The 144,179-nt window shown below is 30.9% G+C and overlaps 1 protein-coding gene and 4 non-coding genes across 5 annotated transcripts; 3 read left to right on the forward strand and 2 right to left on the reverse strand.

The window, feature by feature from the left end:
• Window positions 1-285: 285 nt before the first annotated feature.
• LOC142330902 (sperm-tail PG-rich repeat-containing protein 2-like) lies at window positions 286-70,969 on the forward strand. The gene is made up of 7 exons (XM_075376369.1): window positions 286-460; window positions 15,727-15,836; window positions 22,023-22,148; window positions 44,057-44,212; window positions 50,278-50,514; window positions 59,631-59,726; window positions 70,658-70,969. Exons 1-7 carry the CDS (start codon window positions 286-288, stop codon window positions 70,967-70,969), a joined length of 1,212 nt encoding a protein of 403 aa, XP_075232484.1.
• On the reverse strand, window positions 27,751-27,823 carry TRNAF-GAA (transfer RNA phenylalanine (anticodon GAA)). The gene has a single exon. It is a non-coding gene; the product is annotated as a tRNA-Phe (tRNA).
• On the forward strand, window positions 30,096-30,168 carry TRNAF-GAA (transfer RNA phenylalanine (anticodon GAA)). The gene has a single exon. It is a non-coding gene; the product is annotated as a tRNA-Phe (tRNA).
• Window positions 31,422-31,494, forward strand: TRNAF-GAA (transfer RNA phenylalanine (anticodon GAA)). Its single transcript has one exon. It is a non-coding gene; the product is annotated as a tRNA-Phe (tRNA).
• TRNAF-GAA (transfer RNA phenylalanine (anticodon GAA)) lies at window positions 38,732-38,804 on the reverse strand. The gene has a single exon. It is a non-coding gene; the product is annotated as a tRNA-Phe (tRNA).
• Window positions 70,970-144,179: the final 73,210 nt, after the last annotated feature.

Below are 144,179 nucleotides of genomic sequence, written 5' to 3' on the forward strand. Positions count from 1 at the left end.
GTATTAAAAAAAATTCTGTATCCACCAACCACTTTCATTTATATCTCGTTCGCATTCATTTGCCCTATAAAGCAAATCGGTAGATTTACGAAATAAATATTCCAAATAAAAATTTTTTGTTTTTCTTAATTCAAAAGTATACAACAAACAATTCATAATTAAATAATAATTAACTTTATATTACGCATAGCAACAAAAAAATTTAAAAAAAATCCATTTATCCATAAATCAGTTTAAAACGGCATACGTGTTCTGAAAATTAATTAATATTTTTGTACTTTCGAAATGTCTAGGCCATCCCCACGTCTAAAAAAAAAAAAGCCTTCTGCCAAGAAAAAAAGCTTGCCGGTCCAGAAAAGGAAGGACAATGTGACACCAAGGAGGCACGACTCCTTGGTGTTCCTTGGACCAACGACCTATAATGTTCTTGAACCTGAGGCACCGTTGTTACATATTCAAGGTAATTAATGACAACGATTATGTAATTTAATTAACAAAACAAAAAAATTAGTAGGTTAGTGTAAATTAATATTTACTAAACTAAAGATAACACTTTGCTAAAATTACACGGTTAGTATTTCAGACAACTAATTTACGGAAATATTTTTTGAGGAATTTTTCTAGTTTAGATAATTTCAACTACTTGAATTAGAAAATAAAATTTGTTACAATATATTACAGACAAAATTTTTTTGTTCTTTATCTAGATAATTCTTCTGTTTTTGAACTACCGAAAAAAATCAAATATCTGTCATTGGTTGACGAAAGTTTTACGTCTTTAAGCACAGATTCTTTCATCAAGTAACATAACTCCACCATTTCAGGAATTTCACAGCATTCCGGATAAAATATATTGAAAACACCAAGAATTGATAAAGGTCCATGGAGCAATAAGGTTCTATGTAAATCGTGGTATAAGCGATTCGAGCCAATAAGCTCTCCAGCTATACCCGATAATCTTAAATTCTTTATTCCTCACAGTATTCCTTAAAATACTATAAATTTACAGCAAAATCACTATTAATAATTTTTCTCTTCTGATAGGAAGTAAAAAGTCATTCGAATATACATCCTTAATTTTTTTGAACGTTTTTCGTATTAATTTTTTTGAACGTGTTTCGTAACATACGAAAAAATATAATAGAAAAGAATAATTCAGGAACTCCAATAAAACAAAGTTTATTTTATGAGCATGATGTGTAATTTTGAATTGGAAATTTTGTGTTGATGTAGTCTACAATAAAACTTTTTCATATTGACCTAGATATAAACAGAAATCAATTTCTATCTCGTATTAGTATTATAATCTACTTGCTACGGGAAACCAACGGTAAAATTCTGAACATTTCATTTCCTGTATTCTAACCTATATAATCTGATAACTATTTTACACCGATCAATTTATTTTTCATTCTATATTGAATTATTTTCTTTTCATGTATACGTAAACCCAGATTTTATTTAACTTTACGATTAATATTAGAGCAATCTTTCACGTATAACGGAATGAAAATGTAATTTAAAAACATGTTTTAATTTTTATATTTACGGACTGATATTTTAAGTACGTAAATAGCTTCATACTGCGTATCTGAGACGTATTTGGTGGCAGAAAGAAACGGTCTTCTACATAGTTAAAAATAATCTGCATATGGTAGGTTTTTAATTTTTGTCCACCGTCTTTGATCCGCCATATTGAATCAAAAATAATTTTTTAAATAGGAAGGTGGACATATTTTGCAAGAAAAACAATGGAGTAACCCCGTTTTTCTTTTAATGCCTTCGATATCGGGTTATAATCGTTCAAAGTTACAACGACGGAAAATTCGTATTAATAATAAATCGAGGTAAAACGCACTACATGATAAATTTTATTGCATTTTACATTCATAACCCGTATAATAACTTTAAAATATACTATAATATTGAAAATAATAAACTTCTTTTTTTTTTGTCTTCAGTCATTTGACTGGTTTGATGCAGCTCTCCAAGATTCCCTATCTAGTGCTAGTCGTTTCATTTCAGTATACACTCTACATCCTACATCTCTAACAATTTGTTTTACATATTCCAAACGTGGCCTGCCTACACAATTTTTCCCTTCTACCTGTCCTTCCAATATTAAAGCGCCTATTCCAGGATGCCTTAGTATGTGGCCTATAAGTGTCTTTCTCTTCTTTTAACTATATTTTTCCAAACGCTTCTTTCTTCATATATTTGCCGCAATACCTTTTCATTTGTCACTTTATCCACCCGTCTGATTTTTAACATTCTCCTACAGCACCGCATTTCAAAAGCTTCTAATCTTTTCTTCTCAGATACTGCGATCGTCCAAGTTTCACTTCCATATAAAGCGACACTCCAAACATACACTTTCAAAAATCTTTTCTTGACATTTAAATAAATTTTTGATGTAAACAAATTATATTTCTTACTGAAGGCTCGTTTAGCTTGTGCTATTCGGCATTTTATTTCGCTCCTGTTTCGTCCATCTTTAGTAATTCTACTTCCCAAATAACAAAATTCTTCTACCTCCATAATCTTTTCTCCTCCTATTTTCGCATTCAGCGGTCCATCTTTATTATTTCTACTACATTTCATTACTTTTGTTTTGTTCTTGTTTATTTTCATGCGGTAGTTCTTGCGTAGGACTTCATTATGCCGTTCATTGTTTCTTCTAAATCCTTTTTACTCTCGGCTAGAATTACTATATCATCAGCAAATCGTAGCATCTTTATCTTTTCACCTTGTACTGTTACTCCGAATCTAAATTGTTCTTTAACATCATTAACTGCTAGTTCCAAATAATAAACAATAACTAATAATTAACAACACAACAAATTAAACGGCTATATAAACTGATATTATTTTCTACATAATAATTAACTTCCGGCGATAATATCAGCTGATATTTGTTACTTACAGTAAATGAAACAAATCAGCTGGAAATACTCAAAAACGTATTACATTTACAGTATAAATACATAAAAAAGTACATATAAACGTGGAGATTTTAATGAATAAAACAGTTCTGATTTATTTTTTAAAACTAGATTCTATTAAAAAACACTTATTATAAAAAAATTGCTTAAAATAACATAACTGGCAAATGTTTATAAAACAGTTTAATTTTTTTTTCATGTATTTAATTTGTCAGATTTTAAAGTATATTATGTAGAAATAATACTAGTAAAATTAAGGTCAGTAATTATCCGGAAAGTATTTTAACGGTAGAAATTTATTTTCGTAATATTTCAAATGTCATTTGACATTTCTGTCAAATTGAACTGATTACAGATTTCTTTCATTTTTTGTCATATTTATGAAAAGTTTTCGAAACACAAGATAACGCAGATCATATTAAAACGAATTTTCACTGGCAGGTTTGGTTATTCATTACTCCAGATTCACCTTTTTATTCTTTTTCTGTTTAGCCTCCGGTAATTACCACTCAGATAATACTTCAGAGGATGATATGTATGAGTGTAGTCTTGTACAGTCTCATGTCGACCATTTCTGAGATGTGTTGTTAATTGAAGCCCAACCACCAAAGAACACTGGTATCCACGATCTAGTATTCAAATCCGTATAAAATTAAATGCCTTTAGTAGGATTTGAACCTTAGAAATCTCGACCTCAAAATTAGCTGATTTGAGAAGACGCATTCACCACTAGACCAACCCAGTGGGTTACATCAGCATCACCTGCACGCTACACCAAGCAACACCTGCTTTTTTTTTAGTTAGTCACGTATTTATAATATTGTTAAAAATATTTGAACTATGATTTTTACTTAGTTAACAAATCATCTGAGAGTCATGTTTTGTGCTGAAGGGTAAACTAGAGAAATACGCGGCTTGGCTTTACGGTAGACTACTATTACGCATGCAAATATTTAGCACAATTTCTGCTACTGCGGTAAGATATTTGTTCCTAGAAACGTCGAGGTAACCTCAATAAGTTGTGTCACTAAATTAAAGTTTGATTTATGTTGTTTCTGTTCTCTCAAAGTTTACGTTGTTCCTATTCGCTTAAGGCAGGCAGGATGATTTTAAACCTAGGGCAGACTCTGCACTATACTTATCGTCTTGTATTTTTTATGATTTTGTGGATCGTGGCGTTTCTTTTGTAATCTACAAACCGTATTTGAGCACGACACGCGTAGTGGTAACCTGGGCTAGACAGACTTCCGTTATTAGTGTCTCAACAGCGGAAAAACTACGTATTGCGGCATATCTGCAATCGGTTGGAAAACTATATCAGGGTAAAGTTTGGTCGTGCTCATATTACTACCTACTGTAATCAAGTAGGTCCACTTAAATCTCAGCTCTAGGTGTCGAGCCCCGCTAAACTACGCAGAGTTAGTTCGTAGTTCCAGCGAGCTTTCATACTGAATTCTGGCTGGACTTAAACTGGCAACTAGGAGTGCAAGAGGGTGGATATAATTTTTTTCTGTTTAACAGAACAAATGCGAGTGTTTGTATATATATATATATATATATATATATATATATATATATATATATACACGCATCATAGTTTTTAAATACATTAAATGGACTTTTTCGTGCAAACATAGAATATTAGATAATATTGGTTAATTTGTGGTTTGCATTTACAAGTGTAGATGCAAATTACCAGAGTAAACTCTATGTAGCTATACCATTAGTCTTATTCATTTTACCTTAGTTTGAAAATAAGTCCGTAACGCTCACTGAAGAATATTGTACAATAAAAGCAGTTCATTATATCTAAGGGGTATTTGTTTTGTTTAATGATTATATTCTGTGTAGAATGATTTGGTTTTTGATTCGAAGAACACATTGTATCTAGCTTTTTTAAATTTTGGAACTGTATTCTCAGATTATTTTTTTCCAAGTTCTATTTGTATTTATTTTGGATAGAAGCCAATGAAGCATACTTTGACGTTCATTTAAGAATATTGTTTATTTTATAATGTAATTCTTAATGACTTAGTGCGATGTACATGCTATGGATTACGATTCTAAATGTAAGAAAGTAGTTTGTTGTAGATAGCTTCAGGTATATATGTCTTTTGATTTTCTGAATAATTAAATTTAAAATCCACTTTATTTAACGTTAAGGTAAGGAAATTTATTTGTATATTATGATTGTAGCTCATATTATTTATTGATATTGTGTAGTAAATTAAAACAGTATCGTCAACTTGCCCTAACAACCCAAAATCCGCAATCGATATCCTTCCTTCCTTGTAGAGACTATTTTTCGTTATCTAGCCAATTTTCCCACAGCTACAGTCGAACTTCAGTGTGCCGTATAATAGAGGCCTTAAATTTGCTTTCAACATTCACCTTGTAAGGTAGGGTTGCTCCCAATACTTGACTTTCGACTCATTTTGGCAAAAAGGATAAAGATGAGCAAAATCAAAGTACATCTCTTCCGTGGAATCGTGTTCCCAAAAAAACCAAAATCCATTGTAAGAGGAGAGGAATTCAGTTCTACAATTCGCATAATGAAACAAATTGAATGGCTGGCGTGGTTTTTTAGTATAAGATATTTAAAGAAAATCTGACTTTCTAAGAATTATCTACCTATAGTATGATATCTTATTTAATATTTGTTCTTAAGTTTTCTCCTTAATTCAGTTTCTGGAATGTCCCTTTCTAGTCTTTGGCAAAAATCGGCAAGCATATTAGAGCTGCGTTTTCCCTGGTAGCGTGTTTCCATCATTGATATATCTTAGTGGAAGCATTCACCGTGCTCATAACATTCATTACCAAAGTTAGGTAGGCAAAAGCTCAAATGTGAATTCAATAATAGATGAAATCTCGAGATACTGAGGGTGACCTTACAGTACAACCTCACTCCTTTGACCTTTTAAGTTGAAACATTAATGGCGTCAATTCCCCATATGTAGAAGTAATCTGAACAAGTCTGATCAAAATGCTTCATTGAGAGTATTCGCTGGAAATCCCTCTTTACATGCTTTTTTTAATGCAGTTTACTTGTGGTTCCGTAATAGGAACCGGTTGTAAGTAAATGATATGTGAGACAAGAAAAAATTTACAGTATTAAAAAATTCTTAACCACTGATATTCACCAAAATTAGGTTTATAAACGTCGAGATCAAATCCTAAATAAGATTTTTCCCAAGTTTCACGATATTCTTTTATTGTTTTTAATGATTATCCCAAAAAAATTTAAGCATCAAAATACCAAATTTTTAATAAAAGATTATTAATTTTTCGCCCTGCCTTACCCTCCATGGAAAATTTAGGAAAAAATTATTGAAAAAGATAGATCCGGAATAAATAAAAAATTGATTTAATAAACAATTCTTTAAAAATATTGAAAAAAATAGAATAACTTTCATGAAATAATAAAAATAATTTCTTCTCATTTTGGATCCGGACAAAGAAAAAGTTTTTGATAATAAAAATTAAAAAGTTTTAATTTAATTTAAATTAATTTATATTTTTTTTCGAGACGGCGGATAAATTAAAAAAAAAAAAATGCCTAAAACTATTCATAAAAATAGCTTAACAGATTTTCATAATAACGTTTCCTCTAAAGCTTACACGCTTCAGTAGTGGCGAACATAAGAAAAAAAGGAAATTTTCAAAAAACCTTTCTGCATTTTAGGTCCGGTTATAATTTAAAAAAATTCTTCACTTCTTGATAGCACTTTATATCAAATATAAACTTTACAAACGTTTTTTGAAAAACATTTAAACGAAAATGAGATAATGAAAAAGAACAAAAAAATATATTTAAATTTTAAAAGGCGGAGGGGGGTTGATATCTTAAAAAAGTTTTCTTTTTTGGATTATTTATACTGTATAGGCAATGTAGGTAACAAATTGTCCACAGTAAAGTTTTTTCTGAAGTGCCTCTGAAGAACATCGAAATTGGACTTTTCGCCATATCTCACCCACTTAATGAATTTTGAAAAATCAATCTGAGACAATTTTGAAGTACGTACAGTTCAGTGAATTAAAAAAAAAAAAATCTCGGGCGTATCCAAAGGTTTTTCAAAAATGAATTCCATAACTTGACCTGTGAAATCAGGAAAGTTGTGTTTCATTTCCGATTATTTTTGACAGCATTGAATTTTTTAATTAAATACGGTGCTAAGGTGGTGAAAACTTCCGTGTAAAAAAGAAAGATTTTAGAAAGGATACAAAAAACATAAGTTTATAGGAATTATAGGTTAATTATAGGTTTATAAGAATTATATTTGGGAACTTGTTAATTTAGTCTTATTTACGGTAATTACTTTTTCATATTGGGACGTTCATTAAATCTAGAATTAAATATTTTTTATCTTTTAACTATTACTTATATGTTTGTAGGTTAATTTAAAATAGACGTGTGTCGGTTTGAGTTACGATAATAGTTATTTTTTCTTCTATAACTGACATAAATGTCATCGTTTTTATTCGAAAGGAAAACAAATAAAACTGAACAAACGAGCGCCAGTGATCGGCTAAAAAAGTAACGACTATGAAAAAAAAAAGAAAAAGTACATGGAAAATGATTGATATGTAGATTGGTGGTAGGTAGGTCGAATGTGGATAAAAGTGAACCGATACGTTTGTTTTATTATTTGATCAGAAACAGGATGTTGAACTCGTTTTTTTGCTCATTTATAATTCTGCTCGTCATTTTCTATTGTTTCTTCAGAAACATAAAATATATCGGTCATTTCTTAACGAGTTACATATAGAAAGCTGTTACTGAATTTAAAAAAAATAAATATTGGTGGTTGCATATGTGTTAAGTAAATTAAAAATTATAAAAATAAATTTCTTTTTTATGTACTTTTAAAATTAAATAAAATAAGTAGAGCCGTAAAAAATAACCTTTTTATGTTTTAATCGTTACCTTGTAAATAATAATCGTTATAATGTAAATAATCGTTACTTCTGTAAATAGTAGATCTAGCCAATTTTTAACTGGATTTACAAAGAGATTTAATATACAGAGTGTATCACGAAGTTCTCCCTGTTTTTCATAACCTACTTTACTCGTGAAAATAATTGAAAAAGTTCATATAAACGTATATCCTAAAATGCTTTGTTTGCTAGTAAACTGCTAGCGAAAGATTTTGCTCGGATTTCAGCTACCCCGGTGAAATGAGGTCGTACTGAAATTTTTAGAACGTTAATTAAGGATTTCCTATGGTTTTTGACCATATCGAGTTTTTGACCAAATGGTTTTTGAACATTTCTGAAATATCGAATAAAATAGATTACAGAACCGTACCTGTAGTAGTTTTTGAAAAATATGGGCTGAAAATTAATAAATTTGAGTAAAAAACCCTGATTTTTATGTTTGACGTACAGTAACTTTGTAAAACGGGTAATAAACGCATAAAACTTTTAAAAAACAGTGTAGACAATTTAATTCTGATCAAATGGTGCAACATAAGTTGTATAAAACAAAGAAAAGTTAGAAAAATTCGAATTATATTTAGAAACAGTACATTACTGCATTTTTTAGACAGTAAATTCAATGTAAACAAAAACGAAATTTATTTTTGGTGATGTGAAAAACGGGTATGTTTTACGAGTATTACCACCTTCATCCAGTTTTTTAGATCAAAAACCATAAAGAAGTTCCAAATTTACCCCTCGATTTATACCCCAAGAATTTTAGTACGGTTTAATTTCAAAGAAGGAACAGAAGGGCTAAATGTTTCGAGTACCGAAACTCGCAAACGTGTACCGTTTTCTGATCTATATTTATATGAACTTTTTTTCTTATTTTTGGAAAAGAATCATCTCCCAAGAGGTTACCAAGAAATCTGGAATTATTCTGTACAAAAAAAAAAATTATTCAGATAAAACATATTACAAACTGTTATACAAGAAATTTTTTTCAGTTCCAATCTTACTTCTTTGAAAGTTCTATCTTCTTTGAAAGAAACTACCCCAATATGATCGGTATGCAGTAGAAAACTTTTGAAAAACTTCTGCGTTTCTATATAACGGCGACTGAATTTATTTTACAGTAATTTATTTTTGTGGGTTTTAGACTGGTAGAATTTTGATAGCTGGAACCTCTTCTTAACGCTAACGTACTAGAGTGCATTTTATACAGGTATTGCAGAAATTGAATTTTATACAGGAATAACAGGAATGTGAAAATTGTAATCAGTGACATTTCGTCACCTTTAATTAACAAAAGAGAATGGTAGACACTCTCCATGGAGACTAGAGATGGACATTTCAATGCTATTGATAAATTAAAAATTAAATTAATTTTCACTGGAGGAGTCATCTTAGGGGAAAAAGGACGCAGCTTAATAATAAATTCAGGAAGATGTTTTGATTGCTAGACAGGGGATCGCAAGTATCATTATCTTTTTCGTATTTAGCCTCCTCAGTGAATTACCGTTCAGAGCATGAATGAGGATGATATATATGTGTGTAAGTTAAGTGTAGTCTTGTACAGTCTCAGTTCGAACAATCCTGAGATGTGTGGTTAATTGAAACCTAATCCCCAAAGAACACCGGTATCCACGATCTAGTATTTAAATCCGTGTAAAAGTACTGCCTTTACTAGGAATTGAACGCTGGAACTCTCGACTTCCAAATCAGCTGATTTGGGAAAACGCGTTCACTCGGCGGTCCTGAAATCAATTTGAACCTTCGGACTCCAAGTATAGGGTTACGACAAGTGAGAGTAACGTCGAAGCCGTACAAAATTCCAGAACAACTATATAGAATATAAGCGCCGTGGTTTGCGAAAAACACGGAAATACGCGATCATCTGAGATTGCCTATAGTTCGGGAGAAAATACAGTGATTTGGTAGAAGATACAAAATGACACTGAACAAACATGTTAAATTGCTCGCGTTTAACCTCCTGGATAACAGTGAGAATGTTAGTCGCCTAAAGCGACTGCATATATTAGATCTGTAACTTCTCCAAGATTTGAGATGAATCAGCGACCCTAGAAGTTATATATGTCAAAATTCATTTTGTTTCACCATTTTTGTTGGTTCTTTGATTCGTTTCACTATTTTTTTCTTTTTGATTAGTTATTCTTTATGCAATTGATAACTCTTTTTTGGTGTTTTCCTTGTTTTTTATGTTCTGAATTTTGGAGTTTGATCAATATTTTACAGTTGATTGAGGGATTTCAATGGAAATCTCTCTTCATGTCATTATTTTATTCAAATTTACTTACGGTTCCGTTAAATTTGAACCGATTGTAAATTAAACACTAACGCATAAAAACATTATTTTTAACCTCCATTTATTTTTTGTACAAACGTATAAATATTTATTATAAATTTATGTCCATTAACAAGTATATTAAAATACAGAATTATTTAGGAAGGGAATATATTAAAACACAAAAACTGTTTAAAACAAAAAACAAAAAACATTAAAACAAAAAAAATGTTTAAAGATTATTTTTAACACTGAAAACCCGAAATTATGTTTCCTTGAGAACTCTTATAACATAAAAACATATTTTTAACTTTTTAGATTGTTATTTATAAGTTTCATGAAATCTTACACAAACGAATGCTATTTAAAATATTGTAATTAATTTTGCAAAAACTTTGTCTTTTATATATTATTTCTTGTTTCACCTTAAAAAAAATAAAATAATAATGGGACCATATTAAATCAAATTAGTGAGATATAATTTTGATTTTAGTAGTATGAATGCATATTTAAATTATTATTGTTATTATAATTAACTGATAAAACGATCAATATTTATTATTTACGTTTTGACAAGAATAAATGAGTTGTTAATTTGATAGGCGAAAGGGTGAAAATTTATCGGGAAAAGAGGTTGATAGAGTTTTTGTTGAAGAAGGAAATTGCATCAGAACAGTTGTCGTAGATAATACTGAACAAACAAAAGGGAAATGTATTATTGTTATCCAAAATGGCATGAATGAGAAGGGTGGGGAGTGAGGTATTTACAGGAGTAGGTTATTGAACTTTATTATATCCGTATTTAAACGTAGATTACTAATTTACTGCCTCACCATCTATGATCATTTATGCCAAATGTCTGTTTATAATCTCCCATTATAAACCAGTGGTGGTATTCTAATAATAAATTGTATTATGTGCATAATTTATTATTAATTGTTAATTTATGCTTTTAAAGGTAAAGGAACTGACCATGACGAAACCAAACAAATAAGGTTTTTTCCAGTAATTTCTAGGTTTTGTATAGTAATAAGTTACCTTAAGTAATAAGCAAATTACCTTTGGAACTGACGACTACATAGCATTACTTGTATGAAAATATAAAATAATTTTACTTAAAAGATAAAAATTATTGTATAGTGAAAGCAGAATATTAACTCTTTTCATGAATTAAAATCCTTAATAATAATAATACTGTTTTTGAAGGGTATCATAAGTAGGAAAAGCAGAAAGCCTAGCTAGATAGCTTTATCTTAACTTACTTTGCATTACCAAATTTAATATTTACTTCTTTCTTCCCTTTTTTACACCCTCCTCAAAAAGGTGTGTAATGTATTTAGGGTGTAAGTATTTATGTATGTATGTTCGTTCTACCGTAGCAGCTCAACGGCCGAAACAATTTAGATGTAGTGGTATAATGAAAATTGAAATAAGATTTATTATATATCGTCAGTTGATTTATTTATTATTTAATAATATAATTATATATAATATTTTGTTTATTTCTATTTAATTTTATTTTAGTGAAATATGCTACTGCAGCGATAACGGAAAAGAGTAATGATCAATAAAAAAAAAGCTTAAAAAATCGGTCTTTTTTTAGTTTTGTTCCTTAAGGAGACGTAAAAAGAGTTTTAACCAAAAAAAAATATTTAGATAGATTGTAAGTAATCTATGAAAAACTTATTTTATTCCAGTGCTTCCAAGTCTAAAAAATTTATTTTTGTCAGACGGACGTTTGTGCGTATCTTCGTATGTACTTATGATTTACAAAAGTACGTATGCTAACCTGAATTTGGTTTAATAAATCTGCACCTCGTAGACCGAATTTCTTCAAACTTTGTAGATAGGTACTATCTTCGGAGAAGAAATGTATTAAATTTGCAAAAATTGGTGGGAGTAGTTTTGGCTGAAATAAAATTTCAAATCTTTACCGGAGCACTAAGCAAAACGTTTTTCTTAAAAAAATTTAATTTTTTTTTTATTAAGATCACAAATTACCAGAAAGTTTTAGGGTCCAACTAGTTCACCTAAACCAAAAGAAATTTGATAAAGTATATGCGAACGTTTATACGTATGTCGCACTGCTTTTGTTTCAGGATTGGCCGAACCGATTTCTAGACTTAGGGCACTGATCAATTAAATTTTTTTTCCAAATTCGGTAAGGGGTTGGGGGATATAACGTAACAACCAATTTTTATTTTTTCAAAAGCACTTTAGGAAAAAACTTTGGCAAATTAATTACCTATTAGTTATCATTGGATATAGAAATAAAAACCCAATTTTTTTTCAAAAATCAACTCCTCGTTTTAAAATTGAAATGTATGTTTTCCTTTTGCTCTACCTACCTTCTGTTTTAATATTTATAACAAAGGTTTTGGTATTTCATACATCATAGGGCTATCAAACGACGATTTTCGAAAATCTTCTTTTTTGGATACTTCTTTATTGGAGGGGGGTATTAGATTTAGACAAAACTTTATTTAAGCAAATTTACTAAGCATAGCCTAAAAATAGGTATTTTTAGAAAAATCTTTTTAAAATTTATTTTAAAGTTCTTTTTTATTTTCTGTCGCTTTAAAGGTAATTAAAATTTAAGTAGTTTTGGACTCTCTAATATACCCCGGATCCAAGATAAGCAATTTTTTTCATCACTATCATACAAGCTACATATTATTTTTTCAATATTTTTAAATTTATTTATTCTTTTTTAATTTTTGTTTTGCTTGTTAAGGATCACTTTTTTATAAAAAGAAGTTTTACTAAATTGTTCCTATAAAGTAAGGAAACGTCCAAAATCAAAAATCTTCTTTTTTGGATACTTAAATCTTATTTTGTAATCATTACAATCAATAAAAAAACCATTGATACTTCACTGGTACTTCTTTAAATCAGTAATGAGTTTCATGATCAGCCAAGTGATGTAATTCCATTGTCTTTGGGGATTTTTGCACTAAAAATTGCTCTCGATCAACTGTTTGAGTAAAATTATTTTGATTATAACTTCAAAGTCTCTACGATGACGTAAAATGAGAATAAATTTGAGACTAAAATTTAGTGTAAGATTTCAGACTAAAATTTAAAATTGAAATATTCGGAATTTTTTATTGTTACTTATATTTAAGCCTTTATTATAAAAATAGAAATAAGATTTTTAATTATTGAATTACAAGACTTTCTGGAGAAACGAGATTGGCAACGAAAAAATCTGGGCAAGGAATCATATATATAAACTTGATCGGTGTAGCCGGTAAAGTCATACATTGTCAGATTTTAATTTATTGATTAAACCTATTCTTCTGTTTATTTACTATAAGATACTACTTGTATTTATACTTTTATTTATTATACTAAATTAACTGGTTATGTACTCTCCAAATAATAAAAATATATATAAAATAAACTCGAACCTGATATTTGTAGGATAAAAATTCCCAATCTAGAATTTCAATAACTCAAATAACTTTATGATGAAGTATATTAGAGCATCTATATTTCATTCGCTAATTTCCAAGTTCGATTCCAAATCAAGCATGATATATTGTCAAAGTTAATAATTTCCATACCTCATTCTCTTTAGCAGTATTCCCTTAGGAAGAACATCCCGCTGTATAAGTCCCAAAGAAAACTGGGAAAAATGAGTTTTATGAATTTATATACAAATTAGTGATAGCAATATTCAGTAATTTTATTAATTCTAATTGAAAAAAGTTTATTTATGTTTTAATTAATACTTGTTATCTCTTGACGTATAAACCCTCTGATAATTTCTGTTAAAATGGAGGTGATTTAGGAACATTATAATTCTATGAAAATAGGTAACAGTATATAACGGTTAATTCCACTTGAAATGTACTTTAGATACACTTCCTTTGATAATTTTCTATGAAGAACAATCCTCTGGGTCATCTGATTAATTGATTAACATCAAACATATGCTTCTTGTGTAATATTAAACTGTATTCTAATTTCAAGATTTAATCATTTTTGTTCTTAAATACAGTTAAATTGAACTAAGGGAAAAAATTAATATTTAATTGTCTGAGTAAAATTAAATATAACGTTTATTTTAATAGAGCGGCCTATGGCATCTAAGAAATTATAAGTCGTACGAAAGACTTCATAATTATAATTTTTTTTTGAGGTTATTAAAATATGATAACCAGATTTCATAAATCCCGTCAATTTTTTTCATTATAGTGGAAAACAATTTTTAAAAATAGCAACCCCTATTTTTTATTACATTTTTTGGAATAAAATATAATTTTAAGACTGTTTATTCTTTAAAGTTATTTCTAAGCTACCCTTAAATCACAACTAATTTTTTTAAAAACGTTTTCCATACTTTAGGAAAAAATTTGACCAAAAATTTCCATTCATTTTTTATTGAATTTTCAAATAGAATACATAAGTTTTTTTTGTTCTTGCGTATTTCTTTCTAAATTAAACCACACGTTTAAAAAATAAATTTTGCCAAACTCACGATTCTTCAGTAGAAGAAAGAGTGTTATTATTCTCAGTAGAAGAATAATAGAAACCTTGAATAAAATACACCGTCAGTGTGTTCGAAAAATAACCATACATGTGCTATGGCAAGTACAACACGTAATATCGAACAGTAGTTGGAAATTGTACCCGTGAACATCCAGACATATCTGTAACTATTTCTTCTTATTTTCGAAGACTTTCACAAGTTGATGTGAAATCGTCTTTGTGAACAGCCGTTTAATTTCAACCTCAGATATTTTGCTGCAGCTATAAGGATCCCTTCGACAAACAGTAATGTTACAGAACTGTAGAAATAAAAATCCGGTGAATTTAAGTCCTAAAAAAGAGGTGGTGACTACAAGCTCATAAAAGTGATTTGATCTTCAGAAATACCATGCAGTAATTTCGTGGACGTAGCTGAATGTGCGGTTTGCCGTCTTGTTGAATACAAACGCTACTAATTTTGTACCCGGTAAGCTCTCCCATCCCATGAACTGATGAATAATTTCACAATAATGAGCTGAATTTATTGTTTCTGAAAAGAATAACGGGCCGATTATTCTTCTTCTGCATATTACGATCCAGGCCCCAATTTACTGGTCACAGGAGGAACTTCATGTACCGAATGTATGCTGACGGCAGATTATAACATAAACGTAACTTCTGTGCGTGCAGTTTATGGGTAATATTGGGGATGAGAACGCCGATAAAGTTTAAAACGATTGAATTTTTAAAAAATTTTTCATGGTTTTTTGGGGTTTATTTAAACTTTTTAATATTATTAAAAGTTTTAATAATAAATTTTAGTAATATTACGATCAGATTTCACCATAATTCACCCCAAGCACAAAAAAAAGTTAGGTGACTTTTTTTTATTTTATTAATTTTATAATTAATAAATTTATTAAATTAAATAAATAATTAATAAATTTATTAATTTTTATAATTTTTCAACTAACTAAGTAACTAACTATGGAGGTAGATCACCTACTACATTAATACCGTTATAAGAAGGTACGTTCTTCTAATCGAAATTACTTTTTTATTAATTAAATATTTATATTATTTTTTCAGGTCCCAACGAAGGCTTTCTCTCAACATCAGAAAGAATGAAACCAGATGCTTTTGTAACTCCACCGCCAAATTCTTATAATGTATCCGAATATAGAGCTCATAGAGTACAGGTAAAAAATTAATTGTTATAGAAAAAAATGTTTGGTCTATTGTAGAGACGTTTTTTTCTTTATACATTTTTTCTTATTTTCTACTTTTGTCTTCTTCTTATTTTTTCTAATTTTATCTTTATTATTTCCTTTCTATAACACACGCCGTTTTATGAAATAAAGATCACACCTATTTGAGTCTTGATTTTTAAAAAAATGTAATTTTTGGATAATTTTATATAAATTTATTATATAATTTTTAGAAAATAGTAGGTTCAGAATTTATTGTTAACTCGTATACTGTAATAAAGTTGATGTTTATATTTTTGTAACTAAAAATGTAATTAAACAAAAATACAACGTAACAAATAGGTAAACAGGACATTTAAAAAATTATTTTGCTCTTTGTTTTTTTTTTAATGAATGAAGCACGTACATTGAAGTGTGTTTTTAATAACTTTATAACATTTCAATTCGAAAAAATAACAGTTAAAATATTACCTCACGTAATATTATTACCTCATAATATTACCTCATATAATATTACCTCACAAATGTTTAAAATAAATTTTGCAATACTTTTTACCGCATAAGTAAGCATGAATAATATATCTTATATAAATTTAAATTTTGATTCTAACTTGGAAGTTGAAGGCATTTTTATTCAACAGTCCTTACAACGATACAGTACTCTTCCGTACATTTAATCTGTGATGTCTAAGATTTTTTTCCTGTTTAGCCTTCGGGAATCACCGGCAGGTATTACTTCAGAGGATGAATGAGGATGATATGTATGAGTGTAAATGAAGTATAGTGTTGTACAGTCTCAGGTCGACCGTTTCTGAAATGTGTGCTTCCGAACTACCAAAGAACACCGGTACCCACGATCTAGTATTCAAATCCGTCTAAAAGTAAGGATTTGAACGTTGGAACTTTCGACTTTGAGATCAGTTGATTTGCGAAGACGCGTTCACCATTACATTAACCCGGTGGATCATAGTACAAGATTATACAGTTCAAACCGTACGCAATTTTTTCTGCAGTAAATTATTACTGTTTTATTATTATAATACCATAGATATATATTAGATGGCGTAAACTATTTGAATATTATCAACCGAATGTACAGCCACCAATAACTAGACGTATAAATAGCGTTAATTTATTAATGAAAGTTGAATAAAAGTGTTTAATGAAAACATTTATTATATCAAAAAAAAAAGTTAGGAAATTTTATATATAATCCGTTTATTTAGTTATGTTTCTAATACATGATCACGTTATCGATTATTATTTATGAACATTGTAATTTTTATGTGTGTTACAAGTTGTACTTGAAATTAAATTTAAAATATAATATAGAGTGTAGCTATTTTATATTATTTGAATCTGTAAATAAATATATACTGTTAAAGGTTTACTGCATACATTTCAGTATATGTTTTTGTTTTTATATTTAAAATATAGGAGAATCTATAAGTATATTTCTAGAACCCCTTGTATTATGTATTCTGAGAAGTTGGTTCAGCATATTGTTCTGTTGCACTTCTCTTCTGTTAGCCGGTGAATCCCACACACCGTGGGACGAGCCGGTCCCCTGATGACGCGTAAACCATTTCTACATACAAAAAAAAATTATTAATCTTATTCCACACTTAATGTTGACTATTAAAAAAACTACGTATGTAGTAAAATACCAAAAAACAATCTTATATTAAATATATCAAAACGAAAAAAAAACGACAAAAACATTTCTTAAATTTTGAGAGCTATGAAGAGATAAACTTTAGACAAATCGCATCTGACAAAGACTTAAGTACGTACAATAATATTTTTACTACGCTATAAATAATAATAATCAAAATAAGGGGATGATGGCTCTCATGACAGTTCCTCGCAATTTAAATGTCTTGCAGGTCAAGGCTGGAAAATTTAGTAAGCTTATAGAGAGAGTCCCTACATGATTTTTCTTTATTTTTTTGTATAGAGATTTTCTTTTTTTGTATTATTTTAAATTGCTTATTTTTATATAATAATACTGAATTTATTATATTTACATAAAATTTCAGTAAAGAGCTAGGCCAAACCTTTTTTTTATATTCTTGTTCATTAATTCTAAGCCGAAATCGTCATAAATATTAATAAATGCGAAATTGTCCACATTTGTCGTGAGATCGGGGTTAACGATAATATTTATTTATCGACTTTCACAAGACAAAAGTAAAATGTTTCTTATGACGCATTATAATTCATTCTACGTTACGATTTTCGGTACACACAGTATAAACGTAACATAAATTTTTCATAAAGTGGAAATCTGTTAACTTAATGTTAATATATAATATGTAATTTTACAAAACATCTTCACCGTTATCATAAGTAGTAGAATATAAATCCATGTGTATATTTTACCTTAATTTTGAGTAGACATTACGCAACGTATTTAAACTTTAACGAACGATAATATTAAATTTATATTGTCGGGAAAATTAAGTCTCGAAAAATAATTCTCAATAACTACTTACCCAGATTAGTTAATCGAAGAATTTTTGGCAGATGAAGCCAGATTGTTGAAAAAAGTTCTTCTATAAAATATCAACGAATTATATCACTCGACTGAGAACGGGTAATGTCCAAAATTGGTAATGTCCAAAACGGGTAATGGTAAAAGATAATTTGTGCCGTACAATTGTGTACTTCATTTCGCTTTGGATAATTAACCAAATTATTTTTACGAAATGTTAGGACATTTTCTTTAGACTCAAATTTTATTTACAATCCGTTACATTTATAAAAACCTTGATTAAATTCGATTACATGATAGGGCGTTACCAGCTCATATTCCTTACAAATTACACACTAGTACTACAAAGAACTTTAGTGGCAAGTAACACATACATTAAGTAATTATTGAACAATAACACCTAACAATAGAACAAATGAAAGAAAAACAAAAGAAGTCATAAGTAGCAAGAAAAACTATGAAACAATGAGGAGAAAAGAAAAGAAGATGCAATAAATTAAAAAATAATAATCGAAGAAATAACGCACAGCACTCGCTTCTGAAGTTACACTTAAGATACTAGAGTAACTAACGTCCAAAATGTGTAGCGTTTTAATCGTCTAGGAGGTTCACGGTTGAGTGATTCATGTGATTAAGTCGTAGTTTGTACTTTGAACTGAAAAGAGGTATTTCTTTCGGACGTATCGTATACCTAAATAATCCAGGATTTTATTGTTCCTTATAAACCGAGGTGCCTCTGTTATGCATCTCGCTGGTTTATTCTGAAACCGCTGTAAGATGGTGACATTGGACAACTCACACCATTCTAAAGTTGGATCCAAATAATCAAAAATTCCAAAACCGATTTTAGGATATAAGAAAAAATTTATACGATGATAATTTTTATTTTTTTAAAAATTGGGTTACAGTATTCTTTTCTAGATTTACTCCAATTTATTCTAAATAACTTATTTTCAATTAACAATACACACTTAGTTGAGAAAACAATACCGTTAAACATAAATTCCATAAATTATATTGATTTTAAAAGACAAAGCAAAATACAGCGAAATAAAAAAAAAGCAAAATACAATACCTAAAAGCCAAGCGGCCTTTTTTTGCCACATACTGTGGATGTTCCTTGAACCGAAAATTTTCATCAAGTATAACACCTAAGTATTTTTGAGCCGTAACATACGGATTGGGAGGACCACCCATCCAAACCCGGATTCGTCCGGAAGCAGCCGTTTGGCCCTTAAGCAATATCATTGTGGTTTCCTCTGGGCTGAAAATCATCTTATGTTCGAGTCTCCACAGTCGGAGTGTCTCACAAGCATGAGTAGCTCGGAACTCTTCGTTACGCGAATCCCCTTCGATCAGTAGCAGCGCGTCGACAGCATAAGCGACAACACGGCATCCATACGGCAACCTTAAACGCAACATGGAATCTCTTCTATGATCCAAAGAAGGGACTCAGAACACTGTCCTGAAGACATCCTTTAGTTAAGGTCTTACGAACCTCCGAGCCGCCGTCACGCAGGGAAACGGTCCGATAGCTGAAATAACTTGAGAGCACTATTTCGTGTACACTTACGATTCTGCATCGAAACAGGGCAGAGTACCGCCATAAGTTAGTTATTAAATGCCCCGGATATGTCCAGAGAAATCCCTAACACATATTTACATGGACTAAAAGAAGCTGTATCCAACACCTTTAGTATGTTGCCTGCGATTTGAAAGGTTTTTGAGAAGGTCCTATATTTGAGTATTAATATTAGATTGGTCACTGATAATTTTCTAATGGACAACCAGTGTGGTTTCCGACCGTGCAAGATCACCGAGGATGTCATACTAAAGGTGTTGGTCTAGTGGTGAACGCGTCTTCCCAAATCAGCTGATTTGGAAGTCGAGAGTTCCAGCGTTCAAGTCCTGGTAAAGTCAGTTATTTTTAAACGGATTTGAATACTAGATCTTGGATACCGGTGTTCTTTGGTGGTTGTGTTTCATTTAACCACACATCTCAGGAACGGTAGAACTGAGACTGTACACTTCATTTACACTCATACATATCATCCTCATTCATCCTCTGAAGTATTATTTGAAAGGTAATTGCCGGAGGCTAAACATGAAAAAGATTAAAGGATCTTTTTTCGCCAATAATAATGGTACAGAAAATGAGTTAAAATAAACAGAAACTTAGTGCTTTGCTATTTTTCTTAACTAGAAACGGGTCTTCTTCCTTCAGGAAATATTACAGCATTAACGAAAAAACAGAATAGAAAAGTATTTTGAGTGTTTCAGAAGTTACAAAATATTTCATTAAATATTTATCTATAATTTCCCTATTCTAATTTTATTTATATGGAATGAAATATTAAGCTACGGTTCCAAAAATTTCAAGCTACATATTTATATTATATTTCTATTTAAAAAAGTAAAAATCTAATAAGCAGGGTTTTTGAGTTCTTGCTGAATATTCGTTTACCCTACCCATAATAGCTAAATACTGGACATTTTTTTTTTAATTTATCATTATTAAAACTAATAATCAACATACATATCGTATCAGCCACATGTAATCAAAATTGAATAAATTTTATTCTGTTTTAATCTACATCTCTTGAACTAAATTTTATTTTCTACCATTTCTCTTTTTATTGCAATCTGAAGATCAAACATCATTTGGCACTTTCTTAAAACGAAATTGTCGGCTTATATTCGTTGTCAGGTTATAGTCTAAATTTTATTTTATTTTATTACTTCGTGTTTGTTTTATTACAAATGGACAATTTGATCAGGATATATTGAAGATTGAAACTGTTCAGGGATATATCTTTGAGTTTACACCTTAGCCTTTTTTTTTAACCTTCCCGCTCAGTGCCCTGGGAAGCTTTTCTTTTACCAAATTTGAAGTTTCTAATTTTCTCTATAGAAGTCGTAATAGAAAAAATGCATGTCACTTTTTTTTATGGACCTCCATAATAACATTTTTACATTAAAATACGTAGTTATAATTTTATCGGTAATAATTATTATTTAGAAATAACGATAATAATAATAACTTAAACAAAACAACCAGTAATATTGATCAGAAATTACTTAAAAAATGTTAATATATTTATATTCTGAAAACATCTGTTGACAATAACTATCAATTCTATTGATCAGAGATGTTCACCTATCATCCTATTGATATTTAGATGGAATTAAATATTGTTACGGTTTCAAAAATGTCAAGTTACGTTTTTATTATGTTTCTCTTTAAAAAAAAAATTTGTTTAGGATAAGAGAATTTTATTTAAAAATCGGAAATCGAATAAACTCGTTAACCTCAGTTAACGAAGTTCAAATTAATGATGTATATATTGTAGAAGTATCAGTAATATTTCAAGTTTATACTCTCACCATACACTATTTTAATCATTGAACTATATGAAATAATTACATCTATTTGCTCTAACGTGTGTACAGTTCAGTTTAATTCTGTAACTGTTTTATATTTTACACGTATGAAACGACTGAAAACTAGAGGAAAGTGTTATACTCATCACGTTTGAGAAGAAGCTGCTAAAAACGATCGATTGTTTGATATAAGAATCTCGCAACGTAAATGAATCGATTTTAATTAATTACTTAAATAATTATTACTATAAGCGTAACGCAACATTTTTCTATTAATTTTTATTTTATTTTTATTTTGATAGGGGGGTAATTCATTACAATATCGTTCAAAAAGACTAACCGCTGACGATCATGAGGCTAAAAAATCACCTGGACCGGCAACTTATCAGCGTGAAACTCGTGCTACACCTCGTGAAGGAGTAGGAAAGGTAAAATTTGTATCATTTTTTATTTATATAAATATGTATGTTTGCATGCGTTGTGCGCTCGCGCTCGCGTGTGTGTCAGTAATATGGTAACTGGAATTTTCTACTGTATCTAGTAGTGCTTAATTAATAATAAGAATTGTATAATTAGCTACATCTCTAGGAATAAAATGATTGCAGCTTTTACAAAGTAATAAACTTGTTTAACCAGATTATATAATACTACCAAACGATTAATAATAAATGGAGGCTAGAAGACAGAAACGAGGAACCAATAGATTAAAATTAATTGGTGCATCTGTTATCTAAAATTGTCATTCGTATAGTAGGACATCAGCAACACACCTGTTTGATTGAATACTTAGAGAAAAACTGTAGCTGAAGTAAAAGATTTGTTGTAATGATTTTATATACATAATCCCTCAGATATAATCCTACTCACAGTTACCAGACAAAATTAGGGATGCTATGTTCATATTTCTAAAGTATATTATAACCAGTAAGTAAACTTGTAATCTATCTACAAAAATAGTTGAAGATCGCTATTTAAAAAGGTTAAAAGGTTTTACGATAGCAGTTCAAAAAACTACAAATAACATCAATGCAACTGTGTAACTTAAATTTTAACAAAACCGTCTCAATTTGTTTCTCAGATGGATATAAAATTGGTATTGCGCGATTGGTATTCTAAATAATGATAATTTTCAAGTTAAATAATGACAAAATCAAAACATATTGTTTCATTTTCATTATTAGTATAACTTATTAACATGCTAAGCATACCATCGTCATGTAGTACTGATTATACCTAAATATATTCCCATCTAAAACACAATATTTCTTGGATTCCATCAAAAAGTCAAATTATGCTAGAGAATAATGAAACGAAATTATCTTATATTTTACGATTTTTAGGGTCATCAGTTTATACTCAAATATTTGAGTTTTCTGTGGTATGTTTCAGCTATTTATGACATTTGATGTAAAGCAGATGATCATTTTATTCTCAATTGAGAAAATTAATGCGATATAAATTTGTATTTTTATTTTGCTTTTAGAATAGGCCACAGGTGTTTTCCTTTTAAGATGTATTTTTACTTTGCTGGGTTTTAGTTTTTATTTACAACATATATATCGTGTCCGGGCGATGATAACGCGAAACTGTTTTTTTTCCCTGGAAAAAAGTCAAAACAAAATAAACAAATGGACAATAAGATCTGCAGACGCCTAGGCGTTTCGGCAGCCATAAATATGAATCTGTTGATCAGTAAATATAGTAAATCAAAAATTTTAATTTAGCCGTAAGTTTATATTTAAGAATGTGCTCTACCTTTGCTAAATAGTAATAGTAATAATTACTTACTCTTAGGAAAAATAACTAACAATAACCAACATTATCAAACCACACCGTAGAATCCTTTGCGTGATATTTAACAGTAATGGTTCAGCGTAGGAGAAAGGGCCTTGTTTTGATTTTGTTTTAATTTTTCTTGATTTTACTTAATCTAGAATGTTTAATTTTGATCACGGGTACGGGTGTTCATTTGTTATGGTATTATGTTTAATTTCTTTTTTATTCTTTCGTCGTTTTTCTACGATAATAAGTTTAAATTTTAATTAATCTCGATCTTTAACAATTTTTTTTTTATAAGAACTTTCATTTATTTAAGTAAGAACATTTAGTTACTATTATTTATATTAACAATAATTGTAATTTTTATATTCCCTTTTTAGAAAGATTATATAAAGTGCCTTATACCTACCCGCAGTTTTCCTTTGCAGGTATTATATTTCCTAACTATATATTGGAATCTTATTTTTACGTTATATTTTCTACAAGGGAAACAAAGGTTTATCCAGTATTCATTTTTTTTTTTTTTTAAATGACAGACCTTTTTAATATGTATTTGAAACAATTTATTTAAAATAGGTTTTCTGAAACAGATACAAATTTATTACAGTTTATTTACTCAGTCGAAGGATTTTTAAATGTTAATTAAACAAAATGTTAATTTTTCAACATTTTCTTTTAACGTGTATAAATAATATAATTATGCGTATATTATTGCTTGTATAAATAATTAATTTTTGTAACAGTCTTCTAAATTGTAATTTTTTTTTTTGTTTGTTTGGCTAATCTGATTAAAGTTTTACTATAGTTTCTCTTGATCCATCCAGGCAAATGTAGTTAGTTTTTTTTTAACCTAGGGCAATCCCTATTTTTTATTAAAAAAACTCGCCTACCAGACATATTCTATACAATTAAGCACTGATCTGAGTAAAATTCATTGATTTGTACTTATATAATCTGTCTTAAAACCAACTTTCAATTCCTCCCGCCTCTTCAACCGTCAATATGCTGGTGACCTGTGCCCGTATTATTGTAGATCTCCGTAACGTAGACTGTGTAAAATTAGACCAATATAACAATTTACAGTCCACCATTTACAAAAATATGAGATAAAATATTAATATATTAATAAACTCGCCATACGACTTGAAATCATAGGAAAATAATAAAATTTACCGTTAACTTTAAAAATCTAAATGAATAAAAAATGTAAAGACCTAAAAATATTGAAAGTTATTTCTGCGCAAAAAGACCGACTTTTCGTTTCCAACGCCCTCACTATTTTGCAGTCAGAAACGCACTGATTTTTAGAGTACAACGCAAAACATAATTTGATTAATTAATAGACACACAAGCATTAGGTTTTCAATTCGCTCATCAATATAACTCCATAACCGCATATTTAAAATACACTATTACACAGACCTCAAATTTAGGTTAATTAAAAAGTACAAGAGAAAATTGTTTAAATAAACAATTGGCTACAAATATTCTATAAAAAAAGAGTTTGGCTACAAAAAGAAATGGCTACAAATATTCCTTTTTATTTACCTCATAGTTGAAACTTTTTAGTTCCTCGTATGAAGTAAAGGAAAATACCGAAAAATACCGTGAAAAATATCGATTTCGAGATTTCAACGGAAATATCCATTTTGACCATCGCGGGATCCATTTTGACAAGTTTCGGCGTGACGTCTGTACGTACATACTTATGTGCGTATGTATCTCGCATAACTCAAAAAACGATTAGCCGTACGATTTTGAAATCTTGGATTTAGGACTATTGTAACATCTAATTGTGCACTTTCCCTTTTGACTCCAATCGACTGGACCAAAAAAGCCCAAATTCCTAAACGTTTGGATTTTGGACTTTTTGTCAACTGCAGTAATAAGCCCTCATTGAGAGCTTTTCAACGATACATCATAAGTGGTACTTATTTTCATTAATTCCAGAGTTACAGCCAAATAAAACTTTAATTAATGAAATAATTGACTGTTACAAGGGGAAGGCACATTGGTTCAAATCCGATTTCATCTCCGTTTTTCAATTTATTTTTTAAATTTAAACATATTGATTTATTAATAATTGTTAACCCTTGATTATAAAAAAAATTTACAATAAATAAAAATTCAAAAATAAAAATAAAAATATGAAAAAATATCAGAAGTATTAATGAAATAAAATTTTATGTATTCATTTTTAAAAAAAATGTGTATATGTAATTTAATAGGCGTACAAGGAAGTCATGTGGTGTCCTATCAGATTTTTTTCGTGATACATTAATGATGGTGACACATCGACTGCGTTGGTAGAAAGTCAATCTAACCCAATTATAAAAGTTTAAAACCAATTCATTAAAATTTATTTAAGAAATGATTGGCTGGAATAAAGTGCAATAAACGATTACAAATTAAAAGGAAATTCTGTCTTTTCACCGTGGAGTGTTAGACAATGCGTTGTAGCCAAATCAGCTGTCGTAATTTCCGAGTTAGATATGTTGATTTATTTTTAATAACATTCGTTTAAAAAAAAAAAAATTATATTTAGTTATTATTAATTTTTACATTCTTGCATCATAGCTTATTACAGCAAGTATGATAAACAGTAGAAAACTGGGATGGTTTTTTTTTAATTTCTCGAAATTTCATTACCCAGGGACTCTAAAAAACAACAGAAAACGGGGGTAATATTCATTTGTATGTACATACGTACGTATTATGTGCACTGGTGTGTTTGAAGTTTAATAAATTTTGACTAGATATACTAATTTTGATGAAATTTTGTATAGACTGGTGTATGTAGGGCAATTTGTTGATGGAAATTTGGGGTCAATTTCTCTAAGGAATGGGTCAACTTTCTCAAAATTTTGCAAACAAAACCTCAATTTAATTCTACGTTCTGTACATGCGTGAAAGCTTATCTTATCATTATTCAATAACTTTAATCTAAAATTTCTCATTTTGTCAAGAATCGAATAAAGGTCCTTTTTTATTTATTGCATATTTTTAACCGAATTTTGTTAATGTCTTCATAGGCACAGGGAGTAGTAGTAGTATTGCAAGTGATCAAAAATAAAAAAAATACTTTGAGGGTAATATTCGGGTTGGGGATACAATCAAATAAACAAATATTAATTGATTTTTTTAAACTTTTTTCTTGTATCATTATTTTTCTACTTTATAAGAATAAATAACCAATACCAGGAAAGTATAACAACTTTATTGTCAGTTTTTTTTAAAAATGTAATACTTTATTTTTAGATATACCAAGTGAGTGACAGACCTGATTAGGCAAAGAACGTAGATAAATCTACTATAATCCATTTGACTGAACATTTGAATTACCCAAAATAACTATAAAAGGTGATTGACATTTAAATTTTGATCAAATTTATACAATGAGTAATATTTTTAACCGTATTGACGTAGTGATAGATTTTGAAACAGATCCCTCAAGATTTGGTATATAGATTTAAATTTTTGTATTGACCTTGTTTTATAAAAAACCAAGGTATTTCACTTTATTAACTTTTTAAATAACATATATTACCATATACTTACATTTTTCTATAGATTTTTTTCTTCTAAACATCGACTACTTTTCTATCTACTTTAGCATTATCCAAATATCATTAGCATTATCTTTATCCAAATACAATAATATAACTTCTACTTTTCAAAATTTATTATAATTACTGGAGATAAGAATCTTTAACAAACCTACCGGATTTAAAAAATTCTTATCTATAAAAAAAAAATTATTAATTTTATTGGTTATAACAAATATTAAAAAGTAAATGAAATTTAAAAAAAAATAATTTGTTTAAAATTTATATGTGGTGCTGATTGGTGATCTTGAAATTTTAAGTAAAATTACAATTGCATTTTATCATTTACTTCTCAAAGTTAAAATTTATGTAAAAACATAGATGAAACAAATATTTTTTTTTAGAATTTTGACAGCAAATTTTTTTATATTATTTCTTAGATGAAGAATAACCTCTAAAAGAATGCACATTTTATTATATTTCATACCAGAGCACTTTTATATGGGTTTTTTTGTTATTTTATTCTAAGATATGTTTTAGAAAAAAATTTGAATAATTTAACTAGGATATTTTTGGAACCTTATGTCGGCTATTCCTTATAAGTAATAGATTAAAAAGCTCGTATGTGTATATATATATATATGTGTGTGTGAAATAAAAAATAACAAAGTTGAAGAAAATACCATAAATAGAATAAAAAAATAAGTGCCGAAACCCGGGATCGAACCAGGGACCTTTAGATCTTCAGTCTAACGCTCTCCCAACTGAGCTATTTCGGCTTGATACATTCATTACCTTCCTTAGAATATCTAGGAACTTGACTCATTTATATTTTATTATTTATTCCTATAATTATAGTAAGCTGACGTCCAATTTAAGTTTCTTTTTTTTTATTATAGCTGAAAATTAATTTAATAACTTCTAAATAATGTCAATTTAGGGATTTGAATCCGGAGCTCCTCTTATTCTGATAGTCATTTATATCTAATATATGGATTCTTTTGCGTCAATATCTTCGGTCTTAATGAAGCGATTTGAATCCATTAATCACGCTTGGCTTGTATTTTTGAACACTAAATGGAAATATTAAATACAGCTCTGTATATAACAGGAAAGGGAAGTACATAATATCTATACACGAGTCTTTGATGCAGGTAATACTTTACCTACGAATATAAAGATATTCTTTTTTTTTGAAATTATATTTCTTTTGAGAAATATACTGAACCGGACGTAAAAACTGAAATGAAAAACAGACACTAAACTTGCAATTGCTTTGTTTGCAACTGAGTATTTATACCGATGAAATCAAGTATACATAATATTTTTACAGGTGTTATATTACAGTAGAAAAGTTAAAATATATTAATAACGGACAAAAAAGGAATATTAATTACTATTTTCTTACATTTCTTTTCCCTGAATTCTGAAATAAAAAAAATTCCTAAAAAATTTCTAAATTCATGTGTTTGTTTAATGTGTGCAATCGTTGACTGCCTTACTTTAAATTTTAAAAAATGTTTAACCTTTAATAATTAAATTTTATTCAGACTTTGATGTTTCAAAATTCGTAATTAAATTCACTCTTATTTAACTGAGGTCTTTTTCTTCTGTAGAGAAATAAACGGCAATTATGTTCCCGTTCAAAAGAGAACTATGTTAAATATAAGTAAATCAGGAATTCTGGCAAAGGATCCTAACAGTATGTTTCTTCAGCTGAGCAGATTTAGATTAAAACTAAATGTTTGTGTATTGACCCCGGCTTGCGACTTAGCCCAAAGTATCCTAATAGTAATTATTTTAGCGTGAATTATTATCCTTACAGATTAAATTTTCGGATCCTTCAATAAGTCCAGTAGTGAAAGATAATACTCCCCGGTGATGATCGTGCCTTTTTTCAGGTAGAATAAGTATATCATAACATCACGAGAATTCCAAAGAACCGCTTTTACTGCAGGTGGAACCGTTTTCGCTATCTTTGGGGCACTTTCATTTTATTTCCATAAATTGTTTGAACTGCTGTTGGTTCATCTCGATTCTGCTTATTGGTAGTACTTTTATGTTATGTTATATTTATTTTACATGCTCTTTACATAAACATATTAAGATAATAAATAATAAACAAATTTTAAAATTAATGAATATTTTTATTAAAATATTCCAAAGATTTTTTTTTATCCTTTTAAATATAATTTAAACATTTAATGTTTTTTAGACTATGTTCTTGTCTGTAGAAAGTGAGATTCATGAAATAAATCGGCATAGTTAAAATCTACCCTTACGTTATAATATTTTTTCTACAGCTGTATTAGGACGTTTGAATTACGCGGCTGGAACCTTTATCGTAATACAGGTGTTCAACCGATGAAAAGCCTACTCTATTCTTTAATATATCAGCTGTGTTTTTTCTTTGATTTTAATCCGTTTTAGTCGTTAGCAAGCAGAGGTTAATTTGAAAGTACATCAATACGTAATAAGTTTCTATATTATATTGTTTATCATTTTGTTAACGATGTCGGATTCTGAGGAAGAAATGTCTTTAACAACGATCGATATTAAAGAAAAGCCAGAACTTATGACAAATAACTTGTTGCCACAGAATTGTATTGTTTAATGTATTGTTTAAAGAATTAGAAAAAAATAATTCTGTAACAATGTATTATATCATTGATTTAAATCAATAATCTTAATATTTTATCAGCCGTAGAAAAAATACAGTATGCAACTCTCTATAATGGTCATTAATGCAATCTTCCTAAGTTTACGGCACTAGCCAGGGCTCGTGTCGTAACTTACTTCGCACTCGTGCATCAATGGCTATCTGTCATTATAGGCTCGTTGGATTATATAATATTATAATACATGGGTGTATGATATCTTAAAATTAAAACTTTTCACGCGTTACATAACTTTTTTCTTATCCACCATTAAAAAAAAAGTAGGATAAATTTACTATATTTGTGTATCAGGCTGTTGTTTGATAACGATAAATAACCAGAAAATTAAAGCAAATGAGCTGGTAAAATTCCTAATAATTTATTTATACAGTCAGCCGAAATAGCTCAGTTGGGAGAGCGTTAGACTGAAGATCTAAAGGTCCCTGGTTCGATCCCGGGTTTCGGCAAGTATTTTTTTTGGCAAGGTCTTTTCATAAATGTAATTCTAGAGTGTTTTACTGTATTCTTGAGGGTACGTATTTTTTTTTATAATTTGAAGTAATCATAAATACAAATTTAGAATAATATATATATAACGTAAGTTAATTAGATTATTTATATCATTTAGCTAACACACATCCGCCATAAATTAATAAAAGAAACAAAATTATCGTGTTCCGAAATGAAATATAAAAAATTAGGCAAAGCCTTTGGGAATAATTTTATTATCCCGGCGAATGCAGGTAGAATAGCTATATGAAAGGGGAAAGTATGGTGATCATGTAAAAATGGGTATCGGGTATATTGCAAACCTTTAGGTTTTAGGGTGCAACTAGTTCATCTAGACCACAAAAAAATATATGTACGAGTGTTTGTCTACTGCTTTTGGCCTTATATCTCATGTTTGACCGAACCGACATCGGGAATTATTGAAATTCGATTTTTTTCTGAGGCATTTTTCAGGCAATTTTGTTTTCTCTATTTTTTAAAATAAAAAGAAAAAATCTTTGTTTTTAATTTTTTTTGTATTTTATACATCATAGATAGGACTATTAAAAACTATCTACAATTTTCAAAAATTATAAAGCCTGGTTCTTAAACACAAAAATGTTTTTTGAAAACTTTTACGTTCTTGTTTTAGCCTTTATTGGAGAGATGTTAAATTTATAAAATGCTTTACTTAACCAGTTGTGTTAATCTCAACTTATATATGAATATTTAAAAAAAAAATAATTGTTTAATTTACTCCCAAGCACTAAAAAATATAATATTCTTTTTTGATTTTGTCTTTAACTCTTTTAATTTCTATTATTAAACTTTTTTCGTATTTTTCTTCATTATTTAAAGGGCCACTAAAATAAAAGTAACTTTGGCACCTACATTATATTCTGGACCCAAACTAAGAGCAATTATTTTCATTACTTTTATAAAGTATAAGACTTTTCATTTTTTCAATATATGAGGAGTTTTCTTTTAATTTATTACTATATATATATATTTTTTTTTAAATAAATCACTTCTTTATAAATAAAACTTTTCTTTAAATTTTTCCACAAAGCAAGGAATTCTCTAAAATCAATAATGTTTTTATTCGAAATTTGAGAAATTAAGAGTAGATGTTTAATATTTTGACAATCTTATCTTGACCAGTTATGATTTTTTTCCAATTATTTTTATATAACTGTTCTGTAAAATTCCTTTAACTCTACGTCAATCATCAGCCGAAATAGCTCAGTTGGGAGAGCGTTAGACTGAAGATCTAAAGGTCCCTGGTTCGATCCCGGGTTTCGGCAATCATTTTTTTAAAATTTAAATATATTATTTATTACCTTCGATCGCGTCACCAACTTATTAGTTTTAAAAATTATTTTATTATCACTATTATAATAGCATTCTTGGAAACATGCCCTACAACGTACCCGTGTTAGTAGAATTAATCTATTATTAAAAATGTTAAATATTTTTAATAATTTAATTATAATTTTATGAAATTTTAATTGCTAATGTTACATAATTCTGCTATTCTTTGTTAAAAAAATGAAGTGATTTATAAATTTAATACATTGTATTTTTTTTTTTTTTCTTAAGAAGGCGAGTTTTCGTGTATATAACAAAAAATAAATAAATCTCACATCTAAATAATCTTAATTACTTAAAGGAGATTTTCCAATTTTTACCTAAATTATGTAAAAGACTAATGATGCTGTGAATTTTTTCTACATGAAATAACGAAACAAAATTTTAATAAACATTTTATGTAATCCTGTTAATGCACACTGTAATACAACAGTTTATACATAAACTCTATCAAGATCAAAATGATAAAAATATTCTTGAATTTTTATTATAGGTTTGTTGTTTTCTCAAAACTTTTTCTTTAAATTTTTCCAATTTCGCAATAAATATTAATAACGCGTATTTTTTAACCTAAGTATACGTCATAAATTAATTAAACTTTGGAAAGGTTTGTTATTTTTGCATTAAATTTCTTTTAATAAAAATTTTATTATCTAACTTATTACTTAACCAACAACAAAGAAATAAATTTCCAATTTGTTTCATTCTAAATTTTTTTCGTATAAAGTTATATCATGCAAACGGTTTTTTTACTTTTTTATTAATATATATATATATAATACTCGGGGGTCAGGTCAGCGTAGGTGAATCCCGGAGTCAACTCAGGGTCTTCTTCGGGCAACATTCCAATCTACCGAGAGGACTCCACCCCCCGGATTCCAGCACTTAACGTTATCCTCATATTTGTAAAAATACTGATAAATAATAAATATAATATTTAGGCTTTATAGAAACTTGAAAAAGAAACTAAGTTACAAAAGACAGGATAGTAGGATCGGTCGGTTGGTTCTCGCGTGATGCGATAACGGACAGATAATATTTTTATAAATATATATATATATATATATATATATATATATATATATATATTTCCGAATAACCGTGATCTGTTAGATCGAGAGTGTACCTGATGAATGCAGAAGTTAGCCTTCAACCTACGATTAACAAATACCCCGTCTGAATTTTGAAAATCGGATGATATTGTTTGCAGAGATATTATAAGAGCACCCCATTACACCTTCAAAAACAGCGCCCCAGGGGCACCCCGTTTCTTACTAGTTGATGTAGATGATTGGTCCAGCCTTCCATGAGGTGCTCGCATACCTCACCACTCTAGCCTCACACACAGTGCCTTCGGGAAATCCATTGTTGATATTGATTTGTCGTTAGAAATATATATAGTCGAGATTTTTTGAGATGAAATTTATCTAAAAACGTTGTCAGTTATGGCAAGAAGCATGAATATAACGTTGATTGCGATTGATGGAGTAGATTTTTGTTTATCCTGAACAAACAAAGAGCCTCTTCCTCTTAATATAATAGTGTATATATACAACACACATACAAAGATATGTATGTAGAAAAATTCCCAAATAACGTAAAAACTTTCAGAATAGATCTACTAGTGAAAATAAAGAAGAAAGTAAATAGCATGTTAAATATATAATATATATGTATATATTGTATATATATTAAATATAGGTTCGGAAAGCTTCGTTTGCGAATGTCAGCTAGTAAAAGATTCCGCCCTGATTTCTCTGCGCGTTAAGGAGTAAATTTAGTGGTTTTATATGAAATATGATCTAAAATTTGAAAAAGAATAGATTCCAGAACTGTGCGTTTAGTAGTTTTCGAGAAATCTTTGATAAAAGACAAAAATTGGAATCGAAAATTATACTATTTTATATTTGGTATAAAATAGCTTTGTAAAATAATAGCTAATATGTACATACAAATTTTAAACGGTAATTTTAAACGGTAATTCATATGATAACCTTATGATATACAAATCACTTTAATAAAACTGTCACTTCGTTAAAATTATTTCTTTGATAATTCAACAATTGTTAAAAATCACTTATTCGTTATCAGCACGATAGAAAAGAGAATATGTAAATAAAAATGTATGTTTATGTAAATGATTGTAATCAATTTACATCGTTTGACGAAATTATTCTGTGTGGGAAACGACACATCTTGGATCAATCTGAAAGTCCCTGGTTCGATTCCTGCTTATATCTATCATATACATATTTTTAATTTAATTATTTATACATTCTATTTATTGTATTATTTTTAAATTCCCTCTGTTATACGTGAAGGAAATTAAATTTAAATTCTACAAAATATTTTGTACGTAGGTTGTTATAAATTTTATCCTATTTAATTACATCGGTTTAAATAGTTTTATATATATATATATATATATATATATATATATATATATATAAAAGTTTTTTCATGTTGTAAAATATAAAAGCTCACCGTACAGAGCTGATATGAAATTTAAAAAAAAATCCTTCCTAAAATACGTATCTGCTTTTAATCTGACAGGATTTTATTTTCATTCCCAGTAAAGCTTAGTATTTTTCTCACGATACAAATTTGATATATCATACTCCCACTCAGAAGCTTTTCGCTGATATTTTTTAAATTAATAAAATTTTGTTAGTTCTCTTAAAAAAACTTTCGGTCTAACCTACATTAATTAATGTAGGCCCATAACCTCAAAATTGTACTCCAGGATAGTTTTTAAAATTCTAATTAGAAAAACGTTTTTTGCTGTAAATGATATTTTAATTGATAAAATAGCAACTTATTTATAGTTTCAGATTTTAAATTTCTTCAGATTTATACGAAGTGATACCGTATAGAGAAAGTTACATTTTTGATTATGCAAAAAGTTTTCACTAATTGATTAATCGATTTGACTTACATTTCTTTTTTACATCAAATAAATCACAAACATGTTATGTAAATACCAATTTTTTTATTGAATTAAAAAAATTATGTTCTTTAAATTTTAAAGTACAGTTTCAATACTGTTGGTAACAATGATTCAAAAATAGCATGTAAGCATCAAATTTGTAAGAGGAAGAGTGAATTTTTAATCTGTGGATTTGTTCGGCTGGATTGAATTTCACTCTCAAAAAGAGGTTTAACCAATAAGGGACGGTTTTTACGATTTACTTCGACATATACTAATATATTTGGGCTACTAGAAGTCTTGATGAATAGATTTCTTGGCAGAAACTAGCGAATTATTTTACATGCTGTTTTATGCTTTATGAGTTTATGCAATTAAAATTCACTGTTCAATGTTTTCTGTACAATTGATGTTTACAATGATTTCGTGCGGGTGTGGCGATACCAGCGGCGATGGTCAGCACTAACTAACTAAACTGATGAAATTTCACTGCTTACATAGAAAAATTTCCTTTGTACAGTCGGCAGAGCGATATAGCCACGAGGCCTAACTCACTAGGTATCAAGTCAACCGTGCGATCGAGTTCGAATACCACCCAGACCGAGTTATTTTTACAATTTAAATACTATTCGTATATGTAATTCTACCATTCACCTGTGACGTCACAACATAGCATCCAACAGCTGTATGCCAGTGCTACCGATCTTTGAAATATTAAGTAAATTAAATTAAATAAACGATTAATATTTAGAGTGTAAAGAATAATTTGGTCGGCAACCATGTAGAATTTCAAATTTCCCGGTCGAAGAGGACGAGCGAAAAGGAAATTTCCTAAAGAGGAAAAAGGGAAATTCTAATATGGCGGACTGCGACACCTACTACTCCTTGTGGTGACAGAGCGGGTAGTACGCCGACTTAGCTACTAGTTTAGAGGATTTTTTAGGGTGGGAGTGCGATTTTGAAAACTTTTTTTGCAAATATTGGTATTTTTTAATCGTTAACAAATGTGCCTAATAAAAATATGACTTTAGTTAGGGGAAATCTTGAGGTACTGAGGGTGATCTTGTTCTACAGCCTCGCTCCCTTGACCTTTTAAGTTGAATATTTAATGGATTTATGGTATTTAATTTTCGCAGTTGAAAATTTTCAGCTGCCCTATATATAGAAATAATCTGACCGGGTTTGGTCAAAATCAATCCAGGAGTACTGGAGATATAAGGAAATTTAGATGCCAACACCGAACACCCACATCGCGCACATTAAACATACGAACATAAAAATCTGGAAAATTTCCATCCAGTTTTTTTGGTCCCTTAAGTGTCAAAACGTAAAGATACGGTGAAAACCGCATATGCCCAAATTGGACCGATTACAATACAGCACTTTCTCTTCTAGAGCTATAGCTATGCTATGGCAAAATCTACGACAGGAAAGTAAAAAGCTGAAATTTGTTTTGGTATATCATTAATTAAAATTGAAAAAATTGATATCGAGATATCAAGTAATTAATATAATATTTTATTGTAATAAATCCTTCCTGACCACACCATATGACATAATTGTACATGCAAGCGCTGTTTGCATTTTAGAAATAATTATTATGAGTTTTCATATTACCTGTGCATTTCGAAAAACTAAAACAAAAAGCGTTTTTTCTTCAGTGGCTTTATTTATTTTTTCCCTTTATTTTGATTTTACATTTGTAGAAGAAGCACGTAATGCTAAAACGAAACTTGAACCGAATATTAGAATTATAACTAAACATAAATTATATGCTTTAAATTATTACATATTTTCCTTTAAATATTTATCCCTGTAGCCGGGTTCCCTCCGGATGATAAAATTGGTTTTTGGTATGCAGTATACATGGTCAGGATACACTGCACAAAAAAAGTTTAATAGAATAGAAAATTAAATCTTTTGGTAAATCCTTTTTTTTATTTACACGTTCAGGATGTGTTTTATAAAACTTTTAAGCAAATAGCATATATAAAGTTTTCGTAGTAACTTAATTTCAAATTGGGGTTTCTTCTATATTGGAAGGACAGTTATTTTTGATGCACTAGTCATGCATCAAAAATCTTAACTAGAATTCTATACAGAAGAATTGAGAGGAGAGTGGAACAAGTGTTAGAAGACCAATTTTGTTTCAGAAAAAGTATAGGGACAACGGAAGCAATTTTAGGCCTCAGATTAATAGTAGAAGGAAGATTAAAGAAAAACAAACCAACATACTTGGCGTTTATAGACCTAGAAAAAGCATTCGATAACGTAGACTGGAATAAAATGTTCAGCATTTTAAAAAAATTAGGGTTCAAATACAGAGATAGAAGAACAATTGCTAACATGTACAGCAACCAAACAGCAACAGTAATAATTGAAGAACATAAGAAAGAAGCCGTAATAAGAAAGGGAGTCCGACAATGATGTTCCCTATCTCCGTTACTTTTTAATCTTTACATGGAACTAGCAGTTAATGATGTTAAAGAACAATTTAGATTCGGAGTAACAGTACAAGGTGAAAAGATAAAGATGCTACGATTTGCTGATGATATAGTAACTCTAGCCGAGAGTAAAAAGGATTTAGAAGAAACAATGAACGGCATAGATGAAGTCCTACGCAAGAACTATCGCTTGAAAATAAACAAGAACAAAACAAAAGTAATGAAATGTAGTAGAAATAACAAAGATGGGCCGCTGAATGTGAAAATAGGAGGAGGAAAGATTATGGAGGTAGAAGAATTTTGTTATTTGGGAAGTAGAATTACTAAAGATGGACGAAGCAGGAGCGATATAAAATGCCGAATAGCACAAGCTAAACGAGCCTTCAGTAAGAAATATAATTTGTTTACATCAAAAATTTATTTAAATGTCAGGAAAAGATTTTTGAAAGTATGTTTGGAGCGTCGCTTTATATGGAAGTAAAACTTGGACGATCGGAGTATCTGAGAAGAAAAGATTAGAAGCTTTTGAAATGCGGTGCTATAGGAGAATGTTAAAAACCAGACGGGTGGATAAAGTGACAAATGAAGATGTATTGCGGCAAATAGATGAAGAAAGAAGCATTTGGAAAAATATAGTTAAAAGAAGAGACAGACTTATAGGCCAAATACTAAAGCATCCTGGAATAGTCGCTTTAATATTGGAAGGACAGGTAGAAGGAAAAAATTGTGTAGGCAGACCGCGTTTGGAATATGTAAAACAAATTGTTAGGGAAGTAGGATGTAGAGGGTATACTGAAATGAAACGACTTGCACTAGATAGGGAATCTTGGAGACCTGCATCAAACCAGTCAAATGACTGAAGACAAAAAAAAAGTTATTTTTATGATAAAAATAAAAAACCTGTATTTATTATTGATTAATGAATTTCTGGGAGGGACAAGAATTAAAACAAACATTAAATAATGACCGAAGTCAATTCTATTTTTTTATTGTTTCCGGTTAGGTAATTATTAAGGCATTGTATTCAGAAAAACACTGACTGGTTTTGATATTTCCTAAAAAATCACCTTAGGAGTTAATATAAAATGAAGGTAAAAGATGTTTATAGTTTTTAAAAGTGGAATCAAAGACAAAATTTAAATAAAATTATAATCTATCGGTGAAGAAATTGACAGTCCTTGAAAGTGTTCTGCATACAATTTTAAAAATGAAAATTTTATTTTTTTCCATAAATAAACAAATCTGTAATATTTTAAACTTTATCATAATCACGAATGATACAATTATTTAAATAATGCTGAACAAGCACTGTGAAATTCATTTCAAATGAAAATCATTTATTTCATTAAAGTCATTTATTTGATTTGTTAAAATGAAAAAAAAAAATTTAAAAAAATATTATATTTTTCCTAGCCAACTGTTTTTTAACATAGTTTCCTTTTAATTTTTAACGTAAAATCAATTATTTTCGGTATTTAATTTTACATTATTACATTATCTGAATGCATTTATTAAATTTAATAATTCAGTAGCAAGATGAATGTAATTCTCAACTGGTGTACAATATTTAACGATTTTAATTAATATTAATTTGTCATTGAAATTAATCTAAAGCTAATTAAAATGTATTGTCAGTTACACTACGCTGATAACCACAAATGGAGGAAATTACGTATTCATATTTCTTAGCTTTTTTCACATTTTATCTTTAATTACAACTTTAATAAATTGTTGATTTTTATTTTAATGAAAAATATTTAATAAAAAATCGTTGTGTTACGAGAAATCATTAAAAAAAAATTGTGCCGAAACCCGGGATCGAACCAGGGACCTTTAGATCTTCAGTCTAACGCTCTCCCAACTGAGCTATTTCGGCGAACATGCGGACAACCTTGAATTGTAGTTTCAGTAAAAGAGTAAAATTACATATGCTGTAGGCCTAGATTTTTTGGATTCATAAACATTACCGTAATAGAGTAAAAGATTCTTTGTTTCTGCTATACAAAATATTTTTTTTTTTATTATTAAAAAATAATAAATTTAAAAAAAAATTTTAAATTCGAAATTTTTCTTTTTTTTTTAAATTATTAAAAAAATAAGTTGACAATGAAGTTGTGCTTTCCTATCATTGGTTATTTATTCTTACATAGTAAAAAAATTACGATATACGAAAAAAGATTTTTTCTGCTCCCGAACCACCAAAATCAATTCCTAAAATATTTTGATTTGTCTAGGTTTACTATGTTGAATGAAGAAATTTAAAAACATTCCACTGAAAAATGTACAACCAATAAAAAGTTATTTAAGATTTCTTTTTTAGGGGTGGGTGAGAATGATGAAATTTTATTAGATGTTTTTAACATCGGTTAAAAATATTATGGTAGTGGCATTCCTTACCCCAATATTGCCTCAAAGTTTTGTTTGGGTCGTTTGCACTACTAGTATGTGTAGGAAGTCGTAATAAAAATTCATTTAAAACGCATGAATAAATAAAAAGATAATTTTTTCGATAAGATAAGCTTATGTGCATGTACTACACTTAATATAAAGTGGAATTATGTAAGATAAGCATGTACGCATGTACTGAATTGGGGTTATATTTGCAAAATTTTGAGAAAATTGACCCTAATTTTTGAGAAAATTGTTTGACTCGGTCAAAAGTTGTTAGCTTCAAACACGTCAACACACGTACGAACATTACCTCTTCCCACCTTTTTTTTTTGAGTTTCTGGATCATAAAACGTCGAAAAATGCAAAAAAAAAAACATACCCCATTTTTTGACTGATTACTATCAGTAATTCTTACTGTCAGTAATTCTTTCAGTAGTTCACTATCAGTATAACTCTAGAGCGATTTTGCTAGAAAAGTTAAAGGAAAAATAAAAAAATTACACTATTATCGTTATTTAGCAGTTAGTATAAAATTAAATATCAATGAAACTTTTTATTGTTCTTTTGGTAAACAGATACATTGTTTTCTTACGAAGCCTATACTTTGCTTTTAAGACTAGAAAGCAAATTAAAAATATTGCAAAATTTTACACAACAAATTGCGAACAAAACTTTATTTATTAATTAATGTTAATATTGTTCAAAAATATGTTAAAGAAATTTTTTTTAATAAGGTAGATGAGTTAGATAATATGATAAATGAAGACGTATAAAACAATTGTCGGGAATTAAAACCAAGATCACCCAGTCTAGAAGCCAATTATTATTTTAATCGACTAAAAATTGTCTAATAATGGTCTGATAAATTTATTAATTTTGTCATTTAGTCAAATTGAATTACACTTTCTATACGGTAATTATATAGTTTTCCTTCTTTGGATTAGGCGTATAATTTTCATTTTACTGTATAATATCATTCTAATTAAAATAAATAAGATTAAACGAAGAACGCGTTAAATAACATATAGGAAACGTGCACTTTAATAACAGTTTCTAAAATGAAAATTATTTCATAGTAATTTTCTTGAGTACGTATTTTGCACAGGTTTTTTTTTCATAACGCCTTTTATATTCTATTGATTCTATATTGAGCAGCCCAATAAAGATTACGTATCGTGTACGATAATGTTTCCTGCCCTTGTACTTAAAAATTGATGTATTTAAAAATACATCAGTAGAGTTGATAAATCTATGGATTGTTTCCGTAAAAGAGATTTTTTATTTGTATTTTAAATAAACTGCTTGGAAAAGTTTTTAAACGGTTTGAGAATTTTCATAATAAGGTCCTTTCTACTAAGCCAAAGAATATATTGAGTTATGCAAAATCAGTTGCGTTATTTGATTTACTAAAAGTGAATATTGTTATTTTTTCTACGGTTGTATTAAACGTTTGAGTTACGTGGCTGGAATCTGAATCATAACAAGGGTCATTATGAAAAAGATGATCAACCGATTAAACACCTTATCATTTGAACAACTGACAAATCATAAGCGGCTGTTATTTAATGCATCAACTGTTTAGGTAGATTACATAAGAAAGCTACTTAATGGTACCATGATTCGACTTCCGGAAAATTTCGACATAACTTCGCTTTTCACATCCCCAGACCCCAAAACCGTCAGCTCAGAAGTCTATATATATATATATATATATATTATATATTTTACTTTCTTGTGGACTCGATAACTGCCGTAATTTAGCGGAAAATTGTTCCTTAAAAATAACTCCAAAATCTCGGTCGAGCTCGTTAACGGCCAAAATCGGACCATGGGGTGGAAATGGGGGGTTTTTTTGAAAAAAAAAATCACTATAACTTTCTTATTAAATAAAATATCGGATCCGTTTAAAATTCCTACTGTTATTTGAATATGGGCCTAGAACTTAGTAAGCTTTTTTGACATCACCAACCATTGGCCCAACGGGTGGAAAAAACGGGGTTTTTAAGACAAAAAATTCAGACCACCCTTAATAGGCACAGTATCGAATCGATCTATTGTGGTCCTTAGTCCGCTTAATATTACCTAAAACATTTTTCTGAAGAAAAACTTTTGAACCCTTACGGCAAGGGATAACCAAAATATTGCTGGAATTGTAAGAAGATGGGTTTTGTCGTACGCTAAACATATGAAACTTTTTTTAAATCCAACTACTATCGTATTGAGTAAATTTTAAGTTTTACTTAACTTTAAGGTGGAAATCTTTTTATCTCCTACTTGGCACCGGTGAAATCTACCTCCGCCTTCCGGCGTGCTAAAAGGGATTTTTTTATTTTGATTTTAATCCGATAATAGTAAGCATGCAAATGCTAATTCGAAAGTACACCAATAGGTAACCAATTACCGCAGAAATGTATTGTTTAATGTATTTTTTGAAAAATTAAAAAAAATATATTTCGTCAACAATGTATTCTGCCATTAATTTAAATCTTCTATACATAACAATGGCCATTAATGCACTCTTGCGAAGTTTCCAACACTCGCCAAGGCTCGTATCGTAACTTAACTTCGCACTTATACATTATTGTTTATCGTTAAAGGCTCCTTGCATAATGTAATGTCCTTGTATAATGTTAAACATAAGTGATCATTTTTTAGCAGAGATTTCCATTAAAATCATAAATTTGGCAAAAATTTATGAATATAAACATTTATTTTAAGTTAACGTATTTAAATATAGGTCAACACGATTCATATTTATGGGCACTATATAATGATTTGACAGCCCATTTTTGTACCTTAAATACTCGTTCTGACTTTTTGAGGAAGCCCCATTTTGTTGCAAACGAAATCTATTTAAAACATCCCCGATAACTTGTAATCTAGTAAAAAAAAAGAATTTTCGTTTTGTGGGCAACAGAAAAATTATCGTTTTCATTAATCGTAATTTTTTCTACGCGATCAGCAATGTTACGTCTATCTGAGAAGCAGAATGCACCGGTTTTATTCATATTTAAAGTTAGATGGTCCAATGAATAATTACGATATATAAAATTATAATCGTTAAGTTAAATTCAAAATAACTGAATCGCCTCAGGGAAATATGTAAAACCAAATATAGATTAATTAAAAAGTAAAAAGGGTGTGTCAAATAAGAAATAATTTTTTTTCTTTTCATGGTAACTATTATTTATAATCTAAGAAAGCATTTGAAATTAACAGTTAACAAAAGATATTTTCTTTCCTCACGCTATTTTATTATTTTTCTTTTTAACTTACACAATCTGATTTTTCTTTCCATTTCTGTATTAAAAAGTAACGTATTTGCAATCTCTTCAGTTTTTTTCACAGTTCATTACTTATTCCTCCATCAATAACCTTCATGGAATAAGAAACCTGATTAATGGAGACTATCACTATCAGATCTTTGTGTGATTAAGTGTAATTTTTCACTCGAACAGATTTAATAAAATAATCTATCTTAAATAATATCATTGGAGTTCATTAATTGACCTAGTTAAATTGCTCTGTCATCTGTATCTAAAGAAAATGAGAAAATAATTTGATAATGTTTCATTATCGTTTCTTTTCTTTTTTTCCCTATTATTTAATAAAGAAATCAAATTTAAAATGTTTCTCATTGCAAAGATGGAGAAGTATTATTAAAACGATTTATGTAAAAAATGATTAATCTATTTTGTAAAATCCTTAAATTCAATTCTACAAAATATTTATATTTTTTTTTTTGTTAAAATTAAATTATATGCGTGCGGTTCAACGCACGGCTACTTTGGTTTAATGTTAGTTCGTGAAATAATAAACCGATTTGAGTGACACGTGTTCTTTTATTAAAACATAAGCAATAAAGTCCGTAAACCAAAAAATAATACAGTTCTAAAAAATTGGTGTTTGCAGTTTTTTTCATTACAAAATTCAGGAGCTTTTTCAGAATGATAGTCTGCCCAGTGAAATAAACACGGATTCCTTACGCCAAAGGTTCCATTTTCTAGGTTTTTGTTATTATGAGGTTGTAAACTGTTATTTGTCTGAAAAAACAAGCCGTATGTTTGGTTATGTAGTTTTAAAAACATATATTTCTTATCTTTAACAAATAATGTGTTAAAGGAAAAGAAAAAGCTGAAAAGAAGTAATTTCTTCTGTAAATATCTATAAAGAGATAATAGTCTGCCAATTATCCTGTTGCGGAATATTAATCAGCCAAAACTCTGCAACGGCACGCGACTTGCAGTTAAGAAATTGATGAATAACGTAGTGGAAGCAACGATTTTAACGGGGCCTTTCAAAGGTGAAGAAGTCCTCATTCCTCGAATACCATGATCCCGACCGATACACCATTTCAATTTAAAAGATTGCAATTCCCAATTCGATTGGCATTTGCAATCACAATCGATAAAGCTCAAGGTCAATCTTTAGAATTGTGTGGTTTAGATTTAAATGCGGTTTGCTTCTCACATGGACAACTGTATGTGCGTGTTCCCGAGTCGGCAAACCAGATAGCCTTTATATCTACGCAGACAGTGGAAAAACAAAAAATATTATATTGTATATCCACAAGTATTGCAAAATTAAACTTCTATGAAACGTATGCTTTGTTTTGTTTCTCATTTCTCATCCATGCAACGACAATGTGCCACAGCGAAACGTGGCGGGTATAGCTAGTATATATATATATATTTTTTTTTCTTTTAATGTAATAATAAATTTTTATATTATCAACAGATTATCAGAGGTCGTCCCCCAAGACTTGGCCCAAAAGAAGGCCCAAGTATACCTTCTGGCAGAGGTGTTTTTGGTTTTGAAATTGATAACACAGGGGAAGTTGCAAAACTTGTACCGGTTCTCATAAAAGAATCCGACAAATTACCATCACCTACGGTAAGAGTTATATGATTGAATTTACATTATTATTATTTTTATTATTATTATTATTATTTTTTCTTTTTTTTCTTTCCGCAGCGGAGGAAAAAGCTCTGCCAACCGCCGTCAGGCCCGCACTGACGGCAGTGCGGGGCTCTCACCCGCTAAAAAACCTCCCCTTCTACCATGCAGGGGCCGGATCTAAGCCATATAGTATGTACAGCCTCTGCATGATCACCCTGGTACTGTACTATCCGAATCCGTGTGACCGGAAGGCGTCCCCAGGAGGCGATCGACGAGCGACGACTCCAGGAACCCCCGCCGACCACCCCCAGAAGCTGGCCTCCCTTGACCACCCGTCATCGAACTCCAAGCCTCCGTAGATTCACATTAACTCAGCCTGCCGTCGCCTCTCTTCATTTGCCTTCTCTCGTATCATTGATGCGATCGTAGTCGAGACACACTCCCACTTGTTGCTATTACTGAGCATTACCTCGATTATATTGTTGGCCCCCTCCACACCCTGACCCTCGAGCACTACGCGGAAGTTGCGCGATTTAGGGCAAAAAAATACTACATGCTCTGCTGTATCCAGTCCGCCGCAATCGTGACAGCGACTTGTATGGCATCTGCCCATCCTGTACAGGTAGTCTCGAAAACATCCATGTCCAGACAGGAACTGGGTGAATTCGTAGCCTGTATCGCCATGTTTTCGCTCCACCCAGTTCCTGACGTCTCGTATTAGCCCATAGGTCCTTCCTTTGTCTGAATCTCGCCATCTGTCACGCCAAGCCATGTAGAGGCCGTCAATTGCCTCCTTATTATTATTATATTATTATTATTATTATTGTATATAAATAATTAAATTTAAAAAAAATATTTAATACTTAAATTAAATCAATACTGCAAATAAACATACAGTTTATTTAGGTCTATTTCAGCAGCTACGACTATTTTTGAAACAATCCAGAATATTATTATCTATAATTATTACCAATTTTGGTGAGATGTATCGTAAAAAAAATTTCAAAAAAAGTTTATCAATCTGATAATTACAGTCGGTACTTTCCAAAATTTTAACAAATTTAGCTTTTAAATAAAAGCATTTTTATACTCCTTACATGTAAAAAAAGCCTATTTATAACACTGTGTCTCTATGAAACACTAAAAACATCGTTTGATCAGTTCAATTAAATATTGATTGTGTATTTTTTTAACAACGCTCATTTGAGTTGGCAAACATATAGTTTGTTATTTGCTCCCCTTTAGTAGTAAAGTACATATATATGATTTACTTAGTTACTATAATTAATTATTGTGTATACATTAATAACAAATTAAAAGTTATTTGTGCGAAGCCTTTTGACATTCCTCCTGTTTGTTTGTGTGTAGTTCTAGGTACTTTTTCTTTTTTCATCCCTTCCATTATTTTTAATTTTTCACATAAAAATTACTTAATACAGCATTTTTTATAATGAATGATGAATAAAACGTTAGAAAAATGCCGTAGTAATCCTGTAACTCAATAATACTTTAGAGAAAATAGACTAACATACTGTTTTATACCGGTCATTTTAAACATTCTCCGTATTAACGTATTTTACATATTAAAAATACAAGTATTATTGCTTATAATTTTAAATATAATCTACCAAATTTAACCTACGCTCACTTCGCTCGCTAACCTTGACTAATTAACAGTAATGTTTTGATTGTTTAAATAATAAATAATCAATCGACAAATTACTGTTAATTTATCAAGGTTAGCTAGCAAAGCGAGCTTAATTTAAGTTTGGTTTGATTATATTTATATTTTCTCTAAAAATACCTCCAAATACCCACTGATTTGGAAGAATTCTGCCTTTATTGTACTTTCTTTTTGAAATTGAGGACTCAGCTGTTTATACCGTAATACGCTATTTTTTATTTTTGTACCGGTTATGCTATTTTTGGAAATGACCTTTGCGATATGTCAAATCACTTTTTTTTCGTCGGAGGGAAAGCTGTCCCAGCCGCCGCCTGCCCGTACAGACGGCACGTGTCAGGCTCTCACCGACTAAAACCCTTCCCTCCTTATACAACATACCCTGATATCTGCCTTTCGGTATTATTCAGAGCAATCTGTACTTGTGCGGGACTCCTTGGGTGGGTCGAAGAGTCCTGGACACATCAGCAGCTCTGTCCGGCAGTGTCGACCCCTAAGGGCCCTCAGCTGTCACACTTTGTCCTGGCCGCCCTCTCCTCATCCAGCCCGGTAGCAGTTAGCAGTCAAGGCGGTAAGGCTTCTCTCTCTCTCTCTCTCTCTCTCTCTCTCTATATATATATATATATATATATATATATATATATATTTCACATAATGCACAATGTAAAAAAAGAAAATTGATAAAGAAGGTAGAAAATAGCAATCGAAAATTTTATTTATTCTACAATCTTCTATATCTTTATATCTCTCAATGATAATTTTCTACTGCCGTATTACCCTGCTAATTTTCGCAACAGCGTTCCAATTTTCTTTCTTTGCAAAGTAGTATATCAACCAAATTGTCAGTAGCCAATATCCCACTGACTGTTGTACACCGCTGTCTGTCCTCTCCCACGTGTCACACTCGAAAAAGGTGTGCGTGACTGTATACTCCAGGCCACAATATAAACACCCGGCGTCTTCTCTTCTTTTCCTGCTCGCCAGGTAGGCTCCATTGAACGCATCGTGGCCTGTCAGTAGTTGGGTTAGCCAAAAATTGACATCCCCATGCTTCCGACAGACCCCCACTTATGTACATCTGGGATGATACGTCCAGCAGCCAGAAATAGCTTCATCCCTCTTTTGCCACCTTCCAGTATTGCATCTCAGGCTTACCGTTTTGGGGTGGCCATCCATCTGTTCAATAGCTTACGTATTTTTAGATCCATCAGAGGCACTCGTAACGCCATCCTCCTTTGGATCCCATTTAAGGTCCTTTTGCAACCGCAAGCAGTCCTGTACTCCATGTCAAGTCGGGGCTGCGTATGCGATCACTGACTCGATTACCGTAGCCAAGACCCTCCTCTTAGATGACCCTGTAATCCCCCACGTTCCGCATGAGTTTGGAAAACGCCATTGTCATCTTTTCTTGGTAATGTTAAATCACCTAGTTACAATCGTAGGCTTATAGCACTTAACGTACAATTATTGTTCAATTTTTCTCTGAATTACTTTAATTTCATCTTAGAAAATTTCCATTTTGTATTAAATTTATTTAATAAAAATTTAGTACAAAATAAACAAGATCTTTACGTTTATAGAATTACTATTGATAAAATATATGAAGCTTGAGCTGTTATTACGTTCAAAAACGTTTGGGTTATTCTCAGACGCTACCGTTTTATATCTATAAAATGGTAAACACTTATTTTATAATTATTTATTAATTTCTTAGAACGTATTAATTTGATATCTACTGTTTTGTAAATTAATAAAAAAATACTGCTTTCCTGGGTATTTTATAATGATTTGTATTATGACAAAATTTTATTTAGTTTGAATTTTGTCAGCTATCTACGTTAACTGTTGCTCACATTAATGCCCAAGTGCCATTCAGTATTATAGATACAAATAGCTTTGGAGAATAAACAGTTGGCGGCAAGAGGGTTATGGTACTTTCAGAACAATATGGTGTTAATCCTGTGAGTCGATTTTTGCCCAGCTGTTTGAGAAAAATTGTTTTGTTTTATTTATAACCTCAAAATCACTTTTTACAATTGTTAGTACTCTTACGGTTTGTGAATTAGTTGAACAGCGTGAAATGATCCATTTTTTCTTTCTGAATGTGAAAAATCAGTTAAAATTTCCTCTAGTAACGAAACAATACGGACAAAGTTGGCATGAATCGCAGAAATGTTTACATTCAATGACTGTCGAGCACCGTTCTATTCTTCCAATTGGTGTATGTAGTGTTTCTAGTGCTTGAAATTCACGTAGGCTCCCACCTAAGAGGACCAATGGATTACAGTTCAGATAACAGCTGAAAAACTACAAGTAAGTCTTTGTCCAGTTCATAAATTATCACTAACAAACTCAAGTACCGTTAAACAAGTTCAAGATAAATTTCAAGAGTGTTGACACATAACTATGAGAAGAGAAGATTTTTCTTGTGCACAGAGTTGAAATTACGTTATCAACAAGAAGGTAATGCTGTTTTCATAGTATTCAAACCTGTGATGAGGCGTGAATTCACCGTATGAACCGGACTCTATAAAGAACAGAAATCGAGTGAAAACATTAGAGTTAACCGATCCAGAAAAAATTCCGAATCTAACCATCAGGAAGAAAAATCATGATAATATTTTGGAATGCAAAAGGTTTTTTCGATTTTCTTCAAGATCAGCAAACAAAGGTACTATGACAACCTTGTCGACAAAATGAAGCCAGAAAAGTAGAAAACGCACTGCATCTTAACAGAAAGGTTCCACTTTGCTCCCCAATAATGTCCGGTCTGATACGGCTCAGGTAATTTGAGAAACCATCTACAATTAGCATCGGGAAGTACTATCACACTCCCCTTTCAGTCCTGCTTTGGCCGCATACGATTTCCACTTTTTGATCTACTCAAGGAATCGCTACGTGGTAACAAATAACAATGACGACTCAAAGAAAATTTACTAAATTGGCTTTAACATCTAGATAAAAATTTCTTAGCAGCATTCATAAATACACTGATTCAGATGATTGAAACTGATTTTATGAAGATGATTAAATAAATAATTTTAATCCGGTACAATTTGTGCATTTAATTATTAAATCACCCTCGTACATGTTTAATGATTTTATATGTTTAATATTTATAAATTCTTCATATTTGTATTATTTTTATTTCGACAAATTATTACTTCGTTAATAATTCAACTGTTATAGATTTTAGATTACATTTTCTTTTACTGAAATATAATTTTATTGTTTTTGTCCGATACCTTATGTCAACTTACTTATTATTATAGGTTTCATTGTATTTTTTTAACGTCTACTTCAACTAAAAATCAAGTTCTTCACCGAAACTTTTTCGGTTAATTCTCTATAATAAAATTAATTTATGACTTATGTTCTGTAATTTTTTTAAATGTATTTTAAAAATTAGTTGAAGTGGTTATATTAATTTCGGTTATAAATAAATAAATAACATAAAGAAACCGTGACAAAAATACAATATATCGATGTTAAAAAAAGTGAAGATTGAAAATGCCACTGAAAACTGATTAACTCGGTTTTTTATCCGATAATTCTTTTTTTTTTCCTTTTCTTCATGTTAAAAGAATAAAATTGTCACATATAAGAATATTTAAGATTTATTTCCTTTCACTAATACTTAGTAAAAAAAATATTCTTTTAAAAGGAAGGAAATCTATTAAAATAACGGAAATGGAATTTGGAAGGAAGCAAAGTAATAGCGGGGAGGGAAGGTAAAATCTGAGAGATACGAGAAGTAAATCGAGCGCAATAAAATATTCATCTGTAAAAGCTCACAAGCAAGTTATGGAATACTATTGCCTGTTGTCTATCCTCTATATCGAGATAGACGTATCTTGCTTTTGTCTGCAGCCTTTTCTAACTGTTCTAACATTCATCTTATATATTCGTATTATTTAGTAACATTTGTAAAATATAACGTGTACTACGTGCGTTGTTTAATTCAAAACTTCAAAATTTATTTATTAAACAAACTTCTACATTTACATTAATAATTATTCTGTTATAGTTTAGTTTTCAGTATTAACTCTTAACCTTCAGGAACTCGCGCCAAAAATATTACACGACTTCTCGCGTGCTGTATTTTAAACGCCAGTGACGATTTTTAGTAAATATTGCGTGTATTTAACAGTGTTCAAAAAGTGATGCGATCTTAGAGTTGCATCAAACGCTAAGATCTTGCCCACATTTTCTTGACACAGTCTAACTGGTCTTGCCTACATTTGAGTTGACAAACTATAATGCAGGTAAGAATTAATCAATTCTCTTGCAGTGTCTCCCTACTACTCTTTATTGCATAATAAAACAGAAATTCGATTTTATATATGTTCAACTAATTTAAAATTTTCATTTATTTCAGGAAAAATATGAAGGTGGTGAAAAATACAAAGGAATATTTTGGAGTAAAAGGACTGCTCAAAGAGATTCAACTGAAGACGAAAAACTTAATATTAGTCCTGGTCCTGCCGCCTATTCTCTAGAAAAGCCACCACCAACATTTCGAGAAAAAATGGATAAGTATATTAAAGACATTAATAAAAAATATGCAAATCTTCCGCGTTATTTAGAAAAAGAACAGCAAGCTATAATAAAAGAGGTAATTTATATGTATATATAAATAATATATATATTTATAAATATTGTATATAATAAATAGATCATTGTATAACTCGGATGCCATTATATTAACCAAATAAGATGAAAGAAACCCTCTTAAAAGGTGCGTCAAAGATGGATTGGGTGGGGTATAAATATGTAACTAATTATATGGTTTACGATTTTGAAAATTTTCTGATTTTTCTTGTGGGCTTTGGACACAGTTTGCTCTGTATTACTGGTTATTACTTTATTTTTACGTTTCTCTGTGGTTTTAGGACCGTTTTCCTAGTAACTGCATTTTTTGTATGCTTTACGAACTTCTGTTTATTTATTTTTAATTTTTTTTGTTTTGAGATATCTGGTTTTGGGCAAAGTTATTCTGGTGGTGATCGTACTTGCTCCCAGACCGGGGGTGGGAAATCTACTCGGGGTACGAAGTCCAAGAGTGGATCTTCATGCGGTAGTAAATCTGCATCGACTGGGGAAACGGTTGCTCAAGGAAGGTGACCTCAGTCGTGTTCTGTAGCGGTCCATGTATGATGAGGAACCGGTTAAGATAGTGACTAGACCCTGGCTGAACGGGGTCATGAAAAAAACTTGTACATGTGGAACATCCTTTGGGCGTGAAAGCCCCTACATGCCTCTTTAAAGACTTATCGGTGCCTAATCCTCAGGACAATGTGTCGTGACGATCTGGGCTCCAGCCGGGGATGTGTTAGATGGTACCTCCCGCATTCTAGAGAGGGTTGCCAGTCACTCTGATGATCGACGGTTTTGTTTGTTTTATGATTCCTCGAAGGATGCCCACGCCTCGTTGGGGGTGGTTCTAACGTCCCTGCAACGGATATACGACGAGACTCTACATCCGCTGTTTTTCCTGCCAAAGACCGGATTGGCTCATACCTGAAACTTATGGTGTTGTTTGTTTTTGTACGAATGGGATCCCCGGTTCGGGTGATGTTGCCCCAAGACTTTGGTGGTAAGCATGGGAAAGTGGTCCATTCACGGCATTCCACCCCGGAGGTTCTTGACAGCGGTACTGTTGTGATTAAGGCGATTGGGCGCTCTTACGCTGAGTTACTCAAGACAGTTGCCACGGAGGAAGTGGGTTGATGCGTTTATTTTACGATTTCAGCAACTGCAGTTTAAAGTAATTTTCCTACAGAGTTCAGTAGGGAGCCTCCTAATAAGGATGCAATTGTCTCTACGTTGAGACAGGTTGCTCTTCTTCCAGATAGAACGGCCCGTCCTTCTTCCAGGAGACAACCGTAAATTGTACCGTTTATCTGGACACGCTTCAAAATTTTCTTAACCCTCAGTTAGAGATGATGACCAAGATAGACGCCAATCCTGTCAGCAATATGAGACACCACCTCACTACCACCTAGAAGTTTAATATTTTCTTTATACTTGATTCCCAGGTCGGTGGATTAGTCGTGAAAGTGCAATTGCAGGTGCACCTCGTTCCCTTGATTTGACCACGATAGATTTTTTTGCGGTGTTTAATTAAAGATCGAATTTATGTAACACCTTTGCCTGCTGTTCTTATTGAGTTAAAATTTCGAATTAACGCCACTGCTGCAGAGGTAACGCCCGAAGTGCTGGCTGCAGTACGAATGAAATCGACTGTAACTATAAGCATAACATAACTGTGTAAATATCACTCATAGATATACTTGCTAATATACTTGATAATATGTGACGAGATACGTATTATATAAATTTAAATACAAATTTATACCATTTATTCATTTTAAAACTATTTATTTTTTTTTTTAAATTTAAAGAAGCACTTCAGAAAATTTTATTTGATGCTTCCCCTACCACAGTTACATTCTGGTATTTTGAATGGTGTATTATCAGCTGCAGCTGTATTTATCATTACTTCATTAATCTTCAAAACAGCTGTCATCACTCTTTAATTCAAAGTTCAGATTTACAACAATTATAATCTAATTAACTCCATTACCAATTAAAATACACAATGTTAAAAACAATTATGAACGATATCATTTACATTTAAAATACTTCAATTCCATTTTTAAACATTATACTTTTGAAAAGATTTGAGATGTAGTTTCTGTTTTGCTTTTAAATGAGCTGATTTTCTATTAAGCTATGTTTTATTTTGGCCTAATTCACGTCATTGGGATTTGAGGATTTGTATTATAAGGTTATAAGCCTTAAATAGGTATGATTATATATTCTATTAAAATTTCATTAAGTGGAAAAGCTTTTCTTCCAAAAGCTTTGGAAGAAATGAACAATGGAAAAGCCTGTTAGCTTAATGAATTACCGATAGAAATTCTAAAAGATTGGGAAGTAAAGGAAGTTGTATATTTGTGTAATGAGATTTACAAGAAAGGTAAATAACCAAGAAACTTCTTTTATCAACTGTTAATGTTACCAGTTGAGAAGAAATTGAGAAGAAATCACATTTAATTGTGAGGAATTCAAAAGAGTAAGTTTGTTGTCCCATGTAGCTAAAGTGGTTCTGAAAGTTATGAATAGGAGGATACCTAGCTGACTTATCTGAATCTTCTGCCAAAGAACAGTTTGGTTTTCAGAAAGGAAGGAGTACACAAAATGCTATTGGATTACTAGTGATGAAAGGAACATTGAGAAAAGAAGATATATGTATATATATATAATTTTTGTAGATCTTTAAAAGTCATTTGATTCAGTACATTGGGGTAAACCAATGACCATTCTAAAAAATGAAGGTGTTGACTGGAAGGAAAGAAGGCTAATATGCTGTTTGTACCTTGAACAAGTAGTGAAAGGCTGAGTAGGAAATGACTCGATGGAGAAAGGCAAGATTAGAAGAGGTGTTAGGCAGGAATGCTGTCTTTTACCTATCCTGTTTAACAATTACTCTGAAGAGTTTATATAAAAGTGCATGAAAGAAAAGGGAGGTGTGTGTTTTGGTGAGTAGAAAGTAGAATTTATCAGATTTGCCAATGATATGGTATTGCTAGCAGAAAATATCAACCCAGTTACAGGAATACTGGACAAAATAGATAGCGTTTCAGGATTTTAATATGAAATTCAAAAGAAAGTAAAATGTATGATGATTAACAAGGAGAAAACAAGTGTTAGTTAACCAAGAAGGAGAAGAAATTGTACAGGTAAAGTCCTTTAAATATCTTGGGAGCGTTATCTGCAATGATATGAGAAGCACAAAAGAAAAACTAGAATTACAATGGCAAAAGAAACTTTCAGTAGAATGAAAATCTTGTTCTGCAATATGCTTGATAAACATCTGAGGAAAAGACTCACAAAATGTATTGTGTGCAGTGTAGTATTATACGGAGTGAAGATATGGAATTTACACAAGGAAGACGAGAAAAGATTAGAAGCTTGCAAAATGTAGACCTGGAGGAGGAAAGTGAACAGACAGGATTACTAATAATGAGGTATTAGTGAGTGGGAGAGAGCATATCACTAATGCAGACCTTGAGAGATAGAAAAAAAGGATTGAACATGTGTTAACGAAAGGACTGTTTGTTTAAAGTTGTTTAAAGGGTACAGTAACTGGTAAGATAGGGAGAGAAAGACGAAGGTGGAAACTGCTTGATAATATTAAGGTAGAAAGAAGATATAAAAAGTTTAGTTAAAAATTAAAAAAAATGGAAAGTCAGTGCTGTGTAAGGACTGCTAAATAACAGAACACTGATGACAAACAGTTAAAAGATTTAATAGTATTTTCTACAATTAAAAATAGATTGTTTTTAACATATTATAGATTGAAAGCTTTGAATAATTAATTTACTGTGTCAAACATCATAAAAATCAGTTGCATGGCAGAAATTTACCTTTTTGAATGACATATAAAAATATATTGTTTTATTTATTTATTTTTAATTCCTGTGTACATTGCAATCTGTTCAACTAGTGAACTATAAGTAACTTCCCTACAACCCAATAAGATAAGGATGATATGTACGACATGTAAATAAGGTGTAGTATTATACAGACTGAAGCAGACCATTACTGAGACGTGTGGTAATTAAACCACAACTACCGAAGTACATCAACATTCAGTGTCTAGCATTCACATCCGGATAAAAAGAACTACAAGATTTGAATTCAGGACCTTGGATTTAGAAAATCAGCCGATTTACGACGACGAGTTAACCAAACGTTTGTTTAATAGTTGATTTTCGAAATCGAAGGTTCTGAAGTTGAAATCCTAGTAAACTTAGTTACTTTTATGTGGAAAATATATAATATTACTAGCAAATAAAGTGTTTTTGATTACAATATTTTATTCTCGTCATACATCATACATTTATAATAGTACTGTATTTAAAAATGTTGTATTATTTATGAGAGAAAATTCGAGTCGGAAGAAAATGAAAAATACATGAAAGTATAGTAGGTTATAACCTGCGTAATGCATTTCTGTATTCGTCATTGCGATAAAATTTAACAACTACTTTTATAATGTAGGTTAATTAATACAACAGAAAACTTATTAAAGATAATTCTGGTTTGTTATGTTGTATTTCTGGAACTAAGATTAAGATTTGGGAAAAGAGAAGTTTTAGGTTTTACCACCATGTATCATTTTACATGACGTTTTGTTTTGTCTCGATTTAATTAAACATTATTTATTGTATATATCTATTTGATTTTTTCCGTTAAATTTTTTTGTTTAAAAGTACTGTAATTTAATCAACACAAATTTAAAAAAAAAAAGAATAAATGGATTAATTTTATATGATACTCAGAATATAATTAAAATATCCAGATCTTATAAAGTTTAACAATTAATTATAACTATTAATATTATATATTCAAACCAAACCAAATTTATAAAATTTAACGTTTTAAAAATTTATGATTTATTCCCTTTTGCTGCCACTTTAACGGCCTGTCGAACTTTTTTCTGAAAGTATTGTTGTTTAAAAAAAATTTCAAATACCATTAACTAGTAATTTTGTAAATGTGTAAATTCACACTTGTTTCTACTCCTAGTTCATTCGGTTTTGAAATACAAAACCTTTTTTTTACTTTAATATCACTCAGTATATATATGTCAATATCTGATTAAAGGTTTAATCTGAAAATTATAAAAGTTAAAAGATTATCTTTAATTTAGAAAAATTCCTTGTATTTTTAAATATAAATTAATCTCTTAAATTAAGTAAATCTTTTTTCATAATAAATTATGTGTAAGTTGTAATAAAATCAATTAGAATATTCAAAGGGTTGTTCCATGATTCACAAATTTTTACATTTTTTTTTTGTTAATTTAAAATAACGATATATTGCATTTCTTAAATAAAAATTTTAATCAGCCAAAATATTAATTATATAGATAACTGAAGAAATTTTCATGGAAAAAAAAATTGAATTCCTCCCGGAAGAATGCTTATTATTTAATATAAAATGATGTTGCTAAAATACCGTTTGGCTATGACGCGGCAAGTCCGTGTATCGTTGTCAGGCCATCATATTCAATACCTTCAGGTTAAAAAGTATCTCGGGGTGCTTTTACATTTACAGTACGTCTCAAAGAAGGCCAGTAGTCCCTTCTTTAGTATTCGACGTGTAGTTAATCCGGATTGGGGTCTGAATTTTCGGACCTTCAGTATCGTTTATAAAGGTATGTGCAAGGCGATTATGTTTTATACCGAACCTCTATGGCGGATAAAATGAAATTTAAAACCTACAGGAATATTTTGTTGAGGGTCTAGCGCCTTTTGTTGTTAACGGTGGGTGACAGGAGGCTACCGTTCTATTCTGGTAATCGCTGGAGTGAAGCCTATAGACGTTCTTACGTTTCAACGTAAACAATGTTATTTCGCAATGGGTGAACTGACGTCCATGAGGGTTAGAGAGATTGAGGGCAGTGGGTTCCATTTACGACAAGCTTGGTGGGATGAGACGGCAGATGGGAGTTATACTCATAGTTAATTCGCTGATGGTAGGAGGCTCTGGGGCGCCTCTTGGGTGTCTCCGAATAAGTATGTTGACAGAGTTTCTTTCGGGCCACAGTGCTTTTAGAGACAGATTGGTTTCGGCCTGGCTGATTCGGGTCTGTATCTGAGTTGCGGCTTTTTGATGATGCCTTTCGTGTTTTGTCTGTCTGTTAGCGTTATCGGGACAGACAATTAGAGGTTGTGAGTCAGCTTGGAGAAATCGGTTCTTCTTTAGATTTGACTGTTAATTAGACAAATAGGTAATTTTTGAGAAGTTTATAAAGTATTTTGTTTTTTGGTTTGGAAAAAGAAGTTTGGAAAAGAAATGTGGACGACCCGGGTAGCTGGGGTTCTGTGTCGCCAAGATAGACATTTCCAGGTTTTTTGTTTTTGAGATTTCGTGATGTGCCGAATAAGTTCGTTTGGTTTTTGTAAATAGAGTAACAACTCAAAATTTAATAGATTTTTTCTACTCGGTGCAGCAGTATGAGTAGTTTTGTTTTTGTAGTAATTGTAATAGGTTTTCGACACAGTTGGAAATGTCACTCGCGGCATTTTCATCGATGGCCCTGACAGAGACCAAATTGATGAAATCTTAAACCAAATCTTGAAAGATTGGTCTTTTCTAAGTTTTGTACCGTAAGAAAACATTTAAAAATAATATTTTTAGCAAAAACAAATTATATCAATGCTCCAAAGTTGAAAAATTTATTTTTCAACTCTATATATATATATATGCTTATATTTGATCTTATAACTGTAAAACCCGTACGCCGATTTTTTCAAACTTGGTAGATAGGTATTATCTTCAGGTGGAAATGTATTAAATTTTTTTTTAAAAATTAGATAAAAAAATGTTTTGGCCGAATTAAAATGTGTAATTTTTACAGAGGCACGTTAACAAAAAATGTTTTTTAAGAAAGTTGAGGTGCAGTAGACATAATATTGTTAAATTACTGTAAAAATTGCGATGTTTGTGAGTTCATTCCAATATGATTATACGAGGTGCGACAATAAAGTAATGAGACTATTTTTCTTTGCAAGATGTGGAAACCCTGCAGCTTGCGTAGGCACATCATCTTTGACCTTGGTCTATAAGCTACTTCTAGTCCAAGCGGCACATTGATGAAACTGCTCGGTCGTGAGTTGTGCTGTAATAAGTGAACACGTGTTTGTGTCTCTCGTTACAGAAATGAAACCGCAGAATATTGCGCAACGGTATGCCATTTCTTTTTGCGTTAAATCGGGTGAAAACGCGAAGACAACTTACGGTAAGCTTCAGAAGGCTTTTGAAGAGGAGGTTATGTCAAGAGCTCAAGTTTTTTGGTGGCATAAAATTTTTAGTAAAGGCAGAACGAATGTTGAAGATGAAGACCACAGTGGACGACCATCAACCTCACGGACAGATGTCAACTTGACCAGGGTTCGTGAAATCGTACGATCTGATGGAAGATTATCCGTGAAAATGATCGCAGAAGAACTCAACATCGATCGAGAAACGGTTCGTCTAATACGTATTAACTGAAGATCTTGGTATGAGCAAGATTTGTACAAAAATGGTCCCCAAAAATCTCACACAACAACAGCGAGAAACACGGAAAAATGTGGCAGCCGATCTGTTAGAGCAAACGGAAATCGATCCAGATTTGTTGAGCCGTGTTAATCACCGGTGATGAAGGTTGGTTTTTTTCATTACGATCCAGAGACAAAACGCCAAAGTTCGCAATCGTGCTCAAAGGGATCACCCAGACCAAAAAAAGCTCGCATGTCAAAGTCAAAAGTGAAATGCATGCTTGTGTGCTTCTTCGGTTCCAAGGGAATTGTTCATAAAGAATGGGTGCCTCCTGGACAAACAGTCCAATATTTCTACAAAGAAATTTTAGAAAGACTTCGTAAACGAGTTCTTCGTGTCCGTGCCAACATTGCTGATAATTGGATTCTGCATCACGATAATGCGCCATCCCATACTGCTCTGTCAGTACAGCAACTTTTAACCTCAAAACAAATTTCTGTACTACCACAGCCACCATATTCACCAGATATCGCTCCGTGCGACTTTTTTCTATTTCCAAGAGTCAAAATGGCGGTCAAGAGACACCATTTTCAAACAACGCAAGATGTCCAAAAAGCTGTGACGAGGGTCTTGGAGGATATTACAGAAGATGAGTTCCAGAAATGTTACCATCAATGGCAGAAACGCTGGAATAAGTGTGTGCAATCAGAGGGAAACTACTTTGAAGGAGACAACACTAAACATTACTAAAACGGTAGGCAACATTTTTTCCACATCAGTCTCATTACTTTATTGTCGCACCTTGTATATAGCACTGCTTAAAAAAAGAGTTAGCCAAAAATTTTCTGCTAGCTAAAAAATTACAATGAATGTATCTTTAAATTTTATAAACAATTTTAAAGTTTTTTTTTTAAATTTATCTTCATCATTTAGGGATTATTTCCTTAAAAATTAATTTTCCTACCCGACTGCTTCCTCTTGAGTATGGGAGCCCCCAAAATGAAAAATAAAATTGTAATTTCAAAATTTTAAGATTTTTAAAAACGTATTGTAATTTCTTTTAATTAATTAAAAAATGACATTTTATACTTTAAAAGAGGATCATAGGCGAGTAAAATAAATAACTTTCAAAAATGGTCATACCTTACGTTTTATTTATACTTTTCAAACGGGGGGAAAAATAGTTTAATCTTGTTGCTAGCGAGATAAATCAATCATCTCACGGAAATTTATCATGTGAGAAGAAAAGTAATAGAAATCCCTACACTAACATTTTATTGGAATTAACCAGTAATATTTTGTCATTATTTGTATATACCAACACAGAATTTTACACTAGTTGTGAAATATTTATGTCAACGCCTACATGCCTACATTCACTCACACATATATACATATATTGTATTATATTCCTGCTAGAATATTTGAGGGATGGCGTGGTGGGAGAAAAACTCCGTAGACACCGTTAACCTGACTTTCCGAAGAAAATTTATGGGATTTCATTCATGACACGATTATTGAAGATGTTCTAATATTTCATTTATTCATAGAATATATACGATATGTCATATATTTAAAATTCATAAAAAGTTTTAATTCTGAAAATTATTGGTATTAAAATATTATATATATATAATATTATTTATAATTAATTTTTTTTTTTTTTTTTTTAAGAATATTCCATCACCATCAGCGTATGATATAAGTATTAAAACGAAGATAAATTTAAAAAAAGATGGTTCAAAATTAGGAACATTCGGTAACACCACTGTAAGTATTAATTACTTATAAATAACTGGAAGTTTTTTTTTGTATTTATATTTACTTTTCTAAATAGTAATTTAAACTTATAGAATATTTATAAAAATAATGGCTTAAACTTAAATTTACTTCTTATAATTTAATGACTAAATAATTATGCATGACATTCGGGATTTCGAAAAGAAATTAATCGGTGCGAGGAATTATTGATATGAAAGCGTATGTGTTTAACTTTTGTCTCCGCAAGATTACTTACGTTATTAAATACTTATTTCAACATGCTAAGATCCCGCCTATTTACGATAATAATATTTAGATACCACTTATTTTTTTTATTTTTGTCTAAAATGGGAAAACCTAATGAAAATATTAAATTCTTTATGTATGTTATCTATGAATATTTGGGGGTTCGAAATACTTCAAGGAATAAATACAAAATTTCAGTTTGAAATATGAACTTCGACTAAATTACCATGTAAACCGCTTGGCCGTAAATCTCCTAGACTTCGTTGAGGACATTAAAAGACTTACGCGGCTACAATTTCTGGATCTTAGTATATAGTGTAATACCACCTGTTGAATGTTATCCACATTAATCTTTCATTCCATTCCTCTCTTGATTTTTGATTTCACTTTAATTTTTAATTATTTCTTTTTTGAATTTTTTTAAGTGTTTTATCAATCTGCAATTTTTATGTTTCTCGTTATTTTTAATATTTTTTACAATTAACTCATTTTACAATTAGTTCTTCAAAAATATCTTGTGTACATTCTACATTCTACGCTCAGGGGTAGAACAACAACATTATTACTACATAATACCAATAAGTAATTTCTGAGGAATTCTAATAGGGATTGCTTTTAATAATTTACTTACGACTCCTACAAAAATGTAACCGATTGTAAATAAACGTTTTAAAACAAAACTTTATGCTAATCAAAATTTACAATGAACTAAAAAAAATCCTTTATTTAATTCGCTATGATATCACAAAAGAATTTCGTTGTTTTGAAGAGACAACACAATTGTAGGGCACTCGTCACTTGGCTAAATCCGAGTTCCGGGAAAGTCCTACATCTACGGGTTGTTTCTGACGCACGGCTTAAACAGGTTTGTAGATTTCAAGGTCGTTACCATTTTAATATACTGTTGCCACTAACACAGACTTGTGCGAAAACACACAAATATAACACACTTTCGTCATCTATGAGCGTCCCACATCTAGTTAAACCTCGTGAACATATCCACTCTCAAACATAGGTTCTCTCCACCACCAGTCCTAAAGTGTTAAAGTAAGCTGGTAATTCGGTATCCAAAAAACCATTTATATGAAGTATAGTTTATATTTTTTTACTCATCCTACTTCACGCTGTTTAAATCAGCTCCTATACTATAATATATATACAATATATAGTAAAAATATACATCGTACTAGCTTTATCAGTATACGAGGCGTGTTTTTAAAGTAAGTACCGTTTTGAAATTCCGTCGCTGCTACGCTGCGGTCGGCATTCCACATACGCGCACTCTGTACCCGCATCTGTTTTGGCAAGCCACAGATGCGATTACGGAAATATTCGACTGAGTTTACGTTTGTTTGTGAGTATTTAAAATGCCTCCGCCGATCGAAAATCCCGCCGATTGTGAAATACGTGGTTCGATTCGTTTTCTTAGCGGTAAAGGCGTGAAAGCGGCTAAAATGCATCCTCAGTTGACTTAAATGTAAGGAGAAAACATTATGAGCGATGAAACGGTACGAAATTGGGTCAGAGCTTTTAAAGATGGCCGCCAGAATGTTCATAATGAAGGACGGAATGGAAGACCTTCTGTTATTACTGAAGATTTGGTGCAGTAAGTTGACGAAAAAGTGAGAGAGAACAGACGTTTTACGATTTCTTCGCTATCGGAAGAGTTTCTTGACTGTTGTTTATGAAATTGGGACCCAACGCTTAAATTATAGAAAATTGTACTCACGCGACCGTGTTGCAGCGGTTGTTAAGTCAGGCCTCAGACTTCTATGACGACGGTGTTCAAAAGTGGGTTGCACGATAAGACAAGTGCCTTAATTATGTGGAAAAGTAGATTAAAGTACAGGCTTTCTAGTAAAAATAAAATTTTTAAGAATAGTGTACTTGTTTTTTTTTTGTTTTTTTTTAATTTCAAAACGATACTTACTTAAAAAATTTGCCTCGTAATTGTAAAAAAAATATTATTATTAAAATTCATGTGTAATAATTTATTTTAAATTAAGATATTTTGAATAATTTTTATTCTGTTTTTATTAATCAATAGTTTTTATTTTAAAAGAAATAAAATTTGTTAAATTTAGTAATAATAAAAAGAAATATTTTTATTATTATTATTATCATTACCATTAAAAGGGATTTTCTTTCGTGATTTAAATTTAATGTATATTAATTAAAAAATAACAATTCCGGTAACAGCTTTAATGACAGTTATTAGTAGGTAGTTATTATTGTTATTCTTATCACGTAGTTCTATACCTTAAAAATAAAATTCATCTGATTTTCTTGTGGGTGGCCTACTTTCTAGAAGATAAATTACATCGTGCTTCTTTCTTTTTATCTTTATCTTTTTTTTTTATACGGTCAGTTATTTTCTTTACTTCGTCTCGTAGACACCTAACTACAGTGTGTCACACCGTCAGTTACAAATTAGAACAAATCGTACTGACGTTTACAGATGCTTAGTTTCTTTACGTATCCTTTTCAATGGCTGAATAATAAAAATTAAGAAAAAATAATATTTTAAGCTATAATTAAATTATTTATTTACGATCTTAAGCGAATGTCAAAATATTTTACAACAGTTTCCTTATTTTTTTATTAAAGTAAGATATGAATTTCTTAGCGTATAAAACATGTCGAACGTGGCCAGGGTTTTATACAAATATCTGTTGTAAATTAAGCAACAAGCAAAATAATAGAAGTTTTATAAATTTGAAAATGTTTTGTTTTTTCACGCTGAAATTTTAAATATACTTTATATATCTTTTTAAATATAAAATTAATTATTCTCGGACAATTTAAATATTAATTCCATTGATCTCTTTATTTCTGTCTTAACTATACCAAATCGACCAATTCTAAAGCAGCAGGCTACATCTCAAGGGTTCTCCATTTTAAAGAGTATAATAGTTTCTTCCGCCCTAGTCTACTTAAAGCATTTTCTTAATAATAATAATAATAAACACAATACTCGATTTAAATACAGAATTAAAATAAAAATAGTTTACAAGACATACTGTCAGGTTAAAAAAAAACTAAGCATTACACTCGTTTATCAACGGCTTTCTCTACACCCCATTTTTTCGTAATTCAAGTAATAAATCAGTCCTTGTTTCTATAAGAATTTTTCTTAAACATATGTTAACCCAGTTTTTTCAAACTCAAACATCTCCCAGAAACATACTAGACGTCCTCATTTACGTGATCATTATACAGAGAACACGCATAACATCTGTAATCCATATGCGGCCCACGACTGAGAAACAATAAGTACCCCCTTACTTCAAAGACATTATTCATATTATTTTTTCTATTTTTACCGTTCACTAACATCCCCAACACGGCTTCGCCCGCACTTTATGGGTAACAAACTTCAAAAATTGGAAATAATATTTTATTTAATTATTTGTGAGCTGATACTTTCAGAGTTACAATATTCAAAGCTTATCGGGTAAAATAGGTTAATTTGGATTAGTAAAAACTTTTCAGTTAAATCAAATTTCATAAAACATCATGAAATAAGAGAAGTTATAAAAATTTCTGCCTAAATTATATTTCTTATTTTGTCATTCGTTGGTATCAAGAATTTTGATTGTTAGATTCCGCTTCTGGAAAATCATATATTTGCGGACGGGAGAAACTACTGAAACTCTGAACGGGGAGATCCACTCCAACGTGATTGAAAGTTTGGCCTTGCGACCTGTTAATATTAATAGCGAAAGAAACTGACGAGGAATTTTAGATGTTTAAACTGAAACGGTAGATCTGTAGGAATAATAGGGATTCGAGGAATAAATGAAATATCTGTCCCTGGCCCAGTAGCAATTGTAGCTGTAATGATATTTTTACATATAGCTCAGATCTGTTGTCTTCTTCTCTGGTACTATTATAAATATTGATAGATTGATAATTACTTAATAACTGGAGGATCAATTTTTAATTTCAGTGTACGAGGTGGAAATCATCCTCAAATGTATCATCACAGAAAAAATGCTTTTATACAGTGTCGAAATAATGCATGTTTGACGGCAAAATGCTTTATAATCATATCTCGCTATAACCGTTATCCAAATTGTTCTAAATCGGTAATTCCTCGGACAGAACAATTAAACAATTATAAACAAAAACGGATAAATATCTTTCCTCTCGGAAAACTCCCTTCAGGAGAGCTGTATAAAAGATAAATTTAACAAAAATTACAATTATTCAATATATATTATTTTTCTATGTATTATATATTTTGTTTTTTGGTTAGGTCAAGGCCTAGCAAAATAGTGGTTTGCCAAAGGTTTAAACAAATTAAGCAAACTGCAATTCGAATCGAAACCACTCTAAAAAATTTCGAAATACGTCATACCTGAAGCTAGAACAGCTTTTTCTCTCCCCTTAAAAGCGCCAAATAGAATTCAATAATTCTCCCCCCCCCTTCGTAACGAACACCTGCCGTCTTTCTCCCTTCCCCTTTAAACATTTGACACGCATCAGCCAATTACGACGAACAGAGAAAGGGAGAAATATTTTTCCCTTGAAACAAGCTTAACGCTGGCAATTTTTAAAACTTACGGCTTCGGAAAAATTTTTTTTTAAACGAACTTCTTATCGGATTTGTATAATATTTCTTTCATTTGAAAGCCAGATGTTGAGGGTATTTTCTAAAATAAAATTCGTTTTTGTATGACCGGTAGTAAAGGTTTTACCGCGATTTATACAAAAAGATTTCAGGGAAAATAAAATTTCGTCTTAAAAAGTGATCTTATTTTAATTTATTGCCTACACGCGTCTAATTATCGTTTCAGATGCTATAAACTGTATTTTCTATTCCTGTTCAACTTCCGGAATTTCAACAATTTTAGTTCGGATCTTCGCTGAAAAAAGGCGGAAAAATCGATAAAACATTGAATAACGAAAAATCTACTTCGAAAATCGAAAAAAAATCGCTTTGAGATGTTTCGACTCCTGTCCTGGGCCACCATCGTATCAAACGTACCTGTAGGTGCACCGCAGAGACACGAGACATTGCTTTTTATATATCTTGATTACTGGAGTAGTGTCTTGAAAGTTTTTTGATCATTAGTACATAAAATAAGATTGTTTTATTGATTTTTAGAATTTTTTCAGAAAATGTTGTAATTAATTGAGAAACTCCGTTGGAATTTTTTTCTCATTTTGTTTTGGAAATTTTCCCCCCCTCCATTTTTTTTACTCCATGCCGGGGCACGGACTAACGGAGTGTTTGTCCGGCGCTGTGAAAACATCATATCTTATCTTATCACATGAATCACACGGGATTAATCGGCATTGATAAGATTTATAATAATTGTAATACGTAATTAAATGGCAAGTTATACGAACGATTTTAACACCATATTTCAACCAATTAATAAAAAATCGTTTTTTTAATGACATGTACATGCAACAATTCTTAGAACAGCAAGTTTTCATTAAACACAATACGAAATTATGTTCACTGTTACCGCATTAAAGTTTCTTAAGATAAATTAAAATTTTATTACACTCACAATTCACCACTCCAAAACCCGTTACAGTTTATTGCTAGCACAACGTTAATACAAGAAAGAATGTATTTTAGATTTAGTATTTTTATCGTAGGTACAAGCCAGAAAAGCATATTTCATTGCACGTGATAAATTAATGTACGTTTGCTCCTTTATTATTATTTTTTTTTGTTTTCTGATTGTATAAATCAAATAAATTTCATTTATTTATGTCGACGTTCTGAATGATATTTCCACTTTCTTTTATCGACCCAAAATTTGTTGAGATTATTAGTTTTGCTTAAAAATTTAATTTTGTCCATTTTTTAAATTTTAAAAATTACAGAAATCTATTAGATTATTATTCTGTTTAAATAAGTGCTATGTTTGCTCAAAACGAAAGTTGTCAGTACAGGAAGTCGAGACTGGCAATTTTTAGATTCTCCATGCTAAACTTTTTACGTATTTATCATTGTATAATAACTGCTGCAGTCTTATGATATATGCCGAAAGTAAGATGGCTTAAATAATACCCAAAGCTAAACCACCAGGAAGTCACCGTCCAAAATTCCAAAAGCATAAATATTTTCTTTGTAATTTCTTAACTGGAAGTATAAAAACTGCAGATCCATGTAAATATAACAACTCAACGTTGTAGTTACATTGCAGTATATGATTTATTTTTACAAAAAATAAAAAAATAAAAAAAATATTATTTTCTAGAGGTCGGATATGAATGCCGTATGTTGTTACTTTAAAATATAATTAAATGTATCAAAAATAAGTAGTAAGAGAGTGAATGGAGAAAGAGTTGTTACCGGATAGAATTCATTAAAATTCTGTATACAGATTTTAATATTATTTCCTTTTTTTTGGTTATAACTGAAAAAAGGACGAGTTTATATTGATTTTCACTTATATACCCAAACGCTCACATATACGAGTACATCCACCCCGCATAGATAACTATTGAAACGTGGAAAGTCCCTAAGTAAATTATATAAATGTAAACAGCTTTTTCCTGCGAAATGGAATCTGAAAATATTTCTAGACTAAATTTCTGTAAATGAAATTTCTATATTTCGCCGGAAAAATAAAATACAACATTTCATGTAAGCCTTAAAAGTTAATTAATTTACGTACATTTCAATACGAAACACATTCATGTGTTACAGGTAGTGAAATTTTTATCATTTAATCTTTTGTTAAAAGGCGGTCGCCGTAGATTATATAATAAACAAAATTAATACTGTTATTCATTTAATTTTCTATGTAATATTTAGAATTTATTTCTTCAGATTTACACGGTTATTCAGTTGAACATTAAGGTAATACATCAAAAATTTATTTTCCCGAAATTTATACGTATCTGAACGTTAAGGACTAGACTTTACTGTATCGTCGGTTCTAAGTTAAACTTTTATCGGTGTTATAACCCTCGAATAATTTATTGATCTTCCATTAAAAAATGTGAATTTTTGTTATTTTCATAATCAGTCATCTGTTTTCATTATCGTTTTTATTGTTTAACTTTACTATACATATTTTTTTAATTATTATTTTAAAAGAGTTGATTGCCATTTTAAAATATGAAAGTTAAATTTTTTAATGATTTTAATCATTTTTCAATAATTTTCGGTTTTTAAAATGTCCAGTGAAACATAACTAATATAAAACTTTCTTCTTGAAAAATTACTTTCAGTTTTAAAAAACAAAATTGCCAAAAAACTGAAATAAGTTTTTAAATAAATGGATAGATGTTTAATTTTTTTTCTTCTTTGTTTAGCCTCCGGAACTACCTGAAGGTATTACTTCAGAGAATGAATGAGGGTAATATGTATGACCGTAAATGAAATGTAATCTTGTACAGTCTCAGTTCGACCGTTCCTGAGATGTGTGGTTAATTAAAACTAACCACCAAAGAACACCAGTATCCACCATCTAGTATTCAAATCCGTATAAAAGTAACTGAATTTACTAGGATTTGAACCTTAGTACTCTCGACTTCGAAATATATGTTTAAAATACATTTTCATATTATAACTTGCATAAAAGGCGAAATTTTAACCGATTATAATGTTGTGTTTTGTTTATATATCAGAAATTTTGAAAAAATTTCGAAAAGTTGCACACTTGCACAATTTATTCGGGATAATTTCTTAACCAATGAAATATGTAAAGTCGATTGTTTTGTTAAAGAAGCTGAAATAAATATTGTTAGTCGTAAGGTGGTGACGTACTGGTAAATACTTTATGTAAATACGAGTGTATACTAGATTATAACTAATCCAATCATATTTACAGAAGTGACGATCTTATATATACAGTATTTTTTTTAAAAATACGAGATAAATTCGTCCAATGCGAGCTGCATGGTTATCTTTTATCGATCTTGATTTAATCAGAAATTCAACATATCGATTGAGAAATTAATGTTTGAGAAATAATTCTGTAAAAATAAGATTCGTTGTACTTATAACTTTCATTAAATTCCATTAAGAATGTCAGTTTAAAAATCATTCATAAGCGAATTAATTGTTAGTCACAAACATTTTTTTAATTTTAATTTTTAATTTTTTGCACAAACGTACTTGACAAATAAATAAATATACATCGTGAAATTCAGATTGTAATCTCTTACTATAACAGGATATAATATTACATCCATATTAACATAGACTAATAATAATATGATTGAATAATTAAAATACCTGGAAGATTTTGTAATGAAAGACTATTTATTGTCTAAAATAACTATTTAGAAATAATAAATCATATTGGCAATATATACTGAATGTCAAAATAGGAGGAGAAAAGATTATGGAGGCAGAAGAATTTTGTTATTTGGGAAGTAGAATTACTAAAGATGGACGAAGCAGGAGCGATATAAAATGCCGAATAGCACAAGCGAAACGAGCCTTCAGTAAGAAATATAATTTGTTTACATCAAAAATTAATTTAAATGTCAGGAAAAGATTTTTGAAAGTATATGTTTGGAGTGTCGCTTTATATGGAAGTGAAACTTGGACGATCGGAGTATCTGAGAAGAAAAGATTAGAAGCTTTTGAAATACGGTGCTATAGGAGAATGTTAAAAACCAGACGGGTGGATAAAGTTACAAATGAAGAGGTATTGCGACAAATAGATGAAGAAAGAAGCGTTTGGGAAAATATAGTTAAAAGAAGAGACAGACTTATAGGCCACATACTAAGGCATCCTGGAATAGTCGTTTTAATATTGGAAGGACAGGTAGAAGGAAAAAATTGTGTAGGCAGGCCACGTTTGGAATATGTAAAACAAATTAGGGATGAAGGATGTAGAGGGTATCTGAAATGAAACGACTAGCACTAGATAGGGAATCTTGGAGAGCTGCATCAAGCCAGTCAAATGACTGAAGACAAAAAAAAATGGCAATATGTTTTTATTTTTTATTAATTATAGTCAATGTAACATATCATAATATATATAATGTAACATAATATGGTCGACGTATTTTTATAGCTACAGAATAATTTTGTAGTAGAAATATAATCAGATACCCTAGACTTTTTTTTTACTTTTAGGCGTATTTTTTTTACTTTTTTATACTACATCTTTTTATAGTGTGAGGAAATATTTTTATAAAGTAATGATTATCTAATTTTACTCCCCGGAGTTCTTATTTCTTAAATTTTCCCAATACTGTCGTTTTAATCGGTCCTTTATTAATCTGCCTCATATCACTTAATGTGGCAATTTTGGCAATTCTGCCAAAAATCATGAATTATACTTACGTTGAAACATACGTAAGTAAGATTCTAAGTATAATTAAATGTGCGTGTAAACATGTTCTTGTAATACGTACTATTTTTGAGGTTTTATGTCTCTTTCTTCACTCTTTGATGTTAAAATAATGAATCATTTGAATTTCTCGAGATGGAATTTCACACCGATTACTATAACAAAGCGACACTAATTCGAGACGATAGCGTTAATTACAGTGGATTGCTTTTTTCTAGTGAAACCTAAATAAGTAATCCGAAAATATTACCGCGAAATAAAGCCGATAACACAGTTGTTTCTGATGCACGGCTTACGCACACAAACTACACAACTTAATTTAAAATATTTATCGTTTTATTTAAATATAACATTTTTTCGTTTGTTTAATTCAATGATTCTAACTAAAGCGCGCGCACATATCGTATTTAATTCGCACGGGTATAGCGGTACTATTGGCGACGGTCGGCACTAAATAAACTACTTTAATTTCACAACTTACATACAACAAATTTGGCTTGTACGGTCGGCATCTGATGTAGCCGCGAGACTTAACGCGCTAGGTACCGAACCAACTGACGTTCGAGTTCGAGATCCACCAGACCGAGTTACTCTTTTACACTTTACGACTACAACAGCATTTTTTGGGGTGCGGATCAATTTTGCTAATATTTTTTTCGAGATATTGTTATTTTTTAATTACTGACAAATATGCCTAGAAAAAAATATGACCTTAATTAGTTGAAATCTCGAGATACTGAGGATGACCTTGCTCTACAGCCTCACCCCCTTGAGCTTTTAAGTTGAAAATTTAATGTCATTAATGCCCTATAAATAGAAGTAATCTGACCAAGTTTGGTCAAATTCGGTCCAGTAGTTCTAAAGATATAAGGTGATTTAGAGGCCAACACCGAACACATGTACATACGAATATTAACGTCAGGAAAATTTCTATCCGGTCTTTTGGGTCCCTTAGGTGTCAAAATGTGAAGTTCCGGTGAAAACTGCAAAAATTGGACCGATCTCAATACTTTTCTAGAACTATAGCGCTGCTTTAGATCTACTTTAAAAAGGCCGGCCTCCGAGGCGCAAGTGATAGCGTCTCGGGTCTTTCAACCGGAGGTCCCGGGTTCGAATCTCGGTTAAGCATGGCTTTTTCATACGCTATTTGTCATTCAACTCATACCTAACGGTGATCCCGGGGTTAAAAAAAAATCTGTTTAGAGAAAAAGTAAAGTAAAAAAAAAAATAAAATAAATATTTTTACAATTCTTAAGATTTTGAAATTTTTAAGTCGGGCACCACATAATGATTGATTGTTTGTTTTTAATTCGTCTCTAATTTCTAAGCGAATTAAAATTATTTATTTTGAAATGTTTGTAGTTTTAAGTCGCTTTAATAAATTTTATATTTTTAATCTTAATTTTACACTTGCAGAGATTCAAAACCGTAATTAAAGAAGGACCAGGTCCAGGATATTATGAAGAAAATCGAAAAATTTGTGCTAAGGAGTTTTGTTATTCCGCAAACAAACTGAAAACAGTAAAAGATATTCCATTTTTAACAACGGAAAAGAGATTTGAAAAGCTTGTTAAGGAAGAAGTAATAAGTAATATTGAACATTGCAAAAGGGATAATGTTAAACTGATAAACTACTGGGTTGAGGAAGGTAAAAAAAAAGCCGCATTCTCTTCCACAGAACCGAGGTTTAAATTGGATTTTCCAGAATCACCAGGTAGTTTCTTTTGATTGATAATTTAATTATAATTTTTTTAAATCTTGAAATAACCTTTAGCCTGACGAAGTTTAAAATAAACCTTAAATATACTACTAATTTAATTACTAACTTTCGTTCAGGTATACTTATTGTTAATGTTTAGAAAGAAAAGTCAAAAAGAAAAAAAAATGTATTTACTAGCCGGCCCGTCCAGCCAGAACGTGGACCATCGGAGCCTTCCGGGCCAAGGGACCGCAGAGCTCGCATCGCGCGATTTCCAATTTGCAAGGGGGACAGGCGCCCTGGACACCCGCAGAGCTTTATTCGGTCGCCATTCTCATCTACCCAGAGGATTCCACCCCCTGGACCCCCGCACTGTACGTTATCCCCGTGGTTGTAAGAATAATAATGAAAATAATATAGTATTCAACCTTTATAGAAACCTGGAAAAGAACTAAATTACAAAATATAGAAGAGTAGTAACTACGGTAACTAAAGTACATACACACACACACACACACACACACACACACACACACACACACACACACACACACACACACACACACACACACACACACACACACACACACACACACCTTTGACGACGAAGAATTCATAACTTATTTAAGATCATTAAATCTTAAATTTTAAAGAAATAAATTCTTAAATGATAATTAAGATTATTAATGGAGATATAATTTCTCTTGCTGTTCCTAATTAAATAATCGCTGTAATTATTTATTTTATAAACAAAAGAAAAGCTAAAAGGGATTTTACATTTTGGTGAACATCACAGTGAAGAGATGAAAGTTTTTCCACTGGTAAAAGAAAAGACCACTAAAATCTACACGAATTAAAATCTGAAACCTTCCGTGATAGTGATACGAGATGAAGCGAAGCGAAATCCTATCGCGAAGAGAAAAAAAACAGATTAGTTTCTTTTCTACTAAGTCTTCCCACGGTTAGTCAAAACGAAGAACAAATACCCGGGTGCAGGGTTCGAATTCCGGTGAGGTATGGCGTTTTTTATACGCTAAAAAAATTCGATTTCCGTATCCCACGCACAAGCTTCAACCTTATGTGGTGATATAAAAAAAAAAAAATTTACTTAAGTTACGCCTTGTACACCTATTGTCTGAAGAACCTCCACGGTGTTACAACGAATCGTTTTTTTACAAAGTTCTTCTCTATTTAAATTTTCTCCGTTGAATGAAACACTTTTATTTTCGAAATATGGCAGTGTCGGTGTCGCTAACAGTTCCGCAAGATGTTGTTAAACGCGTATGTATACCTGCGTACTACCGACTAAACCTACATCCCTGGATACCCGTCCTTCCTGGAATCGTTTAAAGAAGCATTCCTTCAGGAAGGTGGTGATGCGCCCACTCTTCATACATTCATATACCACAATGCAATACATCACCGTCCATACAGTACATAGCAACAACATTACGCCAAGAAAACCATCCGACGACAGACAATTAAAAATAAATTTTATTTATTTTTTTTGAAAGTTCTTAATTTCAGATAGATTTCTCATTTCTTAAAAGATAGACATAGGTTTATATTTTTTGATTTCACAATAATTTCCGTTAAATAGTTGTCTTAGTCAAAAATTAAACTGTTAGACGACTTATTGTATACTGAATTTAATAAAATGAACTCTACAAAAAAGTTAATTATAAAGTGAAAATTGAAAAAAAGCTGAATTGTTGATTGTAATTGATTATAAAAATTTTTGCTAGGATAAAACATAATCTTACCGATTCGCAGCATGATTTGCAGTCCAGAAAGAATGTATATCACTGTTGATGATCAACAAAGGTTTAATATACAAAAGGGTTAATATAAGTCAACAAACTTACCCTATATTACTATTTTTTGAAATGTAATTTTTTTTAATAAGACAAAACTATTTATTATTATTTTTTTTTTTAATGAGAAAACTATAAAAAATAATTTTATAAAAAAAGAGTGTCCAAAATTGAGGTATCGTTTTAATTTTAATAAAAAAAAAAAAAAGGCTTTTTTTCAGATATTAAAAATATTTTTATTTCAGTTTATTACAACTAGGTTCCGGTTAAAAATGAAAAATTATGTCGGTCAAGTGACCCCCTACTGGCTCGGCAGGCTCGCAATCTTTTACCAAAATTATCAATCAGGTTTTTCAATAAACTGTTGTCAACGGTTGATATTTGCTCGATAATGTTGGTTTTAAGCTCTTGAACTGTTGCGGGATTATTGCTGTACACTTTCGATTTCAATAAACCCCACAAAAAAAAATCTAACGATGTTAAATCGCACGATCTTGGTGGCCAATTTACTCCTCTACGAGAAATAATGCGATTTTCGAACTTTTCTTTCAAAAGATCCATTGTTTCTCTTGCTGTGTGACAAGTGGGACCATCCTGTTGAAACCACATATTCTCTACGTCTAAATCATAAATTTTCCGCCACAAAAAGCTTCGGGTTATCTCCCTGTAGCGATTTCCATTGACCGTAATCGCATTTCCATTTCCGTTTTCAAAAAAATACGGTCCGATGATTCCTCTGGAACACAAACCACAACACCAAACCGTAACTTTTTGTGGATGTAATGGTTGCTCTAAGATAACTCTTGGATTCTCTTCACCCCAAATGCGGCAATTCTGCTTGCTGACGTTGCCATTGAGCTGGAAATGGGCTTCGTCGGTGAAGATTATTTTGTTAAGAAAATTCTCATTTTCTTCTTGTTTTTCGATGGCCCAAGAAACGAATTGCCGACGTAATGCGTGGTCAGCCGGTTTTAATTCTTGTGTCAGCTGGATCTTATAAGCCTTTAAACGGAGATCACGATGCAAAATGTCGGATAATGTGAATCGTTTGATGTTTAATTGCTGCGAACGATGACGAATGGATGTTTTTGGATCTTCTTCAACACTTTTGCTCACAGCTGCTATATTCTCGGTTGAACGACCACTACGTTGATAAATTCTGTTTCTGTTATCATGAACGGATCCAGTTTCTTCAGATTTCTCAACCGTCAGCTTGATGGCACGATTTGTTGGCGCATTTGTATCTACCGAATTTTGTTCTAAATTTCCTAATTACAACTTGAAAACTTTTGCCGTTTTCAAAAAATGTTTTAATAATAAAAACACGTTGTTCCTTCGTGTAACGTTCCATATTAACTAACCGGAATGTATTTAGAATCTGAAAATAAAAATTTCGAATAAAAATTGCAAGTAGAAAAAAAATGGCAGCAAAATTAAAATACCTCAATTTTGGACACCCTAGAAACATCAACGTAAATTTTAGAGTTTTTAGTTTAAGTTTTACTTTTACACGGTTTTTCAGTTTTAGTGTTTTACACTTGTTCCAAATAAATGCAAGAAACTTGATCGAAAAATGTAATGAGGCACTAAGATAAAACTGCATCTAAAAAATATGAAAGCTAAAGATCGAATAATAAAAGGATCACATTTTACTCCTTCCTTCGTTTTAAATACGATTAAAAAATGTACAAGTTTTTTTTTAATAAAATTTAATTCTACGTTTCATTTACAGCTAGAATATTATTTATCAACAATATAACAGCCGGTTATTATCTGCCACTTACACATTTCTTCTTCTTTTTTTTTGTAAATCAGATCCTGATCAATATACTATAGACGGTATGGCATCATTAATTCGTCGTCGTGTTGAGAGAAGAAAAGTGGCTAAAAAGACCAGTCCTTTTGACTCCTCTGAAGAACGGTTCAAAGTAAAAAAAGAGTTCGAGCATTATTGTATGGTAATTATGTCTTCTATATACATAATTTGTAATACTTATTTTAATTATTACAAATAACACATATTTTTCTTACCCTTTAGCATTTTTTATGATTTTAAAATTTTTAGCCCAAAAATGGAAAAAAAAGTAAAGTTAACATATACTTAATAACTCGGTATTTAAGACCTACAATCAGATCTGAATTAGAAGAAATTTACAAATTCTATTAATATATTATATAAAATTTTGTATGCGGATTCTATTCCAGGATTTCTGTTCGCAAATTATGTGATCGATCTTAATTTCTCAAATAAAATTTTGAATATGGGTTTGACAACCTAATAAATACATAAATATTACATAAACAGTTAAAATTAATCCCCGCCTCTAACCATGTAAAATTCTGATTGTAGGTGGTAAATATGCGCCAAAATTATAGAAAGCATGAAAAATTTGTAAAATTTTTCCCATAATCATAAATCATATGATTTTATTAACTCTAGAATTTTAGTTTTTGCTTCAATTGTTTATTTGTCTTCTCCAACCGGTTTTCCAACTACTACCGGGTCTCTCACTCATTCTCTCTCTCTCTCCCCTTAAAACTCTCGACTTTGAAAAATCAGCTGATTTTGCGATGACGATTTTAACCACTAGACTGACCCGGAGACATAAATGAATGTTATATTCTTGTAGTCTCCGGTCGACCATTCCTTTTTCTTTTCTTTCTTCTTCCTGTTTAGCCTCCGGTAACTACCGTTTAGATAATTCTTCAGAGGATGAATGAGGATTTTATGTATGAGTGTAAATGATGTGTAGTCTTGTGCATTCTCAGTTCGACAATCCCTGAGATGTGTGGTTAATTGAAACCCAACCACCAAAGAACACCGGTATCCACGATCTAGTATTCAAGCCTGGGTAAAAATAGCTGGCTTTACTAGAACTTGAACGCTGGAATTCTCGACTTCCAAATCAGCTGATTTGGGAAGACGCGTTCACCACTAGACCAACCCGTCGACCATTCCTTAGATGGGTGGTTAATTTAAACCCAACCGCACAAGAACACCGGTATCCATCTAGTGTTCATATCCGTATAAAAGTAACTGCCTTTACTAAGATTTAAAATCTCTCGACTTAATCTTAACCTTAAATCTCTCGACTTCGAGATCGGCTGATTTGCGATAACGAGTTCAATAATAGACCAACCCGATGGGTGTGAAATATAACTAAAAATAAATAAATCAAAATGGGATGGTCAAAATGGATATTTCCATTGAAATCTGAAAACCGAAATTTTTCGCGATTACAATATTTCCTTGTTCTAGGAAATAAGATGATTTAGAGTCAAACACTGAACGCACACGTACATAGAAACATTAACATCCGGAAAATTTTCATCCGGTATTTTGGTTTTTTGAGTTCCCCAGGCGTTAAAATGTCAAGATCCGGTGAAAACCGTATAAGCCCAAATTGGACTGATTACAATACTTTCTCTTCTAGTGCGATAGCGATATCTAGACGAAAGTAAAATTATATTTGTAAGAATTAAACTATTACCTAATGATGAAATATGGCACATATTGTAATTATTGTAAGTAAATTTATATTTTTTATCAATATACAGAAGAAAACAGAATTATGCAGTATGATTTAATATACGCCAGTGTACGTTTTTATTTCAGTATATTATAGACATAAAATAGATTTTAATTTTAATCAGTACTGTAGGTACATTTATGGGATTTTTAATCAAAACTCAATGTCTGTAGACAAAACATTAAAAAAAATAATTTCATATGATAAATTAAATAATTGTCCGCACTCTACAGTTTATAATTGGGAAAAAATAATTCAAAATCAATAAATTTTTCTATTTATCATCTTACTTTTTTATTTTTCAGCTTAGTTTTTTAAGATTAAAGAAAGAAGACATAGTAAATAAATTTTTCATGATTTGATATGTTAAGGACGAATTTCGTCCTTATATCCTTAGAGAAAATAAATGATTAGATGATCATCAGTCACTTTACGATCCGCTTTTCTTTTAAAGAAAAGAATGTTTTTAAGTTAGGAGTGAAAATACACTTCTGATTTTGAGTGTGTTATTTGTGGTGTGGGAGGTGCTGATGTCTGTAAGAAATTGTTGTATATAGTCGAGTAAGGCGTTTCTAACATTGTATAAAAATTAGATCAAGGTTTTAGAGAAAAAAAAATTATAAAATATAATTTTTTAAATTATATTCATTTATTTATCTGAATACGTTTATCATAAAGTACCAAGTAACTGAGCAGTACGTGATATAGGCTAAAGGTCAAATACTATAAAAAAATATAAAATATGTTTTTTGTTTTTATTCTTATTTTACAACACCTTTGCCCTATTTACTTTATGTTGCATACAAAACTTTTAAATTTGAAATCATAAGTTTTCATTTTTTCTTTTTTTAATTCTTTGATATTTTTAAAAAATATTATAACGATAAAAAAAGATTATTGCGTTACATTTATTTTGACAGAAAGATAAACTGATCTACTAAAAGTAGATAAAAGTAGATAAAAGTCAAGATATGTTCTACTGTTTAAAATTAAAAAAAATATTGATGTAAGATTGTATTCATCATTGCTTGTTCACGAATTAGCAAAAAATATCACTTTGATTTTTGCTTCGATGATAAAATCAGATTATTTTAAAAATTAATTCTTGAAACAGAAATTATGGGAAAATAGTAGTACATTATGGAACGATTTTTTAAAATTTTGTTTAAGGAAACCGCTTCTAAATTTCAGGTGATGACGTAAAACACAATACGTTCTCGGCTTAATCTTTACTGCTCACTCAGTAATGAAGTCATTTAGATTAATTAACCTATAACCAACTCAAATTTCATTAAAAATATTTGTAAAAAAACATTCAGATTGTTGAGCAGTTCTTGAATTTTAAACAAACATCAGTTTTTATACAAACATACGTACATAAGCAAAGATATTCCAACTAATAAATAAATATTTTTCAATTTTTTTATGTTTATACACCTGGTGTATAAAAGCTCCATTCAGTTTTGTTCTCTCTGAGAGTAATAATTATAATTATTTAGTCTCTGTGGTGAACAGAATACAGGTGTTATTAATAGGCTACATATCACCTCCATTTTGACAGATTTTCATGTTGTTTTTTTTTTGTTTTTTTTTGTCTTCAGTCATTTGACTGGTTTGATGCAGCTCTCCAAGATTCCCTATCTAGTGCTAGTCGTTTCATTTCAGTATACCCTCTACATCCTACATCCCCAACAATTTGTTTTACATACTCCAAACGTGGCCTGCCTACACAATTTTTCCCTTCTACCTGTCCTTCCAATATTAAAGCGACTATTCCAGGATGCCTTAGTATGTGGCCTATAAGTCTGTCTCTTCTTTTAACTATATTTTTCCAAATGCTTCTTTCTTCATCTATTTGCCGCAATACCTGTTCATTTGTCACTTTATCCACCCATCTGATTTTTAACATTCTCCTATAGCACCACATTTCAAAAGCTTCTAATCTTTTCTTCTCAGATACTCCGATCGTCCAAGTTTCACTTCCATATAAAGCGACACTCCAAACATACACTTTCAAAAATCTTTTCCTGACATTTAAATTAATTTTTGATGTAAACAAATTATATTTCTTGCTGAAGGCTCGTTTAGCTTGTGCTATTCGGCATTTTATATCGCTCCTGCTTCGTCCATCTTTAGTAATTCTACTTCCCAAATAACAAAATTCTTCTACCTCCATAATCTTTTCTCCTCCTATTTTCACATTCAGCGGTCCATCTTTGTTATTTCTACTACATTTCATTACTTTTGTTTTGTTCTTGTTTATTTTCATGCGATAGTTCTTGCGTAGGACTTCATCTATGCCGTTCATTGTTTCTTCTAAATCCTTTTTACTCTCGGCTAGAATTACTATATCATCAGCAAATCGTAGCATCTTTATCTTTTCACCTTGTACTGTTACTCCGAATCTAAATTGTTCTTTCACATCATTAACTGCTAGTTCCATGTAAAGATTAAAAAGTAACGGAGATAGGGAACATCCTTGTCGGACTCCCTTTCTTATTAGGGCTTCTTTCTTATGTTCTTCAACTGTTATTGTTGCTGTTTGGTTCCTGTACATGTTAGCAATTGTTCTTCTATTTCTGTATTTCATGTTGATAGATAATAATAGGTGTCAGGAAATAAAATCACTGAATAAAAAGTGAAATTACTAATATTTGCCTACTTAGTTTGGGGATAGTACGCTTATCATAATTCAGAATTTCTATGCTGCTTTCAGTAATGATTGATGTCTAATATCATCTTATTTAAATTTTGTTTTTTTTATAACACATAAATTGGATTGCATTTTATTAAACCAATAAAGAAATTGCCTTGCCAATTACTAAAAAATGCCAGCATCTTACTATAAATGTAACCAGGGTGCTGGTAGCTGATCAATTTCCATCGACACTACTCCCTAAAAGGAGAAATAAAAGTAAGGAAGGAGAAGAATGAAAAGGAAAAGGTCAGTCAAACCACATAGGATTGCCTCTGGTAGATCAGATTATGTTAGTAAACTTTCTTACCCAGTATCCTTACAGTATAGATGTATATATATATATATATATACACACATGTACACATCCATCTCTTAGAATACAATAACTAAGACTTGAAATAATGATTTAAATTTGATTAGATGTGTGGGATGTTTTGTTTATTTTATTCAGTTTGTTTCTAGAAAAGATTTTCCATATATTTCATATAATTTTCTCTATAGTTATGCTCAATGCAAAAACTATTTTATATCAATTTTTTTATATATAGAATTTATATTACAGAAATATTCAGGTGTGAACAGACAAAATTTAAAACCTGAGAAGGAAATAAAATCAAGTATATAATTATTACATGATTTAAAAAATTAATTTAAAAAAATGAAATTTTAATTATAATAGTTTCATAATTGTTTGCCAATTATGAAACTTTTTTATTCTCTCCAACCAGTTTTCCAGCTACTTTTAGGTCTGGCTGTGTATAGGCAAATTCAGTTATCACTACCACCTTACCGGGCCTGATATAGCTGCAGTGTAAGTGTAAATGTACCAGTAAGCATGTACGTAGTCTGGAACAGATTCAGGTGACCATTCCTGAAATGTATAGCTAATTGAAACCCGACCATCAAAGAACACAAGTATTCACAGTTTAGCATTTAAATTCATACAAAAGCAACAAATTTTATTTGTAAATAGGATTGTGTGAAAACACTGCCTCTGAAACATAATGAAAAGTTCACTGCTTCATTTAATCTATTCATCCACAGTTTCTCCTGGATCTTCCTTTTTTAAAATTTTCTCCTTCTCATTCCATTTATCATTCCAACAATCAGTTTTTATTCCTTCTCAATTCATAATTTTTTTGTCTCCAAAACATCACACTACCATCAACTCAATTCTCTATTTCAGCTTTTTAAAACTAATTATTTCCACATTTATAACCCTGAAGGTTTTTTAATTTTTTTCCATTATAATTCTTTAAACTATCATTTAGTAGTTCATTTCTGCCTTGAAAAGATTATCTTCTTTTTGCAACTTCATTCATAATTTTACTTTTAATGTCTTTTTATTAAAAAAAAAATACTACATGTGAGACTTAGCGATTGTTGAACCATTATCTTGCAAGAAAATAGTAATTTTCTAATTCTCTTTATCTTTAAGAGTTAAGATTTTTTTCTTCACTATATGAATCAGTTGAAGAAATTATATAAAAATATATTATTTAATAAAATAAATAAATTTTAGAGGCCAATTGATCCCTATATCTGAGTATTTTTTTATAAAGCATAAAAATTTTTGTACTCCTGGCAAGTAAATATGGAAGATGGAAACTTTTTGAATACTTTTTTTTCTCTTCAGTCATTTGACTGGTTTGATGCAGCTCTCCAAGATTCCCTATCTAGTGCTAGTCGTTTCATTTCAGTATACCCTCTACATCCTACATCCCTAACAATTTGTTTTACATATTCCAAATGTGGCCTGCCTACACAATTTTTCCCTTCTACCTGTCCTTCCAATATTAAAGCGACTATTCCAGGATGCCTTAGTATGTGGCCTATAAGTCTGTCTCTTCTTTTAACTATATTTTTCCAAATGCTTCTTTCTTCATCTATTTGCTGCAATACCTCTTCATTTGTCACTTTATCCACCCATCTGATTTTTAACATTCTCCTACAGCACCGCATTTCAAAAGCTTCTAATCTTTTCTTCTCAGATACTCTGATCGTCCAAGTTTCACTTCCATATAAAGCGACACTCCAAACATATACTTTCAAAAATCTTTTCCTGACCTTTAAATTAATTTTTGATGTAAACAAATTATATTTCTTGCTGAAGGCTCGTTTCGCTTGTGCTATTCGGCATTTTATATCGCTCCTGCTTCGTCCATCTTTAGTAATTCTACTTCCCAAATAACAAAATTCTTCTACCTCCATAATCTTTTCTCCTCCTATTTTCACATTCAATGGTCCATCTTTGTTATTTCTACTATATTTCATTAATTTTGTTTTGTTCTTGCTTATTTTCATGCGATAGTTCTTGCGTAGGACTTCATCTGTGCAGTTCATTGTTTCTTCTAAATCCTTTTTACTCTCAGCTAGAATTACTATATCATCAGCAAATCGTAGCATCTTTATCTTTTCACCTTGTACTGTTACTCCGAATCTAAATTGTTCTTTAACATCATTAACTGCTAGTTCCATGTAAAGATTAAAAAGTAACGGAGATAGGGAACATCCTTGTCGGACTCCCTTTCTTATTACGGCTTCTTTCTTATGTTCTTCAATTATTACTGTTGCTGTTTTGCTTTTTGAATACATATATGCAAAATTTGATTGAAATATTTGACTTTTCTTGATATAAAAGTTGTTATTGAAAAAAAGTAAAAAAGCACGAAATAATGAAAAGAGGTAAAGTAAAGCAAGGTGGGCGGACATTTGTCCACAAATGAACTATTTTATTTATTTCATATTCTGAATTAGTCATTTAAATTTGGCCAATACCTACCAGGACAATCTGAATACACAAAAATCATAATAATTCTCTGTTCAATGATTGTAATTCAGTGAAAAATTTTTGTAAATTCTCTATATTCTTCTATTCATCAGACAGATATTAGTATATCTAGTTCATTTTTATTGTTAAATATGATACCATTATTTTCTGTTTTCAATGGGCATAAAGAAATATTATTTAGTTTCAGTACATCAACTTTTTAAATAGAGGACAAATCTAATTCATGTTTTATAGGAGAAAACAATCTCTTACCAATTTTAATGGTCAAATCTCACTTCCCAATTAAGTTTATATTTCATAGTATAATTATTATTGCAGAACTCGCACACAATTGTACAATCAATTCTTGAATTAATATTTGATTTTGAAATTTTCTCAAAAGATTTCATTTAAATTCGACCCTTTTGCTACATAATAGATGAACAGAAATACTTTCTTCTTCTACTTGATCAATTAAATTAATGCAATTAATTAATCAATACGATAAGACAAAAGAACAACTACATGAAAAAACTGTATAACTGCAACCAACCTGAAACTATGACATGCGATTGAAAATAAATGCATTATCTCTTAAGGCTAAATGAGATTCTGACCTGTAAATAACCATTTTCCAGGATTAAAATAACATAACAATAATAAGAATTAAAATAAAATTAATTTAATCCATAAATGCCACTATTAAATATTATATTAATTCATTACCGACTTCCTAAAATTATTTTTCATTAGAAAATTTAAAAAAATGCCTGACCTTTAATTGATGAGGTCCTCATTTTCTATTTTCCCTATTTTTTTATCCTACTTAAATAATATATTCTTAACTATTTCTGCTTTATAAATTATATTTAATGGTAAATGTTAACTTTGGTTAGGATTTAAACACTTAACATACTTATGAATCACTGTATCACAATATGTACTACTACATAATATGATTGATGCATATTATGCATTTTGACAAATAATCAAAATATTACAGGCAAAGAGTTGATTAATTTATAAAATTCATAAAAAAATAAGACAACTAATTTAAATATTTTATTCTTGAATTTTAATTAACTTTGATAATTTTTTTATTGACGCAAATACTGTTCAGAGATAAATTGAGATTTTTCAGAGATAAATTGAGATAAATTGAGATTTGAGGGGAATTATTATGTTATTTTTTACAGTAATATTTTTCAAATGGTAATAATATTTAAAATATTTATTGAAATGACATTTATTTTGTGGTGCCACCTACTTTACATTCCAATATTTGTTTACGCATTACAGTTCTAAAATATTTCAGTATATTAAATTATAATAAATTTTATCTGTTAAATCTTGTTTTTTTTTCATATTTATATACTTTTTTTTGGTAGTAAAATATCAGATATACATTTATGTTTTGAGGTGAAAAAAACAAGTGTAGTTACACGTTAAAAAAATGACAGATTCTTGCTGAGAATTAATAACAATCCCAGCTTGTATTATTCCAGATTAAAGAAACATAATTTATTATTACTAATTTTTGTTATAAAAATGAAGCAGTAATCTAATTTTTTAATTATAATGAGGATCAGATAATTGTGATTGAAATAGCAGATAATCAACTTCAATTTGAAACAATGCAAAAAAAATTAACATTAGATTTATGATTATTTTTAAGTTTCATGACTATAAGGATGTAAATCATTAAGTTGACCTTAGTCACAAGTTACTTCTGAAATACAATAAAATCGTCTTGTGCAAGCTTATCAAGGAAAGTCAGAAGTGAAGTTGTTTCTCGTTATCTACTTTTCTGAGGAAAATGTATTTATTTTTTTATATACAACAAAAGGCTGATGCCCAATAATAGTTGTTATTAGTATGGATAATAATGAATTTTTTAGCATTTAAAAAAGTCATGTCTGACTGAGACTTGAACCCGAAACTTCCAGATGAAAGGCTTATTACATCATTACTAAAATGCGAGTTTAATGTCCCTTTATTAGTAACATATTCATCCAATCTACTACAGGAATTGATATTTCTAGGCATATTAGTACTCTTAAGAAAAGCAAATCTGATTGTCATCACCCCCTCTAACCAAAAAAACACAATGTTTGCATTCCAGAATGCTCAATTTTAAATTGCAGATTGATATCTGCTGACATTTGTATGTACAGTAGTGTGCAAATTAACACAGTTGTTATTTAATAAAAAGTAACTTTATTTACAAAAAAAGATCATACCTATACAGTTCGTGAATAGTAATTAATGTGTCATACTTAATTCTTAATTACTTCACATACACGATTTGGCATCGATTCAACAAGTGTACCACACATTCCGATGTTATTGCTTTAATGAGGTCAATTTTTATGGTACAATTAATTTTTGAGAGTGATTTTTTAACTATTTCCCAAAGATTTTCATATGGGTTTAAGTCTAGAAGTTGCCTGCCCATGGGAGCACTATAATCTTTCATTCTTCAAACAATTTTATTTTTTTTGGTAGTATGATATGGCACCAAATCTTGTTAGAACACTCCAATTCCTTGTGGAAATTTATTTTGAAGTTTTGTCACAACCCTTGCCCTCAGAATCTAGATATATCTATTACTTTCCAACATACCATCTACTGGAAGTAATGAACAAGAGCCTTCAAATATGAAACAACTCCAAAACAAATTTTTCTGGAGATATTTAACTGATTGTTGGATATGAGCTGGTGATGTATTTTCATCTGATCTTTTTAACGTTTAGAACCCTTGGCCTCTGAACATAAAAATGTGACTTGTCAGAACATTTTTCCATTCTTCTTTGGTCCAGTTAGTATGTAATTTGACTAGATTTTTCTGTTGAAACAAGCAATTCTCTTGAGAAATTATTTTCTAAATTAAAAATTTACATTTAATATTAAATTGAAACGATAAAATTGTTAAATGGATTTTAATTAAGGTTAAACAAAAGTATGATTCATTAAAATGTGATGAGATATAATTTATAAATGAATTTTTTCACATATGTTTAGCAGAATGCAAAATTATAAATAATATTACATTTCAAATCGTACAACCACAATTTTAAACATAATAATTTAATTAAAACGTGTAATTAATTAAAAGGGTTAGGTTAGTTAAACAGGTACGTCAGTTAATTACATTTATGAAAAGACATCATCATGTTACATTCATTATATCTCATTATACGCTATTACTTTTCTCTAATTTGAATAAAGTACTAAGAACACATTTATTCAACTTTTAGTTTAACTTTGTTTAATAACATGTAACAAAATGAAGAGATAAGAATTAATTAGTAATTAAGTTTTAATTTTATTACTATTTCTGTTACATTGATGTTTTTTGTTTTATTTATTTGCTTATAACAAAATTTCTCAAATAATGTTTTTTAAATAAATTTACTTTGCTTTTATTGTGAAATATCAGAACTAATTTCCCAAAAAATTTTTTTATAACATATTGAATTTTCTTTTTCCTTCAAATTTATTCAAAATTGATTCTAACCATTGTTTCTATTCGCTGTTATTAATAGCTGTTAAAAAAACTTAAGCAACTTTATGTGAGTTGTATGTAAGCAACTTTATGACTTTTTATAAATTTTCAGGATATAAAAATTTGAGTGATAGATTTTTCTGCATTAATTAAATAAATATGATTTTTTTGCTTGTGAATCCCACTATGATTTGATGGTTTCTCAATACCTGAAACATCTCAAGGGAGAGTATTCTTGAAATTATATTGTAGAATACAAGGGATTGTATTCTTGATAGTATCTTGAAAGGATGTATAGCAGGTTAAAATAACAATGACCAAAGACACATTAAATGGATCAATATTCTAGCATAGAAAACTGAATTTTGGGACTAGTTCACTCCATGATATTTTGTCATTTTTTAGTAGCAGTCTATGTTCCTGAAAATAAAACAATTAAAAACATTTTTCCCATAAACATTTATTTATATTTATAAATGTGTACTATATTTGCTTTAAAATACCAGAATTGTCAATAAATTCTAAAAACTAACAATATTCAATTGTTCACATACACTGAGAAACAAAACTAAACTTTTTTTATGGCACAAGAACAAAATTTGTGATAAAATTTTTCACCCTCTCTAAATGATTTTCTCCATCAGCAGCCTTTTTTTGTGATGTGCAGGTAAACTTTGAAAGAAATATAAGAATTTCCATCTTGCAGGACACTATTCATCTTATGTAAAATGTGGTAATTCTTGTTTCCCTTTTTTTTTTGTAATTTGTTACGTTTATCTTTAGTATCCAATAATATTCGGTTACCATTCTTGCACTCTGTTGTTGCTGGTATCTGTTTTCCATGACTGAGATTTGCTGATAGAAGTATTCTCCATTCTTGTCATGACAGTTCCATGATTGTTCAAATGGAAATTCAATAAGTGAATTTTTAGAAATATATTAGACCCCATATGTTTGTATGATTATAATTTACTCACAATGGCATAGTAGTGAGGGATTATGACTTTCTTTTTGGTGGAGGAGAAGGGGAAAGCCTTACCAGTCGCCGTTTACCTGCAAAGAGTGACAATATCTCACCAATTAAACCCCCTGCCCCACAGCAACACAAGCCAACCAAAAAGCATAACTCAATCTCTGTTGCGAATTTCAGGATCGACAGCCAAAGGAAAACAGATAGCAGAGTCTTACGGGATCAACGGAACTAAGCCCATCCACGACCGGTCGCAGAATAACTCACCCTCCTCACCATGGGCTGTCCTTCCATCCCTCTTTTGTCTCCTTTCTGCAATAATGCTCATAGCCATGACCTGAGCAGCATGATCATCAGACTGAAAGATGTAGCGCAAACTTGATGGAGTCCCACTGGCATTAACAGAGAACACAAACTTCATTCAGTCTGAATCGTGACAAACGTAGACTGAAATGGCCTGACTATATGATCAGTATCCTCCAACTTTCCTTTTAAACTACAAAATTCTGCAAGAGCTAATGTAGTTCCAGCTCAGCTTGATATAATTCCTTTTTAGTGTTCCTGTCGACATGACTGTGGATCGTCTTGGCAACGTCCACAGTCCTACCGACCCCTGTCAAGCTGTTAACTTCCTGACTTTTAGATGGCATGCGTTGCACCTTCAGACTCCTTAAAAGAATTAGAATCATCCATAACTTCAACAATTTATATTACTATTATTAAAGTAATAATCAGAGCCTAAATAAACACTTCCTTCCAACCTGATAATAATAATCACCACAGTATTTAAATAGTATCTCATCACAAGTACTATCAAAACCCATGTTAATAAAATAATGTACACTGCAATCACCTTATCCCAAGAAGAAAAGGCAAATAGTTAAAACTATAATTAAAATTACTAGTTATTTACCGTTAACCCACTGTTTGCAGTAAACAAATTCATACAATAAAAATATGAAGATTGCAATTTACAATATATTGGTATGACTAATTGTTCCTTTTCGATAACAACTAAAGTACATAATTGACAAGAACAAAGGGATACAAAGACTATTTGAATTTTGCTAAATACATTTTTGATTCTAAACATAATTATAATCCAGATAAACTCATAGAGATCTTAGATTATTCTAATAATTGTTATAATACTATTAATCAAGAAAAATTCCACATACATTACAACAAATTAATTAACAAATTAACTTGTTTTTGATTCCAAGATGACATTTTATATAAACAAATAATGAAAGAATTATTCAGTTGGTCAAATTGATTCGCCACTTAACAGCAATCATAACAATTGTAATATTGTTACAAATCGGACATACGTACTTTTACTTTAAATTTTCGGTTTTTAACTTGACATTCAATTTTTATGACTAACAATTTTACATAGTGAATTTTATATATTTTTATAATTTAACAATCCACCTGAAGATGGCAGAATACCTGAAAATGTTTGAGGGAATTAACTAATCAATTGATAAGTTGATTTTAATACTATATTTAAATTAAATTATTTTTTGCCAACATTGCCATGTTTGCAAAACTAAACAATTAACTAGGGGATTATGATTTCCTATAAATTTTGTACAACACTTTTAAATGACCTTCGTGCTGACTTTTCCACTTAGCTTAACATTTCTTAAAATTGTCCATCTCTAACCGTAAAACTTAACTGGGGACCCACAAAAATTTTCCCTTCAATTTTAGTCTGGTACAATTTTAGTGTACCAGAGGAACTTTTGAAATCCAGCTCCATTTTATCCATTGCCATGACAAAGTATTTCAAAAGCCCTAATCTTTTATGAAATGGAGATAGAAGAATCATTTCTGAGTTAACAAATGGTGGATGTACAATATTTTTCTGTCCAGCTGAAACAAAAATGCTTCATGCTTTAGCCAATCTTTTCTGATATAATGATTTATCTTGTCCCTCTTTCCCATTTACACAAAAAGCTACAGTAGAATTTAGTGTAGCAAAGAGATGAAAAGCAGCCATGACAGCACAGATATTGTTACAGCATACTGAACTATTTTCTTCAGTATATAAATCTTGATACTCTTCCTGATAATTGTAAAAGAAATGCTCTTTAGTGTCAGTATGGAAAATACCCCAGCCTTTTAGCCTAGATCCCAAAAGCATGGCTTGATTCTTTGACAAGTTCAAATTCCGAACAAGGTCATCTAATACATCTTGAATTATCAAATGAGGTTCATGGGAAGAGGATCTACTTCAAAAGTAGGATTATCTTGCTTCTCATATTGAACTTCAGTCAGTACCTTTTATTCCAATTCATTTTCTAAAGTTAGATGTGTTGATGGATATAGTAATCCTCATCATGAGGCACTGGACTTCAGACAGTAAATTCAGGTACTGCACCGTGTATTCAGATTTTCCTTCTTGTGGCACCCCATCAATATGGCAAAACATGTGCTGATTAACCCTAGCCTAGTCTATCAGATGTTTCAGATAGGTTAAACAGCTGATGTGAAGGATTCAATTCTTATCTTGATCCCCAACTTTACATCCAAATATAGTTCATAACATTTTTCAATTAGTGGAGTCAAACTTTGTTGTTCTTTAAACTCAAATCACCACACATGTAATAGAAGTTATACTATCAGATACTCACACATATTGATAATTTACACACATCTTGGCAAATTTTTTCATTAACATAACCTACTTGACACTGTAACCGTAAATCACAAATCAGAATGAATTCATAGTGCATGGATATACAGAAATTTTTTAACAATATTGTTCTTTTAATTGTTTGATTCAGCAGAGTGCTCGAAGCTGATATGTCAGTATCTCAGTTATCTGATGTGTCAGTTATCTCTGAACACTGCTCTATGTTAGAAATCATTTAAAATATTCTTTTATGTACTTAAGTAATACCTACAAAAAATACGTACAATTTCACAATAGCAATACTTCAACTTTTGTTGTCACACAAAAACAGTGGGTGGTAGAAAAATTCTAATTGCATTTTTAAACTGCATTAAAAGTTGCATTAGGAACACAATAAAACGTTCATGTGACAAAACCTGCGTTTATCAATCACATTAAACAAGACTACAGAAAAATTTTTGTGTTATAACAAAATATTAATAATAGAAATTAATTGGGTTATTAATTATTGGGAAGTGGATTAGAAACGCTTTAGTCATTTGGCTTTATTCTCAATTCACTGCCAATCTTCCATCAGGTGTTTAGCTAGTACCCATTAGTTCTTTAGTCCTAGCATGTTCAGCATGTAGAATGTATAGGTTACACTTATATCCCTAGAAGCAGTCATGAAAAATAAGAGGTAAAGCGTAAGAAAAATATAATAGTTAAACCTTCAAGAAAGTACTTTATTTGTCTTTGGTGTCAACTGTTGATAGCAATCCATCAATAACTCTTAAAAAGACAACAAAAGACAGTATTATCAGAAATGTCACTAAAAATGTGGCTCATAATCAGTTCTAAAAGATGTATGGAAAATCAGGTTACATTAATTGAAAGCAATTTACAATAATTTTAAAGTGTTATTAAATATATATTCAGATATTTTTGGTTTATATCTTCAAAATGTTTTTTCTTTACCTATTTTATTTATTTATTATCTTCACTTAGTTTTCATCATTATTTTTTTAATAATTATTAATTAAATAGATGACAACCAATTCTCAATAATACTTAAGTTTTGAGGTAAGGTGTTTAGTCCCTTTTCTCCTCAGTATCATTTACCATCATTAAATTTACAATGGTTGATAGCAAAGCTATAAATTTTTTTTATTGCTAAATTGAGTCTGTTGTTATTTTTAAATAATTGTTTGATTTCTAATTAGGCAATCTATAATCATGGATGTGACAACTGATTAATCTCAATTGGGTTATCATATAATCTATTTTTGAAAACTAAATAAAATTTCAGGTCTAATAAAATTTAACAAAAACTAATGACCATGGGAAAATTATTAAAAACAGTAGCAACTATTTGTCTTTGCATGTTATAGTACTAAAAACATCTTGCAGCTTTCTTTATATTATGCACTATCATATGTCCCCAGTTCCTGTCTTAATTCATTTTTATTGGCTATTTATTTTATTTACTTATTTATCCAAATAGTAACCACAGATTTCAACACGATTATAGTTACTATTTTTTTCTTGATGATGATGTGAATATTTCCAAGCTTGGAAGGCAGAAATGAAACCAAGCTGCTGAAAAAGATAGTGATTATTGGTTTATTATAGTTTTAATAATAATTACTTTATGGAATTTATTAATCAAAAGAGTAATCAAATCGCATTTTAATAATTCAGTTTGTAAATTAACTCTAAAGATTTTAACTGTGATAAAACTGGTGACTTTTATCAGAGGAGGTGTCCTCTTATCAGATAGATTGGTCAAGCAAGGCAACATCAGGGTTTAACCAGTTGGTTAAACCCTGATTTAAAGTTACAAGCTGTAGATTTCTCTTTAATTAGTTTTGCAGCAAAACTCAGTTAATACAACAGCCAATTTAGCAATTAAAATTATTCTATCATGTGAAATATTCCAGTTCAAATGTTTGTCTAGTAGGTTTGTCTGTCGGTGTGTACAGAGTAATATAGATCTTAATAACATCATTCTAAAAAAGTGAACAATATTTAACAATTTTAATAAAAAATATTTTTAGCCAGTTACTCTTAAGTTATTTATGTTAGAGATGAAAATACAATTTTCATATTTTATAAATCTCTTGTACTGTTTTCAAATAAAATAATATGATAAAAAATATTTGGCTCTCAATGGTATTATAATTTTTAAAACTTATATCTGAAATTCTTAACTACAAGATTTCTTTCAATACAAAATTATTTCTGGATCAACCTTTGGTCTACTTTGGGGATCTGAAGCCACTTAATTTCAATATATTCTTCCAAATCAGTGGGTATTTGGAGGTATTTTCAGAGAAATTATAAATACTCGTATAATCTAACCAAACTTAACCTACACTTGCTTTTTTCACTAACCTATCTTTTTTATTTCTATTGGTCAATTTTATTCAAATGTGGGTCTTACAAATGTACGTGAGAGAAGTCCATTATTAAGAATTATGGTTATAATTGTAAATATAATCTAACCAAACTTAACCTTTGCTTGGTTTGCTCACTAACCTTGATTAGCGAGCTTAGGTTAAGTTTGGAAAGATTTTTTCAAATTTTTGAAAAGAATTAATATGTTCAATGCACCAGATACACTTTGACCCTAAAATTTGCAGAAAGATTTGATACTTCATTTTTGACATGATCACTATACCTCCCCTTATCAGAAAATAAAAATTGTTTTTTTGAACTTAATATAAACTTTAGAAAATTAATAAATATAATAATTTAATTAAAAATTAGGTATTCCATCAACATTTTTTATATAAATTTTATTAAATTGTTTTAGGAATTTAAATGTGTAATATTACATTTGGTAAAGAAGTTTGATTATTTGTTACAATTTCTTTGGATGATCTTTAAGAAATGTCCTAATCAACTATTAATCATTTTTAGTTTCGTAAGCTGGTACCATTATTGGTTCATTGTTTCCTCCGTTTGTTCTACTGACATTTTTATTGGAAATGTTTGCCAATCTGAGATAATTTTGAAGTTACATAGAACTTAAAAAAATAATAGCTGGAATGGATTCAATTCTTTCTTTCTCTAAAACAAAATTTTGATTAAATATAAAACTCCAATTATTTACTCTGTAAAGTGAATTTATATCCCTTTATCTAGTATTCCTGTATGAACAAAATAATGATGTTGTTTTTAATATAAAAATACTTTATAATAGTAATTAAATAAATTCTTCAGAAGATCTTTTAGTCAGAGAAAACCTATGGTGTAGAATGTGGCAAATAATTATTCAGAAATATTAGTATTATTAGTATTTCTACAAATGGGAAGGAATAGGAAATTGCATTAGAAAGTAAAATGCCTAAGGGAAAAATTTTCTAGTGTTAGTTAGTATTAAATTTTGTTACATAGCCTATAACATTTTTTCATACTAGACGACCAGTCACAAATTTATTTTTACAGGTTTTGTTGCTGTATGTTGAGTATTTTTATAATATATTGGTGAATTAAAAAGTTTTCTTTATTTTGTGATAGATTTTTAACACTATAAATCGTATACCCGACTATAACACGCGTAGAGTAACGCGGATTGATGACCGAAATCCCAGTGTAGATCGTCCCACACTTAATTCTGTTAAAAAAAAACCAGCACACGGACTATTCTCGTGAATACGATATTTTTTTACAGAATTATATTTTTTTCACTTTGAACGGTTCTGAGTATCTCTTAGCGCGATCTGTTAGATATTTTGGAAACTACATAATTTTGATCAACACGTTTCTTCCCGCCGAAAAACTAGGTTATGGCCACTTCGTTCAAGACAGTGTTTAATGTGTGTTTATATTGATATTTCACTAAGATATTAACATAATATGTTTAATTTCTATTACTGAAAGAATTACAGTGTTATTTTATTCTTTTTAGTAAGTTAGTTTTCTAAAATATTCGTATGTTTTACGGCGGTAAAGTGTTGTTTACTTATGATTTGCATGCTATTATTTTTTTTTATGCGAGTTGTTTTCAAGGTGCGTCTATGTTTTATTTTATAATATTTATTATTTGATGTAAGTAAATAATTTCTTTTCAAAATGGGTGAACGTTATCGCGTAGACGATCCAAAAACAATAAACCTGATAAATGATCTTTTACAATCTGATATTGATGATAATATTAGTTCAAATGAAAGTCGTACAAAATTTGTAAATGAAATATTTTTTTATTTCTAATTTTAAGGAGAAACTAACGATGAGGATAAAGATCCAGATTTTGAAGTAGGGTCTGATTTATCTGATGGTGATGGTAATGCCTATAATAGGTCAAACATTGCCCAAATTTTTCCTGACTAGAATCTATCGACATCTACTTTAAAGCCTGAGGCCAATAAAAGTACCAACAGAAAGAGAAGTAGTGAGTCTGGAAACCAATCAGATGAGTTCCTAGGTTGGTTGTTTCATGACAGTCATCCCCTTTTGTAGATTACTTTATTTTACCACACTGCTTCAAAATGTATCATACAAGAGCTAATTATACCCCCCCCCCCCCCGCAAAAAACACCCTTTTTTTTTATTATACTAATATTTTATCTATTAATTGGGAAGTGATTTTTTTTTACTTATAAAATAGAACTTGTATCATTTGCTTATAATTATAATATTTTAAAACATTATGAGAACAAATATCATATAAACATTGTTACAATTTACAATATTTTTTATCATATTCAAACTGTTGTAACATTTTTGCTAAGTACACAAATTATAAAACAAAATTATATATTTAGATTAAACTACAAATTGTGATGATTCAAAACAGATAAGATTTATTAATTTAAGTTTATAATGAAGATAGTAATAATATTTCAAAATACCCCTAAAATTCCAAGGATTCTGGTACCGGCTATTACATAATGGCTTAGGATTCAAAGTTTTAAATGGTTTTTTTCATTTTGTTTTTAGTGTTTAAGAGCTTTTTTTTAAGATTAAAGGAAATGTGTAACGTATCACAAGTTAAAATTAAGCCTGTAAATAGTAACATGAAATATAGTAATTTTTATATATTTTTTTTGGGAGCATTCTCAGGGCAAAAAAGGGCAATCTGGATAGTCATGACCCAGATTAAAACCGAGTCAAGAAGGCTAAGATGGGAGAACTCGGCCTGAAATAATGTGTAAAACTGATCCAGGCAGGCACCAGGTGATTTTAACCATTAGTCTGCTGATGGTGATTTGATAAGACCACCAGTGGAAGCCCGGCACCCCGTCTGTAAATGTATTTCTACCTCCCTCCTAAAAAAAAAATTTATTATGGATTTTATCAATGTAAAATGTTAGTAAATGTGTACTATTTTTATACATTGTAAAAGTGTTATTACATAGTTAACAAATTAAATGCTAGAGGCCAGATAAGTTCAATGCAGTTTGTATACTAGTTCCTAAGTTATACACATGAGAGCAGCATGCATAAATGTGAAAGGGAAGCTACATGCAGCATTTGAATTAATATAATTTTATTGCAGGAATACATGATATTTTAAGAAATGAATTTGTTATTTTGTTGATAAGGTCAATCCTTAAATTTATTGGTTAATTTAGTAATGATTATAAATATATTTTGCAATACAGAAAATGTTAATTTAAACTCAATTTATTAATTTTAACAAACCTACTTATTGATTTGGAATTAACACCAATTTGTTTTAAATATATATATATTATAATATATTTGACATTATTGAACTTACTAATATTACTAAATATTAATTCCTTATTATAATTCAGTTTCTTAGGATTGATTTTTGTAAGTTGCAGTATTCTTTCAGAATCCCGTCCCCAAAATTTTTTCTATTTTTTTTTTTAAACGATATATGATGATTCGTACGAATATTAACATAATCTATGCTCGCTAATGTCATCTAAATTAACGTTAAATATACAAATTATATACAGTGATGCAATCTTTAATGATGACTAATAGAATTTGTTGGATTCTTATTTATGTGAATTTCTATGTTATCATTTACATGGGGATGAAGAATATTTGTTAAATCTGGTACTTCAACATATTGTGAGATTCATCCTGTAGTATAATCCCTGTTAGGCATGGCATTTTTCATTCGATATATATTTACATTTTCATATTCTCATGTACAAGCATCTTTGTAATTTTATATGGTGAATTATATTCATCATCCAAAAAAAAAAAATAAAGTAAATTAATTTTCAGATCAGTTTGAACTTGCCAAAAATAATATACTTGTCTCACCCAACTGGTGTACACCGCAATACATTATAATTCTCTGCTGATTATAAAATATGGTACTTTTTAAGTTCATTAAATACAAATGATTAAGGCATTGTGGATAATCTGAATTGGAAGTTTCGTGGTTTAAATGTTTTTAAGCCAAATTTACAATATCTGTTAGGATTTTTAATAATGGCTAAAAGTACTTTGTTTTATTGTGATTCACAAACAATGTGTTTTGTAAATATTTTCTTTCTATTGTTATTATTTATTCTTTTTTTTATTTTCATATATATATATATATAATTATGATTACTATTAATAAATATGTTGTCCAGTGAGTTTCAATTAATAATTCAACAAAAAACAAGACAATAATAAGTTCAAAAGCAAAATCAGTTACTGCAGGTGTATTAATTTATTTCAAAATAAATAATAATCAAACTTGAATATTTAGCAAAATGTTACATTTTCAAATTTAAACATATTTACACTGTTATAAATGAACAGATAAATTTTGAAAATTATACATACTTGATATATGTATATATAAAGTTGATCTAAAAAGGAATAAATTTAGCTTTGAAAATTACATCCTTTAAACATTCCCCAATTTGCTCGTCACAATAACATTCTCTTTCTAAGTTGTTTAACTTACTTGTCTTGATGTTTCTTGGTTTATTTCTTCAGTATCATAATGGATATTGGCCTTCAATTGTTGAACGATCCAAAGATTGTTATGGTGTACTCTATCTTTTAAATTACCCACAGAAAAAAAGCCTTGGAGGAGGTATTAAGTCAGGTGAGGTGATTTCAAATTTCAGAGTTTTGAAAAATTACACTTCATCCAAAAATTTGCCATAAGAGTTCAATTACAGGGTAGTAGTACCACCTTGCTGCCACCGTACTTCTGGTGTGTTCTCAACTGCAGGATGCACAAAATTGTCCAGCATGTCTCGTTTCCTTTTTCCAGTGATGGTTAATGTGCTTCCTGTCTCATCTTCAAATATCTAAGAACCAAAATTTCTTCTGCATTTACACCACACCAAGTTCTTCCTTTTGCACAGTGTAATTCATATTAGCGGGCTATTCTTTCTGTCTCCCAAATTCAGATATTTCTTTTGTTAAGAAATCTGTTTAGGTGGAAGTGGACCTTGGCATTCCTGATGGCTAATTCTTGGATCTGGACAACATACTAATCATGGCCAATAATCTCCTGACTTTAGTTTCTGGTCTATATAATGCGATCTATATTGATCACACTACACTCTATATATAATTATATTCATATATAATTCTCTTGAACAGTAGGAATTGGAACAAGGGAAACAGATAAATCTTATATTAATGAAAAATAAGAAAACGCACACTTTTTTCTTAAAAATATTCTAATATGTATATATTTTTATTTACTTTTTTCTCTTTTTTCAATTAACTTAATATTTGTCTGTTGCTGTTGTTCCAATTCATTCTGTTCAAGTCTACATTTCCAAAAATCTTTTATTCTTTATTTCTTTGTCTTCTTTCTTGAAATTATTCCCATATTCAAGAGTAACAAGCATCCAATTCAAGATTACTTGATAAAGTTAGCAGTGAATGATTTTCCATTGGCTTTATTACCAACACAAATATATGGTTGTGTAATAACATGCCAGTTCTATTTTAATAAAGATTCACACCTACACGTGGCACATTTATTTTGTTTTCCACAAAAACTGGTATAGAAGGAACATCATTAGATACAAAGAAGGTAACTATAATTGGTGTTTCTTATACCTCTTCATGTGTCACTGCCTTTAGTTACAATGATACAGTAGTATATACCACTGCATTCAAAAAATAATAATAATAATCTGCAAAAAGAAGAGTTTAACTCAAAAGGTTTTTTATAATTTTATTGGGAATTTATTGTGAAAATTTCAATTGGAACTGTAGGTGACTTTTAATAACTTAAAAAAATTGAAAATGTCATTTTAATCATCCTTTTTTTGCTTTTACATGTGTTCAAGTTTTACTCATGACCTATTTTACCAGTTTTGATATCTTTATTTTGTTGAGGATTTTCCTCTGGTTGTTGATAGTAATTTTTTTCATGTAACATCGTTAAATTTTTTCATTGGAATATTAAATGGCCCCATACTGATTAAAAGATTATATTGTTTACATAATTATTTACATTTAATTGCATTAACAATATTTTTATACGTAATTTTGTTTTTTGTTTTAATAATAGGTGGGTTCATCTAGCGTAACAAAAATGCAGAATTAAAAAGTCTCCTCTTTCTAAATATGTTTATCTTTACCTAAAGGGAATACCAATAATTCTATAGTAATTATGAATTAAAGTCAATTTTTATTACTATAAAGTGACAAATATAAAAGTATTACAAACAAAATATATTTTGGAGAAAAAAATTTATAATTTAGGGTTAAAAATATTTTACTAGGGTTAGGGAAAAAATAAATGAAACAATTTTATTTCACAAAAAAGTAATTGAACATTTTCAACTAATTTCTTCACATTCTTGCCATTGGTTGATGATGTGCTCTGTTAAATTTTACTCTCAAACACTTATTGTAGATTAATAAAAATCTCCATTTTAAAAATACATAGAAGAAAATATACTTAAAGAACTTCAGTTGTCTTGACAATATTATTCATCTCTACAGTTCTTTAAAATTAGTTCCACACCAGAATTGTGCAAAACCAACATTTATTTATATATGAATGAAAGTACTGGAAAATTTTAAAAACTATTAAAACCATCAAGAAAATAGTCAGTAACCATGAAACTAGTAGAAACGATGTCATCTAGTTACCATTTACATAAGTTTCCATAAACAATATCTAAGTGGTTTTTTTTTGCAAAAGCTGCTAGATATCCCATCTAATGACATTGAATTGAAAATGGAAATAAGATTATGACAATTGTGTAATACTCATATTTAGCAGTTCCTCGGGGCAGGTGCACACTTTGGCCTATAGTAAGGTATTGGTTTGCTGGGCATTTCTCCCGCCACCACCTGATTCGGTTGCCCTAAAGCATAAGACCGAATGTCTGTGCCACAAACGGCTACTGAGCCGTGAAAAAGTTGCTGTTGCAGTTGGACTTTCTGGTAGTTATAAAAATAGTTGCCTGTAGATGATAGGAATACTACCACTGGACTGGCTTCTTCAGTGTATATCAAGCAAACCAAAATTGAAAATTTTAAATAATACTGTAGTAAGGTATGTCATCAAATCTGTCTTCCTCAGTTTTTTCTGTACTTAGCCTCTGGAATTATGCTTTTCACTCTCCAGCTGGCAGTTATAAAAATAGTTGCCTGTACATAATAGCATTGCTGCCACTGGACTGGCTCTTTCAGTGTATATAGAGCAAACCAAAATTGAAAAATTTCAAATTATTGCAATTTTGTTTTGCATTAAATTAACAAACATATCAATTTAACCAATAATAAAAATTAAATCTTTTCAAAATTTTTAGATTCTGAAAGTAAAAGATTTATCTATCCGCATTTTAAAACTACCAATTAAAGATGTCATAGGCATTGTAGAGCATTATTATTTTTATTTATCCAAATGAATAAAAATATCTGCTTGGGATTTCAGATTTTCTGAGATTTGTATGTTTTCATGTGAATAACTTACTTATTCTGAAAGAATGTAGGATATCAGTGAGACATTCCACTTATTTTGCAAAATCTAGGATATCCTGCAATACTTTAACATAACCAGTGAGTGTCCTGCGTATCGCAGGATTGATATTGAATATACATAACAAATTTTGTCTGTCAATATGGGGGAACATCCAGTCTGTTATAAACACATTACCGTTATTCATTAGGAAAATTTTTAAATTATATGATCTTTTTATCATCACTTAATAAAGCCGTGGAATTCATAAAAATGAAGTAATTGTAACTTCTGTTTGTCATGTCGTTTGAGTAGTTCTTTACTAATTTTCATTCTTTTCTGTATTTTGCTTGTACTAAAAATCAATACTTGTGTGAAAGGTTTATCATTTTTGTTGTTGCAATTTTTAATAAATTACCTATCTAAATATTTTAACCAGTTAATTTAAATTTAAACCAGTACAGTTTGCGATTTTTAAATTTTACTTTATTGAGTTTTTAAATAAATGTTATTATAATGTATACTGTAAAAAATAAAGTAAAGTATACTTGATACTGTAAAAAAATTTCTTTCTCATCCTGATAAAAAACCACTAGTAACATCAGATGACTAGTCTTGTCTAAAGAGATAATCTAATAATTAAACTTGACAAAGGTTTTAGAAACCCTATAAAAACACAAGACGACAAGGGTTTAAATAACTTTTGCCTCTTCAAAACACTTAAAACTAAAACATTAAAAACACTTTAAATTTCGTTAAAAACACTAAAAAACATAAACCTTTTCTATCAAAATTTTGTCAACAAAAGATATCAAAATAAATTAAAATACTTAGTCAAATATTATGTCGTGAACACACTACAATTAACTTTTTCATCAATTCTATCACCTAGGTTTACCCTTATGCCATCCTTTCTTACTTCTTTTTTCCATCTTCCAGAAAGCCTCAGTGTTAAAATTCAAAAGATTCTGATGTCTGGGAGATATATCCTACTAATCCTGTACAGTAAATCACAGAGGATCTCTTGCTGCTGGCATCAGGTGATAACAGCTTTAATTGTGTGGTCAGCAGTACATCAGACTCGAGACTCAATGCACCCCTTAATAAGGCTTGTGAAAGGCTACTGTGCCTTTAGAGGCTCCATTTTTTTTGTTCTGACTCCTCTTTTACCAATAATTCTACCTCTATTTTTGCAGTTCCTTGAATGGGGATTTTTTCGATTTAGGCTTTTTCTTTAGAAGTCGTTGGCTCAGGCTTTTTGTCAGTTTTGGCTATCTTTGGCTTCACTTGAGTGCTAGTCATAGGCTCATTGTTGGGTTTTACGGAGTCTTTTCTTGGGAAACATCTACTTTCTTCTGCGTTGGTTTTGGGCTATTTCCTGTTGATGGTTGATTCTTCAATATTTTATTGATAATATGTAGACCATATTTGCTAGGACTGGTGCTAGTTCAGAAATTACATTCTTTGAAGTTACAGGTGCTTCAGCAACCTGTGCATATGATGTAAACTCTGGCATACTACTAAGCACAATTTTTTTAGCTTTCATGTAGCTAACCTTTTGCATTGTCTTCACTTCCTGAATAGCTACTTCTTCCGAATAGATTCTTCAAAACAAAGGTTTTTACATAGACCATGGAAGCTGCGCGGATGCTTAATTTTCTGTATCCTATTGTTTCGCCAGTCAGTATGTCGCAAGGTGCGACCGGAGATACGGGTGAGCATACCCTGAGGCATTAATTCTGCCAGGGTTCCCGTAGTCAACTGCCTTCCACAGATTTAACACAAGTCGGGGAGTCAGGTACTGTCTGTCACGATACCGATATCCCAGGGCTCGCACGTAGCTGTAACGGTTCCGATACCCTTACCCATGGACAATCCCTGCCAAGGGCCGTAGTGACTGACTCACACTGGGCGGCGAAAGAGTTCGGCAGAGCAAGCTCACAGCAGCCCACCCTCAACCCGGTTCCACAACCAGGAAGAGAGATGAGCGCTACCTGTTCGCACTCCTTCCTGCATAAGCAAAAACAGATCACGGTCATGCATCCCGCTGCCGCCGTGAAAAGCGAAAAAAGCACGCACAACCACTTAAGACAACTCGAGACCATCAATTCCATACTTCACAATAACTATTGTCCCGTTGGCCGATATAAGTGAAAGTACCGAAGTACATTGTCGTTGCCCGACCCGACGTGTACGTAGATATTTTTGCACAGAAGTGGAGTGATTATTAGTTTTATTTGAAATTGGACCCTGTTAGATCACACAAAGCTATTATGATATTATATATATATATATATATATATATTTTTACAAAAGACTTCATAATTGTATATATCTTTTGTATTTATTATTTTTGGATGTTTTTGTAGCAAACATAATTTCTTTATTGCAACTTAATTTTGTTATCAACCTATCTCATATTCAGTTTGTCTTTCAGTGCTTTTATTTTATGTTTTATTACAGAATTTTCAATATTCTTCTTACCAAAATTCAAGAAATTTTAATTTTTTTTCCATGTTTCACTTCATAATAAAATTTCTACATTTCATAAAATTATTGTTTTAAAATGTTTTACTGAAACGTTGTTTTTGTATATGTTAAATGCGATATAGTTTTTTTACTTTACTTCATTTGTAAAACATATGCATTTTTATGTCCATGCTTCACATTCAGTTAACAAATAGAACAAAATTTAAATGGATTATTTACATTCTTAAAGTTTTACTAACATTATGATGGATACCGATGACAAAATTAGCACAAATACTACCAGAAAGTACACCATGGTTAGTGTGATAATATGTTACTAAATACATCTTTGCAAAAGTAATATTAATTTTAAAAAACCAAATAATTTATAACTTCTATTTGTATAGATTAAATAAAAATGAAGAAAATTCAGTTCACTAAATTAATCTTATATCAGCTGAATTCAATTATTATATCGGCTTGAATTCAGTTCAATGCAGTGGTTTAGCATTCATTTACTAATCAATTCATCCATTTGTAACACAACTATTATTTAATTTTTCTGTGTATTGCACGACCAAGTTTGTAATTCTAAAATAAATAAATAGATGTAAAACCGATTTAAAATATTAATAGTTTTTGTTAAATAGAATAACAAATATTAATGGAAAAACTTAGTTTAAAACTTTTCCTATTGAATAAATACAGTTTTTTTTTAAACCTATTGTTTATCTCAAAATAATTTTTTTAAAAAATCACCTGTAAGTAGCCTATCAAGATAACAGTATTTATTTACTTTTTACTGTATAGTGTCGACCCTACCGTTCAGTATGGCAAACTACGTTCTGTTTAGTTAGACGTTCGTTACGAATAGTACATTGTTAAAAATGTATTTTTTTCATATTTTTTTATACGTAACATAAAAATAATTATTGCACCTTAGAATTAAAATTTTGCAACGTACTGTCAAAGATTAAAATAATAATAAAAAATATTCTTATTTTAGGTTGGTTATGTTCCTAAATAATCAGTTTAAAATAAGAATATATATTTTTTATTTCTAAGATTTTAATATTTATATACATTTTTTGTTTTATTTTTTTTATTTTTAATATTGTTTATTCTTCACCATTTACTTTTAGCTATAAGAAATGTGATATTTATTGCTCAAGACTGCTTTTACTGGAAAAAAATTCTGATAATGAGGCTTTTATTACTTTTAACGGAATTTTATGCCTCGATTTGTCTAATTTAAAATATAAATAATGTGGGATAGTAATCCAATAACTAATTATAACGGTTTAACTAGTGTACAAACATTTATAAGGGAGCGATTTACATAATTCATAGTGACTAGGTACTGCGATGCTATTAGCCCTAATGTAATATTGTATAATATTTTAATGTAATCCTGTACGCTATTAGAATTCACATGTAGCCCTTTAATTTTAGTGTAGCTATTAGAATTTTCATGTTATCACTATGCGTATAGGTAATTCTTTCCTAACTCGTTTTTAACCAGATTCCTTCCGAATGAAAGTCCCTTACTACTAACTCTTTCCAAATATAGTTATTCTTTAAAAAACTAAACTTCAATCGTAGATCTGAATTAGGAAAATACTTGAAAAATAACGAATATTTTAGGTGTCTATTAAAGCATTAGATCCGTAGAACCGTTACGGCTTCACATTTGATCAAACGATCTCTTCCTCAGTCTGCCCACATCTCGGGTACCACGTGGTGCTTGTGATAGAATGCTCTTAGTAATACGATCGTTATCCGTCAATATGTTAGAACCAAATCCGTCGATGCTCTTCAATTCAATGCGCCCGGCTAGGTTGTGTGAGGCTTTACTACTGGATCGAGTAGATGACAAACTTACCTTACACAACACTGCTAAACTCTGTGTTATAAATAAAGCTTTGAATATCAACTCTAAGTATCGTCATATTCTTACTTGTAGCGACTCGTTTATTGCTCTCCAGGCCTTAGAAAATCTTTATTACAGATATCCTATCGTCAGCGAAATCTATAATGCAATCGCCGAATTTAACCGTCGCAATTCGCAAGCGAGTTTCTGCTGGATCTCAACCCCCGTGGGGATTCCGGGTAATGAACGTGCAGATTCTGCTACTAAAGACGCATGTAGTCGACCGTCCTTCACTACTCGTGTTACTGTATCCGACTTTGTTAACCATGTCAGACATGCGCTTCGCGCCAGGTGGCAAGATGACTGGATTGTCACTTTATAACAACCTTCGGTACGTCAAAGATAACTGCACTGTGTTGCCGCAGGAGAATTTGCCGATGTAAGTGTCGTTTGACTGTACGCCACATCCTTGTAGATTGCGAACATATGCGGCCTTGCGTCATAAATTTAATTTGCCCAGTAATTTTTGTCAAATTCTGGGCAGTAATAAAGAAGTTTTAGACCTGGTGTTTTTATTTCTACGGGGTGCTAATATTTTACTTATTTTTTGATAGTGTTTTTAAATTTTTTTACAGTAGTTGTGCGTCTTTGTGTCTTAACATTTAGTTAATTTTTTTTGTTTTGTGTTTGTTTTTAATATTTTCGTTTGTTTTGATTTTGTTTTTACCTTTCTGCTTTAAGTTTTATTTTGATTTATTTTTTTATTCTATTAGGTTTTGTATTTATATTTATTTCATGTTTTGTTTTCCGACGTTTTTATTTACTTTTTTGGTGTCGTGAAATATTCGTAGTGTGGCCAAGGAAAGTTACTGATAACCTTTAACGAAGTGTCAAGAGAAGATGTATGTATGAAATACATACATCTTCTACATACATAGAAGTATGTATGTATGAAAGAGAAAAAGTGATGACGTATGTCATACCGTTTTTGGGTATTCCCTGTATTTCCCGAAACGAAGGACGTTATGTTTTGCGTCGGGGAAGTCTCTCCGGACAACATTGTCGTAGTAATATTGACGAATAAGGTGGCTTGATACTCTGCATCGGCTTATATCGAACTAGTTCTGAGACATAAGTAGGAGGTCTGCTTAGCGGACTCATAATAGCTAGGTGGGTGGTTAAATAGAAGATTGCTGTCTGTAAGGTTCGGACTGAAGTAATTGGACCGGGGAAACGTGGATGATAGAAGAGTTTCTGTGGGTAAGAATTCCATACCTTCAGGAATTCCACACGATCACCACGTCTGGTGCATTTGGGATCCTTTTCTTCGTTTGGTGCCTTTTCTCCTCTTCTTTCTCCCACAAAAAAATTATTTCTTTTTTATTTTCTCAAACTAGAACATGAAAATATTCGATAGGAATATTGAGACTTTATAAGAAAAAATAAGGGCTTTCTTCCAGCTGAATATTTTTTTTACGATTTGATTTGTGGGTAATGAAATTGTAAAGTGCAAGATATAAACAGTGGGCACAGTAAAAGTGTATACCAATCAATAGGCTGCCGTCAACTGCTCTAATAGAAAAAAGAGAGTTGGAACATCTAGATTGAACCGTAAACAATTAAAAGAAACTTCTGTGAATTCTTATTGATGTATTGAATGAAAAAAAAAAAAATATTTTTCAGCCATATATTAGGTTCGGATATTTAGATTAGGCTAGTATATTTCCATTTAGGTTAAGTTACTTTAACCCATCGGGTTGGTCTAGTGGTGAACGCATGTTCCCAAATCATCTGATTTGAAAGTCGAGAGTCCTTCCAGCGTTCAAGTCCTAGTAAAGTCAGTTGTTTTTACAGGATTTGAATACTAGATCGTGGATACCGGTGTTCTTTAGTGGTCGGGTTTCAATAAACCATACATCTCAGGAAAGGTCGAACTGAGACTGTACAAGACTACCATTCATTTACACTCATACATAGCATCATCATTCATTCTCTGAAGTATTATTTGAACGGGAATTACCGGAGGCTAAGCAGGAGAAAAAGGTTAAGTTGCTTTAGGCAAAGTCATCTTACCCCACCGGGTTGGTCTAGTGGTGAACGCGTTTTCTCAAATCAACTGATTTGGAAGTCGAGAGTTCCAGCGTTCAAGTCCTGGTAAAGTCAATTATTTTTATACGGATTTGAATACTGGATCGTGGATACCGGTGTTATTTGGTGGTGGGGTTTCAGTTAACCACACATCGCAGGAATGGTCGAACTGAAACTGTACAAGACTACACTTCATTTACACATACATATATGGTGATTCCCGGAGTCTAAACAGGAAAAAGAAAAAAGTCGTCATCTTAAGTAGTATCATGAAAGTCCTATCGGAGGTAAATCATCATTCATTATTTGGATACATACTCTTGTAAGATTGATAGTTTGCGTCTTGAAACGTCTCTTGTAGGTCTAGTTGCACGCAGTGATTTGAAGGTACATCACTAAATATTACATTTTAAATAACCAGAAATTCAGAAATAAATAATATTATAGTTATTATATAAACTCTTAAAAAGTCATGAAAATTCGGAAACTTTACAAAGAAATTTAATTAAATGGTTAGTAACATGATGGATCAAAAAGTTGCAAGTAAAAATTTAAATTAGTTTTGTACGAATTCAAGAACTTTTATAGATTCAATACTCTATCTTCAATCTTCCTACGTTTTTTTTCTCTCTTTTTTATATTATTGTTCGCTTTGGCTGTATTATTTACTTTTTCCCTCCCTTAATTTTTTATCGTAAATCTCTTAGATAGTGATTACGGTGAGTTCACTGACCAATATTTATCAAAGCCAATAAAGTGTTTGTTTAATAGAAAATTTTTTTGGTTGCTTTTTTCTCAATGTTTCTGATTAAAAGTAAGTGTTAAAAAACCTATTATATATTATTATATTTTTCAAATTAAACTTACTCATAGTTTACGTGATCCTTCTTTAGCATTTTTTCCATAATTAAGTGATATTTCTAACTATAGATTTCCACTCCTTCCATTAATATAAATACATTTTTTACCTTTCGATAATTTTTCCTACAGGTCCTTTTTTATTTATTTTAACCCTTCCTACCTCCTTTCGCTCTCATCTTTCTTCACATACTTTTCTACTTCTCTTATTTTCATCGATCTCTTCAATGTAGTTTTTTATTCTACCCTATTCTTTTTAAATTTTTTCTGATCTATATTATTCATACATAAAATTTCATGTTGATTACATGTCTTACACGTTTCAGCTGACCAGCTCGCAAGAGAACATTAAACAATTCATGAGCGTGGATATCAGAGTGTTCCATTAACTCTATTCTTTAGAGTGCACTCTATTCTTTACGTACATTGAATAATTAATTTAGCTTTACTACAGTATGTAATTATACTACACGTAAAATTCATTTTTAACACTGATCAAAATGTTGGATGCTTTTGTAAAATTTATGAATTACATTAATCGTATGTCGTAATCTTTAATGTACAACCACCGAAAAGTTTTTGGTTAAATTATTAAGATACTCTTCATTCATTATCGAACGTACCTGCATATTATTTATCGATAAGATTTAAATCAACATTAAGACGGTTTGTTATGTATTTGAAATTTTATTAAAAAACTGTTTTTACACGACTGCCCAAAAAGGAGTGTATGTACTTAGGGTGTACGTACGTATATGTATGTATGTTTGTTCCATCGTTGCAGCTCAACGGCTGAACTGATTTAAATGTATGACCCCGCATCGGAATCGTTTCGTTACCGGTAGTGTCATAGGCTATATAACTATCTATCTATCTATCTATATATATATATATATATATATATGCAGGATGTCCTTTAAAGGTGAGGCCAAACTCTAGAAAGTGATTCTACTTAATATATTGAAGAAAAAATGGGCGGTGAACATAGATTCGAAAACAGATTCTGATTGTCTGCCATTGTGTTTTTTAAGAACGATTAAAAAAATTTCAAAATGGTGGTTGTTTCTTCAATCTTAAATATGTTAGGAATTATTAGATGTATCATATGAGTTGTATTATAAAAATTATGAAGCACTCTTTTGTGAACAAATCGACACCTTAGTCGTAAAAATCCGACGACAAACAACATGGATATTGCAAAAAAGCAGGCCTAAACCGATATGACGGCCATGTTGTTTTTCTTTATTATCGTGACTCACTTGATTACTAAATAAAATTCTCTGCTAAAATTAGCAATTTTAATCAAAAACCACGACACGACAACGAAGAGTATCATTATTATTTTTCCTAGAATCCTTACGTTACCAGAGCGGTCATAGGTTATATATATATATATATATATATATATATATATATATATATACATGGTGTCCCGTATAAAACGCAACCCAACCTTATATTGGTAGGTATTGAAAAAATAAAAAGGCATGTGTAAATGTAAATGTAATTTTTATTATTACCATCCATTATCTTACATTTAGAGTAAATGTTGGAAGTGGCCGCCGTCTTCTTGAATACTAGCTTCAATTATTTTTACAGGGTTTCTTGCAACTTTTTTCAAAGTTTGTGGCTGGATATTTAATGAAGCTTGTTCAATATTGATTTTCAATTGTTCAAGTGTTCGTGGTTTGTTGCTGTAGGCTTTTTCTTTGAGGTAACCCCGTAGAAAAAAATCCGCCGCAGTCAAATCTGGAGATCTTGGTGGCCACAAGCCTCGACCGATAACACGATTACCAAAGAATTCCTCAACGAAATCAGAAGTTGAACCTGCGTAGTGCGATGTCGCACCGTCATATTGTAGCCAGTAATGTCTATCTTCCTCTTCCAAGAGGGCGATGAACGGAAATAAAATATCCTGATATCGTTCTGCATTAATAGTGTACTCGAAAAAAATAGGACCGATTATTTTCTTCCGCGATATCGCGCACCACACGCCCAACTTCTGCGGGTGTAATTGTTTTTCTTGATAAACGTGGGGATTTTCAGCGCTCCAAATTCTACTATTTTGGCTGTTTACTGAGCCATCAAAATGAAACCGTGCTTCATCTGTGAAAAATAACGAATCCATAATTCCCTCGCGCAGAAATCGACGGAACCGTTGACAAATTGTAGCCGTTTTTCTTTGTCGGGCTCAAGAAGTCGATGAACCGTTTGAATGCGATAAGATCGTAATTGTAATCGTTTGGTCGCCCGATGAACAATCGATTTAGACAAATTAATTTCAGCAGACAAACGTCTGATCGATTTATTTGGCGAGGCAAGTAATCGGTCTTTGATTTCAGCGACTGTATCTGTATTCAATACTGACGCAGATCTTTTGTGTTCCTTGTTATTAACAGACCCGGTCTCTCTAAATTTTGCAACTGACCTTAATACTGATGTTTTGTTAGGAGCTGGTTTATCCGGGTACTTATGGCGAAACAAATCTTGCACTGCAACCGCTGATTTCGTACTGAAGTACGACTCGACGATGAAAACACGTTCATTTAGCGAAAACACCATCTTGTCTCTAGCGATACACTGAACGTTATGATTGCATTGTTGTAACTATCGGTAGTGCTCTACTGCCTCGCCGCGATGTTCAGATGTTGGACGAGTCCATTTCAGTAACCAGTAGGGGAGTAAGCTTGACTTTTGAAATTTCATGGATGAGTGATTGATCGGTTGCGTTTTATATGGGACAACCTGTATATATATAAATGAGTTTTTAACGATATTTTAATATATCATGTAAGCATGTTCGTTCTTCTTGCTGTTATTAGTTGGTTTTGCTTCTTCTTATTTATTGTTTATAAAAATCGAAGAAATATATTTTTCATGTTGTAGAAGTAGCAGGCATGATTAAGTTCTCACCTGGATTTACGACAGTAAGATAATTTTGTCCTTCGATGAAAAGTCGGGGGGCTGTGAATAGTAATTATCCTACATTAAAGATTTTTGAATAATAATTATCCTATATTAAAGAACGGGAATGTCAGAAACATTGGTGACGTTTCTTTATGTGCAGTATCAGTTGATCAAAGGCTTTTTTAAAATTTTAGATTAGAATCGGTTTATATTTTTTCAAAAAGGAAATAAAATAACGAAAAGTCGGTCTTCTGCAGAACTGCGCAAGAGTTTTCTTTTTATTTCTTAGATTATTTTAAACGTTAAAAACAAATTTTATTTATAAATTGTTTGATTATAAATCCCAGCGATACAAAATCCGAATGTAATTTTTTTTAAATTTTATTGTTATATGTTGGTAATTGATTACTGTTCGATACATGTTAATTGACTTTTTGTATATTCAAAATATTTTTTTTTACGTGTTAGATATCAATACTACATCGAGGGTGGTCTTATTTTAGTTAAAAACCCGAGTCATTTTAAATGTACAGTATAATATAAATGAACGGGAAAGGGTGGTTTTTGAGGGATTTTGACTTGACTAAAAGAGAGGGGGGATGTCTCTGTGTTTTGTATATGTATAATACGGCGGCTTTGTCGACAGCAGAGTTTTTATCGGTTTTGTCCGGCATTTGTCCGGCAGCAGCAGTAGTATTCTGTTCAATTCATTAATCCGCTGGACAATAGCCATGAAAATCACATGACAATGGGATACGCCTACTGATTTCAACACGTAACACAAAACCCGCCGAAGCACTATTCTACTACACTCCACATCAATGATTCGTCCTGTTTTATTTTTTTAAACAGGCGTTGATTAAAAATCAAATCCGACTAATCTCGGCCTGTCTATTCCATCACAATTTGATAGGCTTTATCGATGGTTGTTATTAGATTCAATCGATTTCATTATCATAATAAACCGGCTCAAAAAATCAATCGTTTTTTACTTCTATTGTTTTTGTTTTTTTTTTCTTTATGCGTAAATAGAAATGCATTACAGAGCGCCTTATATTACTTGCTTTTAAATGTGTTTGCGTTCAAAATATTTTCGTAGTTCAATTTAAATCATTTATTTACCGATATCATATTGTGTTTTTATTAAAAGATTATATTGCAAAAAGAAGAATTTTTATTTTCTCAAAAGGGGAAAGAATTTTTTTTTTTGTCTTCAGTCATTTGACTGGTTTGATGCAGCTCTCCAAGATTCCCTATCTAGTGCTAGTCGTTTCATTTCAGTATACCCTCTACATCCTACATCCCTAACAATTTGTTTTACATATTCCAAACGTGGCCTGCCTACACAATTTTTTCCTTCTACCTGTCCTTCCAATATTAAAGCGACTATTCCAGGATGCCTTAGTATGTGGCCTATAAGTCTGTCTCTTCTTTTAAGTATATTTTTCCAAATGCTTCTTTCTTCATCTATTTGTCGCAATACCTCTTCATTTGTCACTTTATCCACCCGTCTGATTTTTAACATTCTCCTATAACACCGCATTTCAAAAGCTTCTAATTTTTTCTTCTCAGATACTCCGATCGTCCAAGTTTCACTTCCATATAAAGCGACACTCCAAACATATACTTTCAAAAATCTTTTCCTGACCTTTAAATTAATTTTTGATGTAAACAAATTATACTTCTTACTGAAGGCTCGTTTCGCTTGTGCTATTCGGCATTTTATATCGCTCCTGCTTCGTCCATCTTTAGTAATTCTACTTCCCAAATAACAAAATTCTTCTACCTCCATAATCTTTTCTCCTACTTTCACATTCAGTGATCCATCTTTGTTATTTCTACTACATTTCATTACTTTTGTTTTGTTCTTGTTTATTTTCTAGCGATAGTTCTTGCGTAGGACTTCATCTATGCCATTCATTGTTTCTTCTAAATCCTTTTTATTCTCGGCTAGAATTACTATATCATCAGCAAATCGTAGCATCTTTATCTTTTCACCTTGTATTGTTACTCCGAATCTAAATTGTTCTTTAACATCATTAACTGCTAGTTCCATGTAAAGATTAAAAAGTAAAGGAGATAAGGAACATCCTTGTCGGACTCCCTTTCTTATTACGGCTTCTTTCTTATGTTCTTCAATTGTTACTGTTGCTGTTTGGTTCCTGTACATGTTAGCAATTGTTCTTCTATCTCTGTATTTGAACCCTAATTTTTTTAAAATGCTGAACATTTTATTCCAGTCTACGTTATCGAATGCCTTTTCTAGATCTATAAACGGGAAAGAATATTATTTTAAAAATGAATTTAAATAAATTATTTATTTACTACAAAAACAGCAGTGAAGCCCGATTATAATTTATAAATTTTAAATTAATTTATGGGACACGAAAAAATACCTTACATTGATTTGACCTACGAGTATCATAATGGAAACAATACATGAAAAATACCTGAATAATTTCATTGTAAAGCGTGTAAAAGGAACGTTTCTTGTAGGCCCTACAATGAATGGTATGTTAAGTTTCTCTAATAAGTATTATTTCTTTAATTTCCAAAACGCCATAAACAAAGCTTTTATAACTTGAAGTTTTCTTTATTCGCGGAAATTTTGAGATTTGGAATTTCCCAAAATATTATTGTGAGAAGAGTACACATGAAAAGTACATCTAATATTAATGTAGACAATATGGTAGTAAATTTAAAACAAAAACCTTATTGCTTTTAAATGACTTGTTTAGTGGAGTGCGTAGTGATTAAGTCCTGAGTAAATAATTTAATTTTTAATTACAAATTAAGATTGTAATTAAAAATGTTATATAAAGTAGTAGCTGTTGTATATGGGTCAAATGGGGCCAATTGTTTTTTTAATCGTTTTATTCTGTGACGATAAAGGTGACTTATTCAATTCTTATTCGATTCTGTGACTTATTCAATGGGGGAAGAGGCAAAATTTTAGTAAACATTTTGATTTTTTCAATTAAACTTTTAATACTGCATAATCTTTAAGGTAGAAACATCATTTGATTGACCGAGTAAGTACCAAACGTATCTAAATTTTTTTAATGAACTTTTTGATTTTTTCGCAAAAAAGTCATTCATATTTAAAAAAATATAGCGTATTTGAAATAAAAAAATCTTTGCCGTGTGTAATCTTTGCCGATTTTTTTTATTATGTAAAAGTATATTTTTGAATAAGGTATAAGGGATAATATTGATATAATTAATAAAATTACATTTTAATTATTACAATTAAAGAAGGATTTAATTTTAAGCTGTGTTAAAATATCGGAAAGTTTTATAACTTTATATTTATTAATCTGTATTTAAGTTAAATTAGAATTGAAAAAAAAAATTGAATTTGAATTTGTTTGTTTGGATCGGTGGTTGGGAATTTTTTTAAATTACGATTTTATACGCAAACGTACGGTTTTGTGTAAAAGTTTTGTATTAACTGCCTTTTGGATAAAATAAAGTTATTTTATTGTTATAGACGAAAAACATTTAATAAACATAGAAGGAAAATAGAAAAAAGATCAAAAGACGTGACAAATTATTATTCTGCGTTATTTGTGAATAAGAAATCAATAGTTGACATATATACGGGGTAAATTTCATGTATTTATGAAATAAGTAATTTTCGCCGAGTTAGAGATGACTGTTACATAGGAATAGATGAATTGGAGAGTTGATGACAAACTGACGGCTACTGTCACCGGTTTTATACATCTACGAAGGTCCCTTTCCTAAATTTATCTCCCTCATGTCTTTATCAGTTCTGTAACAAAAACGTGTCTTATCAATGACAATGAACAGCAAGCTTCCTTCTTGCTTTTGTTACCGTTCTTCTTCTTCTTATTCTTTCTTGATCAAAATGAAAGTTTCTGCTGTTTTTATGTGGAAAGGACCAATTGTAATAAAGGACAATCAACTATTACTGCAGCTGTATCCCTCGAGGCGGTCTCTTCGCTTCACTAACTATTGAAAAACAAAAAAAGATAACAAAAAATAAAATATTTTTTTTTGCTTTTTTATCCTAATATCACGAATTATAAACATTTTAATACATAATCAAAATATAAAAATTCCATGTTTCTCTATGAAATAACTGTTTAATATATTTTTAATTATCTACAAAAATATTTTAATTAAATATGTGTATTCTCCTTTTAAATTTTAAGTTATTGAAATTTAAAAATTTAAAATGATGCAGTAGTTGTAATTTATACTTTAAAAAATCTTAAAACATATTCTTTTATTATTAGAATCCTATAAACTCGCTCTTGGACTATGTATGCGAGATTCATGGTGCGGAACCTTTCAGTCGAATTTTGAAGCGCTACCGCTTATCAATTCGTTCTAAAATTACAGATAACAGGTTTGTTCCTGAAGGCAACACATTTTAGCAATATTTTCAAATCGCTAAGTGAAAAAAATGCCCCTTGAACTTATGCAACCTCGTTTACTTGCATATCTTCTTAGTGAAAGAATTCTCCATATTTATGATATTGTTTCAGACGATTAAATTAAACAAAAGTATTTTTTCTACGGCAGAGGCAAAAATTCAAATTTTATATAACCGTTAAATTCAATATGTAACATAATGTCTGATGATCGGTGATACTTATGAGCCAGTAAGTAAAAGTCATTACTCCTCTTCGATCATAAGTGAGAAGTACGTATTTTTCCCCGCGTAGATTACAATGTAAGATCAAAATCACCTTAAAATTGCAAAAAAAATCAAAAAAGTAAAAAAAAAATCAAAAACTTTGCTGCCGACGCAACTTGACCGCATCACGGTGAAAAAAAATTGCCGCAACACATTCCAGCTGGACAAAAAAAATTTGTATGAAAATGTATGAATTCAAAATATGTAAGTGCCGTGTGCGAGCAGGATGTGCTGAATCCAAAAACAAATTGCTGCGTGCACATCTCTAGATTATGGCAAGAATCAAATGAAAAAAAAACACGATTTCTCCATCTTGCACTAATCAAGTGTACATGCGTATATACAGTACCATTTTATGATATGAATTTTTAAAGCTGCCTATACTCTTGTCTGCGGAATTGGAAATTGAAGGACTGAAAACGTCGAAAAATCGCTTAAACCTGAGCGCTAGCGTAGCTGTAAAGTAAAAAAAATTATGAAGACTAAAAAGTAGAAAATAAAAAATATATAATCTCTTTTTATAAACCACTATTATGCACTAAAAAATAAAGAATATAGAAAAAAAAGTTAAAACCACTTAATTCAAACGCACTAAAAGGAAAAAATAATTTTATGACGATATCACAGAATGGATTTGACAACATGCTTTGATGGTTATATGTAAGATTATGTGAAAGTCATAATTTCAAATTAAAAATTTAATTTTTTTGCCAATTTTTTCATATGCGTGATGAAAGTATTCTAAAGAGTGGGGTGCTCATATCAAACTACAAATGTTTGAAACCCCCCTCACACTCTGTTAGGCCATAAATCACGCATATGAAAAAATTGGCAAAAACAACAAATTTTTAACTGGAAGCTATGACTTCTACATAATCTTACATATCACCGTCAAAGCTTGTCAAATTCATTCCGAGATACCGTCCTAAAATTATTTGGTTTTTACCTTTTAGTGCGTTTAATTTAAGAGTTTAAAAGGAATTTAAAAGGATTTAGAAGAAACAATGAACGGCATAGATGAAGTCCTACGCAAGAACTATCGCATGAAAATAAACAAGAACAAAACAAAAGTAATGAAATGTAGTAGAAATAACAAAGATGGACCATTGAATGTGAAAATAGGAGGAGAAAAGATTAAGGTAGAAGAATTTTGTTATTTGGGAAGTAGAATTACTAAAGATGGACGAAGCAGGAGCGATATAAAATGCCGAATAGCACAAGCGAAACGGGCCTTCAGTAAGAAATATAATTTGTTTACATCAAAAATTAATTTAAAGGTCAGGAAAAGATTTTTGAAAGTATATGTTTGGAGTGTCGCTTTATATGGAAGTGAAACTTGGACGATCGGAGTATCTGAGAAGAAAAGATTAAAAGCTTTTGAAATACGGTGCTATAGGAGAATGTTAAAAATCAGACGGGTGGATAAAGTGACAAATGAAGAGGTATTGCGACAAATAGATGAAGAAAGAAGCATTTGGAAAAATATAGCTAAAAGAAGAGACAGACTTATAGGCCACATACTAAGGCATCCTGGAATAGTCGCTTTAATATTGGAAGGACAGGTAGAAGGAAAAAATTGTGTAGGCAGCCCACGTTTGGAATATGTAAAACAAATTGTTAGGGATGTAGGATGTAGAGGGTATACTGAAATGAAACGACTAGCACTAGATAGGGAATCTTGGAGAGCTGCATCAAACCAGTCAAATGACTGAAGACAAAAAAAAATTAAGAGTAGTGTTTTACACTACTTTTTTTTACATAACACCTTTTCCATAAACTGTCGGGATAGTTTTATTTGTGAACAGCAAAGGTATTTTCAGTGAAAGAACTTTATCTATTTTACGATTGTTGTAAATACAAGACTAGTGGTTAAAAGTGTTAAGACTAGCGGTCATGCTACCTACATCTTTGTTAAAGGGACTGAATTCAGGTTTTCATTATTTATTTACTTACTCGAAAATAAATCCTGACGATTACTTTAAATTTTGTTTTGTATGTCATCTCTGTTTATAGACATTTATGATGATTATATTTTGTTATTGACATGTAATATTATTGTTTACTGTTGCTATTATTGTGATGTGACTACTATGATTGTTTGTTTATTTACTATTTTTTCATTAATTGTATTATTATTATCGTTTATTATTATTATTATTTTCATTACCGTTGTTATTATTATTGATTTTTCTTGTTGTACTCATGTTTTTAAACCAGTGATCTGTAATTATATAAACATTTTCAATTCTCAATCTCCCGATATCCTGATCGAGCCGCGAACACGCGACACTAATTTATTTCATCTTAAGTTACGTTTACAGTTTATGAATTATATGTTATATTATTTGACCGAGCGAAAAGATTTCCTATTTTAACTCGACCTTTCAGCAAAATGTCTGTGTAAATTTTCATCCAAATTTCAGATTATTATGAAATTCTGTAATAAGAGACGCTTTGCTGTTCAGCAAAATGAAACACGCGCAACGATTTTATCAGTTTTCAAAACTGAAGATTACAGGCTTACTTCAATCTCCGTAAGACGAAGCGATACCATCTCTCGGCCTTTCATCCGGGGGTCCCGGGTTTGAATTCCAATCAGGCACGGCATTTTTATACGCTATAAAATTTCATTACTATATTCCCAAATATAAGATTAAAGCTTCTGCGGTGAATAAATGAAAATGTGTTGGTGGAGCGGAAGTTTATGTAGCCAAGTCTCCTCTGTCTTAAAACATTATCTTCCTACACTCCTAATGTCATAATCATTTCAGACCTGTTTTTTTCCGGCAACGGATAAGATATTTCGTTGTTTGATTTTTCTCCTTTAAGACCATTCTCCTACTATTGTACAATATCATATCGTATTTAGTACATTTTAAATACTTAACGTTGGCGTTAATTTTCATTATTTTTTCCTTCTTTTTATTTAATCTGCTTAACAGTAATTAGTCGGTGATTTTCGATGTCATTGGAAATAGAACAGCGCTGACGAAATTGATGGAACAAAATTATTAGCATCGGTTAAACCTTTTATAATCGATAATGTTTAACAGTTCGTTTTTTGGACTAGAAGGCATCGACTAGTATGAACATTAGCCCTTGCCCTTAACTAAAAAATAGATTATTCCCACCCTGATCAAAAAAAAAAAACGAAAAAAATCAGATTATCCTAAAAAGAGAATTCTCATATAACATTAGAACTCCGAAAAATCTAGAATGACAAGAGTGTATAAGCCTCTTAGTACTTAAAAACATAACTATCCATTTTTAAAGAAACGTTGTAAAATCTAAGTAAGTAGTTTATATTACTTGCACTTAAGTAAGCTACCCCTTGCGCGTATAGCTTTTCCTAATCGGAGGAGTTTTTTTTGGGATTTTCAGATGTCTTTACAATATCTACTGGAGGCTTTATCTTGGAAGTTTTTAAATTTCCCTTGGAGGAGAAGATTGCGAAATATTTTCAGACGGGTGTAAATTGCCGGGTCTTAAAATTTTCTTTTAGGTTTTTTGTTTATTTTTTTTTCAATTTTCGCTTTATAATAATTAAATATCGTTTGAGATTTTAGTTTTTTAAATGAAATAGATGTATTCTAAATATATCTGCTAAATTATTTAAAGTAAAGCAAATTTTGAAGTTAAATTTGCAAAATAATAACCCTATAAAAAGTATTGCAACAGTTTACGATAAGATAAAAATAATTAATTTTTACACCACTAATAACAGATTGTGTTTTCTATTACATTCCTTTACATTATTGGGCCATTAATTTAGTAGTTTCCATAATCTATATACTACGTGGATGGTAATAATCATAGGTTAGTTTAAACTTAACAGAGAAATATTTTACGATGATGAAATAATAGATAGTAAACCGTTCCCTTTTTCTAACTAGCCTCTGCGTTGTATATTTATTGATAGAGCTGTGGATTGTAACAGAACTGTTTCAGTAATTTGTTAATTTTATTTTTAATCGGCTGTGATAGTCGAGCACGCGGTTATTTTAGTACAAATACGGTTTTGATGAAGTAGTATACAGTAAATTCTCAACAAGTAAGTCGTAATAGATTATAATTGTAGCTTATTTGTTATTTTTCTAAAGGTAAAGTTTGCCAACCGGTAATGAACAGATAGTTTTGAATCGGTTAAGTTAAATTTTATCGCTTACTCTACCGTAGGTTGGATAACAGACATTCATTGTATAACCTTAGGCGAATACCGTACACTTCTGATTAGTAGCCGACCCGATGTTGCCGTCCGGCCTGTAGAAGATAACAAGTTTACCAAGTTAGTGATTAAGTTGTATTCTCACCGCCGCCCTACTACCCTTTACGTCTCCCCCGCAATTCCATTCCCCTCCTGTCCTATCGTACCCTTTCCACGTTCCAATCTCGTTCAAATCCTCATCTCACACCCAATCATCGGGTTCACCTCCTTCTATACATATAGCTTACCCTAACTGACTGACTAGCTACCATGTTTGCCCCTCGGTCATTTGGATTCTAATATTAATAACTTCTCCAGCATAACTTTATACAAAATACTATATACATAAATCTAAACCACATACTAAGTAGGTTGTAACTACTGTCGTCAAGTTGTAAACTTTGCATTAATAATAATTATCATTATTATTATTATTATTATTATTATTATTACTCCTAAAACAATTATTAAATTAGTTTTATTACGATATAATCGTTAAACTTTATGTAATTTGAATTTTTCAACCTGTTTAAATAAATATATAGTAATAAAATTTTATCGATGTAAAAAGAATCGATTCTTAAATTTTACCTTTTCGTTCCGCAGATCCATTACCTATATGCTAATTTTTATACATTTTTCTGTAGTGGTTTTTAATTTTTGGGAATAACTGATAGCATTATAAATAATAAGTAGAATAAATGATATAAAAGACAATTTGTACTTTTTAACAGAAATTTCAAAAAAAGTTACGGCTCAGAAAGCGCCTTAAAGTGTAACCTTGTAAGATTTATTTGTCATGCTATCTTAACATATGCTTTAGTGTAATGTACTCCAAATTCTTAGTATACAAATAATTTATAAAATAGAGAAACGATGATAATAAAATTAAAATGATTTGATCGTCTGTAACGAACCGGCACGGTAGAAATACCTTGTTCGGTATTGATTAGAAATCGAGCGGTTGACCGTGGAAACGAGAAGGATTTAATCAATCTGACATGACGTTAAAAGTTTGAGGAGAAAAATGTTTTCACGTTTCATCTACATATGACGCAACTGTAGTAACACTGGCTGAATTAGGTGCGTCATCAGAATACACCAGGAATAAACTGAGCCCTGAAATTATAAACTTAATCATTTTATTTTTACAGAATAAATGAAATAAATTTTATTAAACGTTCTTAAAAGTTAGGTATATACTTATTTCTTCCTTCTATAACAAAACTTGTATTTTAGAATGAATTATTGAAGTTTTAACAGAACGTTATCTCAGACTCTAAGTACTTCCATCTCTTACCTGTATTTCTTCAATCGTCAGATACAAATCGGTGTCTTAAAAGCCGTTTATTCTGAGCTGAAAAAAAATTATTTCCACAACCCGTCGAGTTAAAATAGCTGATTTTCGAAATCGAGAGTTCTGAGGTTGTAGTTCTTATAAAGGCAGTTACTTTTGCGGATGAGAGAGAGAGCGCGCGAGAGAGAGAGATAGAGAGAGAGAGAGAGAGAGATGGCAGCAAGTTGGAAAAACTAGTTAAAATATATATATCTGAAAATTATATCGAGGCAAATAAAATTTGAAGTTATAAAAAATTTTTTTTCAGAAACACTGACTTACATTTTCGTAGTTTATAAAGTAAATGTTATAAACTTTCAGTAAAAAATATGTCATGTTTTAACGAATGCTGTCTGTCAATCGTTTTAAACAATGTAATTAATTATTTAATTGAATATGAAGTATAGTATAGTTAATTGTGTGAGTGAAACGAGATCCTTTTCGCTCTTCATTTATTTGTAACATAGATTACCACCGATTCCGTTTAGCTTTATTCCGTAAATTTTTTTGCGGTAAGATTCCTAGCTAATGAACGGAATGACTCATATGTAAACATTTAACTTAAAATTATTCCGAATAAGAACTAACTGTGGTCATTTTTATATACGTGGTCTTACTTCGGCCATCATCTAAAATTATCAACTTGTCTTTCAACGGTAACGCATTAGATGCATAAACCTTTGGGTTTTCCTCGCCCTTTATAAATAACATTTGTCTCTTAGAACTTTCCTTACTACGCCATATATTCCTTACTATACCATCGCCTATTTCTCAGTACATTTTTATTTTATATTGCGATGGGTTTTGATACTTGAAAATTTTGTATCGTTTTCCATTTTATTAAAAAACCCCATCGGTGATGTAGTGAAAGTACCTCCTCGAAAATCACAAATCAGTGATTTCATGTATTGCTGAAAATAATGCTTACGATATTTTCAAAGCATTAAGATTATTTTTATCGTTGGATAAACCTTCAACAGTCAATTACGATCTAAGATACAGTTTTATTTATTTTAATTTTCACTTTATTAATTCACTTTCGTTATAGATATGTATTTATTAAGTCGAGTACAAAATTAGTGAAGTTATTCGTATTTAGTCAAAGAAATGTTTAGTATAATGACAAAATACGTTTAATATTGTGTGTGTGTGTGTGTGTGTGTGTGTGTGTGTGTGTGCACGCGCGCGCGTGTTGCTAATATTCATTAGTGTTTATTTCTTGTTTTAGTGGGATGAAACTTATTATTTTGGAAACAGATTTAATGAACCTTTGGAAATAAAGAAACAAAGACCGCAGAAATTAAAACGCAAAGTTACCAGACTTGATAAATACATAGCTAAATATATAGACAGTAAAAAACCACCTCCACGAGAAAAGCCAGGTAAGAACATAATTCTTAGGTAATTATATTTTTTAAATAATAATAAGCGGTTTAATTTTCATAATTTCTTACCAAATCATAATACTATGCCGATTACCGAAAAAGGTCTTTAATTCTTTTTTTTTCAAGCGTGTAACTTTTATCTTAAATGTTCTATTCTATTCTATTTTATTATACCTGTAGATCTGGATCGTAACACTTTTTCGTGGTATTTATTAAATATGTAAGCCGTTCTTTAAATTGGCTACAGTAAGAATTTCAGTTTCATTGCTTTAATTAAAACATATCATTAATTGTGTGATAAACTTTAATTTATTTCTATTTTTCTTTTTCTTCTTTTTTTAATTTTAATGACACATTAGAAAGTATAAAAATTAATTTTGCACTGGTTTTCTGATAACCGACAAATAAATTTTTGACGTAATATTTGGATTTGATGCTTCAATCTAAGTATAAGAAAATTTATAATAATATTAAAATATTATATTTTTAAAAAATTCAAAATATTCTAACGGGCCAAAATTTTCATTACGTTCTTGAATACCAGAAAATTTCTTTAAAAAAAATGTTGCGCCTTATTCCTAGAGTTATAATAGATTTTTTATTTTTTTATTTATTTTTTTATTTATATCAAACAGCAATGTCCATTATTTTTAAAAGGCAAACTGTTTTTAAAGTTAATTTTGATGTAATTTTTTTCTTATCCAATGAAATTAATAACCTTTCTGGTAATTTTTTTTTTGTTACAAGATCATCATGCGTATCACGCATGATGATTTCGTTTAATTCAACTCAACACCTCTAGTTACGAAAAACGTGGTTCCGTTGCCATTCTTTACGTATTACTGTATTTAAAAAGTCTTCTTTTCAATTTATTTTAAATTAAATTAAAAAATTTTCTTTTGTGATAATAAAAATTACTCTGTTGATGAATTTTTATATAATGCCTATTAAAAATTTAGAAAACAGTCGTAAAGTTTCTGTTTCTTGTTTACGCGTTCGCGTTTGTATTAAAAAAAAAAAAAATTACTACTTCTCTATTGGGTTTTAATTTGTAGTTATTTTTCTACTGTTGTATCGTCACGAATCATAAGATTATATTTAAAAAATATTTATTTATATTGATTTTAGCTGCACAAATTTTTTTTTATTTTATAACTATTTTTGCATTTGTCGATGCTGCTGTTATCAAGGTTTTTTCGCGGTTTCTCTTTGTCCATCTAGGGAAACAACAGTTCCTTCTTCTTATTTGTGGAGTAGCATACTTACTCGTTCCAGACGTGATCTAAATAATATAATCGTAATATAATTTCTATGACCAAATTAATTTAAAGAATTTTATTATAAGCCGAAATAATAATAACGATTACGAGGGTAAGTCAATTATTATCCGCAATGTAGTGCGGATTTTATTGCGATTAAATTTTATTGCAATACTAATAGGAAACTTGCATGTACATCATTTTTGCAACATAATCCCCTTGCATTAAAATGGTTTTGGTCCGTCGTTGCACAAGCTTCCTGATGCCCTGATAAAAGAAGGTTTTCGGTTGAGCTGCGAGCCAGAAATGCACCGCTTCTTTCACCGTTTCGTCCGAGGTAAATCAACGGCCCCTTAATGCCTCTTTGAGTGGACCAAACAAGCGGTAGTCAGAAGGAGCAAGATCAGGACTATACGGAAGATAAGTCGGTACTTCAAAGTTGAGTATCTGGAGCGTTTCAGCAGTGCGGGTAGCAGTATGTGGACGGGCATTGTCGTACGACAACACAATTCCTTTCGACAGCAGTCCTCGGCTCTTGCTTCGAATTGCAGGCTTCAGCTTGGCAGTAAGCATCTCACTGTAACACGCACTGTTTATTGTCTTGCCCCTTTCCTTATAATGTTCCAGTGCCGGGCCTTGTGAGTCCCAAAAAGTAACTGTAACCATCAGTTTTCCTGTAGACGGTTGGGTCTTGAACTTTTTTTGCAGGGTGAATTTGGATGTTTCCATTCCATACTCCGCCGTTTACTCTCCGGCTCGTAATGATGGGATCCGTGTTTCTAAGTGATGATTCTAAGAAGATGTCCCATTCGTTACCTTGGGCAGATGTCCAAGCGCCTTTCTTTATGCGACTGTGTGAGTTGTTTTGGGACCCATCTTGCACAGACTTTATGAAACCCAAGTTTGTTGTGAATTATTTCGTAGGCAGAACCGTGACTAATTTGCAGACGATGTGCCGCTTCATCGATAGGTACTCGTCTGTCTAAGAAAACCACGTCACGTACACGCTCAATATTTTCCTCGTTTGTGGCGGTAAACGATCGTCCGGCTCCTTCGTCGTGCGTAACACGTGCGACCGTTTTTGAATTTTTCAATCCGTTCGTAGACACTCCGTCACGGCAACAGACTGTTCTCGTATCGTACCGAAGGTCTTCGATGAATTTTGGCGCCTGATACACCTTCCGACCACATAAAACTGATCGCTGAACGTTGCTCTTCTTTGGTACAAACAGAAAGCGGAGCAGCCACGGTTAACTAACCTAGAAGCATCAAACCTGCACACACCTATCAACAATTAAACCCCGCGTACGTCATCTACCCAACACGACAGTGCTACCAACATAAACAAAATTATAACTAAATTGCGGATAATAATCGACTTACCCTGGTATTATCTATTATTGGGATTATACAAATCGCGATCGCGAAAAGTTAATCGAATAAGTTAAAAGGCTAAACTGAAGATACACCTATAATTTTAATGTAAACCTTTTTGAAGGTAAATAATAATTTATAAATGTAGCCTGTTTACGAATGTGAAATTTAAGGAGAAAACTTGAGGGGAGAGATTTAGTCGGTCCAAATAGATTAAAGGAAAAGGGCAAACGCATAAAGAGAGAATATTGAAACTATTCTTGTGTTGTAATGTACAGTACTTCAACATATTCTGAGTGAACTTTTGATGGATGTAAATTCAGTTACAGTTTTACTCACGGCCAGTCTATCGGGAAATGCCTCAATTCCCTCGACAGATATCCTCTTCCTGCTTTGCTCACTCACTCTTTTAACACCCCACATTTCACATTCCATCTTACTTTATATGTCTATTCTTCTGTCTTTCTCAAACGACCTTTATTTTCAGTTAAATTCATTTGTGTGTGTGTATATATATATATATATATATATATATGTATGTTAATTATGAGAAGCACAGTGTAACCATTATAGAAAAAGAAAGAGATAATTTGTGGGAGTGAGAAAAAACACAAACAATCCACTTGTAATTAAGCTTCATTCACATAACCTTTCTGAATATATAAAACAAATCCTTAATACATATTTGGTTTGTAAATTAGTGAATTATCTCTTGTTTTTCGTTAAATGTAATAAAATTGTAAAATAGTAATTGAGACATTTTTAATTTTATTTTATTTAGAATTATGGAGATTTACGATTCAAAATCAGCGTCTGAAAATTTTTCGCACAATTGCGGTTGATTTGTGTTTAGTTGTTTTTCTATTTATTTAAAAAATTTATTATTCTTTTTATAAGTGCATATTTTTTCTTTTATTACATTGTCTTTTCTTTATTATTTAAATAACTCTTGTTAATGATAAAGTATTGAAGAGAACAAAGTTGTCATAATTTCCTGGTATTGGTTTATTTATTCATATATAATGGAAAAATAATAATGCGTGAAAAAGTTTTTCTTATTTTGGGGGTAATTTATGATAAAATTTTAGTGGAAAATTATCATTATATGTTTCAATAAACCAAAAATATTTAAAATACCTAAAAAATCGATTTTTTCTGCTCCCTATTTCCAAAATCATTTTCCAAGAATTTTTATTTTTTTATTTTTCTACGTTCACTATGTTAAATGGAAGAAAATAAAAAAAAGTTCCGCTGTGAAATTAACAATCGATAAAAAGTTATCTAAGATTTTTTTTGAGGGGTGTGGATTGTGACGAAATTTTATTGTAATATTATTATTAAAAGTTTAATTAAACTAAAAACGTTTTCAAAATTTTATCGGCCTCCCCACCACCAATACTGCCTCCAAAGTATTTTTATTTTATTTTATTTTTATTTTTTTGTCACTTGCACTATTACTGTACCTAAGAAGACATAAAAAAAATCTGTTAGAGATATGCAATAGGTAAAGGTAGCTTTTTTAGACTTTTTAGGAAAGGAGAATTTTAAAAATCATAAGATGAGCTTGCACTCATATACTAAGCTTAATATAAAGAGGTGTTTTGTTTGCAAAATTCTGGAAAAATTGGCCCCAAAAATACTATCTACTCCATCGTCTGGAGATATTGATCCAAAATTTTTACCAACAAATTGTTCTATATACTCGAATCTGTACAGAATTTCATATAGATTTGTCTAGTCAAAAGTTATGAAGCTTCAAACATGCTCGCAATCGGTCATACATAATACGAACATTACCCAAATTTTTGGTTTTGAGGGTCCCTGGGTCATGAAACGTTTGAGAAATTAAAAAAACCCATGCTCCATTTTTTGACTTACCTTACCTTAGTAAGGTAAGGTAAGTCTTACCTTTTGACTTTTTGACTTTTTTGACTTACCTTTTGTACCTTAGTTCTTACAGCATAGCTGTAGAGCTGTGATGGTTTTGTGTAAATTATTTTGTGCTTCAATATTGATAGTACAATTAAAGGTTACACTACCGTCCATCAAGAAAACTCCTTTGAAGATTTCTTAGTTCTTCCCTACCAAACCGTGAAGATTTCCTTAAAATGAACGTAATATTTAAAAATCACTTTAAATATTAAAGATGTTAAACACTAAGATTTTAAAGATCCTCTACGTTCAGATAGCTTACATTTAGTTATATACTTTAGAAACTAAAAACCTGTTGCGAAAACAATGCGTCCTTAAACCTCTGCTGACGAGGCTACCGGTGTATACAAGTAGACAAAGATTACGAAAGAGTATAAAGAAATTAAAGTTAAAATATTATTGACCAGGATTACGTCTTTCATTTTGTAAAAATAACTTTGACAGAAGAGTTTTATAAGGAATTTATTGTTAATTGTGAATAAAATTTTCATTTCTCCAGCTCAGCGATGTTATCTGGTCTGATGAAATTACTTCATATTTAACGGCCTAGTAAACCATCATAATTACGTTTATTAGGATGAGAAGGAGCTTAGTATACCCAAAAAGGAGTTTCAATACCGTTTTAATTGAAATGTAACAGGTATTTGGTACTTGGAGATTTATTATTCCCAGACATAAAACAACCGTGTGTTTGATATTAGCTGTAAATTTTCCATAGTTTTGCACCGTCTGCCAGATTAAAATTGTTTTATTTTCTTTAAACGGTTTGAATGTCAGAAAAATTACGTTTAGTTAATTTAGAGGGTTAGTATAGCTTGACAACTTCAGTGACTAGAATCTTATTTCCAGAAATTGTTTGAATAGTGCAGTTCTTTATTTAAGGGCAGGACTAGATTTTGGGTTTCTGAAAGTTCAAGTTTCAAGGGGGACTCAAAATTTATTGATTTTTTACCCCCCGTAAAAGCGTTAACATCTTTATTAAAAAATAAGAAGAATTAAACTAAATATATCGTCAATTTTGTTTTACGGAGACTAAGCAGTATGAAAGAGGGCAATCTCAATGAATCTAACAGTTTGAAAGTTTCTTTTTAAGTAAACCTGAAATTAGTTTTAAATATCACTTTTTCAGTTTTTCTTAAAGGGTTGAAAAGGATTTACGATTCTTTGGGGCGCAAGGTTAACAGAAATTTATGACATCATTCGTTTTTATGTAGGCTATTGGAACTAGAATAGGATGGTATGAATATTGCAGTATTTCATTTTTTTTTTGTAATCAGCAGGTACACTTATATTCTTGGTAGTCAAAGGGACCTAAACATTTAAAATGTTCAAGTCCGTAAAAAAAAAATTGATTTAAAATATTAATACTGTAGTATATTTTTAAGATGCTGTGTTTGAAAAAATGGAAGTTTAAATAATATTTATACATTTAATAGTTTTAGCTACTTCTGCAGTCATAGCGCTATTATTTATGACTTACATGGTACGTACATTTAACATACCGATATTGTTTATTTTTGTTTTGTTTTTTACCCTCCTGGACCACCGTTAGTTATTGCTTCAGAGGATTAGATGAAATTTTATAACGTGTGATAATGCCATGCTCCTGACCGGTATTCGAACCCGTGACCTCCAGATGAAAGGCTGAGACGCTACCGCTCGCGCCACAGAGGCCTGTATTGTTTACCTAACGAATACGATCTTTTTATAACGAAACGTTTCGATTTTACACGGAAAATACCGTTTGTAAATCTGTTCGTCATTGACATAATGTAAATTATAAAAATTGATATAAATTTATGACGTATCCCAAAAAAAAGTAAACTATTTAAAATAAATAAACGGTATTCTAAACAAGTTTTCATTCATCGGTGACGGTTACTGTTACTGCAAATGAGTTCGTTCATGTCAGTCACGCTTACTCAGTATTAGCCGGGCTTTTTCAACAAAAAACTGTTTCCAAGGGAATACCCCCGTTACCTGCTCTGCAGTAACTATGCGAGGTTAACTTTGACATGATGTGCTTGTTTTTTGTAGAAAAGATAAAGATATGAAAGCTATGGTACTTTTATCGTATACCGGCGCCACCGCTTGTTTCCTGCAAACCGGTAGTTATCTTGAACGAATTTCTTTATTCATTGTTAATTTAGGAATTAACTTTAACAAAATTATTATTACTTTCCTTTAACTTAAATGAAACTATTTTAACTTAATGGGAAAATTTACTTAGTGACCGCTACATAGTGACTTCAGGGAGCCAGATGTTACTTATTGCATCGAGTATTTTCTAGAAACCCAGGTTCCAGATTTTAACTTGGTTTTTTGTCATCCCCTATAGTGTGACATCACATGAATTCAAAGTAGAATTCCATGTAGCGCCTGGCAGTTTCCGTGTGCTTTTTAATTCCACAAGCGCTCAGTGGTTTGGGTATGAGCAAAGTTATGAGAATTAAATAAATAGTATCGATGAATCAATAATTATGGCGAAACCCTTTCATTTCTAGTGGATCGATTTGGTACGCACGCCTAGCATCCGAGTACATCCCTACCCCCGAAGGGGAAGACCCACCTTATGACGATTCCGGTCGCCCCCCCCCCCTATTCCTGATATGGGCTTTAACGGGATTTGTCTATTGATCCTCTGATTACATCTCACAGTCATCAGCCAGGCCTCAATTGGGATGCCACCGATGTAAATGCCTCTGTAGACATTTGAATCGGTTTTTATTTCAGTATTACCTTCGCTACAGGCTTCTTTTGGACATCTGTCTCCTACCCTACTTCATTGCCCTCTGAACTAGCTAACCGAGTCCGTGGAAGCGCAAACCTCGCACCTAGTCCACTGCATGCCCTTACTAGCTATGATTGTAAATGTCTGAACTTTAACTTAACGAGTTATATTCAGCACAAAATTCATACCACTTATAAAATGTGTTGTTCGCTACAACGGTAACTTAGACCTAATTCTGTTAATTTAGTTATAATAACGAAACAAACTGAAAAATTAATTTTTAGTTTGACCTCTGGTCTGGTCCACAAGGGAGTCAAGGGTAGATCTCTTTCTCGGGCAGTATCCACAACTCTGGTAGTGTGGTGTCCACACTACCACATTTCTCGGTAGTGTGGACACCACCCCACCGATCACAATACTGCTGCATATTAATTTAAACAACTCAACAGTAAGCGTCCAGTTGGTACTCCAGCCACTCGGGGTACAATTCTAATCAGACCCCCTCAGCAAATCGGCGCGGTGCAAAATAATCGTAGGAAGTATCGTGCAAAAAGAATCGTACCGACCATTCTGCGCGGGGTTTCCAATTAACCCGCAGATCCAGAAAGGAGTTTCCTTACTCTTTTAAGTCCGTAACAACTCTGTCACGTTCAGCCTCGTATCTTGGGCCAACGTGAAGGACTTGGTCCACAGTTTCGTCGACCCTACAATCCGGGCAGACGTCCGAGTCAATCAAACCAAGCCTAGCCAACCTCTCCTTAAAGGCACCATGTCCTAACAGAACCTCTCCTTAAAGGCGCAATGTACCGATTCGGGGAAACCTACCTAATTGCTCGCAAGCCTGTATCATCTGGGAAAATACCATGCGTGTACCGACCAGTAGATGATTCGTTCCACCTAATTCGCCTAGATTCAAAACCTTGGTTTTCAATCTCACGCATACACCTTGGGGTTAAAAGGCCTAACTTCTTGGCGTTATAACGCTGGCTACATAGCGAGGATATCTATCAGTTTCATGCCAACAATAACAGAAACTGCCTCGCTCGAGACAGTCCTGCAACCCTCGACCACAGGTCATAAAATAAGACGCTGGGCTTGTAGTAGAATGTCTCTATAACTCTGAAATTGCATACGATGAGCCCAGATGGGCGCAGGATTTGAATCGATGTGACATCAATTTTTACAAAGAAACGCAGTTTTCACAGCAAATGCCGCGGAAAACCCATTGTTGTGGGTGTATACGATCAGCATGATTTTGCGGTATCGAGAACAGCGTCTCGTGGATTTCGTTTCTCCCAATTTTATATCGCCTGTGGTACTCAATATAGTCGACATTTTTCTGTTGAAATTATTCCAGTCGACTTCTGTATTCGGACCCATACCCATTTCACGGTGATATCGAACAGTTCTTGATAATTAACTATTTGGAAAACGTATAACGTTCGTGAAGCTAAGGTACGAATTTTTCAACCACGTACCGATATGCATATTGAATTCCGCGTGGGAAGTACGCCTGTTGTAATTTCATAAAACATCATCAGTTTCGTAATGATGCATAGCGTGTCCATCGCGACATATCCTGGTTCCCGGTTGAGTGCCACGCAGTTGCAGGTACTCGATGGCATCGTGTTCGTTGTTCGGAAAATTCCAGCATTCATGTTAATGTCGGCAGTGAAATTAAACCGCTTTCACGATATATAGAACCGGTTGCAATACATTAGATACAGAACTGAATTTACGTCATTGCGATAAGGAAACTTACCCTTATTTGTCCTTTCCGTTCCAGGCATTTAATTTTTAAATAGAAGTCCTATATTGTTCAAAAGAAAAAAGAACTGTGTGTTTAAAAAAATAATCAGTGGCGCCGGTATTCGGTAAAAGTACCAAAGCTAATTTTACGTTAAAATTTATCGCCAAATTTAAATTGTTTTACGAGTTTATATATTTTTACTGAAATCTATTGTTTTATTTACCGTTTAGATTAACTTTAAAATAACGTTAACAGGATACAATTAATGAATAAGACTTGAAATAAAAATAAGTAAATCACTGTTTAAAATACATTTATATTCAGTAGTATTTTAAATCTCTATCATTGTCACACATTTTCTCAATTTATTCTTTTAATATTTATATTTGTGTTTACGTGAAAGGGAGGTGGAGCTTACACATGGGCATTCGGTTGTGCAGTGTGTGTGTGTGTGTGTGTGTGTGTGTTGGAATGGAAGCGTTGTCAATGTTTATTTATAAATCTTTCAGCTTACTCCCTCCGAATAAGTGCGTGTATATATATATATATATATATATATTTAGAATAGTCCGAACTAGGGATCCCTCCCCTTCATGCCAAACACTCATGACATCATGTTTTATTTACTTATTGAATTCCATTTTAGGTCCTCCCGGTAAAAATTTATTTTATATTGTGTGTTTGTGAGCGAGTGTACGTGTATGTATATATATATATATATATATATCGGTCAGCATGAGTTTCGTATTTCGGAAATGATTCTACCTTTTTTTTTTTTAGGGTTAAGTGATTTATTATTATTTATTCCAATTGGGATTAAACAAAATTCCACACCGAACCAAAAATTCTGCAATTATATTTTATGATATAATGTGAAATTAAGTGCTCATATTCCATATTTTTGCATCATTTTTGTTACTGAAATATGCGTCCAGAATAATTCAACCGCGTAAATTATATTCCAATTATCCAATATGTGTGTGTGTGTATATTCACGCACAACATACATGAGCACCGTGAAATATTACCCCTCAGCTTCCGTAAATAAATATTATGAATTTATATTAGGGTAGATGAACGTTATAGCTACATTTTTTTCTTTTTTTTTATTACATACTTGTAATTCATTTCGACAGTAATTCAATGTCTTCTAAAAATGTTGGTTGTGCGCTCCGCATTCTTTTTTTATTCGTTGTTTATAAATTGTTTTTTTCCATTTATTCGCTGAGTTTGGAACCTACGATCATTCGAACATAAGAGTAGCACTTTTCCATTCCGAAACGGCAACTTTACATTGTAAAACAGGACAACTTCTGGCTCATTAAGTAGAGTGTGTCACCTATAACAACATTTTTACGTCGGACTGTTGCACGGAAACTAACAAAACCTTAATTCGCCATAACTTCACAAAGACACAAATAACAATTTATTAATATTGTAAAATATTAACAAAATGCAGGCTTTCATTTAATATTTTGTAATTATGTTATCCAAAACCAGACTTGGCTTAAGAAAAAAAGTAAGGTATAAAGTACTTTTAAAAATTATGCTACACACTTAACTCGTACATCTATCGTATAATACACACTTGGCTAACAAAAATAATCTAAACGGTACTTCGAATAACAGATGTAGGAACATTAGTTTTTGTGCACAGAACAGTAACATTAACTTATCTCTAAGCCGTACAGGCCAGCCCAGGTAGCAGTTTCAAAAATTATTTATCTAGACATTACTTAATCATTTATTATGATGATTTAAAAGATAATTTTATTTTTAAAAAAAGAGAGAAAGAAAGGGCACACAACAGAAAAGACCCAAAATGTTTGCAGTAATGTTATTATAAAATATTTGACAATAACGATATACTGATTTTATAATTAATGATCCCACATTAAAAAAAGAGAAAAACGAAGTATGTCTCTTTCTGTGTAATAAAACACAATGTAAAACAAAAGATTTTCATTTTCTTTCTGAAATTAGTTGTACAATTTTTGAAAGAGATATTAATGAAGAACAGTTTGTTTGATTTGTCAAGCGGTTTTGATTTATCAAATCCTTTCTTTAGAAACTATTTAATACTAAAATATAATTAGCTATATATTTTAAATAATTACAGTTTAAAAAAAAGTCATAACATTTACCTCTAAATTTAAAAAATTAAAAAAAATTATTCTCAAAAACAAAGGTTAATGATTCCAATAAAATGATCGTTCGTATAATATACTGAAAATCGTTAATGTTCTATGTAATTATACTCACAGATCGCCTGGTTAGAATATTTGATTATTTGACCAAAAACTCTAATGATTCTGTCGGGGAAGTATCGAGAAGCCTTTAGCACTAATATTAGTTATATTTAATTAAGGCCTACTATTAAGTTATTTCTAAATCAGTTGAGCCTTAAATAATCAATATCCCTCAACGTAAAGCCAACTTAAACTACTTATTTGTGCACACTTGCGCACTACTAAACGTGTCATTATTTCTATAATTCATTAAGTTTCGATGATATAAATTTATTTATTTTTTAATGTATTAGTCTCAAACCGCCATCCGTGGTGGAGGGGTAGCGTCCTAGAGTCCATGTTTTTGGACCTTAATGCATTTATAACTATATATATGTACTTTAATGAAGCTGTATGTTACATCAAATAAAAAAAATATTATTTAATGTTTTTCAAAAGTTAAATTTCACTATATTTTTCAAAGAAAAAAATAATTTCACTATATTTTTTTTATTTTTTAATCGTTTAATTATAATTTTACTACAACTATATTGTCTTGTTTGTATGCGTTACTATAAATTTGAATAATCTGGTCATTACTCATTATTATCGGTTAATATGTATAATCGCCTCCAATGTTGAAGAATTTAATAAAAGTATAGCAATCTATTAAATATACCGGTCATTTTACAAAAAATAAAAACAATTTTAAGCAATAATTACTGAATTTGTTATTTAAATAATTAAAACATTACTTTTATTTAGTCGAGGTTAGCTAGGGAAGCGAGCCTAAATGATGTTTGGTTAGATTATGTTTGTTCCGTGTACTGATGAATCGTCCGTATATCAATATAACCTAACAAACATAACCTACGCTCGCTTCGCTCGCTAACCTCGCCTAATTAACGTAAAATATTTAAATTATTAATGTTATTCTCTAACACTAGAGGCGATTATACATAATTTATCGATAATTACGCACAATCATTTGATTAATCAAGTTTTTTGCGGTAATATATACATTTTTAACGGTGTAGGAAATTTCATAAAAAATTGATTTTAATTAATTTTAAACAAAATATTTTCATTAAATACACTTTATTATCCATCGATTTTACTAGTAGTAGTTTGGAAGAAGTCTATATTTATAATTTATCGCTCGGTTTAGGTAGAAAATAACCGTGTAATTTATTTGAATATCCATAATCGTATAAATAGGAAAATATATAGAAACAAATATTTTTCAATCTTGTTTCCTATCGGTGAATAAAGTGTGTTTGTGTGTGTGCGCGCGCATATGACTGGGTGTATGTAAATGAGGTGAAAAATTTTTATTGCGCTAGCTTCCGATCCAACCATCTTGATCGTAACATCTTCAAATCTTATAAATATTAACAGTGTTTTCAACTGCAACATTTCGCCGGGTGTTGGTTAAGAGTTTGTTGACAAGCAGGAAATTTAAAGTAGCGTACTAGGAGAAGGAGCGATGTCAAGGGGGTAAAATGTTAAGAGGAAGAGGTGGTAACGGGAGAGGTTATGAACCGAGTGCAAGATTTAGCCTAAGTTCGAACGGGGAAGTTGACGACAACAGGGTGAGATAAACATAACATCGGTGGGAACAGAAACCTGCTTTGGAGTCACCTCTTGTTCCCTTTCCACAACCGTTACCATCCGATCCCTACTCCATCACTATCCGATCCGACCGTACCTAATTCCACCTTCCCTTCTCTTCACTTGTTCTGTCACTCAAACCATCTACTCGCTCACCCCATTCGAATCTATCTTTCACTCAAACCTTCTACTGCTTTCACTCATTCTATTTGCAATTCAGGATAAAATAATACTACTCAACGCCCAATGACAATTTAATCTGCAGGAAAATTTAAATCCTATAGTGTCAGTTTTATAAATGTATTTATTCTTTTCGTATTAACCTTCATACTGAGATTGTAATTGAAATCGGAATAAAATTTAAATAGAAATCGAGAACAAAAACACTCATAAATTAAAAAAAAAAACTGTACAGTCTCTTCCGTGTGTCTAGAATTATATCACGTAACATCAGAAAATTTAATGTATACGAAATAACTATACTACATTGTTATAGAATGACGTATCAATTTTTAGAAAAAAATATGTAAATTCATAAAATACGTTTTACTTGTAAAGAACATAACAGGAATTATTCATTATGATTGATCAATGATTTGAAGTAAAAATCATTTTTTTTTAAAAATGACAACAATATAATCCAGAAGCTTTGTTTTCACAATGAAAATATGTTATATTTTACAAGTGAATACATAATCCCAACTGACATCCTAGCATTTTTGTAATTAATGGAACAAGATAATCTCCTTTCTGAAGAGTTCTGTATATATGTCTGTATACATTTTCTGTTCAAAAATTCCTTTTCAGATTTCCTAATTTTAAGAAAAAAAAATGAAAGTCAGATGTTATCAAATCTGGATAAAAAATCTGTTATCAAATCTCAGCTTTTTCTACCAAAAAGCTGAGGTTTATTTTCTTATTAGAATAGAAAGATATATACAGAATTATAATTATAACAAACAATGAAGTAGGGAAATAATTAAATAAATTTTGCTTGTAACTGGAAGGATTAATATAAATTAATTGGGACGTTATATTTTATTTTTTTTAATCGGTGTGAAAATAGTATATGCTAAATAAAAGAGATGCGGTATACCTACTTGTAAAAAAGAACTGTTGGCTGCATTCGGTTAAAACAAGGATAGTTGTATTTGAAACAATTGTACAGTTAAATTTACAATTAGGGTTAAACGTAGTAGAGTAAAGTGATTTAGTGACTAAAGAATGATTTTTTTTTCGGTGGTGTTATTATAAAATTTTTTTTCAACTGTTCGGTGTCTGCCTTGCGGTTATAAAAGGCCAAGCAAGCGGGCGCTTGAGGCAAATGCGGGCGGGAGTTTTTAGCTAACACAATTAAACAAATCTTTTTTTCATTGCTGGTAGACCTCCCCCTTTTGAATTTCTTCTATCTATCTCTGTCACTCTCTCTCTCTCACCCTTATTTTATTTTCTTTCTCTTTTTACGTTTAATGTCGCCAACGGCTACTCGAGTAGCTCTTGTTGGAATTCCAGATGTTCATAATTCTCTTTTTATTTTGTTTTTTTTTTACTTTCTTTTTTAATATCATTCTACATTCTCCTATCTCTCTTATTTCCTCTCATCCGCCAATAAGCCACCCAACATTCTCCTTTTTTTTTTCTCTCGACTTCTATTATTAGTGGTTGGCTTCCAGCCAACTGATTAAAATATACTTTTATAAAATAAGGAAGCTATTGTAATCATCTGCACATATAACACATTATCATTCGCAGCAAGGTTATCCTCATCTCACATCCTTAAAAAAATTAAAAAAAAAAAACCAGTTAATCATCTAACAACAGGCTTGACCGCTTTTAAAATAGAATAGTATTATTTTATTTTTTAAACCCTTCGGCAAAATGAATCAAAACAGTACATTTGTTCCTGATTAAAATGTTCGATAAAATTCTTGTTTATGTTCATTCAGTTCGTTTATTTAAAAAATACCTTATCCTTTCTGTTATTATAAATCCCTTTCTTGTTATGTAAAAATTATATTAAAACCTCTAACCTATTTCTATTCAATTAAACACGAGCGCGCGCAAGCTCTCTCTCTCACACACACATGTATAATTATCATTTGGTTCTTTCTCCCTTTTAATTTTTTCACATTTTTTAAATGAAATTAGTATTTAACTTTTTAAATACTAAGCTTCTATACGATTCGATTTCTGTATAAAATCAAATTATAAAATGCATTTTTCAATTCAGTTCTTGTTTTTCATCCGCTCCAATTCGTACTTATTTATTTCTGGTTTTTATTAATTTATCTTTTAGGGGTTAATAAATATATATTTGGCGTAATTTGAAGTACATATATATATTGTGAGTATTTATATATATATATATATATGAAGTGATATATTATCTGTTATGTAGTTATAACAGATAACAGCCATGGCCGGCGTGCACTTTCATGAAATTGAACTACGGTCAAGGATCCCACTTTAGCCAGATGTAAAGAAAATTAAGAGAATAGAATAGTTTTCTTTAATGTCCCTACTAAATAAATTCATATTAGCTTCCAAAACCCACCGAGATGAAGATATTTTAGAAGTAAAAATTTCTACTTTATTATAAGAAATGATTGTGATCATCAGTACTCTCAGAGAGAGTATTGATCACTTTGATTAATACTTTGAGAGTATTGATGCGGTTCAGGATGTATCATTTATGTCAAGTATATTTTCTTATATTAGGGATATAACAAAAATCGTGTAAAACAATACTTTCTGTCGCGAAACACTTTTCTCTGTACTGTTTATATAGATGTGGAATGGTCTTTGAAAATCTAGTCTTTAAAGGTCGATCTATACCTAAGAAAGCGTCTATTCGAAGAGGCTATTAAAAGTAGATAATTTTCACATATTATCTTTATTTATTTTGAAGGTGACCAACCACAATATTTAAAAATAACTCGCACAACACTCTACATTTTATAAATTACTAGACTTTATCTAGCGTAATGGATACGTCACCGTAAAAGACCGATAAGTGGCATGTCGAAATTCTCCGGTGAATGTCAACGCATACCAAATATGTCGGTGAAAGACCGAAATATATGCTGAAATTCTCTAATTTCGATCTTTCACCGTAAGATACATATAATTAATGTCCATTTGTTTAGTGAGATTATCGTCAAACCAAATTTTCTACAATCTCAATTGCAGCCGGAAAAATAAGCTCTTCACGAATGGTGGGTGTGAAGCTTTTTACATGTGGCTATTTTATACGAAATGTTTGTAAGAGACAAATAAAGTTTTTCCATTCACGGACAAAATTGTTTTCAAATTGATGCTTGCTTTTCATATCATTTTAATTCCAATTCGAAGAATTCTCGGGCTTTGTTAACGTACTCACTATGAAGCGTTTCCAAATGTCGTTTAAGTTTATTAGGTTTCATGCTGTCTGCTGCCAAACGTTTTGAGCAAGTGGCACACATGGGTCCTTTCTTTTTCATTTACTACATTGGTAAACCCAAAATTTAAATATTCTCGAGAACATCTTCTCGATTTTATTTTTGGAACCACGCTCGTCTGGGCACTTGTTGATACATCACTATAATCTAATGATCGCTTACGCCCTCTTAAAAATTTATCCATTTAGACATCGATTCTGGTTTTGTCGATGTAGCGGATCGGTGTTGCCAAATATCAATAAATTTACTTATTCTTGGTAATTTATAATTACGGTCATGGTGTAGTTTTAGCGTCAAAATACTCAAAATACATTATTATTATATGAGAGGGGAGCGTGATGAAAATTAGGTCGCAAATACTGAAAGGTTGAGAAACGCTGATATAGATTATCCAAAAGGAAATAAAGAGTTACCAAACTTTTGCTGGAGAATGAAGATGGACATATCCAAGGACTCTGGTTCATGACAGAAAACTGCATTGTGATGATGCTATATTTAAATAATAAACTAGAAGCTTACAAATACATATAAAACAACGTTATCATCCATCAAAACCTATTACAGAGAATAATTTTATTATTTTAATATTTTGGTGAAGGGAGGTTTTTCAAAACTGAAGAACAGTTTTTGAGACGATTTACGTCAAATTTAAGGAATCTGTAACAGAAAAAGTACTCCAGGTTAAAAACTACGAGGACGAGTCAAAAATTATTTACAGTTTTGCCATAATACACTTTCAAGATTGCCGCGCCGACGTATTTGGTATGCGTCGACCTTCATCGGAGAATATTGAGATTATTTAATTTCGATCTTTCACCGTAGTAGATACATACGATTGACGTCCATTTGTTTAGTGTGCTTATCGTTAAACCAAATTTTTGAACTCTTGTAGTCATGCTCTTCTAAAGTAGTCGTGTCATACGGTCTTCTCCGCGTGCCTACATAGAGTTAGTACGAATGCGGTCATGTATTCTAAATTGATTCCGATCGCTTCATTTGCCTTTCGGCTATTTAGGGAAAGAAGTCCACTCCGAAAGCAGTTTGCACGAAGGAGGACAACAAACAGCGAACCGATTTCTCTGGTTGGAGAGTGCGAAAGGGGTTGAAATACATCGTAGATTTTTATCATAATACGAGAACAGTGCTTCATCACGTAAGTGTTTTTTCTGAATCGAGAAGTTTAGTGTAGTGGCCGGACGATTGTGAACCACGAAGAGGAAGCCTGTCAATCTCCACCACGAACGATAAGATCCAGCAAGCTTGAGAGATGTTTACGGCAAATAGACAGAGTTACCATCGATGAGGTAGCTCGGTCTCTGAACATCAGTCACGGTTCCACGCGTCAAAACTTCTACGACGACTCGGCTTCCGCAAAGGAAATGTTATTGTTGCATGACAACGCCCGCCTGTATACGGCTCGCCGTACCGTTCAAACCGTCTAAAAGTTGAATTCTGAGGTACTGAAACACTCTCCCAGAAAACACTCTCCTGAGAAAGAAAACACTGAAACACAGCTCAGATCTTACTTCCTCCGACTTTCATCTGCTTAGAGTGCTTTGCGAGGTCGTCGAACTTTCACAGACTTGGACGTGCAGTAAGCGGTGCAAAAGCGATTTCGTGACCGACCGAAAATCTTCTTCTTTGAATAGTCACCGTCTTGGAAGAATAAGCAAGACCGGTTAAATGAAAATTGAAATAGTGCCTGAAAGTTGACCGAAATGTAATGCACAATCGCCGGTAACTCGTAAATGAAACTAGGTAATCAAATAAAACGAATATGACATAAAAGTAAAATTTACCTGCTAAAAACGTTACATTTTTTTTTCATGTTGTCACCATTTACAGCTACACATTCATCTGTGAACCGGTTTTCTCATTCCTTCACTGAAAAATACTGGCGGTTTTTCTTTTAATCCCCCAACCTCATTGCATCCTTCAATGAAACGAATATCCTTATAATCCCTCTTTAATTGCGGGAAGATGTGAAAGTGGCAGGGGGCCAAATCTGATGAGTATAGAAGGTGTATAGTAGGTTCAAATTTCAATTTCGCAGGATCCTCAGCGCGATTTGACGCGCGTTATGCGGCCGAAAATTATTTTTTTATTGTGGCGAACGTTATTACGTGCTCTGCTACGGAAATCATGTCATTAGCGTTTACATTTTACGCTGCTTTAAACGCTTTTATACAGCGGACGTACTCGACTACATAAAAATGGCGACTGAAAGAAAATTAGAGGGTGCAGGTCAACGAGTTTTGGAATGTTAGTATTAAGAGAATGACAGAACTTGTCGTTTTGCGCTACATTTTTTCTTGGGTTTCGTTGCAGCGTGCATTATATTTCAGCCGTTCCTTGTACGTTTGCGTTGTAACTGATAATGCGAAGGAGTTAAGGCGAAACTTCGTGTACATTGTTTATTAAATGTTACTAAATGACTTCCATGCTGTTAAAGGGCGGGTGTGTCATTAGCTAGAATTACCGTACCATCAGAAATCCTTAATGATTCTTATTTTTCGTTCTCCTACATTATTTCCTTCTTCTAATATATTCTTTTATCATATTTTCAGTGTAAATATTGAACCGTTTCGGTGAAAGACTGCATCCTTCCCAAATATATAGACCTAGAACTACCCAGTCAGTCATATTCTCACTTAATTACATTGCTGCTGTTTATCTCATGTATAATTTTTTAATTAAACACTTGGCTTTAGAGTTTATTTTCATTCTCTTTAAGAATCTTTCTAGTTTTCACCCGTTTGACTCTTATCAAATAATGCCTTCTTCTGTAGATCTACGAAACACAAACTCACTCCTCATCCTCTCGATTCGGACACAGTTTTTGTTCGCCTACAAAAAGTTACTTAAAATATAATTTGAAACGAATTTGTTCTGGTCTAGGAATTGGTTTTTGGTGTCTTTGCGAGACTTTTTCTTTTTTTGAATTCTGGACTTGACGCAAATTTAAAAGAAAATTGTATACAAGCAGGTTTTTTTTGGTGGAAGAGAATAGTATTTATTTAATAAGATGTAATAATTTTATATTTTAGCACATTAACTTAATATTACCGTAATTTTCCAAAAAATCGGGTTTTATTTTCGTAATTAATAATTATTTTGATCGTTTTAAAATTTCATTAGATTTACTGAGAACGATTTTATTATTTTTCTTTTTTTTAAGATTTTTATCATAGTTGTTACGAAGTGTTTTAAAAATTTTTTACGTAAACATATTTGGATCGTTTGATTTGAAACCATATTATATCTAAGTAAGATTTTTATTTATTTTACCACAATTTATTATTTTATTATTAATATTATTTTATTTTTAAATTATATTGTTTTTCATTGATGTATTTATCTTTTATTTTTTATTTTTATTGAATCGTAAAACAATTGGACGAATTTTTCATTGAAACATAACTTCTCTTTTTCAACATCAGCATTAAGGCATCGCAGGTGTTAAAAAAGGTTACTTTTGGATGTAAATAGAAAAGTCGCGTTACATTTTACGTGTAGGTTTACAGATTACGTGCAGTTTATTTCACTGTTAAAAATGTAATCTCGGTTTCCTTCTTAGGATAAAAAATCTTTTGTACGGTTAGATTATTTGACTTGTATATATAGTTTTTTTCTAAAAGCGATTTGCGATAAGCTTTTTTTGATAAATTTTCTCCTCCTCCCCTTCCTCCAATGTGTGCGACTAAACTTTAAGTGTGGCTTTTTAGTTGAGAATTTAACGTTAACTTGTTCGGATTCTACTAGTGCATAATGACATTGTTTCTGCCGTGCTGTCCAAGAGAAGTTAAAATCACTTGTCAAAATTATTAACTTTTGTTGTTTCCATTTGAATTTAGATGAACTTTCTTGTATGTTAATGTATTTATGGAAAGCGAGCTTATTTATTATTTACCTATTATCGTTAACCTCAATTTTCTATCGTATTTTAACTAAAATGGTTTATTATGGATGTTTATTAAGGTTTTTTTAATGTAAATATAAATTTTTAAAAAATTGACAATTTGAACATTTTTTTTCTTTAAGTTCGGACCGCTATGGATCACATTTACATACTTTAGACTTCTTCTTCTTTTTTCCAAAGGTTTTCATTCCTTTGCTCTGTTGTCGCCTTTCTTCCGTCCATCTATTCAGGTTTATATTCTTCTTTTTCTTTCTCTCTGGAAACTTTGATTCTGGAATCGCTTTTCTAAATTTATCTCTTTCTTTACACATAGGAAATGTTTACTGTTTTTAGATCTGTTTCTATTTCTTTAAACCGGGTTGTCTTTGTGGCTCTTTTTGTAGAAATTCTATTTGTTTTATCGATCTTTGGTCTTTCACTCGGCAAAAAAATGTTCGTAAAACTGTAATCTTCTTTTCCGGATAATGTTTACTACATTTTCCCTGAAAAAAAAAAGGGTTTGTTAAGTTTTAATATAGTACAACGATTCAATAAATCTCTGTACAGCTTCAAATCTTGAAGTCATTTTTGAACCGCTGTAAAAGTATATTTTCTTTTTGAATTGGTCAATAAAAAATGTACGATTTCACGTAGTGTTCTTTCTACGAAAGAAACAAATGGAATTTTCTATAATTTATTTTCAGTTAAACTGACAAATTTAAACAATTTATGTGAATTCTGAATTCGGAGTCCGTTTATTCTCGAAAGAAAATTGATTTTCATAACAATTTTTAGAACTATTAGGTCGGGTACGTACAGCGCTGATGGAGTCGGTACTGCTGATAAAAACGCAAAGAAAAGTAAGGTTGTTATGTAAAAAATTACTGTACTCGTTACCATTAATATTGGCGAGTTGCGCGCGCAACATTCAGTCCCCCGCCATAGGATCCATTCATACATGTTCTCTCGCACATAGGCTGTTAAAAACAGTAAGCAATGCCGTGCTCACATTGTACTTTCTGTACAGTTTGTAACGTACACGTACATTTCACAGCGAAAACATTGCATTATTTTTGCTGTAACTTGTACACGGTCACGCGGAGTAGGAGAGTTGGGTCACAGTGGGGGTGACAAGGCAAGCATATGCTACCAGCAGTCGGGGAACGCCGTAAAAATAAATGGTAACGAGTATAGTCATTGTTGACTGACACGTAAGCATATTCGTACCAGGTTTTCGATTAAAATAGTTATTGGTCATTCTCGGTCTAGTTAAATAAATCTGATAATACTATTGCATTCGGTATATTATAGTCAAGAAAGGTCACTGCTGTTACATTCTTTTAGAAAAAAAAGAGCTACGAAGACGTCTACAAACATATTTCAGTGTACGAGTTCACCGATTTTAAGGCTATTTAAAATATGTACTGCCGTGTTATTGGTTTTGCAAATTTTGTAGATGAAGTTGATCAGTTTAATTCTAACCCTCTTCTTGAGTCCGTGTTTGTACCAAAACATCCTTGTCCTTGTCGACAATTTCCACCGATGAGAAAATCCTCAACCGTTTAAAAAAACCATCGTACATGACCCGAAAGAGATTTTTGCTTTATTTAAATTTTATCGTATTCCTCCCTCTTACTATTTCTATTATCACCTTATTTTCTCATTTAGTCCATCCTTTCTCTATAGTTATATTTCTTAACTTTTAATGTGAAATAGGAATATGTTTTAAAATTCAGTTTATAAAAAGATTACGTGTATTTGTTGTTTCAGGACCTACAACCTACAATCCACGTCTACTACCCAGCAAAATAAAAGGCGGAACTTTTCCAAAATCAGAAATAAAAAGTATGTTTCCTACTATAACCAAAACTCCTAGACCTGGCGCACGTACTGTAAGTGTTTAGTCTTAAATTTTTATGTTTTAGTTTCCTTTTTTCTTTTAATTCAGTTTTATATTATTAATTTTTTATGATGACTGATATTTTTTCGATGACATTATTCAAATGTTTTAAATTATATATTTAAAAGGGAGATGTGACTAACTCGTGTCAGACATAACAAGCCATCTTCTAACTCTTATAAGCGGGTCACGAGTTTATGGATTAATCAAAGTTTACAATTTGTTGAGCTTTCATTAGGTTTCAAACGCTCTACAATATTTTTTTTTACTTAATTTAAAAATTATCTAAACTATTGTTAATTGCCTTTGTGTGAAAAAAAACTGAACCACTGATTATATATGTTTTTTTTTTTAATTATACACATTTTTACTGTAATTTTATTTACCTCTATAGGAACTTTTTCTTTTTACAACCTCCACTTTTTTTCCATTTTTCACATAGAAATTACTTAATACAGCATGTTTTATAATAATTGATGAATAAAACAATAGAGAAACCGTAGTAACCCTGTGACTCAATAATACTTTAGAGAAAACAGACTGACATACTGTTTTATACCGGTCATTTTAAACATTCTCTATATTAACAAATTAAAAATACAAGCATTATTGTTTATAATTATAATATAACCAAATTTAATCTACGATGGCTTCGCTCGATAAAGTGAGAAAATATACGAGTATATATATTGTACTAGTTTGTTGTATTATTAATTTTTAATAGATCTTAAAATTTAATTAAAAGTATTGGAAAACGAATATGAACTTACTTTTACCGTCTTATGCCTCTTAAGTAAAACGAAAAAATTAATCAATCTACAACAGAATCGTTTTTTTTATTTCATTGTGTTTCATTTATTTATTTGTTTGATTTTTGTCTTAACTTTTCACACGAAGAACTCTTAAAGTTAAATCGGGCAAAATAAAAACGATTTTCTTTCTATAGTAGTAATAAGCCAAATTTCACTTTGTTCAGTTCAATGAAAAAGAAATACTCATTCCATTTAACAACTCGATTATACAGTTCTCTATTATGTGTTTGATTGTACAGAAAGCGTGTTTCGTTTTTAAGATATAAAATAAATTAATGGAATTGCAGTTAATAAAAAAAGCATAAAATATTTGTTGAGCAGTGTGAGCGTTCAGATATATAGCTTTATTTTAATGTAAGTTGGAACAATATAAATGTTATTGTGTATATATATATATATATATATATATATATATATATATATATATGTGTGTGTGTGTGTGTGTGTGTGGGAGGGGGGTTCCACGCGGGGGTGTTCATTTAGCCGATCACGAACTTGTTTATCATAGTGCGGGGGTGTACGGTTCTGCATGAACCATTCTGATTTACCAGAATCCTGCAAATCAAAATGAGGTAGTAATTCGTTTCCTAACATTGCCAAGGAAGTTTTGCCGTTAACTGTTCCTCAGAGAAGAAGGGGCCAATGATCCGATCTTTCCACAAACCACACCAAACCACGACACGATCAGCTTCTTGCTCCTTACTGTCGATAAACCAGTGAAGGTTACTGTCGGACAAATACCCTAAGTTATGTCG

Source organism: Lycorma delicatula, chromosome 10 (genome assembly GCF_047948215.1).
Source record: "Lycorma delicatula isolate Av1 chromosome 10, ASM4794821v1, whole genome shotgun sequence".
NCBI lineage: Eukaryota > Metazoa > Arthropoda > Insecta > Hemiptera > Fulgoridae > Lycorma > Lycorma delicatula.

Excerpts from the sequence above, each read along its gene's own strand:
- LOC142330902 (XM_075376369.1), top strand. The coding sequence starts at position 286 with ATGTCTAGGCCATCCCCACGTCTAAAAAAAAAAAAGCCTTCTGCCAAG. Across the intron at positions 461-15,726 it reads ACCGTTGTTACATATTCAAG|GTCCCAACGAAGGCTTTCTC; the intron begins GTAATTAATGAC and ends TTATTTTTTCAG. Across the intron at positions 22,149-44,056 it reads CTCGTGAAGGAGTAGGAAAG|ATTATCAGAGGTCGTCCCCC; the intron begins GTAAAATTTGTA and ends TATTATCAACAG.